The sequence below is a fragment of the Camelus bactrianus genome, chromosome 1, assembly GCF_048773025.1.
Source record: "Camelus bactrianus isolate YW-2024 breed Bactrian camel chromosome 1, ASM4877302v1, whole genome shotgun sequence".
NCBI lineage: Eukaryota > Metazoa > Chordata > Mammalia > Artiodactyla > Camelidae > Camelus > Camelus bactrianus.
Genome location: NC_133539.1, coordinates 69,015,805 through 69,159,983, shown reverse-complemented (window position 1 = coordinate 69,159,983; position 144,179 = coordinate 69,015,805). Strand labels below are relative to the sequence as shown.

Genomic DNA, 144,179 nt, shown 5'->3' with positions numbered 1-144,179 from the left:
GAAACTGGAACCATTACTTGCATCACCAAATGTAATTCTCATAACCTCTCTATGGTAGCACTACTATTATCACCCCCATTTAATAGAAGAGGAAACAAAGCCTGAAGGAAGTTCAGTGACTTGTTCAAAATCAGACAGCAAGGAAGTTGAAGTGCTTGAACATGAATGTAGGCCCGCTCAGCCGTCACAACGGTGACTGCAGGGACAGGTTGAGAAGGTCTCACTTGCTAAGGTGCTTGTTCACTCTCTATTCATCTTTCAAAGGTTATACTTTTGCTGAATCCTCTTCCTTCCACCTGTCTCGTGGTGTTCTCCAGCTTACAATTAACTGGGGACAAGTGGGTCTGCTGCTGAAGGCACCTTCTGGGTCTCGGTTCTAGTATTTGTCCTCCTTCTCATTCAGAGAATCAGTAGCCCAGAAATCTTCAAAGAAAACCTTTATTGTCCCACCAGATGTAACAAGGGAGAAGGAGTAGATACATCTCCTTTCTCAAAAGTTCCAAGCTCACTCAGTAGCCGAGGTGTGACCTGTGAATCCTTTAGTTCAGAGAACCCCTTTGGGGGCTGGAGAGGGACAGAGTCGTGTGGGCTGGAAGAGTCTAGGGCAGGTAGGCCTTGAGCTGTCTGTCCCTCAGAGGATGAGGAGAATCAGGAAGGTGGAAGGCATGGCATGTGGGTAATAGTATTTTGTCTCCCTCAGTGATAAATGGGATACCTTTAGCCTGTTCTCCCCATGTCCCAAGATAATTTCTGGGTTGGAGTTGGCTCTTGGGTTGAAGAGGCAGTAGGGGGATTCGTTCATTAATTCTTCAAAATAAAGTTGATTGAAAACTAATCAATTGAGAACTTAGGGACAAAATGATGAAACTACAGAAGGAAATGGAAAGGGCAATTAAAGAGCGAAGGAAAAAATTGAGGATACAAACAACATCATTCAAGACAAAGTTAATAAAAGGACAAAGTGGAATCCACTGAAAAGTAAATTACTAACAGAGAAGGAAGGCTTGAGGAAAATCACAGTAGATGCTGAGAAAAAAGATAAAGAAATGAATCCGAGAAAATCAGAGATCTGAAGGTTGTAATGAGATGATCCCTCAGAAGGGTAATTGGGGTTAGCGGTAGAGCTCAGTGGTAGAGTGCGGGCTTAGCATGCAGGAGGACCTGGGTTCAATCCCCAGTACCTCCAATAACAACAACAACTACAATTTCCAGAAGGATAATTGGGCTATCTGTGGAGGCACACATCACTTCGCATGCTCCATTGACCAAAACATAGTCACATGGACACGTCTGGCTGCAAAGGAAGCTGGGAAAACATCTCTGCCTGGGAAGCTGTGTGCCCTCTTAAAACTCAGTTTTCGGGAAGGTCTTCTGTTATCAAAAGGAAGATGAGGAAAATGGATTTTGGGAGCAGTTCATCTTTGCCCCTGGGGAAAAGCCATGTTGGTCTCAGACTTGATCTGTAGCAGAAGCAAAACTTGAGAACATGGAGAAGAAGTATTTACAGAGTTGCGAGGGAAAGGTAGTGTGATTGGAGATTTTTCCACTCAAATCCCTTTGCAAGGGTAATGCAGGTAGCCATCCTCACAAGTGCAAGGACTCAGGAAATACAACACAATGAGCCCTTCTTGGGAAAACCTACTTGATGATGAAAAAGATTGGTCCAAAGCATACTTTGGAAGGCGTGGTAAAAGGTCATTGGGTGAGCTCTCATCCACCAAATAGAGAAAAGCTCGGCGTGGGTGGGTTGTAAGACTAAGGAACAGAATGTGAGGAAGTAAAAAGGATATAATGGAAATGGAGAGCTGGGGGAGGGAGGGAGGGATGTTACGAGCTAACTTCCCCTCGTTCACACTGTCTAAATAGGGTGTTAGTGTCATGGCTCCAAACTTTCAACTGATTTTTCTTCTCTTAAACTTGGAGGGATCTTTAAGGAAATAACGTCTGTTCTGATGGGGAAATATTTATTAAAAGTTCAGCTTTTCCTTTATTTTACTTTTCTGTACTTTCCTTATTTTACTTATTTAAAAAAAAAAAAAACCTAGCTACTTTATTAAGTAACCTCACCCATCCTTTCCTGCATTCTTCCATCCTCCACGCTTCTGTTCATATGTGGATGGAGAGACAGCTGATGAACGATATGAATCTATTTTTATTTTCCTGGATAGAGGGATCTGGGGTGATTTGTAGCTCTGTATAATTTTGAGTATTGATTGATTTTAAAAAATAATGAGCTGGCCTTATATGAATCGAACCACTAAGGCTCGTTTAAAAGGCATCCTTAAATACTAATGTTCAGGGAATGGGGAGTGGGGTGGCAGATACAAACAGATGAACAAGACATTGACTTTTGAGGGAGAAGTTGGTGAGTCAGGTATGTGAACACTGAACTCTAGGCGGAATAGGCAGAACAAAACACTTTGTAAAGCAGGTGAACCGTTGAGTGTTGGGGCTCCGAGGACAATGGGGAAGGTTTCGGAAAGGAGATAGAGTTTGAACTGGATGTTGAAGGATGAGAGGTGGAGAATGGGAGGTGGGGCGTTCCTGGCCTGGGGGCAGCAGGGGGGAGCGGCGGGAGGAGGGAAAGTCTGTGGCGTGTCTGGGTAACCCTGAGTGATCTGTTGTGGTTGGAGAACAAAGGATGAATGAAAGAATAGCTACTGTTCATTAAGTGCCCACAGCAGTCCAAGTAGGACACACAGCTGTCTAGGCTGGCCAACAACACTGTAGAATGGCTGTCATTGTTCCTGTTGGGCAGATGAGGAAACTGAAGCGGAGATGTGTCTGCCCAAAGTCACACAGCAGTGAGACAGTGAGGGAACACCCAGCTGTCTGCGCTCCGGAGCCCGCGGTCTGTCTCCCATGCTGTGATTTGTAATGCACAGAAGATGGGAATCAGCCACCTTTGGGAAACATACAATATTGAAAATACAAATAAATATAAAAACATCTTAGCAGGTAAGCAAATATGTTTTGTGTATTTACATACACATAGACCCGTAACATAGCCATTGATTTTACATGTAAATTTTATAGGTGAATTCTTAGGTAAATATAAAAGCCTAAATTGTGGTTCAGGCTCTGCTGTCCGGCAGCTGTGTGGTCCCAAGTGACTCAATCCTGACTCCAATTTCCTCATCCAAATAAGGGGATAATTCTTGTGGTGCTGCCAACCGGCAGATTTGTTTTTATGTTCCAGTTAGATCATAGCTGTGAAAAGATGAGAAAATATAGAGGAGCCACCCAGAGGGTTTGTTATTGCTGACACACCCCTTGCTCATCTGAGAGCTTACAGACATCTGTTGGAGCATCCACAGGTGTCTGTAAAAACTCCCACCATCACGGACACGGTCTCAGGTTTGCAACAAACAACTTGGTCAGTGGGCCAGAAGCTGTGCTCTCCTGACTCAGATACCCAGCCGGGGCTGTGGGGGAGGCAGCGGGGAGGGGTGGGAAGGCAGGCTGTCTGCCTGGCTCCCCCACTGCCAGAGCCGGAATGCCCCTGCCTCCCTTCCTGGTTGCTGGGAAAGTCTGGGCCAGAGAGTGGATGGAGTCAGGCTGACTGTCAACAGCTTGGTGATTTATACGGGGCCAAGGAGGGTGTTTCAGACATGCCAGGCTGCAGGAAGGAATGTTGGGGCTGCCAGGCGAGAAAGCCCGTGCCACGTCTGTCTGGTAGGGGCTCGTGGACTGGAAAAGGGACGGGAGGGACTGAGCTGTCAGGGGAGTCTGGAGCAGCCTTTATTCTCCAGGAGTACTGATGAGGACATGGCATGGCCCTGGCCCCAGAGAAACTGGCCTGGGACATGACACAGCAGGATGGACAGGCAGCCAGTCCTCATCCCGAGGCTACAGTAGCCCAAGGTGACTTACATTTGCTCCAGGAAGGATCGGATTGCTCAAAGATCTGGGCTGGGGCCTGGCATGCTGCCGGGGTCCAAAAGCCCTTTTGTGTGTGTTGTGTGTGTTGTGTTTGTTGTGTGTGGGGCAGCGGCGGTGCCGGTTTTAGAGAACCAAGCTACTCCCTACTGACGAAGAGATCAGTTCCTTCCTGCTGGTCTCTGCTCTGCCCAGACAGGCCTTGGAGCTCAGCCTTCAGCTCAGGGTGAGTCCCTCACTACAGGGCACCCAAAGCAAAGAGAAGACCTTTCACGTCCTACACTGTACTTACTATGTAATGCGAAGTTAGCCATGTTAGACAGTGTCTTCCAGAAGGCAGGGACATGGACAGGGTTGTCTGCGCAGTGCCCAGCCCTTAGGAGGCCTGGTGAACCGAGCCCAGCCCTCCTGATGCTGCCCCCACTTGCGCAGCTGAGACCAGGATGCGTTTAGCCACCAGTGAGCGTGCACAGGTGCGCCCTAGGTAAGGCCAGGGTGGGGGAGCACCGGGGGTCAGCAGGAGCCCGGGGTCCGGGGGAAACACCCTGGGGCTCTGGTGGGCCCCTCCACCCCCCCGGACAGTCCTGTTTCTACCTGTCACCTCTGTCTTTGGAAGTGGGAGACAAGCGGCACGATGAAACAGGGAGTGCTCTCTGGGCTGATCTGTGGAGCCGAGCCCTGGTGGGGAGTCAGGTTTGGGACCCTGCTTTTCTTTTTCTTCTATTGGGAACCAGGGTCGTAGGGTGCGTCCCAGGTGAGAGAGGGAGGAAGGCAGTGAGGCAGCTCTCACAAAGGCAGTTGGGCTGAATCATCTTCTGTCTACACAGACTGCGGGGTTGCCTTTGTCAATTGTGTGATGTTGGAGGATGCTGGCCCAGGGCCGGAGCTGGGGGTGGTTAATGACAGTTTGGGGAATAAATCCCCAGAGGATTCTTCCTGCCAGAGGGCTTGTGGCGGTTCCTTTTTTGCTCTACACAATGAGCATCTTATTCTGGCCTGTAAATTTGGAGGAGATGAAATAACAGGTAGGGAGGAGATGGATGACAGCTGCCTTCCAGGGAAATGCCTCTGGGCTCGAGAGTCCCACCCTTGTCTCCCAGCCCGTCCAGTTGTGAGGCACCACCCTCACCATCTGTAGGGTCACCTTTCTCAGAAAGTCCTGGGGTTTGGAAAAAAATCACAGGCTTGGCAGCCAGACAGACTTGGGTTTAATTTCAGGTGTGCCACTTGTCAGCTGTGTGAACCTGGGGACTTCACTTCTCCGACCATCAGTTTCTCATCTGTGAACTATGTTAATATTCCTCCCGCGTAGCCTTGGTGTGAATACTATGTAGTGCTTAACCTAGCGCCAGCACGTGATTAGCGATGAGTACATGGTGTCTCTTTTCAACATCCCAGCACTTGTTAATGGTTACTCTCAGTGACTGGTCACCTGATGGGCCAGGCACGCTGTAGGCACTGTGGATATGAGGGCACATGAGACCCAGTTTCTCCTGAAGGAGCCTCCGTCTAGGGGGATAGACAGGCATGTGTGATCAGGACCAAATGGATGGGAGCTGCATATGGTGCTAGGGGAGCAGGAGGCAGGGGTGGGGGTCAGGGAAGAGGAGGTGAGACCCCAGCGGGAGGCAGTTAGAGTCGGGGGGGGGGGGACAGCAGCAGCAGATAGAGGGAGGTTTACAACTGGGATTTGGCAGTAGATTCACCCATAAGTGGGAAGCAGGAGCGGACAGTAGGGGCTCCCCCAGCAGGTGAGCCCACAAGGTTTCTGCCCTCTGCTGGTATTCAAGCCCATGCAGTCTGGTTCAGGATAGAGTCTGCAGGCTTTTTCCAGCAGCTGGGTGAACATGGACAGGGACCCAGCCAGGCTGGACTTGGGGAGAGGGTGTTGAGGTGGCACTTAACATCACAGAGATTTCTCCAGGCTCAGGCCTAGGACCGAGGGTGGATCTCCCTGGAGGGAGTAGAGCAGATTACCAGACAGGAATTGCAAACGTGGAACCTACTGAAATATGCGCTCCCGGTGGTGTGGACTGGAGGGCGCTTCATGAAACACAGGCATAGAACTGTTATTATCAAATTGGGACACTGGGAGTATGGGTAGGAGCGGTGACCTGTGATTTCTGCAGTTGTTGGGAAGCTCAGTGACCCCATGTGCAGTGCTCAATATCTCAAGAACCAGAATCTTGATACCCAAAGATATCCATTTGTGATTTTACTTATTTACAAATTACTTCAAAATCCTGTGATACACACTAACTGGGTAAATCATTTGGATGAGATAAAAACTAAATTGTATTTGCTCCAAGGATGGTTTATGTCACTTAGCTGGTGATACAATAAACAGAGCAGGTTTCATTCACTGAACTCATACCACCGCGCTGACTGGTCCCACTCTAATTCATGACCATGACCCTTAAGTGGACTTTGGTGGTGATGCCAGGTCATCTTGCTCTGTTCCCTTGGTCCAGTGGTTCTCAGCTCTGTCTGCCATTAGTAGTACCTGGGGGAGATTTTTATAAAAAGTACTGCTGCCTGGGTTCCACCCCAAACTAATGAAATAGAAATGTTTGTGCGGTGGATCTGGGTATTAGCATCCTTTTGTAAAAGCTCTCTCTATTCCAATGGGCAGCCTTGGTTGAGAACCACTGCCATCCTCTACAACCTAGATGACTGTTTCATAGCTTTTTCTCTCTTTAAATTTTAACGCCTCCTCTCCCATCCCTATTCTCAGCTGAGAAACTTATTTACTATGTACCTGAGAAAATAATGGCCAAGGAGAGCTTTTCACACCTTTCTACCCCAATCTATGCCCTTATATTCTGCTTTCTGCCTTCTTTGTAAGACTAAACCCTTCTACTTGTGTGTTGCATCCTGTTCCCTTCCTTAGTTAAAGACATGACTCCAGCAATTCTCCCTTCTCTTTCCAATGTTCCTTTTTCTGTGGACCATTCCTATCTGCCTCCTCCCCACCCCCTCTCCCCTCCACCCCCCATCTCTCTGTGGTGGTTGTTTCTTGAACTGAAACCTGCCCCCCTACGCACACACATATGCACACACACTTCTCCTGATGACCTCTACCCCTCCAGCTACTGTCTCATTTCACTGTTCCTTGAAAGAGTCATCTGCACTTGCTCCCTTCAGTTCCTCTTCTCTGATTTTCATCTAAACCCAGTCTAACCAGTATTTTGTTTCCATCACTCCACAGAAACTTCACCTGTCAGGTTCACCAGTGACCTCCTCATTGCCAAATCCAATAGTCAAATCTCAGTCCTTATCTTGATTGGCCAGTAGCATTTCATATAGTTGATCACCCTGTTCCTCCTTAAAAAAGTTTCTTCTCTTAGCTCTGGAACATCATTCTCTTGGGTTCTCCTCTTCTGTTACTGGCATCTCCTTCTGTTTCTTCTTTTGGCTCATCTTCACTCGTTCACTTTGGAGCGTCCTAGAGAGCAGTCCTTGGACTTGGCCTCTTCTCTGTTCCCTCATTCCCTGCGGATCTCCTACTGTCCAAATGCTGACCACTCTCAATTTATAGTTCCATCCCAGACTGCTCCCCGAGATGCCACACTCATATTCAACCATCTACTCAACAAGTGTCCTTAGGTGACTAACAGACATCTCAGTGATGCCAAGTCCATGGCCGAACTGCTGCTGTTCTCTCTCAAACAGCCTTCCCCATTTCAGTAAATGACAGCTCCATCTTTGCAGGTGCTAGGGCTTAAAACTGTACAGTCGCCCTTGAATTTGATCTCTGATGCCGCATCCCGTCTGTCAGCAAACCCCGTCAGCCATACTTGCAGAATCAATCAAGAAACTGACTGCATATTTGATCCACTAAACTCACACTGGTCCATAGATCACTCTTTACTTCTAATTTTTAGAACAGTTTCATAACTGGGCTGCCAGAGGTAGTGTGTCATTTTTGCACTTGAAACCAACAAAGGCTTCCCATTTCACTTTGCAAAGCCAAAGTTCCTCAAAGGGCCTCCAGGGCTCTGCATGGTCCAACCCGCAGGTCCTCCCACACTTCATTTCCTACTCTTCCCTACCTCTTAATTCTGCTTCACTCCACTGACCTTGTTCCTTAAACATCAAGCCCATTTTTGCCTCAGAGCCTGTGTCCTTGCTCTTCCCTCCAGCTGGAACACCCTTCCTTCACATATTCCCATTGTTTTCTCCATCTCTTCCTTTAGGTTCTGTTTAAATGTCATCTTCTTAGAAAGGCTGTTCTGGTCACCTTAAGTAAGATAGTAGTCTGGTGCCTGCCTCCTCCCCGTTACACCTGGCTCTGTCTTTCCCTTTTATCCTTCTTGGTGGTTCTTTCATGACATGTATGGTCATCTGACCCATTTATTCTGTGTCTCATCTCACTAGGAAGTTGTTTTGATGAGGGCAGGGACTTCATGTCTTTTGTTCATGATCATTTCCCTAGGACCTAGAGCAATGCCTTAGGAATAATAAGTACAATACCTAATTGTTGACTAAATTCAATTAAATCCACACAACGGCACTTCAAAATTAGTTGGAATAACCCACAATTTATAGATGAGGAACTTGAGGCTCAGAGAGGTTAAGTAACTTTTCCAGAGTAACACAGCTAGCTGGCAGAGAACTGGGACTCAAACCTTTCAAGTGACTATGTCATTAGATTCTCTCCCTGTTCAGACTGGCCTTCTCCCAGCATTCACATCTCAACTTGCCCCATTTTTTTCCACATCTCATAGCAAGCAGGCAGCCCCACAGAGTGACAGAAATCCCTGTGAAAATGCCCCAAATGTGTCTGGAGGTGAAGGAGATGCATAAGAATTGCATATACAGTCCTTTATTTCAATTCCCAAATCCCCAAATCTGTGAAAAATTTTATTCTTAACCCATCTGGTGGCAAAGCCTGATTTGGATTAAAGTGAGGTTACTAAATAAATCCTTATTTAACTGATTGAATTAAAATATTTATTTGTTTTGCTGTAGAAACATTAATCCATATAATTATGGAGAACTGCCCTGACCCTGCTGTGGGTGTTGTGTAATGTACGGTTTAGGCAAAATATTACTTTTCCAAAATATGAAGAATTCTGAACTCTGGCCCAGAGATTCCTGATATGTGGTTTATGACCCCGTGTTAATGCTTTCCTAAATGTCTGGCATTTGAAACTACGCCTAAAAAAAATTTTTTTTTCTCTTGTAACTAAAATTTCTTTTAAGGACATTTCTAGGAACAGCCTCAATTTTAAGAGCTGATTAAGATCAGGCACAGCAGGCCAAGCAGAGGAGGGCATGCGTGAGATTCCATTCTGAAACAGAGGGAATGAATAAAAGTCTACATACTGAACAGTGAGCCCACCCTTTCCCCAGCCTTCTTTTTCTGTTAGTTCCCACCATGTGTAAGCTTGGGTTATGCGATTTCCCTAGTCACGAGATTAGTGGAGTCTCTCTGATCAAATTTAACAGCCCAAGAGAAAAGGCCTCTTAGGATATTGGTATTTATGGTTCTTCAAATAAAATGGACAGATTATTCTCAGTCCCCCTCAGTAAGATCTACCTGCCCAGCAGCTCTGCCCCAACACATGGAGCTTTTGGTCAACTTTTTAGTGTCTTACTTTCAAATTTAAAAAGACAGCTAAGGATCACCCAATGTTTAAGAAAGTTTGAAACATAGAAACCAAAAGAAACAAACAACAGCAACAACAACAACATAAAAAGAAACTCACAAGAAATAGAAAAAGTATAGGGAACAGTAGAAAATGTCACAAAAACAATTACGAGTGTCATAGAGACAAGTGAAGCTATCCCATTAATAAAATACAGTGTGCAATAAAAGTATTCAAAGAATAAAAAAGAACTCTTGGAAATTAAAAGTAGGAAAGGAGAAAGAAATGAATTAGGAGAGGGTTTAGAACATAAAGTTGAAGAAATCTTTAAGGAAGTTAAAAAAGGTGAGGGGGCTATGGAATGAAAAATAAGGAAGGATCATCCTAAGAAGTTCAACATCTGAATGTAGGACTTAACAAGAAAGGAGAACAGAGACAAAGGGAGGGAAGAATGATCAAAGAAACAATCAAGAAAAATTGCAAGAGCTGAAGGACGGAGGTGTCTAGATTGAAAACCGCATTCGAGTGCCCATGGCTAAGAATAAAAAAGGACACACGCCAAAGCATATCATTGTGGGGAGGGGAGAAAGAAGAAGGAAAGCCCATAAGCACAGGAAAACAAAAACAAAAACAAAAACAAAAACCTACCCCAAACTGATGACATGCAAGAAGAGACATCTGATTCTTCAGCAACACAGGAAGCTGGAAAAAAAGGAAGCCATACTGTTAGAATTCTGAGACGAATTTCTTTTCAACAGAGAATTTACATTCAGACAAATCAGTAATCAAATGTAATGGCATTTTGCAGTATGAGAGGTATCAATTATTTTACCTCCCTTTCTGAGCATCCTTTCTGAAATGAGGGAGTAAATTAAGACAGAAGAAATGGATTCTTCCTTTAAGGCCGGAGAGCAACCAGCTCAGATTGGAGTATAAGGACAGAGATTTCCAGAGGGAAAAGCTCCAAAATTTTTAAAAAAAGAACTGTTGAAAGTTGAGGACTAAATTACTAATAGGTACATAGAAAATTAAGCAAATTAGCAAAAGAGGCAATAGTGGACTCTAGAAACAACAACTCAGGAGTGTACACAAAAGGAATTAATCACCACACACCACAAGACCCCATGGCTTAGCTGTGAACCATAACTTATCTGGCCATAATAATGTAACTTCTAGTGCTGACTTAATAAAAAATGGTATAAAGCTGTTAGGAGAATGTGGGAAGAAGAGGTATATCGGACGCAGTAAAAGAGAGCTCAGTCCTCATTTTCTGTCATAGGAAGGCAGTGGATAATACCTAACACTGAAAAAAGGAGCCATGTGGGCACTGTATCTAGACTCACTGATGTAACTCCAGAAGTAGACGAAAGAGTTGAAAGTCGTTGCATCTGAGCAGCAGAAGTTAGGGGCGTGGAGGGGTGGCGCAGGGCCTGAGTGTCTCCCCATGTATCCAGATTGGCACCTGAAATGAGCACAGTCTGAAAAGAGTGATTGTTTGCTGCAGAGACTATGTTCATAACACAGCTGGAGGAGTGAGCAGGAGCTCCATCCTTCGGCTAGTTTGCCTACGGCAGTGGCAGAAGAACTTCCTTTTTCTGGTCCTCTGAAAATAAGCTCTCACGCCACTTCTCTTTTTGTCAGAGCCTGTGTGTGCTCAGTGCTCAACTCACATTTTTTTTTTTCCGTGGAGGTACTGGGGATTGAACCTAGGCCCTCACACATGCTAAGCTGGAGCTCTACCACTGAGCTAGTCCCACTTTAATTTTAGTCCCTTTCTTTAAAGAGCTTGCCCCAGCTCTCTCCTAACGCTGGGGGGACGGCAGGCCAGCCGATGGGATTCTGGTTTAGTCGCTCACCCGCTCTGTGCCTGGGCTAGTTACTGAATCTCTGTTTCCTCCTTTGGACATGGAGACAGCATTCCTTGCCTCATAAAGGCCTGTGAAGAATAAATTAAGTAATTTAGTACATAAAGTGGTACATAGTAATTGCTAAAAAATTGTAAAGAAAAAGAAAAAAAAAGAAAGAAACACCGATGAACCCTTGGTCTAGGACAGGAATCCTGTAATGCTGGGGCCAGTTACCACAGATAAGCCACAAGGGGCAGGGCGGAGTGGCCGGGGAGGAAATAATCCAGGAAGTCTCCTCGTTTTAGCGGAAGTTCTTACTGTATTTTGGGTGCCTTGTCTTTTGATCAGACTGCAGGGCTCAGCAAACTTGTAGGGACCCAGATGCTAGAATGTTTTATGCACAAGGATCGATGAGAGCTCTTAGCTTGCTTAGGTCCCATATCCAAACGCAATCAGAAGAGTTGCTCATACCCCAGATAATGTGGAATAATGGATCCAGAGTTAACAGGATTATATTTTACCCCAAAGTTCCTGTGTGACTTGTGGTCATTGCTCATTTAAGCCAGGGACCTGGGGCCAGGGATAAGCTAACCCATTCTCTGACCTAAAACTGAGCCCTTTAGTGCTGGTGTTGCTAGGAGGATGTTTACATCTGGGGATGGTGGGGTATGGAGTTCTTAGGATACGTTCTTGGCTCATTTTATGAACTTATTTGGTTCTTGATGGAATCTCTAAATCCTGGCTCTGGTCTGAGGTCAGGGCCTTATACATTGTATCTGAAGTAAATGCTTGGTGGAAGCACAAGGGTGTTCATGAGGCCGAGGCAGCTTCTCATGTGTTTGTTCTCTTCCCTAGAGTCATATTCTGGTGCTTCTGGGGTTGGACTGAGCATGGAGGAGGGAGGGGATTAGCTGAGGAGCTGCCAGGGGCTCTATGGTGAGGGGACAGTGTGGGCAGGAGTGATGGCAGGGAGAGACCAAGCAGAGAATACGAGGAAGGAGCAGGGAGAAAGTAGTGAAACCACATCTTGATATCAAGCCAATGACCTTAGCTGGGTAGGCGGGAAGTCCGGGAGCAGAAGACACACAGATTACAGTGGAGTTCTGAATTAAATGGGTGCTGTATTAAAACTGCAAGGAACTGGGGGAGGGTATAGCTCAGTGGTAGAGCCCATGCTTAGCACACATGAGGTCCTGGGTTCAATCTCCAGTTCCTCCATTTTAAAAATAATAAATAAATAAATCTAATTACCCCCATAAAAAATAATTAAAAAAATAAAATGAATAAATTCAACTTAAAAAAAAAAACTGCAAAGAAGCACATTAGTATATGTGGCGCTCAGGGACACGGGGGCTGCAGGGAGTCCCTGTGATCAGCTGAATGTTTAAGACTCATAGAGTGAAAGGAAGAGTTAGTATAAGCCACTTTAAAATTTTATTTATTTTTTATTGAAGTATAATTGATTTACAATGTTGTATTAGTTTCCGGTGTACAGCATAGTGATTCAGTTATACATATATATATATATATATTCTTTTCATCATAGGTTATTACTAGCTTTGAATATAGTTCCCTGTGCTATATGGTAGGACCTTGTTGTTTATCTATTCTGTATATGGTAGTTTGTATCACTAATCCCAAACTCCTAATTTAGCCACTTAATGGAAAAGTCTTACAATAGGAAAATGTGTAGTCTCTACAGCGCTGTTGTTTATTTCTCATGTTTCTGCAAAGTACAAGTTACACTTGCAGTCTAGGACTGTCCTTTCCAGTTGCTTCATCTATCAAAAACTCAGCCACAAATTTTAGAAGGAAGTTAAAAAGAAAAGGCTTTGGAGCAGGCACCATGGGTGGCTAGAGCCTGATCACAAAGCCGTGGGCTGGATCCGGGGAGGGGCCCCTCTAGTCTCACCGTCAGCTCCCTTGGGCTCCTGCGGGTTGGAGGTGGGTGGGGCCCCTGTAAACGGGGCTCTACAGGGTTTTATGGAGGGAATTCAGGGGCTGTCACAGGAATGAAAGCAGGAAGTGCAGGTGAGCCTCACAGCCACTGGAAAGCCACCAAACATCTGTCTTTTCTGGGGCTGCGTGGTTTCCTGCCTGTCTCTCCCCAAGCCTCTGCCCTGTTCTCTGAGGAGACCAACTTCCTCCCCTTCTGCAGGGCCCAGAGCCCCATCACATGATCTTGTCTCCGGCATTGGTTTCTCACCTTGTGCCCATTACCTTTCCTTTTTGCTCTCGGATCTACCAGCAGCTGACTACAGTTTTTTTTCATAGTTGCAGTAGTGAAAGTGTCTGATTGGTCCCACTCTCTTATTTATTGGTGAGTTGCTTGTAAGTCAAAGTTCCACCCTTTGTCCATCAGGAGAGGCCCAAGTGTGTGAGTGCGTGGTAGGCAGGTAGAATGACTTGCTTATTCGAGTAATATGGGAGGTCTGCAAGCCATCTCCCAAAGGATTTAAAAAGGACTAATGGGATCCCGCATTTCCTCATTAGCCTGCAGATTGCTGTGGCTGGAGTGCAGGGTGCATGGGGTGGAGTAGCTAGGGGGCTGGTCAGCTAGGAAGGGTCCCCAGGGTCTTTCCCTCGGTCACAGGGCCACAGAAATCCATTCAGTCTATTTAGACAGATTACTTGCTGAATTATCCATTCCTCACTGAAGCTTTGGCCTGGAGCAAAAAGCAGGTTGTGAGAGGCTGGCTAGGGAGAGATTGAGAGTGGGGGCTTCCTTCCTGTTACAGAGCAGGTGGGTCAGCAGCCCTGCAGTCCTCCTACCCCAGGGGCACGTGGCTCCTGTTCCCCGGGGAATGCTCCTTACTGGCAGGTTCCTAGGTGGCAACCAGCTCAGCTGCCACTTGCAGGTAGAGAACTCTTCCTGGCCTGGCCCACTTTCCCCACAGTGGCTCTGGCTCCTGGTGGTTTGTTGGCATTAATTATAGACAGCAGCGAAGTGCCCAGATGCCACAAGCGACTTTTTATTTTTCCATCTCACCTGATGCCTTTGTTGTTTGCATTGTTCTGCCCTGACTCTTTGTGAGACCTTGACATTTCCACCCCTTCAAATGGCTCACTTCAGCTCCAGATTCATCTGATGTCATTTCCCATCAGCATCTGTGCTCTAACTGGACGGCTCTTGCTTCTCTTAGCATCTCAGGGCCTCTTTCTCCTGGACGCCGTCCTTGTGTATTACCACTGTCCTTGTGTATTACCGCTCTGTCTCTCTTCCTTAGTGGATGTCTTGCTTTTTCCCCCTTTACCTATTCTTCCTCAGGCACCACCCCTCCCCAAGCTTGATGAGCTCATTTTCTCACCATAGATCTTATCTTAGACTTGGGGCTGAGTGTGAGCATGAAACATGAAAACCCAGACTCCCAGAACTCTCTACCCTCATTTCCACTAGAAACGCATGGTGAGCAAGGGTGTGGGTGAAGGAGGGACTCGGGGAAGAGAGGAGCGTTAGAAGAATGGGCATAGTTCTCCGTTGCTGGGAGTTTACGTGGTACAGTAGTCCCAGAGAGCCCGCCAAGACTGTTCAAAAGTCTGAGAAATTTGGAAACTCTTTGACCCTGCTGTTTGACTTCTAAGGAAATAACCATGTATTTCCCCCACAGATTAATTTTAAGTACTATTTGTAATTTGCAAAAAAAGTTGAAGATGACTTAAGTGTCTAGGGCATATAATCTAGCCATGAAAATGATGCTGCAGAAGACCACGCTTAGCTGTATCGAATCTTCATAAAAAATCCGGATAACAAAATAAAACCAGGATGGGTGAGTTATCTGTAGTTATCTTGGTTAGTGAAGAGTGGGTAATTTTTCCCCCCTTTTTTTTGACAATTATGTTTTCTAAAATTTCCATATTAAACAGAAGTTTCTTTGGCACTAGGAAAAACAATAATTACTTTTAAAAACAAACACTATCCACCGAGGCAACTATAATATTATATAGGTTGAAAATTTAGGTTTAGTTAAAAGTGCTTCCCAAATAAAGTAGAAATTGTATTCACATTTGTAACATTATAAACAACATACAATAGGTGAAAGGGAGACTGTGAGCAAGCCTGATGTATTTGTTGATGGAAATCAGTTACCCACAAGCCTTAGCTAAACCCAAGACTTAGGGCTGGAACTGTTCCTTTCTTATTGCTTTTCTTAACCAATAATAGCAAGTGGCACAGGATTAAGTGATTGTAGTAGAGTTTGCTTTGCTTAATCTGCAGCTCACTCTGAAATTGCTCGGGCCCAGAAGGGGTAGGCCTGGGTGAACAGATGGCCAGGTTGAGCCCTGGGAAGGAGGCTGGGGTTCTGGAAGGGGCTCTGAAGTGGCAGGAGTGACCCAGGCCAGGAGCAGGAGGAGCAAGGGTGTTTACCCTCCTGCATGTATTAACATACGTGCCTCTGGTGCTCAGCTGCCAACCTGGCTTTGTCGTTTTTTTTTCTTTTTCCTGCAGGCAGAGTAGAGTGAATTGTGCTGAGATCTGCAGAGAGCAGCCCAGAGAGAGAAGTGAAGTCATGGAGCCCAGCTGAAATGAACTGGCCCACCTGAGCCTGCCCAAGCTTTGGTGCAAGGTCTCTGTCCCAGCGCTGAGGTAAGAGCCCTAGAATGCCAGCTTAAGGACAGAGAGGGCAGAGTGCCTCCTGTTGTAGGGGGGCAGGAACCTCCTCCTCTCAGGCTCAGGAGAGAAAAGGCAGTTGTTTCTGGTTTAAACCATCTGCCTCCATCTCCACCCAATCGGGGGCAAGGTCATTTAGTGGCCAAAGAGGCTTTGATTTTTCAGAGCGGGGCTTTTGGAATCTTAACAGGAAGTTGTATTTTCTCAATTGCTGATGAAATTTGAACTCCAAAGGGAATGTATTTATCCTCCAGGTAAGACTGCATCAGATTCAGGTGAATACTTAATGCTGGTGTACCTGCTCTGTTCTGCAAGGGAAGTCGAGCTTTTAGGAAACATACACACACACTCTCGCTTTAACTGCAACCCAAGGAAGACAGAGTGAAAGAAATTACTGTTGAGGGGAGGAGGTCATAGCTCAGTGGTAGAGGGTAGGTTTAACATGCACGCCAAGGTCCTGGGTTCAATTCCTAGTACCTCCATTAAAAAAAGAGAGAGAGAGAGAAAAAATTATGTGGGGAGGTTATTGCAAAACATTCCATTAAGTTCACTAAGAAATGACTTGTTGACTGAAATGCACAACCTAAAAGTTGAGAGTTATGTTTTATTCGGCAGATTTTATTAGGACTCGAGCCTGGGACACAGCATCTCAGATCACTCTAAGAGGCTGTTCCAAAGTGACAAGGTAGAAGCCAGGATATATGAGCTTTTGCAACAAAGCCTAGGTAGTTGGAATATCAAAAGATTACTGTTAACCAGATATCAAGTTAAGGAATTTAGTCCTTTTCTGTGTATGGGAAGGTGCAAAGGTCTGGGCTCATTGAAATCATTCCTTTGATATGCACCCAGCTGTCTAGGGCCAGTATCCTGTTCTTCCACATCCTGAGCTCCCTCAGCTCACTGTAGGGGGTTGGGAGGGCTGGGGCTGGGTGGCTGTACCACAGCATCCTTTGTTAACTGATGTGGCTGGCAATATTTTTCATTCACAGACTTTACCTAGATATGTTCTGATTATAAAAGTAAAATGTGCTCACAGGACATTCGGAAAAACACTGGTGTAGCAGAAAAGAAAACGTGCCTGAAATCCCACTCCTGTTACCAGCGCTTTAGGTAGTTTTCAGTAAGTTTACTCTTTAAGCTTCCGCAGCATGTAGGCTCTTCCTGCATGAAGGAAGAGAGGTGAGACAGAAAGAACACTCAAGTGGGAGCGGGGAGAACTCGCTTCTAGTCTGGAGGCTTTCCAGAGCTGATGTTTGAATATTCAGGAATTTTGCAAACTGGTTGTTAAAAGTTGTTGGCAGCTTGAGTTGGCCATGGTGGGAAAACTGACACCACAGAAATTAGCCGATGCCATATACTAGGGCTTTTTTGTTTTGGAGATTCAAATTACCAGCACACCAGTGGTTCCAGTGCTCACTCTGCCACCGACAGGCTGGGAGGCATGAGGCGTGGGACGAGTCACTCCACCTGTGCATCCCTCCGCTTCCTCTCCTATGAACAGGGGTCCCACAAGACAGTGAAAATGAAATGTTTTGCATGTTGCGAATCTCCCTGCCTGTGGAAGGAAGGGCTTTGACTGATTGCTAAGCCTTTGGTTTATTGATGGAGAAAAGCTGGCTGGCATTTCTCCCTCTGGCTCTCCCTTCTTGGAGAATCTGTGAATTACTGACACCCTTTCACAAGGGCAGATGAAAACTCTCCATTTACTGACCGACATCTGGGGCAAATTTCCTTCCTGGAAAAATCAAGAAGTCAGAAAAGTGTGAAAAGGAAGCCCCCCCGCTGCTGCATGTGAGAGCCAGGACTGAAATGGGAGCTTTTGACTCACAAGCACCAACTGGGGGAGGGGGGCACTGTCAGAGGGGTAGGGGCGCTTCCTGCCAAATGTGAACTTTAAACAAAAGCTTCTTTCTTCAAGGCTGGGCTGTCAGCAGATTAGAGCTAATTAAATTAGCATCACGGAGCCCCAGCCTCTGCCCTCTTCCTCTGCTTTCTGAACCTTCTGGCTCCTTCTCCCTGAAGGAGGGGATGGGGAGAAGGCCAGGCATCAGCTAAATACTGGTCGACTGTGCAGATCTGGAGTTCAGAAAATTATAAAATTGGAAGGGGCCATCCGGTCTCACACTTGCATTTTAAGAAGCCAGGTCACACCTTGGTGATTATCGGTCCCTGAGGTGAAGGTGTGTGTTTCAGGGGAGGGAGGGACACAGGATGGCAGGATGGGCCCCGCTCCAAGGCCACCTGATCACTGAACCTTTGCGTGTGACTGGCAAGGGGACCTGGGAGTGTCCTCCAGGTGCCAGCCCTGCCTCCCCCTCCCCAGCCCCTGCCCTGTATCTGCTGCCTCCGCCCCAGTGCACTTCATGACAGGCCCCTCTGGTGTGCTTGGAATTAAGTCCTCTTCCTCATCCAGGTCAGTGAAACCAGCAGAGAAGATCTTATCTGAGGACTTTCAGATATACTTCTGAGGAAGGGACGGGAAGGGCATTGATTGCATTCTGGGGCTGTGCTTGTGTTCCGCCTGCCTGAACTCATTTAATTCTGCAATGACCTAATAAGGTGGGTATTTCTATCTCCGTGTGGCTGATGTGGAAATTGAGTCTCAGAAGTAAAAGAGACTTACTTGCCCAAGATTTCACAGTTCATGAGCAACAGAGATGCAAACTAAGCCTGTCTGTGACCTCCACAGCTTCTCAATGTTACTGAATGCTCTCTACAGCAAATCCTTGCCCCCAGGGGCGAGAGTTCCCAAATCCAGTTCCCCCAGACAGGGTCCTTTCCCTCAGGGGAACATCCTTCCATCTCAGAAGCTGTGTGAACAGCTGCAGCTCAAAGTGCTTGGAGCTTTACAAAAGGCTGCACTGTTCCCTTCAAATCCCAAGGGCTGTTCCTCATTCAGTAAGACAACTTCAGAGCAGGGAGCATCCATGGCATCCTTTCGAATAGTCCCCTCATTCATGGGATGCCCCAGGCAGAGAGGCCGCTGCTCCTGGCCCCAGGTCTCTCAGACAGTGAGAAGCAGGGGTCTTCTCAGCCTCCGCGTGCAGCACTCTTTCCAGGGAAATGTGCTGAATTACATCTGTCTGGTTTTCCTTCATGTTTAAGTAAGAGATTTTTCCTTTGGTGAGAGGGATTTAATTCAGTTTTATAGATATTTCCTGAAAGCCTACTCTGTACCCAGCCAAATATCCTGACCTGTTTGGGCAAGAGATTCTGGCCCAGCCTTGGGCATATGGATGTGACAGGGGACAAGGAGAGGAGCTGCCTAATCAGGGCTGTACACGACATAGCTTATCCTGTAAGTGCTCAGCTCCAAGCTTTCCTGCAAGAATTCTAAAGGGAGAAATTATGTCTCAAATTGCTCTCTGTGTCCCAGAGTTCCCAGACCCCTGAAAACAGGGGAACAAAGCAGCCAGTGGTGGGTCAGGGTCTTTGGAAGACCCCCGCAGGGGGATAGGGCCAGGAGAGGAGGCAGAGTGGCTGAGGGAGTGATCTGGGCAGGCACTACCAAGCGGGGTGGGTGTGTTTGCCTGTGGAGCTGGGGCTAACAGGGAGCCGAGTGTACAGTTTTGGAGGTAATCTAAAATTGTTTACATCTGTGGCACCTGATCAACTTCAGATGGAGAAAAAGCTCACTTTGGCAGGGCACTCAGAATGTGAATCAGGGCTGAAAGCTCGCTGGTTGGCCTTCGAGTCTTACGTCTGAGGGAAGCGAAGCCCAGGAAGGTGATGGGCTCTGTCTCCACACAAGTGGAACTGGAGTCTGTTCTTCTGAATGTCTGGTCAGGGTCCTTCACACCAGCCACTCTGGCTGCGGAAGGAAGAATGTTCTGGGGAGAAGGTACAGTCCCCTGTCTGCCTTAGCCTGTCTGGCCCAGTACCCGTGATGGGCTGGGTTTGGCTGTTGGAGGAATTTGTGGAATGGCGACCTGGAAGGGAGAGAGTGTCATCACAGTCATGCTGGAGATGCCTTAACATCCCAGTGATGCCAGCCCTTTACCTCCTCCTTTCAGATCCTTCCTAGAGGTCTTGCCTGGGCCAGGGGCCATCACTTGTGGCTTTCATACTGGAAAGTCACTGTTGTGGGAAGGCATCATGACACAGAGGAAAGAAAAGTGTGTTAGCTTTGAAGACATTTGATCTGGGTTTGAGCCTGGCTTAACTGTAAATACATAGCCTTTCTGACTCAGTTTCCTTGTGTGTAAAATGGGTTGAATAATACCTCCCTTAAGTGAAGATTAATAATTATTTCTATAACATTCTCTCCACAGAGTTGATGCTTATTAAATGGTGCCCATTATTTTTTTTCCCATGCTGCTCTTGAGGTATAACTGACAGACAAAACCCTGCATATATTTAAATTGCACAACTTGATAGTTCTGTCGTATGTATACACTTATGGAATTCTCCCCACTAGTCAAGTTGATGAACATAACCAGTATCCCACAAAGCTTCTTCCTTCACCTTATCCCTCCCTTCTGCCGCTAGCTGTGCCCTGCCTCCCATCCCTAGGCAACCACTACTGTGCTTTATTGCTATAGATTGGTTTGCATTTTCTAGAACTTTACATACATAGCATAGCATAGCATATGCTCCTCTTATACTCAGCATAATCATTCTGATATTCACCCATGTTTGTGTATCAAAAGTTCATTCCTTTACCGCTGAATAATGTCCCACTGTATGGAAATACCGCTATTTGTTTACCCATTTATCTATTGACAGAGTTTTGTGGTTGTTCCCAATTTTGGCTGTTAAAAATAAAGTCACTATAAGCAGTTGTGAAAAAATTTTTGTGGGGGCATATACATTCTTTTCAGTGAATACCTGGGTGGAGAATGGCTGGGTCATCTGATAGGTGTATTTTTATTTTTAAGAAGCTGCCAAACTTTTTCCCAGAGTAGTTGCACCAGTGTATATTCTCACCAGGAGCATATGACAGTTGCAGGTGCTCCACTTTCTTGCCAACACTTGGTGTGGTCCATCTTTTAAATTTTAACTATTCTAATAGATGTGTGGTGATATCTCGTGGTTTTATTTGCATTTCCCTTAAGATTAGTAATGTTGACCATCTTTTCATTTGCTTATTTGACATGTGCAAATCTCCTTTGGTAAGTGTCTGTTCAGAACTTTTACACATTAAAGAAAAAATTTGGATTGTCTTCTTATGATTGGATTGTAAGAGTTCTTTATATATTCTACAGATAAATTTTTTGATTGGTGATTTTGCAAACATATTTTCCAATTCTGTGGCTTGCACATGGTGGGAGACAGTAACACATAAGCTAATCACTGCAGTTTAGTTGAACAAGTGCTGTGCACGGGAAGTACAAAGGAAGATCAGTAATCTTAGGATGGGAGTCAGGGAAGCTTCTTGGAGGTGATGGTATGTGAATTGGGTTTTAAAAAAAATTGTAAGTTAGCTAGGCAGGGGAAGGGCAGTCTAGGTAGAAATTTATTTGTGCAAAGGCACAGAGGTATAGAATGTCTTGGTGTATGCCAAATTGTAAGTCATTTGATTGGAGCCTGGGATTTTGGAGAAGGATGTGGGCTGGGATCCCAGATGGCCTACTTACTGGCTGTGCACCTCTTTTATTTATTTGTAACTTTTTATTTGAAACAATTATAGATTCTTGGGGAGTTGCAAAGATAGTAGAGAGGTCTGGAGTATCCTTCTTTTAGTTTCTTCTAGTGGTTACAGTACAGTATCAAAACCAGGACTCTGAGGTTGCTACGCTGTGTGTCAATTTCTATGTCATTTTCTCACATGTTTAGATTAGTGGAGCCACCATTGCAACCAAGATACGGAATATTCCCTCCCCATGAAGGTCTCCTTCGTGCCTCCCATTCATTGTCACACAGCCCAGCCCTTTCCCCTTTTCCTCATCCCTATAATTTTGTCATTTTGAGAATGTTCTGTAAATAGAGTCATACAACATGCAACCTTCTGAGGCAGGGTTGTTTTCACTCATAATGCAGTTGAGTTGTTTTCACTCATCATAATGCACTTCAGGTCCAGCCAAGTTGTTGAGAATATCGATATTTGCTCTTTTTTTTTTTTTTTTAATTGCTGAGGGATATTCCATGGTATGGCTGGACCACAGTTTCACTGTTGACCTATTGAAGGACATTTTGGTTGTTTCCAGTTTTTGACTGTTACAAATAAAGCTGCTATGAACAATCATGTACAGGTTTTTGTGGGAACATAAAATTTTGTTTTTCCGGGCTAAATGCTCAGGAGTGCAATTGCTGAGTTATATGGCAAGTGTATTTTTAACTTTTTCAGAAACCGCCAGACTACTTTTTAGAGTGGCTGTACTGTTTCATGTTCCCACCAGCAATGTAGGAGAGATCTCCTTTCTCCTCCTCGCCAGGTTCGGGGTGCCGTAGTTTAATTTTAGCTGTTCTAATAGGTGGTCTTAATTTGCATTTCCCTAGTGGCTATTTGTGTGACTCTTACCCTATCTGCTCTCAGGATGGCTGTATGAATCCAGACCCAGCTTGGACTTTTTAAGTGTGAGAAGCAGAAGGACCTAGTGCTGACAGCCCCCTCCCACTGTTTCTGGAGCTGCCTTGGAAGTCTGACTTCCCGTGTATTGGGGGATCTAGTTAGCCAGTTACATGATCTGTCTTCATTGTCCTGGGTGGCTCCAAAAAGTGATATGTTATAGAGCCAAGTATTTTTCCAGGGGAGGTTTTTTTTTTTGTTTGCTTGTTTCCCATAGATGAGCAAATAACCTTTAAGTGTTGATGTTTTATGGGGTTGTTGGGTAAGTTCTCCACCCTGTCCCTCCCCGGTCCCAGTGTGCCAGCCTCGGTACTTACTGGGAGCTGAGACAGAGACACCTCGGGAGCTGACCCAGGAGGCCTGTCCTCAGTGTCTGGCGGTCTGAGGTGCCGAGGGAAGCTGCCATGGCCTCAAGCCCTCCCTACACTCAGGATCCTCTCTTCTTTTCACGTATAGATGGAGAGGCAGCTTTGACATGCTGGGGAAAATAATAATGGTAGCTAAGAATTATATAGTACTTTTTTTGTACCAGGTACTAAATGCTTTCTGTCTATTTATTCATTGACTCCCCACAACAATCCTCAGAGTTAAGCATTATGAATCTCTCCATCTTATGAAAGAGGAAACTGAAACAGTGAGATCTCATAGCTAGCATGTGGCTGCGTAAGTTGGGATTTGAACCCAGATGATCTGACACCCAAGACCGTCCCCTTGGTCATTAACCTATACTGTTTCAGTGCTGGGTAGGCAGAACCTGGCGTGCTACTCACCTTGCTATGTGAACTTGAAGGGCCTCAAACTCTCCCCTGAGGAGCCTGAGGGAGGAGAGGGAGGCGGGCTTGCCACGGGCATTCTCTGGGGCATCAGCACTTTGTGATATTGAGATGGGAGACCGAGTAGGTGGGAAGAGATTTCTAGGGGAAACAGGGAGTTAGTTCCTTGGCGGCCGGCACTGGCATGGGCTGTCCAGGTGTAAGTGGGGCTCCGGCTCTGAAGGCGAAGTCCTATTTTCTGAGCCTGCTGTGTACTAGGGACTGGCTCACCCACAGAATGGGAAGAGGCTGGAGGAGGACGATATGGAGACTCTGAACTTGGGGGACAGCACGTGACTGCACTGGCTCCCAGACTCTCAACCTCCTGCCTGTGCAGTAGTAACCTTGACCTTGCTCTGTAGGGAGTCCCACCCTACCCCACCCATCAGGGATGACTGGGAAAGCTTGTGGGCTTCCTGGCCTGACAGGGCTGGGTTCCAGGTACAGAGCCTCAGTTTCCTCACCTGTAAATCAGGCAGTAACAATACCTAGTGTATAGCTGAGGGGTGGTGTAGTGAGGTCCTCATGTCTCCAGGGGCCCTCTACAATCACGAACACCAGCTACTGAAAGAAAACGAGGTGTGTGTATATTATGCCCCAATTCAATCAAAGGAGAGTGTCCATCCACTTATTCAATCAGCTTTTAAAATGAGCACCTACTGTGTGCTTGCTGCTGTGCTAGGCACTGTGAGCACCAGAGCCACAGTCCTTGACCTCTTGCAGCACATGGTCTACAGCGAGAGACAAATATGAATTAGATAGTAACATAACCCAGTGTAAAATCCTGAATTGTGGGATTGCTGTGAAGGAAGTGCTGTGCTGTTGTGTGAGTGAGCCACATTCAGCCTGAAAGATGCTTCCTCCGGGAAGTAATTCTGGCTTAGAGTCTTATTCGTTAGCCTTGATCTACTGAAGAGGACTACATGGAATGGTCTGTAGGATCTTTCTTCTAGGACACTTCCTGCTGTGTCCTTACTATAGACTGACCTGATGCCTGGCAACCCCAGTGCTCTTCCCCTACCTCAGCAACCCAGCCTGTTCTGTGGGGTTATGTGTACCCAACCACTCAGCTGCTGCTGATCCCATGGAGACTGAAACTAAGGTCAGAGCCGCACCTCACAGGGCCAGGTCATCTTTTTTTGTTGTTGTTTTGTTTCTGAATGTGTTCATGACTCAGTCAACTTATTACTCAGCCGAACACAGGGAACCACCATGGTGGTGGCATTCATCCCAAAGATTAAAAAAAGAAATCTTTATGGAGGTACAATTTATATTCCATGAAATTAACTTCTTTTAGGTATAAATTCAGTGATTTTTAGTACATTTACTGAGTTGTACAACCATCACCAAAATCCAGTTTTAGAACACTTACATCATGTGTTGGGTCATCTTCAAATGGAAAAGGCAAGAAATTATTTTTCCTGGAAATAGTTCCGTAATTATTTTTTGTGGGATTAGCTCTGTGCTCTCAGCAGAAGGATTTCATTAATTAATTCAATTAGTATTTACTGAGAGCCTGCTGGAGCCCACGGCTGGGCTAGGTGCAAAAGGGAATAAAGAGATGTAAACAAGTGGAGAAGGTAGCTTCGCTGTGGCTGACAAGCCTCTTCCTGAAGACGCACTGTTAATGTAACGCATCTGCGTGTGTGGGTCTCCTGGCCCCCGCAGGGCAGGTGATTGTTTTCCACCCTGTGGCTCCTAATTGACGAGGCAGGGGCCTTGCTTTTGCAATACCTGATGTTGCACTGAAATTATTGGCCAGGCAGAGGGAGGGACGCGTACTCCCCACCATCTGCAATCAGCTCTAGGCTTTGGCAAGCCTGGATGCAGGATCTGGGAAGAGAGGAGATTGGTGTGCTGTTTGCAGTGCGAAGATTCGACAGGCGGAATTGGGGTAAGGGGGCGCTGAAGGGGGCAGAGTTCGGGAGTAGAAGTTCATCAGGTAGCATACAGCTTCGGGGTGCATCTGTGAATGGCAGGGTGTTGCTCGGAGGCTTGGGGGTGAGGTGAGCATGTAGGCTTGGAGGCTAGACTGAGGCGCTTGGTGGGGCAAACGTGGGAGATGCTATTTTAATTCTCCGAGGAGGGGCGTGACTATGCAGAGTGGACTTGGGCGAGAAATCTCGCGTGAGCTGAGAGACGGGCCGTGGGCACAGGTTCGGAGGGCTTGATGCGGGCAGGGGCAGTGGGGCAAGGAAAGAAGCGGATGGGAGAGAAGATTCTGCCAGACAGGGGAGAAAATCTCTGTCCCAGAGTCTTCTCCCGGGGTCCGTACCCGCCTTGTCCGTCTACCTATTGCCCTTTAACCAAGCCCTCAAACTCTGCCTGTCTGCAAAGCCAGACTCCACAGCCCCCTGCACCACGACGTGCTTCCCCTTTGCCTGGCATGCGTTTCTCTCCCCGCCCCTCTCCTCTTGCCCAGGAGGGAGGAGAGACGCCAGAAAGAAGTGGAACACTGTCCCCGTGGAAGGCACTGCCAGAGAAGGCAGTGGTGAGAGATTTCCAGCGAGGGAGATGCCAAATGCAGAGGAGGTGAGTGAGTATGGGCACTGAAGAAGGGCTGGTACCTGCGTGAGGCAGGTGAGGTGCCTCGGGGGCAAAATTTAAGGAGGCACCAGGTGCCAACCCTGTGCTTGCAGAACCCTGAGAGCAAGGGTCCTAGACTAGGTTCCCGGGGAGAACTGGTAATTGGGAGGATGCTGGGGACTTTGGAGAAAGCATTAACTTTCAAAAGGTTAAGGACCGAGTGTGGAAGTGTTTTTTCAGAAGAAAGCCTTCTTTAGGAAGCTTCCTGAAGCTGCGTGGGGGCCCACCCGGCTGTTTCCTCCCCATCCCAAGATAGCCCCTCATGATCTCCACGGACTCTCAAGGGTTTCTGGAGCACAGTGTGGAGACCACTGATTAGATCTAAGCCCCCATTTTAGAGAATTCTGAGACCCAGGAAAGTACGTGACTTGTCCAAGGCCACGTGGGGCAGAGAGGGCGGCTCGTGACCTTAGCAGTCTTCCTTTCCTTTAATTTATCACCTTCAGTTGTTTTACATTCTCTTCTCATTGTTCCTCTCAATCTCTCCCTGCTTCTGCAACAATAATTGGCAACAGCTGGTACTCAAGTTCTCTTCTACATTAGACGACCGAGGTCTAATTCTGAGAAGTCCGTTTATTGATTGCCTGCTACCTACTGAGCGTTCTTTTTTAGGGGTTTTCCATGCATTATTTTATTCTTATAACAACCTGTCAAAGTACTGGTCATAATTCCATTCTCCTGACGAGAAGGCTGAGGCTCTGAGAGAACGGGTGGCTGGCTTCGATTTGCATAGTTACTAACAGGGTGAAGGCCGTGCTCTCCCTCCGCCACCTGTGTCTTCAGTCATTCATACACTGGGTGCCTTGATGCCGGGCACTGGTTTTGGTGCTGATACAGTACAAGCAAAGGAGACAAAGGTCCTGCTGAGACCTGCTTGTCCGCTTGTCATCCTCCTTGCGCAGGGGTGGGCTTGCTCTTCCTAAGGCGTCCCTCCTGTCGCAGGTGTGTCTGGGCTGCCTGTGGCAGCTGCCGTGTTTGGGGGCTGTTGCTGAGATGCAGTCCAGAACCGAGTTCACTCCTCAGCCAGCAAGTCTCATGGACTCCTTTCTCTGTGCATCTGCATCCCTGAAACATTCCACTGAAACCACTCATAGGCAGTTTATTCTGCAAGAAAGTTTCCCCTACATTTCTTAGCTTTTGTGTCTCAACTGTTTCCTTTGGCTACCACCCCTGAGCAGAACTCTGGCTCAGCCACATAATTTAGCCCTGATAAAGGCAAGTTATTTTGGCCTCCTCTGCCCTTAGTCCCAGGGAGAATTTGGACTCGGTGTTTTTACTTGTCACTTTAGAATGTTTGCCAGAGTTTGTGGAAAAAGGCGTGGTATTATTAATGCCCTTGCCGGGAATGGCTGTGCCCTGCCAGGTTGTCATGTGAGCCCTGGGCTGCAGGGCCCTGAGCTCTCCTGGGCCAAGGGGCTCCAGTGGGAAATGTAATCCTATCCTATGGAAACTGCAAACAGCCAACGACGGCAGAGAGAGACTTGGACAGGACGTATCAGAGTCTCACTCCGAAATTCACAACCTCCCAGTGAGTGTCTCATGGGGCTGATTCCAACCCGGTGCTTCAGTGGGACCTGATGTTTTTGAAAGTCTCTTAGCCTGATGGCCTCCTCCCCTGTAAGACAAAAATGAGCATATTAAAGTCAGTTTAGTAATATCTAGAGATCCATCTTGCAGTGAACCCTATGCTGGCCACTTGAAATAAGTGATGTAGTTTGATTCCTCGGGACAAGTCTTTGAGGCAGGGCTTGTAATCTCCTTGCTGTGGATGAGAAAACAGCCTCTGAGAGGTCAAATGAATGACACAAGGTCATGCAGGTAGTAAAGAGTAGAGGTGGGATTCGAAACCAGGTCTACGTGGCCAAAAGCGCATGTTCCTTTCAGGACACTGAGCTAGCAGATACAGAATATTTCCCCACTCTCCTCTGGTTTATCCCTGCAGTTGGTCCCAGCTCCTTTGTCTCTCATCTTTTTCTCTTCCCATCGCTCTGAAAACATCTTCTGGAACTTGGTATTCCAGTGGGGACTTGACTAGAGTTCAGTGTCAGTTGGGTCGAGGGTTTGTGGGGTAGATAGTGGGGCTGGAGGCCAGTGCAGGGCTGAGGAGAAATGGTCCCTGGTGCCTTCTTCTCTGTCAACTGAAGTGGCCTCTCTCCACCACTTCATGCCCCATCAAAGCTCCTTTTTAGTGTCTGGAGCTCAACTATGAGTTTAGAGAAAATAATCTAACAACATCACTTGCTTGCTTAGGAAACCTCCATCAATCCTAGTTTCTTTCAGGATAAACTGGGGCAAGATACACTTACGTCTGGAGCAGATAATTCTGTTGAATGTTATTTCCCATCACTGCAGCTCTCATGCCCTCACCCTTCACAGCCTCTCACCGTTCCTTGAGCACACAGTCCCGCTTTCATGACTGAGCCTTTGCATTGCTATTTTTTCTGTTGGGGATACTTTTCTCTGCCTCGTAAACTCCTATTCATCCTTCAAAACCCAGGATGAACATGATTGTTTCTGACTTCCCCTAGCAGAGTTAGCACCACCCCAGCCTTTGGTTCTTAATACCCTACATGACTTTTCCACCTATCAATTTATGTGTCTTCCCTTTTCACTAAAGCCTCAGTAATAGGGACTGAACCCTATTTATTTCTGTATCACCTGTACTTGGGGCATATTTGTGTGAACAAATGAATGGGGGCTCACTAATAAAAAACTATTACTTAAGTATGAGTCACAGGTGGCCCCACTTTAACTGAAATGCAAGTCACAGGATTCAGAGAAAGAGACCTGATAGGCTTAGGCCGTGGGGTTGTTGATTGTTGACAGGTGAGCCGGGCAGTGTCGCGAGAGCATTACTGCAAATGAGCCCCACTGCGGAGAGTGAGAGAAAGAGAGAGACCGACTGAGACTGAGACCCAGAGGAGTGAAGTGATAAGGCCTTGTGGCTGGGGAGTGAAGCACTGCTTGCCCGGCTCCCCAGGCCAGCTGCTCAGACTCTCTCAGCAGCCTGCTTCCCAGGGGAGGAGCTCCTTAGGGCGGGGCTGGGTGCAGACCTAGAGAAAGAGTGGCCGTTCTGAACGGTCCCAAAAGGAAGGGGAGGGGGTAGCATGCAGGGAAGGAGTAGAAGCAGAGGCAGGGGGAAGTCCAAGGCAACCTTTCTTTTCATAATGTGGTGCTGGGGGCGTCTTGCTGGCCGGGGCGCCTACGCAGTGGTGGCTCCTGAAGATGCAACGTGAGCTGCGTCCAGGCGTGAGTTTGGAGCCAGGACCTGGGTAGGTAGGTCATTCTGTGCCACTGGGCCTCCTGCCCATTTAATTCCTCCTTCTGTTGCTGCTGGATACAGGTGCTTAGACTTTAGAGATGGTCACGTCTGAGTTTAAATCCTCGTCTCAGGCACTTCAGTTGCGAACTGTGTGGCATTGAGCAAGAATGACAGGGTTGCTATTTTTATGGAGTCGTTAGGATCAGTGATGATGACACTGTTGATGGGCCTTGTGCCAAGTGGCTTATGGCATTTCATTTACTCCTCTGAATACCCTATAGGTGGATGCTCTTATCATTCTGAAGTCACAGATAATGTAACTGAGGTTCAGTTTTACAGGTAGTGGACCCAGCTTTGCCACACCTAATCCACTAGGCCACCAGCCTCCAGTTTGCCTGATCTTAATCACCTGGGGCTCTTGTTAAGCGTCTGATTCAGCCCAGTTGGTGTAGGGTCTGGGGAGCAGTGGCTAAAACAGGTACCCAGAATGTTATTAAGATCTGGCAAGTTCAGGAAACACTATATTGTGCTTTCCTGCCTGTAAGGTGTGACTCATGGCTGGCCCTCAGTAAACATTAGCTGTGAGTGTGATGACATGAATTGATTAAAAGGATACCTTATCATGCAAAATTTTCCATCTTTTAAGAATTCAGTAGTCTTGGGGTAGGGTATAGTTTTCAGTGTTCCCTGGGTTCAATTCCCAGCACCTCCATTAAAAAAAAATAAAGGATTCATTAATCCTAGAACTAGGTCTTAAAGGTAGAAGTCAAAGGAAGTAGACTCTGGATCAGTGAGTCTACGTTCTAAAACTGTAAACTCAGAACTCTCTGCAGATGGAGTGAACTGCCTTCAAAGATCCCTGTTTCTCGTGTTCAGAGCAGTCGGTGACATCACGTATCGGGTGTGCTTCAAGCCCGGTCTGGGTCTGCCCTCCTCACGCACACACCGAGGAGGACTTGGGCATGTGAAGGTTCCCGTGGAGGTGGCATTGGGCAGCTATGCAAAGTCAGAAAGGATCCCAACTCTGGGAGGGAAAGCAGGAGGGAGGGGTGGCAGAGGCTAAAGTGAATAGGTATTTTGGGGCCATCGCTCTCTGCGTCATGTCCTGGGCAACCTGGGCTGGTCTGCTTGGTCGCTTCCGAGCCTCTAGACTCCCAGTCCTGCGACCAGGACACTGAGCCCTTCGTGTTTCTCAGGGGCTGAAATGTGGGGAGGGCAGATGTCTTTCTGTCTCATACCAGTATCCCCAGGTCATCTTGTCCTTGTAAGTTCTCAAGGCCCATCCTGGGAGCACATATGTGACAAGAGGGGAGTCTTGTCCCATCAGAGCCCAGAGGAAAGGCCTGGCCCCTACCCTGGTCCATTGACCTTCTGTTTCCAATCTCAACCTTGATGATAAAACTCAGCATCAGCTTTCTTGGAGACTAAGAGCAGTCGATAAGACTCTGCTGAAAGCTGAAGGAATCCTACTGAGTGATTGCCTTGGATGCTTCTGTTTCTAAAAAAACACGATAATAGTTGTCATCTTGAATACTGATCGTGGGCTGGGTGCTTCCTTTCCCCATTTAATTCTCCCCAGGACCTGTTAATATAGGGAAGAACACTATCCCTGTTGTACAGATGAATAAACCGAGGCCACCAAAATTCAGCCAAGTTGCCCTAGGTGACAGAGCTAGCAAGCAGTGTAGTTGGACTTCAAACCTAGCTCTACGTGACTCACAAGTTAGAACTTCTTATGCCTGTATAATTTTGCCTTGTTGGAATAACAGAAAGTTTGGCTTCTCTTGATGAGGAAGAAACTTAGGGATTTGTTACCCGAGTGCTAGAGGGTAAAGCTGTGGACAGAGCAGCCCAGGGATGGCAGATCTCAACGTTCATGTTTGAAGTCTTCCCTAACCTTTATGAATGTGGACTACTGGGACCTTTCTTGAGTCATCTTCCGGTGACTGCAGCACAGATAGATTTCTGGCTACTAGTGACTCTCAGCGACACTCCATTAGTGCTAAGGATGGTGGCCAGCTACGTGGGGGAATGCGTGCCTGCGAGCGGCTGGGCTCTGTGGCATACATGTTGAGAGCCAGGAATTTGTTCGACAAGGAGTGAAAACAGGTGGGAAGATGCAGTGGGAGGAAGGGAGCAGGAGCTGCACATCATTAAATCAACCTCGCTCTTGAGAGCAGAGGCCACCTGTGTGTATTACCTTGGACAAGACATCTGAGCCCCCGTCTCTGTCTGCCAACACAAAGAGATTGCCCCTTCTGATGGACAGGTCTGTTGAGTTAGAAAAACAAAAATCGTCCAAGAGTGGTGAAGGCAGTTGAGGGCTTGCTTTATTTCCCATAACTGAACAGATCTTATTTTTTGATTTTACATCATTCAAGTAGTCCAGTTAAGATGGAGAGTCCTCCACCACACTCTCCTTTCTGATTGCTTATCTGCCATCCTTTCTTCCAGCACTCAAGCCTCCGGTTTGAGCTGGGCACTCTTACTGCCATTTCTCCTCTCTGCTATCCCTGACCACTGATGAAGCCCCCAGTGGCCTGCCTCACTTCTCCATCTTCTATTAAAGAATCCTTTTTTTCAATGGAGGTGCTAGGGATTGAACCCAGGACCTTGTGCATGCTAAGCACACACTCTACCACTGAGCTCCACCCTCCCCCCACATCTCTTCCTTCTTGAGCTTCGGGTTGTAGATAACCATTCCAATAACAGTACCTGTCTTATATTTCTAGCCAAGATGATAATCTTTTTCTTGGGGCTTCTTGTGTTAAACATGGTCAATAGCTTGTTCTTTCATTAGCCTGATCTCATTACATTTAATTAGCTGTTTTGTTTTCTGCCTCAGGTGCACTAAGTTGGTCTCAAAACTCTTTGAGGGCAGGAACTGTGGTTTATTAGAGGTAGTAATGGTTGTAGTTGAATTTCAGTATCTAGCAGGTAATAGGTAGCCAATAAAATTATTTCTTCCTTTGTTCACCTGATGTTTATTGGAGACTTAACCATGGTCTGGCCGCTGGATACAAAGACACTAGGGCTGTGGAGCTAATTATTACTTGGTGATTGAAATGCTTACAGTTTTAAGGGAATACAGACATGTAAGCAAATACAAATTATATTTTAATTTTATTTGAGCTATAATTGAGGTTTAAGTAAAATTTATTGGGTGCTCAGATGAGAAATAATGATACAAGAGAGGTGGAGACAAATTTAAGAAATGTTCTGAGAGTAGAAATGATAACTTTGTTTCATGTTGAGTTTGATTCAATATCTTTTAAGGGCTTGTTCTGGGGGGCAATGAGGTACCAGGATGAACATGTGATCCAGGAGCACCCTGGATGAAGGATGAGTTGAATATGAGGTAAGAAAGAAGGAAAAATTGAAGATACCACTTAGCAAGATAGTAAGTGATGGAGAGGGTGAGGGAGAGGATTGTAATTACTAACATATTGGGTGCTTATGTGCAAGGTAGTTGACATGAATTGCCTCTTTTCCCCTGATTATTACTCTGACAAGTAGGAGCTGTTATTCTCCGTTTTACCAGTGCGGAAACCTGATCAGAGCAGTTGAGTAGCCTGCTAAGGTAATACAGCTGAGAAGTGGTAGAGTCAGGCTTAAACCCAGGAACTCTTGCTCCAGAGTAAACACCCATGTGGTGGGGTAGAGAAAAACTCAACCAGCTGATCAAGGACCTGCAAAGGGCCCTCCGTGTTGATAACTCCCACAGTTACACCTCCAGCCTGGGCCTTCCTCCTGTGTTAAATGCTCTTCCTGGGAGATTGTAGGGCTTGCTCCTTTGCCACCTTTGATTCTTTGCTCAGATGTCCACTTCTCAATGACGCCTGTTGTGACTGCCCTTTTAAAAATGGAAACCTGCCTCAGCCCAGCACTTCTGGTCCTCCTCTTCCCATACTCTGCTCTGCTTTGTTTCCTCCAGCACTTAGTATCTTCTGCGATACTAAGTAATTTGCTTATGACGTTTATGGTTTTTCGTTTCTCTGCTAGAATGTAAAGCTCTAAGGGCAGCGATCTTCATCTGGTTAAGTGTCTTGAGCATTAAGAATTATGCTGAGCACATAGTGGTTAATGCATTTAAAAAAATGAGTAAATGTAGAGTGTCAAGTTTCTCTACAGGTGTCTGGTTTAAATTCTTTTAAAAGATGTGATCTGGGGGAGGTGCCAGAGGGCCCTGGCCACATGGCTGCAGGACCATCTGTGTGTGAGGGGGTACTGAGGGAGGGGAGGCCCTGAGGCTGAGGCTGGACCCCTGGAGGGGCGGGCATTTCAGGGCTGGCACCAGAGGAGCTGAGACAGGGAGGGAGGAGGGGGGACCTGGGAGGTGGCCTGTCAGGGAGTTTGAAGAAAAAGAACCAGAAAGGCCTCACTGAGGTAGGCACCACAGAGGAGTCTTTAGATTTTGCAATTAAAAACGCAATTTCAGTGGAATGATGTGGGCTGACTCCAAGTATTTGCGGAGCAAGTGGAAAGTGGGGAGGTGTAATCATCTCAAGAGGCCCTGCTGTGAGGAAGGAGAGATTAGGTTGTTGTTTGAGGAAGTGATTTGTTTGAGGGATTTTTTTTTCAGCTATAAAAAAAAAACCCGATCTTTTGGGTGTGGGTGGGTGAGGAGGGAGGGGGAAGTGACCGTAGGGGGTGGGGAAGTGACAAGTAAGCACATAACATGCAGACCCTGCAAATGGAACATAGAGCAAATTATATCTGGTCCTTGCCAAGAGCTGCTACTGAGTCCAAGCCCCTCACTCCGTGCCTGGCGCATAGTGGGCCCACCATGGGTATTCATTGATTGTAATATAAAATCCTGCAGAATTGAGTGACAGCTCACTGTATCAACAACAGCAACAAAGTAACAAGAGTGTCTGATGTAGGGAGGTTGCTTTTGGAGCCCCTGACTGTGGGCAAGTGGCACTTCTCTTAGTGACACACTCCTCAGTGTTTTGAGCAGCTATACATGGTTATATTTTGGTTTCCTCTGTACTGCACCATGGTGATGCTTTTAGGAGATAAATCTACAGCTGACTCACTTGGGTGACTAGAATGACATGTTACCCAAAAGGATGTGAGGGATAGGATGGTGACTTAGTCTATTTGGGCTGCTGTAACAGAAGGCCAGACGGGGTGGCTTTTAAACAACAGACATTTATTTCTCAGGCTGGGAAGCCTGAGATCAGAGTACCAACATGGTGGTGTTCTGATGAGGGCCCACTTCCTGGTTCACAGCTGGGGCCTTCTTGCTGTGTCTTCACTCCGTGGGAGAGGCAGTGGACCTCCCTGAGGCCCATTTTATAAGGGCACTAATTGCGTCCGCGAGGGCTCCACCCTCATGACCTGATCACCTCCCAGAGGCCCCCACCTCCTAGTAATTTCATCTCTGGGGATTAGGATTTCAGCATGTGAACTTGTGGGGCACACAAACATTCAGACTATAGCAAATGGCGAGTCCAGTCCAGGGAAATAAAACAAGTGAGCTGGCCAAGGGTGGCAGAAAGACCATTTGACTCTCGGTCAGAGGCTGGCGCTGTGCGAGCTGTATCTCATACCAAGATGCCTCTGGGAGTTGGATTTAAATAATCTGAGTTTGTTTCCTTTAAATTTTATAAATAGAATATGTTAGGAAAGGAAGAAATAAGAGGAACCATGACTTGCAAAATGCATCAAGAACCGAAGTCTTTTTTTTTTTCCCCCTTTAAAAAAATGATATGCAAAGAACACATGCTTAATTCCCCAAGGTGGCAAGTGATGTAAAGTTCACAGATGTCCAGGGCGAAGGCAGAACAATTAGACTCCTATTTCACGCCTGCCTTCTCTGAGAAGACATTGGCAGGCGCATAGGAAAGGATGAAAGGAAGGCCCTACTATTTATGAAGTATCCTGTGCGCCTAGAGTTATGCTGAGCACGCGCGCGCTCCACTCGTCCCCGTTAGGTATAAAGCTCATCGTATCAGTGCTCAGTGTAACCTGCCCAAGGCCACCCAGCCAGCAACCGGGGGAGGGGATGGAGACCCGTGGCTAAAGAGGGATGAATCTTAAGAGATGTTAGCTACTTGAAGTCAGCCAGAGTCCCCAGCGCCCAGCACAGCGTCCTGTTCTCAGGAAAATCTTGAGAAATATTTACTTACTAAAGGGATAGTTAGTTGGTTGAATGAATTACCAGGGCCTTGAGAAAACTTGCAGACGTTTTTGCTAAAGTGCTGTTGGAGCTCTTCAGCATCTTCCAGAGAGTGGAAGAAACCCAGGGAGAGGGAAACATTTGGGTTTTCAAAAGGGCTAATTACAGGCCATCAGCATCAGGCAATAACTAAGAAGACCTGCATAAAATGCGTGCACGTGGTAGGCTCAGTAAGTGATGACTAGGGCAGGGTGGAGCTCAGTGGTAGAGCATGTGCATAGCGCGCATGAGGTCCTGGGTTCAATTCCCAGGACGGTACTTCCATTAAAAATAAATAAATAAACTGAACTACGCCCCCCAAACAAACAAACAAACAAAAATTTAAAAAAACCCAAAAAACAAAAAAGTGATAACTGTGGTGCTTAAAATAATTATTAAATAAATCCCCACTGCTTCTCCTCACCCTGGGACACAAGACTTAGAGTTCCATGACCTGACACTTGCAATTTGAGGCTCATATTGGAACGTACTGTAGCTTTTCTCTATTTGTAATGTCTTACTACATAAGATAATGTCTTTCCCAGTAACTATATTTTAAAGGCCATTCCAAGTATCCCCTCAATGGCCAGGCATTCTTGTGTGATACTGAAGCATAGAGAATCTTTATGTCGATTATGATGAGAATTAACTTAGAACTCTTCTGTCAGGCAATGAACTTACTTGTATCCTCAATAGCTGAGGATTTATATTCTCATGAACAAGATGGAAAGTGTGGAACCACTAACGATGGTTCAGTTGGCTTAAATGTAGTGCCTCTATGACTGTCACTAAAGAATGCTAATTTGTGTCTGTTGTGACGGTCCTTATCTCACTTGTGATTTAGAGCAGTACCTAGACAAGGCGTGCTGGTCATATGTATGGATGATTTAAAGCCAGGAGGAGGAGCACATGTTGCATGTGCCAGGGTCAAGGTTCTCTGTAAGCTTCACAGGCTGGAGGAGAGGCTGAGTGTAGAAAGAGAGAATGCACCAGGATAAACGGAGGATAAAATGTGAGCGCCAGATAGCAACAGCAGCCCAGCCAGACGTAGCTAGAGAACAGGACGTGTAAGAAAGGCCGGGGAGCTGGAGTTCAGCTGATCTCAGCATGAGGCTGCTAAAAACTCACCAGAAACTCTTCACATTTGCATGGTAGGGGTGTAGTCGGTCTTCTGTTCCATACTAGTCCGGCCACACCTGGACACTGCGGAGTTTTTAAGAGTGATGTGGACAAGTGGGAACAGGCCCAGAGGCAAGGGAACAGAAAGTGTAGGGGGTTCAGAAACCATGCTATTTAAGAAATGGTTCAAAGATTGAGACTGTTTAGCTTAAAAAAGAGAGGGTCGAGGGGGGTTGGGGGGCCACAAGCATCTTTTGACTGAACATGTGGAAAGAACCAGTGGGTCTGACTGGTTCTTAAGAGCATGTTGACAATGAGGTAATTTAGTACAGGAGCCAACGTCTCCCTGACCGCCAGTCTGAGCTCCCACAGCACTCTGTGCAGACCCCATCCCAGCAGCCCTCTCCCAGTTTCTATGTCTGTCTTCTCTATGAGGGTATGACCTTCCAGAGTGCAGGAAGCATGCTAGTCCTCACTGCAGCTCAGGCACCTACCACGCTGCTAGGTCCAGACAGGGTCCTAAACAAGGACTCTGCACACCCTGAGTGAACAAATCATGAATGAGGCGCCGGCACTAGAAGCACACTCCACCCAGGAGATAATACATGCCTGGCCTGAATGAAAAGCCAGTTCACCGCCAGTCCAGGAGAAGGTAACTGGCTCGTCCTACCTGCCTCTCCCATGGTATCAACTAAAAGCTTCATAGAAAGGTCTTTCCCACAAAAGAAAAAGAGCCAGTCAGTTAGTTACCACGAGGCACACAGGGTAGGTGATTCTGTTACTGGTTCTTTCCACATGTTCAGTCAAAAGATGCCATCCCTCCCTGGATGGCCTGATGTAGGCCTTTCACAGCTGTGACACGTAAGGCTCATCTCCCCCAGCCTCCCCAGGTCTCACTGGTGACGTGTGTGCTCTTGAGACCCTGGCCCCTGGAAGCAGGGGCTAGTTGCCTGATGTTCTCGTCCCCTGCTGGGCAGCGGTGTGAGCTGCCATGGTGCCTTCTGTGATGATCCTTATTCATCTTGCTTCCTTCCCTCCCATAACTCCACTGCTCGGGGTGGGGAGGGGGCAGGATGAGCTCGTGGGCGGTAGTGACTTCCACTGGGCACAGAGCTTGGCCCCTGCTCACCTTCCCACACTAGAAGCCAGCATGGCTTCCGTTCCCCAGCCACCTCTCCTCCCTTCTGAGGACAGAGGGTGATCTGCCTAGAATCTTTGGGGACATCAGTGCATCCCGCCCTTTGAGAAGCCTTTTGGGTACCACTCTACCATCTGCCTCATCTCCACCTGAACTCCCAAATGGCCCAATCAATTCTGAGGACAGGAATCCAGGTTCCTCAAACTGCGCCCTTGAGATTCTGCTGTGGCATCTGAGAACAGTTTCAGTATTCAACCATAAATATCTGTTCAAATTGTAAGCACAGTATGTGACTATGATCTAAAACATCCACAACAAATATCTGAGGCCTACTTTTCTGGGAACACAGAAACAAATTAGACGTGGTCTCTGCCCTCAAAGCACTCAGTCTGCTATCAGTTGGGTCCCACTGCTTACGGGTCAGCACTTGTGAGGCGAACCCTTTACTAACTGCTCCAGCACCACCCATCTCCTCATCTTCTGGGGATGGTGGAGGATGGGCTCCTATGACGGGATGGCTCTTCCACCTGCCCCGTACCCACTCCCCATGATGCCTGGAGCTACCCGTGGGCTGGTACTCTGACCCCCACAGTACCGAGCCTGGGGTGGGGGCTTCCTTTTCAGGCACTTGATAAACACCTGCATGAGGAGTCAAAAGTATCAAGTTCATAAAGGAATTGATTCCAGGGTCAAACTTCCTGTCAGGTCCCTGTGGTCACGGTTTGGCTGGCTCTTGGGCCAGGTACATTCTCTATCAGTTTCACGAAGGGCCAGTCTGACTTAGTTATTAAATTGCCATAAATAACCCAAGGAACTTGAGATTTTAAGAAAAAAAAATTGTCTTACAAGGCCTGTTTTATTTTGGAGGCAGTTATGAGGTCACTGGGACTTCCGTCATTCCAAACAAAGAAGTCATTTACTGTTCTGTCCGATGGAGCCAAGAGATGCTGGAGTAGCAAAGGGAATGCCAGGGAAACTGGGCGTGAAGCTCAACAGGGCCACAGACTCGCAGGAGTCATCCCATGGGATCGTGGAGTGGGGTTTTTTGTCTGCTTTTCAGTTAGGTAACTCAAGAGTTGTTTTTTTTTAAAATAATTATTTTAAAATGTTTTAGAAAATAAAAAGGCTTTGTTAAATAACAAGGCCTCAGTTGCAGGTCGGAGGAGCAGCATGCTAGAAAGGGCGAGACTTGGGGAGTGAGATTTGGATCTTGGTTCTGTCCCTTTCTAGGTGTGTGGCCTTTGGAAAATCACTCGGTTGCTCTCAGCTTCAGCTTTCTCATGTGTAAAATAACCCACAGAGTTATTCAGAAGACTTAAAATAGGGAGAATCTAGTGCAGACTTGGCGCTCAGAAGTGATGCTTATAATCGTGGTGAGGCATGTAGACGTGGACATGCGTCCTTGTCAGCGGTGGGCGCTGTGACCTGAGCCGCTCTGCGTGCTCCTTGTCGTGCGCGTATTCTCACGGTGTTAGGCTGTGATTACCTTTTTCCCCTGAACGTCAACCCTAATGATAGAAGCTTAGTATGGCTTCATCTCAGGGAAACAGCATATAAGCTCACAGAGTGGCATGTCCAGTCTACCCAGCACATTAAAAAAAAAAAATTTTATTGAAGTGTGGTTGATTTACAATGTTAGTTTTGGGTGTACAGCAAAGTGATTCAGTTATATATATATATATATTTTTTTTTCATTCAGATTCTTTTCCTTTATATGTTATTACAAGAAATTGAATATAGTTTCCTATATTATACAGTACGTCCTTGTTGTTTATCTATTTTATATGTAGTAATGTGTTTCTGTTAGTCCCAAACTCCTAATTTACCTCTCCCCCGCACTTCCCCTTTGGTAACCATAGTTTGTTTGCTGTGTCCATACTCAGCACATTTTTGTAAAGGGAGAGATTGGGAAAGACAGAAAAAGTAATGGAAATAGTCCCCACGGTCCTGACAGCCACTCAGTCAGCTTACTTTGAGGCTTGCACAAGTGCAGACGGGGAGACAGGAGCCAGAGATTTCCTCAGTCCCTGTAGGGTGAAAGCATTTTGTGCTGGATGTGATCCCAGTGTTGAAATACTCTCTTTTTTGGGCTACATAGTACTAAACTCAAGATAATTATTTCTTCTGGTACCCAGAAGAAGTCGTAATCCCCTCCAGGGCTGGAGGATCACCCAGCACGTTGGATTCACTGAGCAGACTTTTATATGAATGTTTCAGGGTTGTATAAACACTCCCCATTCATTGACCACATAGAGTGCTTGGCATCGTCAGCACTGTCTAAAGTCTTTTATCACATCTGCAGTTCCAGGTGAGTCCCTTCTCCTTTCCAGGCCCCAAGTTACCAACCTGAGACAGGAAGAAAGGAAACCAGATTTAAAATCAGAAGACTTGGCCCCAGTCCTGGTCTACCAGTACTGATTAGATAGCCGTCAGCAGGTCATTTCACTTCTCTGGGCCACAGTTTTGTCTTTTACAAAACAGAGGGCAGTGATATCCTGTTCATGACATGAGAGAACACATGTGAATGTGCTTGATAATCTGTAAAGAACTGTATAGGCCAGGATCAAGTAGTATAATTTGCACAGGAAGGAGGTCGGCCAGTCCTGTCTGCCTCCTCTGATTTTGTCTGCCTTCCTGTTGTACTGTTTTTTTAACTCTTTTCCATGTCTCATGTCTCTGAAAACAGGTTTCCCCAAGAACACACCACCTCCTTCTTGCATGTCCCCCAACACAGCCCAGGCAGAGTGCTGCACACAGACCCCCCCCCACCCCAAACCGCCAAACCACCACGCAAGCTGGGTGTAACCTGTGTAGCGGGAAGTAAGCTTCAGGATATCAGAGTTCAGTGGTGCAGCGGGCCTTGCAAAAAAATATACTGACAGTGCAACATGGGACGTGCATGTAATGGGGGAACTGAGTAAGTCTAAGGGTACCCAGGGCCGGGGGAGGGTGCACCTTAGGAGAAGCAAAGAAGGGTAGCAGTGGGGAAGATGTATGAATGGCCAACAGGAAGAACTCTTGGAGGTATTTGCAAAACAGAAGGGCATAAAGATATAAACGAGCATGGAATGCTAGAGCATTTAATCCAAAGTAAACAGCAGCATAGGTTGTACAATGGCCCACCTAACAATATGAGTCTTATCGTGAGAGGTCCTTCCTGCAGATGGAACATCACTGCCTTCCTGACGTGGTCACTTCCGGTTCTCCCAGCTCACCCTAGGATGTGTGCAGTGAGCTCTTAGGAACAGAAGTTCCACCTGTGGCAACTTATAACCCTCAGCTGTTTGCACAGAGAGGCTTGTGAAAACAGGAGCCCCGTCTCATAACATCCTGCTCCTATTTTTACCCAGGAAATACCTCCTTACCATCGACACTCAACCTTCCTCCTCTGAAAACCAACAGGCATGAAAAGCACAAAGTTACACCATCGTGTGGGTGGCAGGGCGGGCTCCTCCACATCCTAACGTGCCTCCTCCCAATTCCAAAGTGAGATCCAGGTTATTTCTAGTTAAGCGAAGCTGCAAACTTTCACTTGATTGAAAAGCAGTGTTCTACCTTCATGGTCCAGGACAAGCAAATAGACAAAGCTTCTTGGGTTAAGATCTGAGGCAGAGATTTCGGCAGCTCAACTCATCCTTCAGATTGGTATTCAAATATTTAAAGAAGATTCTCAAAAGGTCATCTGTCATTTAAGAGTGAAAAGATAAAAGATCAGGAAGTGGGTGTTTCTGAGAGGGACGGTTGAGCAATGGGAGTGAATAGGCGGAGATGGCATCCGTGGGCCTGTGTTCACATCTGTGTATATAGATGGTGAAGCCACACCTCATCTGACAGTGCCAGGTGTCAGAATCAGTGCCAGGGCTCAAAAATCCCCCTCTTGGGAAACTATTGATTAAAAGCAGTTTAAGAATTTTAAAAGTCATATTAAACTATGCAATGTAGCAACTTCATTTTGATCCTGATTTGAATAAATACACTGTTTTTTAAAATTATGTATATGTGCATATACATATATGTGTGCATATACATACACACATACATATGATAATCGGGGAAATTTGAATACTGATTCCATATCTGATGATACAATGGAGTTGTTCATTACTTAAATGTGACAATAGTATATTATGGTTAAGTTGTTTGTATTTTTAGAGTCCCTATCTTTTAAAAATACATACTGAAAATTTACAGATAAAATTAAAAAATAAATTTGAACTAATAAATCTGAATTAGAAGTCAGTTAAAGTAAGTCTTATGTTGTAAGGACATTCACGTGCAGGCTGATGGTGAGGGTCAAGCCTGAATACCCACAACCTTCACGTCTGGACACGGCACTTCCCTGATGCTCAGCCTCCACCTCCCACAGCAGCACAAAAGTGCCGAGCTCCGTTCTGAACTGCACGGAACCTGTGGGCCAGGGCGGACCTTCCTGTTCCTTCCACACCCCCGACTGCACATGCGTCTGTCACGGCTTTGGACTCAGGAAGATGTGATGCTGGGCATAGTACTGAATCTCTCTTTGTCTAATTTCTTCACCTAAAATAGGGACGACAGTGGTAGATCCCTGTAAGTTTGCTGGGAGATTAAATGGGTCAGTACTTGAAAAGTACTCAGAACAGAGCCTGGCATGTAATTGATACTCAGTAAAATGTTGTAAAGGTAGGTTTGAATCTAACTTCCAACACGTCCTAGATGCCTTCTTCGGGCAAATTAACGTCTCTGGCCTCGAGCTTCCTCATGTGTGAAATGGGATTATAGCACCTGAAGAGCATTTAGCACAGAGTTCTGTGTATAAAAGACCCTCCACAAATGTAATGGAAAGAAAAACCTTGCTTTTTAGTTTCATTTTCTGCTCTACAAAAGGGAGAGCTTTGTCCCCTTACGTTGGTCACAGCAGCTCTGTTGTAATGAGCTCAGATTTTGACCAGATGTGTGGTTAAAGTGTATTTCTCTTGTCCACATTGTAGGCTTGGGTCCATCCTGAAACAAATAGCAGGCAAATCAGCATTTTCATGTCCCTGAAGCTTTCAACAGGTTTTAATGACATCTTGTTTTTGAGGTTAGCTAGAGCATAATTTCACAGAGAAGGGATGATGCATCATATACCTGTTGATTTTGTGGCTTTCTCGTACAATTGACATCCAAGGAAGCTGTCAGGTTTATGGAAGGTATCAAATGTGTCTTTACACTCAGAAATACAAATCAAGTTTGTCTAAATAATAAGGTAAAAAAGATATTCTTCAGGAAATGCAAAAAAAGGCCAGAGAGGTACTTGCGTGCAGCAACTCCCATCCCCCGTCCTCTTGTCTGTCCCGACGACTCCTCTTCATGATTTAGTTGAGAGGCCTCCCCAGGCAGGTTCCTCGAACCATCCAGACTGGGTGGCTGGCCTCTCTGCCCGGTGCACACTCTGCAGCTGTGTCTCCTTACCTGTCTCCCTCCCTCTGGAGGCAGACACCTCCACAGTCACCCTGTGCTCTTCTTGCCTAGCACGGGGCCCGACTGGCTCCATACGTGTATATTGGCTGAATGGATACACTTGCAAAAGTCTGCCTGTGATGTGAGACGGTATGTGTATCATAGTGACAGGTGCAGCTGCAGAGTGAGGCAGGTGGGCTGGGGGGAAACAAATGCAATGTTATTTACGTTTAGAAGATGCAAAGGACTTTCCTTTGCCTATGCTTCCTTGTACGCTGTGAGGCACCGGTGTTCCCTCATCCCGGCTGTTTCTCCCCGCTGAGTGGCTTCTGTCTCTCAACATCTCACTGACTCCCATCTGTTCCATCTACCCTCGCCAGGGAACTGGGGTGAGGATAATTCTGTGGTGTGTTCACATCAGATTTGTAGCCATCCAGTTTTCTGAGTAAAAACTGAACTCCAGGCATATCGGCAGAAAGGAGGAATGTTTCCACCTTTAATCCTCACGCCCTGTGGGTTCAGCTTTCCTTGGATGGTGGTAATTGGTGGCATGGGCTGCCAGGCAGGTGGCGGAGTAATCCTGGAATGAAAGGAACCTTAGTATTCAAACCTTAGCTTCGGGGCTTTGGCTTGGTCACTGCTCATTCGGGAAGTCCAAACTAACCTAGTAATAGTATTCTTTACTGAGCATCTGTTGTTATGTTGGACAATATACTGAGAGCGTCACAAATCCTGGCTCAAGTACTCACATTTTTAGGACCAGTGTGAGCCCCCTACATCTTCTGAGAAGCCTGGTCAGACCCAGAAGCCAGCAGCATAACAGACACGGTGAGAGAGGAGAACTGCACAGGGAGCCCCGAGATCTGAGCTCCACTTTAGCTGTGTCACAAACCAGTGATGTAACCTTCTCTGGGGCAGTGGGCCTCTGTTTGTTGATCTGTGAAAATGGGATGAGGAGCGTTTGATCAGATGCTTTTAAAATTTCCTTCTTTTTCATGCCAGCAGTGTGTCCAGCCCACCCTGATCTTTTCTTTGCATGAATGCCTTTGGGGTTGTGGGTCGGAATTAGATAATTAGGTAGTCTGTGGGAAACTTACCTCCTAGGGGTACACTGAAATCTTATCTTGTTCTCATAAATGCTTCCCAACCCTGGGTCTACCATGTTGCTGAGATACGAGGCTGTTCCCCCTGTGTGAGGTCCTAAAACATCTTGGGTGTGTGTGTGTATTCTGGGACAGTTGTTTCCAGGCCTGGATCTTAAGTCTCTTTCTCACATTAAAACCTGAAATTAGTTGTCAGGGCCGCTTTTAAATAACTTGGACTTTAAATGTGATGAAGTTCTCATTCATTATTTTCCCTTTTATTATTAGTACCTTTTGTGTCTTGTCTAAGAAACCTTTACCTACCCCAAGATCATAAAGATATTGTCCTATGTTTTCTTCTGGAAACTTTATAGTTCGAACTTTCACATATAGGCCTGGGATCCACTTTAAACTAACTATATGGATAGAGTGAAGCACAGTTCAAGGTTCATTTTTGTTTTCTTTGCCCCGTATGGAAGTCCAGACATTCCAGAACAATTTATTAAGAAGACTTTGCTTTCTTCACTGAATTTCTCTGGTACCACTGTAAAAAGTGAAGTTACTGTTATTTCTGGATTCTGTTCTTTTTCATTGCTCTATTTGTCTGTCTTTACACCGTTGCTGTGATTTTGAAATAAGTTTGGTAATGTAAGTCCTTTAACTTTGTTCTTGTCTTTTCAGATTGCTTTTGCTCTTCTAGGTCCTTTATATTTTCTTACAAATTTTGCAGTGAGCTTGTTAATTTCTACAAAATGCCTGTTGGGATTTTGATTGAGAGTGAACTAAAGCTATAGATCAATGTAATAGGTAGGTTACTCCAGAGAAACAGAACTAAGAGGGTGTGTGTGTTAATCTAATTCAGAACACCCTTACAGACATACCCAGAATCATGTTTGACCAAATACCTGGGCAACCTGTGGCCCAGTCAAGTTGATGGGTAAGATTTACCATCACAGTCAGTTCAGGGGAAAATTGACATTTTAATAAAACTGAACCTTCCAATTCATAAGCATGGTCTGTATTCCCATTTATTTGGGTCTTCCTTAATTACTTTCAGTAAGGTTTTGTAGTTTTCCATAAGAAGTCTTGCCTATCTTTAATTAAACTTGCTTCTTGGCATTTGATGTTATTATACATTGTATAAAAGATTTTCCAATCATTTGTGAACTTGTACTTTTAAAGTATACAGAGTTTTTTTGAGGAACATAATCCCTGGTCCTTCAGACAGCAGGGATGTTTAGGAACTACAGTTCTGGGCAGAACCATGAATCATGACTGAAACACCCTTTCATCTGTGTGCTACTTTACCATTGCCAAAGCCTTTTCCTTCCTCACAAAGGCTCTCAGAAGGAGACAGGGGAGCTATTATTTTTCCTATTTTCACATTAAGAGAATGTGGCCTCGAGAATATCATCTAAAAGTCCTGTGACGGACAGGAGGCAGTGCCAACCCCGGAACCCAGGACTTTTCCTAAGAGAGAGGTCCTGCTCCTGACGCTAAAGTCATTCTACATAAAGGTGGCTTTTTACGGCTCTTAACGGAGAACACACTGCAAAGGCATCTGGCTTTGTGGAGAATCTTCTGCCCGTGGCCTCCGTGGACGGCGCAGAAGGAAGAATTCAGCGGAGGGAGAATTGAGCAGTGGACAGAGGTAGCTGCACATAAGCCACGGGAGTGAGGGCGGGGGGAGGACAGGGCACCATCAGCCCATAGGGCGCTTTTTCTTGTATCAGGGAAGATGCCGTTCCACCAGGGCCAGGCGCCTGTGCCGTGAACAACTTGCACAATCGTGTGTGGCATCCCAGAGGGAAAACAGCCAACATGGAAGCCTTGATTATTCAGGAATTAATTAAGGATGAGGGACATAAATTAGTATTTTTGTCTCTTGAGAAATTTGCCAACTTTCAAGATGATTCAAAGCTAAAAGGGAAGGAACTGTCTCCCTTTTCTTTCCCTTTTAGCACCTCTCCAGTTTCTATCCTTCTCTTTCCTCCTCCTCTTCCTTTCACCACTGAGCACTAGCTGGGCACCAGGCATGGGAGTGCAGACATCCATGGGGTGGCATCTCTTCCTGGGAACTTGTCTTACAAACTTTTTTTGACTGTCACCAACAATTGGCAATGTATTTTAAGGTTATATAATGTATTTTAATGTTACTTTTTAAAAAGTTTTTTATTTTTTAAAAATACATACTGAAATGTTTATGAATGAATGCCATGATATTTGGGTTTTGTTTCAAAATAATCTCAGAGGTACAGGAGTGGGTAGAAATATAAACAAAATAAGATTGGCCAGAATTGATAATTATTGAATCTGGGTCATGGGTCCATGGGAGTTAATTATCTGTCATCCATCTGAATCCATCTAATTCTCTATTTCAGAGTAAAGTTTCATGAAACACTGTTATTTATGGTATTTTCAAATCTAATTTATTCTATTTTTAAAAAGCTGGTAGTGATGCTTTAAATTAATTTTGAGACCCACTAATGTAAAATAGTATATATTTTGAAAAACACTAATACAGTGAGGGAGAGAGGGACCTATCAAATAAGTGATTGCCACCCACCCAACTGTGCTCCCAGAGTGTACGCAGAGGGACACAGAGGAGGAGGAGGGAAGGGGGCTGGCCCAGCAGGGTCCCGGAGCATCTGGGAGAACCTCACGGAAGTCCCCAAGCAGTTTCCATGGAAGAGGAGGTATTTACACGTTTGACACGATGGTAAGGAGAAGTATTTGAGCTCAAGGGTGAGGGCAGTGGTGCAAGCGGGAAATGGTGAGGTGGGGTGGGTGAGCCTTCATTAGGTCAGTGCGTATGGAATGTGGGGGCTGTGGAGGAGTGGCCGGGGATGAGATGACAGATAGCAGCAAAATCCACAAAAGGTTTACAGGACAGTTTAAGGAATTTGGAATTTATTCTGTGTGTTTCGGGAAGGTGTTGGATGGTAAACTGAGCAATGACCCTAGTCCATTTGCCTTTTATGAAGGTCACTCTCAGCTGGGTGTAGGGAGACCAGCTTATCCTATGCAGTCATGATTTAGAACAGAAAACACAGGCCCAAAGGAGACCCGGTCCTGGAAGTCAGATCTCCCAACTCATCTTGTGCAATTATCCTCCTACTCTGCCACATGGCTTCTCAGAAGATCCTCACAGATACACAGATTGGGCTCTTTCACGTATTTACTGAAGCAAAAATTATAGTCACTTTCAGGCGTAGTAAGAGGTGGGAATAAAGCCAGCTCACTGTCTGTCCTGGCCATCAGTCTGGAATTGTTGGTGCTGGGCAGTGAGCGCATGATGGCTCATTATACTACCTTCTGGGTTTTCCATATGCACTTTCAATGGAAAAGCTTTAAGAAATCTTCATAAATAGTGATTTTTAATTGTTTAATCGTATCCTGTCCATAAAATTGGACTGTTCCGCATTGTCGTGAATTGAGGTTGTTTCAGGGTGGGTGTGGGCTGAGACTGAACCATAGTCTTTGACAGCTGCTCTGGTTATTTCCTTTTTGGAGATGTAACTACTGAGTTCAAAGAGAACAGACATTTTTAATGCTTTGATACATTTTGCCAAATTGCCCTTCAAAAAAGATGTTCTGTGTTATTTTTGCTAAAGAGGTGTATGAGAGGGCCCTTGTTGCTCTATGTTACCTATTTTTAGCTTCTATTAATTTGGTAGAGGGGAGCGCTGGCATCTTGTTATCTTAATGTGTATGTCTTTGATTTCCAGTGACAATGAATCCCCAGCCTGCCACTGAATTGGCCGCCACCCTTTTAGGGAGAAAGCAGGGGAGAAGAGTAGAAGAGATTTATTGCCCCCTCCCTGTTCCTTGCTTTGATGATGAGAAGCAAACGCACACTCAGAGAGCCCTGGGTTCAAATCCTGTCTCTGCAACTTACTAGCTACTGACTGTGCAGCCTTCACCTCTCTGAGCCTCAGACTTTTCTCACTGAAGAGGTAGAGTGGTCATACTGGCCTCGGTGAGGGTGAGGTGACAGAGATTTATAGGGAAAGAGCCTGCTGTGCCGTGGTCAATTGGAAGACGGGTGGCTCCTGTTTTCTTTGGGAAGCTGAGGCTCAGGCTGTAAAAGGACCTCGTGGTGCACAGAGGCAGCGGGAACTCGGAGCTGGTTCTCCTGTCCTGCAGGGACGGCCCCTCCAAGAACTGCTGCTCGTGTCTGGGTCACTGCCTCTGCACCTTTCGTTCTTCGCAGCCTCCCTGCTTGGCAGCCTTCATCACTGCTGGGCAGCGGAGGCAGCTATCTTAAGCCAGGAAACCTGTCCCGGGGCATTGGGTGATCTTGAGGGAAGGAATTCTGACTGCTTATGTATTTATCTGATTCCATGGGAATGCACCTTGCAGAGCCTGGCTCAGAATCAGGGTGAACTTCGGGCAGGTGTATTTGGCAGTGTCTCCCATTACTCTTGGAGCAGAATTCAGACTGGGAACGTGCTCTTTCCAGGGCAGCCCAGCCAAGCTGGGGTCTCTGCCTCAATTCATTGTCCCTCTCCTGACCTTCTTCCTGCCACCCTCACTCTATGCCCCGGCCCAGAGTCCCTAAATTGGACGTGTTCTTGCTACACACCTATAGCAGGTTAAGAGTGGCTGAGACAGAAAAGGGGGTTGTGGCTTTAAATGACCTGTCTGCTCACAGCCCAAGAGAGAACCCAAAGCATTTTTCTATTTACTGCTGTTGTTTGGGGGACTAGGGGGCTTCCCTTTAGATTGTTTGGACGCCAAATGAGTAGGCCATCTGGACCCAGGCTCACAGGTGGGGCCAGAAAACCTTTCAACACTCTCAGCTCAGAGCGTGGATGCAGCTGACTGGGCAGAGAAGTATTTCTCCTGAAATCAAGGTTGGATGCCCAGGCCCCAGTGCTACCAGCCCGCCCTGGTTTTGCTCTGGGACCACCTCATTTCCTGTTTTTTTCCCCAGAGCACATTCCAGTTGCAAGAGATCTAAGGGTGTGGCGGGGAGGTTGAGTGAGTTTATTTTCTAAACGGGAGGAAAACTGAGAAAAAAGTCAGCAGGCTTTATGGTGAGAATTTGGGTCTCCTGACTCCCTTCTCAGGCATTGGGCCAGCCCTCCGCTCTGTGGCAGTGACCGTGGGACTTCGGTCGTCTGCAGAAGGCTCGCAGGGGTGTACACGCTGAGTGCACTGAACGATTTTGTGTTGTCATTTTGATGATCGTAGAGAAATGATTCTTGTACCAGTTATAAAGTCACCTCAATTCATAACTGAATGACCCTTTAGTAGAAGAAATTATGAGTGTCCCAAGTAAAGGTTTGTCAGAAAACAAGTGTGTCTTTTCTGTCTTTCAAGTGAAGGGGCCCTTGACGAAGTGCAAGCTTTATTTCCCACGGCCGTGTAGAGGTGGCGGAGTCGCGCCCCTGCCCTGGAGCTTTAAGGCTCCTCTTCATCAGGTATTTCCCTTGTGCTTTCGTCACAACCCTGGGAAGGAGGGTGATTAAGCCCCCTTTATCCTGAGGAAACAGAAGCTCAGAGAGGATAAGTGGCTTCTAAGGCTGCATGGTGATTTGGCTGGATAGCTGGGGATCTCCCATCTATTTTATGGATTTAGGCTTTTCCATGAGTTCAGCCTTCCTGGTAATGCCCCCCAGTCTCTAACCCCTTTGAGAGCCCCCATTTCTGGTTCTCTTTGCTGTGGAGCAGTGTTTGAAATGGTGAACAATGAAAGCAGCAGGTTTCTTTTTTTCCTTTTTTTGTGATGGACATCAAGGTCCCATGTTTAACCAGAGAACTACTACTCATGCACTCCCCAAAAGTTCATTTCCCTTTCTCAGAAACAAAGACTTCCTCTGCCCACAGCAGCTAAGCCAGGACCCAACCTCCCGTCCCTCCTTCCCTGTTTCTGCTAGGTTCAGGTTTACAAGGCGCCATTTGTTAAGCACCTACCATGTTCCAGGTGTGGCAGGATCCTTCTAACCCTCACAGCAATCCTGTGAGGTAGGTGGTTTTGCACACATTTTACACATAAGGAAATTGGTGCCCAGAGCATTTGTGTCATTTGCCTAAGATCACACAGTGATGACTAATGAAACTGGGATCCAAATCTAGATTCATCTGACTCTGAACCTGCGTTCACGTGAAGTTTAACACCACTCTTCCAAACTAAACTGGGTCTTGTGTGGGGGTCTTCCTCATCTCAGGCCTGGTCCTTGTCTCAGTCAGTGCTGGGGTCGGGGGGGTGGGGGCGCTGCACCTAGGTTTTCTTGGCTTCTGGGCCTAATCTGAGTTGAGATCCTGGCTCTGCTTCTGAACAGTAGAGAGATTATGGGCAAACTCCGCAACCTCTCTGAGCCTAAGTTTCCTCCCTTGTAAAATAGGTTCGACAGTTACCTGCCTTATGGGGTTATTCTGAACGTTAAACAGGTGCTTGGCGCAATGCCTGGCCCGTAGTAGGTGCCTAAGAAGCAGTGGCTATTACTCGTTTGTTGGTGACTTGCTTTCAGGGAGTGGAGAAGGGCCCTGGGCTGCGGCATGCCTCCCCTCCTGCTGCTGACCGCGCGGCTCTGCCCCCCCCCCCCCCCCCCCCGGCTCAGCCATTCCCTTCCCTGCTCTGAAGCTTTTTATTTATTTATTTTTGCGGGGAGGCAAGTTAGGTGTTTATTTGTTTATTGTTAATGGAGGTCATGGGGATTGAACCCAGGGCCTTGTGCATGCTAGGCATTCACTCTACCATGGAGCTGTATCCTTCTCAAGGAGCTGTACCCTCACCCTTGAAGCTTTTTATCTGCTCTGCGCTACATGCCCAATGACTGCCCAGCTCACCCACCTGATGCTCACAGTCCTGGGAACACAGAGGTAATTAGGTGGTTCAGGTGCTCTCTGCCTAGCGGGGGAAACGGACAAGATAAGTTGTGTGTTAGGTTAGGTATTTGGGTCTTTGATTTCTCGTGGTATTTGACGGTTAGCATCTTGAGGGCAGGGGGAGTAACACTTACCTCTGGGCCTTCTGTTCTGAGCCCACAGTTATGGGCATCTTGGTTGAATTGATTGATCTGAACAGATGTGGTCAAAAGGTAAGCTCACCACTGTGGCACCCCCAGGCCAGCGCCACTGGGGAGTTAGAGGGAGGGTGGGGAGCCCAGGGGCAACCCTCTCCCTTGTGTGGTCCTCCTCCTTTTCCCTCCACCCTCCTGAGTCATTCTGTGATTAAGTCAGCTTTCAGGGTTTGGTACTTTTTTGATGACTTGCTGTTGACTTGTAGGGGAGGGAAGTGCACTGGCTTTAGAGCCAGACATTCTTGGGCAAGTCATATAAGGCTCCGCCAGCCTGTTTCTTTCCTCTTCTATAAAATGTTGACATGGTAGATTCAACATTGTTGAGAGGGTTCTCTGGAGATCTTTGAAAATTTTCAGTATCATCTTCATTGTTACCAAGTTCTCATTTACTGACCAGAGCCCTAGCTCACTTGACAGGTGAGGACCTCATGCACGTGCTGTCAGAGCACATAATCCCCCCACGGATGCAGCCATGCACAACTGAGGAGCTGAAGTGTGTTCTGTCCCTTACTAATCATGAATGTGGAGCCGTAGGCATTTATACATCTATTAAAAGAAATTCATATTGAGTGTAAACTTTCCTTAATGTGGACTAGCAGCTTGCCTTCTTTGGGAGCTGTAGTTCACAGGCAAACAGTTATTTCTTTCACATCCTGAGAGAGAAAGGGCTCAGAACTCCCTGCACCCTGGGTCTCAGGGTGAGCTCTCTCACAGACTACAGGACTGGCTCCTGTCACCTTTCTGTTGCACATACATCCCAGCTGAGAAAACTCAGACTGTTTTGTGTCCAGGACCTTTGGGGTTCTGAAATTGTCAAAATCCCAAATGTTGACTCTGTACATGCCAAAGGTCCACTGTAATGATGACAACCGTCCAGGGCTGCTAAAGGATTCAGTGAGATAACATGTCAAGTGTCTAGCATCCTTGGCATGCCTTGGGCTTGGAACTCCAGCACCGTTGGTTTCCCTTTTAACTGAAACTGCTTGCTTCTGTGATTAGGTGGGTATGGCTGTGGCTGAGAGAGTGTCACAGTCCAACAAGATCAATGTTGAGTACAGGCATGGTCCTTAGATTCAGACAGCTCTAGGGGGAGGGTGTACTGGTAGAGCATGCTTACCATGTACCAGGTCCTGGGTTCAATCCACAGTATCTCCTCTAAACAAATAAATAAACCTAATTACCCACCCCCAACCAAAAAAAAAAACAAAAAAAACTGGGCAGCTCTGGGTTCAAGTCTTGGCGCTGCCACTCACTAGCAAAAGCCCCTTCATCCCTTTGAGAGTCAGCTTCCTCGTCTGTGCAGAGGGAGTGATAACAGTGCCGGCCTCAGAGGACAGTGGAGAGAGGGGTCTTGGGGGTGGGATTAGGGAGAGCTGAGGTCTGGCCTCTGAAGACATATCCGAACCTGCCGACTGCCACCACAGGTGCAGATATAAAGTGGTCTTTGGGTATGTGAGGTGGGAGGGAGGGAGATGTAAGACACCCCAGAGAGCCGCCCTGCCTCCTAGGAGGGAATGACCAGGGGCCGAGAGCCCTGGCCTGGGGCCGCGCGAGTGCAGTGCGCTCTCCCCCAGGGGGTGGGTTCTCAGCCACGCAGGGTCATCTGGCGCCCAGTTCGGGTCATCGCTGGGAGGAAGGAACTGTGAAAGGCCCGCCTCCATGCAAGGGCTGTTAGTATTGACTCCCCCACTTCCCACCCCAGCCACACAACAGACGGGAATTATTCACGCCTCCCCTTTGGGTGGGGAGCCCAGAGTTGATGACATTTGGTATGAAATTCCTGGAGACTTGACTGAAGCTGAGGTCCCACCACCCCACGTCCCCAGCAGCTCTGGGCCGTCACGGGGCAGCGAGCTCCCTGGACTGTGGAAGAGCCCCTGCTAAGTAGGGACTGAGGATGCCTGAGCCCATGTGTTGACTCATTGGCCAGGTCCACCTGGGCTGAACTGGCATTGTCCCCTCTCCTCTCTTCCCCGGGAAGGCCTGATCCTTCTATTCTGCCTAAGACCACTCTCCTGTGAATGTCACATTCTTCAAGGCCTCTGTTCATGGTTACTGGTTCAGACCGATTAACTCACAATCTCCTGAGGAGAATATTAGGCATCTGTATTGTTTAAGTGCTCCCTAGGTGCAGTTAATGCTCAGGCAGGATGGAGAGACAGTGTTCTAAGTGGTTCCTTCGCCCACGCTGAACTTCAGGGCTGTGGGATGAGGGGTCGGGAGCTCCTCCAAGGACAGACTTGGTCAAACTCTTTCTCCTCTACATTGTCTTCCCTTTTCTCTTCACGTGGTAGCCCATTTGGCCTTGGGCTGGTCCTGGGAATGAGGTCAGTTTGCTAAGGTGAGAGGGATAGACAGCCATCACCCTGGGGACTTTAAGGAGAGGCCGATCACGGTGGTGATTCTGGTGTGAAGGAACTCTGGCCCCGACTTCCTCCTGCCCAACAGGTCAAGCCACGTGGAAGAAAAAAAGCCACAGTCCCTAGCCTGAGAGTTTCTGCAGGAAATTATATTTAAGACAACATTAGCAGACATCGTTGTTCTCACTAAGGACTCAGGTCAAACTGGGCCTTGGAGAGATGTAGGTCATCTGACCCTTGTTACCAAGGTTTAAGAGAAAGTTCTTCACCTTTGTTCTTTCAGGAGCTCTCTTCCCGTCCTCTGCTGTTGCCATTTGGTCCTCCTTTGCTCTTTAGCGCATGAGAGCTCTGGGCAGCTGAGCACCCTGCCTGGCTGTCACAGCCCCCCTGTTCTGTCCAGGGGGCACCTTTCTGATGTAACTGCTGCCCTGCTTTCAGCTGATGACGGGAGGGAGGCTTGTGTCTTTGATGTGGCAGGCAGTACAACTCTCGGTTTACGTTGCTGGTCTCCTAATTTTTAAGCACTGAGGAGCCAGATTATTCCAGATAAGCTTAGACTACAGCCTTAATTTTGTCTAGTTGGGTGCATTTGGGGGTAGTTTTTTAAAGCATCCTTCCATGTCTAGTCAACAAGTAGAACCTGTTTTTTAGGAGGCCAGCTGGAATCAGAAAGTTACGATTGAATTGGGGTAAGTTTCAGGCCATGGATGAACCAGAATTCCTTGTCCAGGGTTTCCAGAGACCCGCTAGACACTTTCAGTATTTCAAAAACTCAGATGCAAGAAACACATTTATCCCAACAAACCTGCACAGGTCAAGGGGATCATCGAGTTTCTTTGTATCAAGCTAAACTTGTATCACCTGATTGTAATAACAGCGACAATCTCAGCTGGTCAGCCTCTTATTGGTGGCAACATTTTTGTCTTTGATAACAAGAACTCCAATTCTTAGTTAAATTTGGCTGACAACATCTTTGAAACCTTGGATCATAGCAGGAGGAAACAAGTACGAGAGGTGCTTGATGTGGAGGAATTTAGGAATCGTTGGCTTTGACTAAATTAAGGGGGGCTTCTGCTTCACTGTGCTAACAAACGCTGGGAACAAAGAACTGTGTAGATGATGAGAAAGCTACAGCTGAGAATTCTGGTGAATTCTCAGAATTCTACTGAACACCAGTAGAAATAAATATAGAGAGTCTCTACGTAGTGGCTCTTTTAGTTACAGTAATGTTAGCTGTCACAACAGAGTCACTTCTTAAGCACTTTGCCCAGAAGTGACACATGTCATTTTTGCTCATATTTTATTGCTGATAACCAGTCAGATGGTCCTGGTCCCACCTAGTTGCAGGATGTGTGTGTGTATGTATGTATTCACATTTGTTGAAAAATGTAATTCCTGGCTGGGCCACCACTTTAAGCAACAACACTATATGGCAGAGAGAGCATGCTTTTGGTAGGGCGATCAGCCATCACCAATAGGAGGAAACAGGAAGAGGAGTCATTGCAGAGTTAAGTAGCAACTCAGGTGACACAAATTAAGTGTTTATGATCTTAGCGACATGGGAGTCCATTATGGGGAGGTTTCTGGAGGCCAGGACACACGGACGACTTCTTGGAGGCATTATGGTTGGCTGATGTACCTTCTGAGGGCAATGCAGTGTCAAGGTCTCTAGCAGGGACCAATGTTTTGGGCCCTAAAGTATGGATGAGGGTGAGGTTGGTGCACTGAGAGGTTAAGGAGGTGGCGATTGGGGCAGAGTAAAGAGGTGTCACTAGAAGGGCCGAGATAGTTCCTGGCAACAGTGGTTGACCTGGTAAAGCAGACAGACTCTTCGGGGCCATCTCAAGGGCCCAGAGAAGAGGAACATATGTTGGATAGGATGACCAAGCTCGTGGGTTAGAACAGGCTGGCTCACACCCCAGCCTGACTGTTTATAGCATCTTGAGCAAACGGCTTAAACTCTCTGGGCTTCAGTTTCTTCATTTATAAAAGAGGATAGTTAACACCCAACCCCACGGGGGTGGTGCTAAGAATTAAATTTAGTGACATAAAATGCTAGTGCCGAGGCAGAGTTCAGTAAATGGGATCCTGGGCCTTTCTCACTTGGATTGTTGCAATGGCCTCTTTTTAAAAAAAAAAAAAAATTTGATTTTTATTTTAAAAATTTAAAAAATTCTTATTTTTATTTAAGTGTAGTCGATTTACAATGTTAGTTTCACATGTACAGCAATATGTGTATAACTGAATCACTTTGCAATAGCCTCTTGAAAGGCTTTCCTTTTTTAATTTTTTTTTTAACCTTCCCCAACCTACCACCTACCACTGTTGATTCTCAGTGCAGCAGCCAGAATGACCCCTTTCAGGCATAAGTCAGCCGAGTCTCATTGAGAGTGAAAGCTAGAATCCTTACACATAAGACCCTGCGTGACCTGCCGCGTGTGTGAGCCGCATTGTGTGCTGCTCTCCTTGCCGTCTCTCCTCCAGGCCTCAGTGATGTTCCTGTTCTTGCAACAGGCAGGCTTGCCCCTGCCTAGGGATTTTCCTGTTCCCTCTGCCTGGAACCCTCTCCCCTCAAAAATTTGCACGAGCTCTCATTCACCTCCCTGCAGTCGTGGCTCAAATGCCTTCTCAGTGACGCTTTCTCTGCTGGTGCAATTTAAAATTGATCAGCCCTCCTCCGTCTTCCCTGCTTTAATTTTCTGCATAGCAGTTATCCCCTTACAGGGCACTGCAGATTTATTTATGTAGTTTTACCCTTTACTTACTCCTTACCGGAAGACATAGTCTTGGGGGTTAGGGATGTCTGTCTGCTTTCTGCACTGTCATATCTCCACTTTGACTCACAGTAGAAAAGAAGCATTTGCTCTCTGAATGAACCCATTGTGAGTGTCAGTGTGTGTTCTTACAGGCTTGGGGACCACAGCAGCTCGGAGGAGCTCGGGCCTTCCAGTTCGCTTCCCCACCCCAAACTCCCTCAGATGACCAGGACTTCACTTCTCTTAAATATAAAAACACTGGGAGAACCCTTGAGCTTGAAACCCCTGAATCTCAGCAAGGCCTGGAATCTAACACTAAGTTCACGAGAAATGGAGAGCAGAGAGGAGTGAGTTAATACCCTGAGGAGGTTGTCAGCCCAATTCAGTCCATGGCCTGTTCCACAGGACAAGTGACTTAGTTTTTTTCAACAAATATTTTGTTTCTTTTTCATGATATATAAGGGAGTAGGGGAGCTGTTACAGATAAAAGAGAGTTAAGAGGGGCATATCATCTAAACAAAATGTGCCTGCCTTGTTTGGATCTTTATTTAAGAAATTTAGTGTAAAAGACATTTTTGAGAGAATTGGTAAAAGTTTGAAAGTGGAATGGATATTGGGTGACAATGGCAGTGTGGTTGTGTGTGTGTATGTGTGTGTGTGTGTGTGTGTGTGTGTATTCCCACATATTTTCTGGAAGAACCCAGCATGTGCGGGTGGGGCAGTTAGTATTAGAGAGTTCAGCCCCACAGACACTGATCTGAGGGCCCATGGTCTCAGTTCTCCCAAGGATGGTACATGGCTAACACTATTCTAGATGCCAGGGGGAAGATTAATTCATTACATAAATGGATGTCTTAAGACAGTAAGGCTTAATTTTTTCATGAAACCCCAGTTGCGAAGAGCTGGTGCAGGGAACTGATAGGAAGTCTGGCATTTGCTTTAAATGACTCCAGGAAAGAAAGGGGGTGGAGGAGAGAGGAAACCAGATTGGCAAAACGTCGGTAATCCTTGGAGCTGAGTTTTGAACACTGGGAGGTTCGATATGCTATTCTCTGTCCCTTTTTTGTATGTGTAAAAACTTTCCATACTGCAGACTTTTTTTCAAGATTAGGAGGAGGTGAAATAGTTTTTTTTTTTTTTGCTGAGGCCTATTTTCTCTTCTCTCTACGTCTCTGTGGGGTGTGGGGTGTGGAGGAAAGAGGGGTGGGCCTGTTGCTTGGGAGGAGCGTAGTGTTGATTCAACCCTCCTTAATAGGCCTGTTTTGTTCCTTCCTCCTCGGCTTACCCCCACCTGCGGAGTGGAGCAGACTGGTCTTAGTTGGTAAGATTGGGGGAGATGCCGGCTGGGGCTTCTGCTGCTTGTCCTGGGGAGAGGGTGTCATACAGAGAGGGAGCTGATGGAGTGTGAAGTGCCTGCTTTCTGCCAGGCACCTGTCAAATTGGAAGGCAAATATTACTACCAATACATGTCTGCTAAAGGCACAAGGTTGAAGACAGTGGCAAATAGCCGGTGATTTTCCTCTGCCATGGCTCCGCTCGTCCTGAGTTCAGAGCTCTCCTTACTTGTTCTGAGTGGCCAGGACCACTGCCCTATCTGTGGTGGGCACTCAGGACCTTCCCCCACCCTCCCCGCCCCTGCCAGAAAAAGTTCTGTTCTCCACATTTTTTGATAACCTCAGGGTAATGTACTCCGCCGTTTCATAATCTTCTCCATCAGTGCCTGCCTCTTTGGGAAAAGATCTAATCTCTGTTAAGAGACCCTTTTTTTGCAGCCTGGGTCTGGAACAGTTGGGGCAGGCAGGAATGAAGGCCCCTTTATCTTCAGGACTTTGATCTGGGCAGGATTTCCCCCTCCCCACCGTTAGCCTGGCAGCCGGGCCGGTCCCCAGGTAAACACTTGTAAAGGCAGCTGCGAAGTCTCCTGGCTTCCTTTCACTCACTTCTTAGATTTGCCAAATACAGGTTGGTTTCCGTTGCTTATTGTGTTTCTGACTTTTTCCTGTCCTTTTGAGTAAAATTGTGATTTGTCAGAAATGTGTTGACACAACTCTTAGTGTTTTGACCTCTGCTGGCTCCCGCCCATAGAGCCCAGCGGCCAGGAGCTGGGGGGCCATGAGCGGCAGCAGCCTGCACTGCCTTTGCCTGCAACCGTGGGGCGTCAGCCAGCAGCACCCCCAAAGCACGACCGCTGTTGCAGGGGTGAAGTGAGCTTTGCCCGGTTACAGGAGATCTCCTGTGCATAAATCATTTAGCATGTGGTAAAAGGGCCATAATTCTTAGCCAAAACAGTGATGAAGTCTGTTGTTAAATTGTCAGCACACCCCTCAATTACTATACTTTTCCCATCCTGGATCTTGATAAGACTTTCTCATACTAGCACTGCAGATCTCACTTCGAGTAACATTGTCCTAAGCTCCGTGTTTCTCAGAGCATGGTGCATCGATGGGACCACTTGGGTCAGAATCACCTGGGGTGCTAAATGCAGGTTTCTGAGCCCCATCCCAGACTGCTTGGATCAGAATGACTGAGGTCGAATTCAGGAATCTGCACTTTAACAAGTAATTTTAATAATGTGCTCTGAATCTGATCATCATCCTTCTGTGCAATGCTGCCTCCCCTCTACAGATTGGAGATGATAGAGTAAATAGCAAAGTGAGTGCAGTGTTTTATTCTACTGTCTCCCAATCCCAGCCCTACTGTTTTGTCTTTGTTTCCAATTATTAGGGACTTCCTTTCTGTAGAAACTCACGGATGGAACCTGCTGCCCGAACTCATTTTAGTGCCCGTCAACAAACATGTTTTGAATGCAAACTACAGACTGGGTAGAGGGGAAACAGACCACAGGGTGCCCACATCCAGCAGAGAGCAAGTGTCGCTGGAGCAAAGTCCAGAGCCTGGGGGGCTCTGTAGTGTGTGGAGGTGGGAGAAATGAAGACGGACCAGTCACAGAGGCTACTGAGACGGAGTGACCAGTAAGGTAGACAAAACCCAGAAAAATATAGGTTTTGGAAGCCAGAAGGAGGAGACGACCAACTGTGCAAAATGCGGCTGGGGGGCTGAATGAGATAGACTGAACACTGACCGTCTGACTGGCAATATGGAGGCCACGGTGGTCTCTGGGGGCATGGCAAGAGCAGCTTCGTGGAGGTGGAGGCGGCCTGATGGAATGGGTTCAAGTGAGAGAGATCGGGAACAGTGACTCTAGACTGTTCTTTCAAGGAGTTTTACTTTAAAGGAAAGAAGAAGGGCAGGGGCTGGAAAGTGAAATGAGGTCAAGAGATTTTGTGGGAGGGACAGGAAAATGGAGCTTACTTAGAGCTCATGCAATGGCTTAATATTTGACTTCATAATGTCATTTATCTTTTTCAGTTAATCCCTTCAGTAGAAAAGAAACGTGGTCTACCATAACCGTTTTCTTCAGGCTCTTCAAGCTCCCCCAATTCCAAATGATACTGTCTAAGAAGAGTCTACAGATCACTCTTGTTCCTTACGTAGCTTAATTTGAACATATTTGGAAAAATTACATTGCATTTTTTCGTATTTGCTTTATTTTCTGGCTGAAGTATTTTAAAGTAGATTTCATCTCTACTTCACATGCATAGGACTTTTTTTTTTTTAACATAACCACATATATGATCATAATATAATAATAGGCCTAACAAAACTAACAATGATTTCTTAATATTGCATAATACCCAGTCTATATTCAAATATCCCCATTTGTCCCCAGTGCTGTTTTGTTCATACTAAAGGTCTGCAGACTGCATGTGATTGTTTTGTCTTTTAAGCCGTTTGTTTTTCATGCCCACTGACTTGTTGATGAAACGAGTTCAGTTGTTCCGTAGAATGTCCCACTTTCTGGATTTACCCGATAACTTACGGTGTCTTTTAACTTGTTCTTCTTTCTCCTTTATTTCCTAAAAACTGGAATTGCTTATAAAGACTTGATCAGATGCAGGTTAAACAGTTTGGGCAAGAAGTTTTCATAGGTGATGCTGTGTCCTTCACATTGTCTCCCATCAGAAGGCATAAACTGTCTAGGTGTCCCATTGTGAGTGATGCTAAGACTGATCACGGTCCGGTGGTGGCTGCCTCAATGAAGAGAGGTTTCCTTTTTTTAAGATAGGAGAAATAATAGCATGACTATATGCTGATGAGCATGATCTTTGAGAGACGAATACCTATTGAAGTAAAAAGGATTTTAAAAGAATGTCCTTAAGTAGATAAGAGTGTGCAGGATCTAGTGGATTAATGTTGGATATTGCAAGTGTTGGGTGCAGCCAATTTACTTGCAGTAACAAGATCATTTGGGCATAAATGTAGGTATGGTGGATAGCTGTGGCACAAAGGCATGCATGTGGAAATCCTATTCTGGTAGCTTCCTTTTTTCTCTGTGAATAAGTAGCAAGTTCATCAGGGGAGGGTAAGGATAAGAAGGAGTTTTCAAGGGGAGGAAGCCATATGGTCCTCTAGGAGAGTAATAGAGGAACTGTCTGGAAAAATAGCCTATGATTGCTTGAAGCATTAAGGAGCTACTTGCAGTTCGTGATCATGAACTTGAAGTGAAGTCAGTGAGCATCATTGTGTGATACTCTCTAGCCATGTTCAGCTGCATGCTGGCAGGTGTGGAGGAGGACAGAGTTGGATTTAACCAGAATGGGGGTTTCTCCAATCCTGTGTGATAAGAGAGGTCAATTGAGTGATTGACCACGGAATTTAAGCTGGACAGGAAGGGAAGGGGGTATGAAGGAAGCGAGAGACAGTGAGATGGTGGTAGAACGTTGTTGGACTAAGCTGCAGAGGTGGGAGTCATGGTGAGGAAATGACAAGATCAAAGACAGGACCTTGTTACCGAGGTCACAATCATCGGAGTAGAGGAAATCAAAGAACTGAGAGACCAGGGGACTAGAATAAGTCTGTAAGTGGATGGAAATATCACCAAGAGTTACGACAGCAATAGTGTTGGAGAGAATGATAGTGAGCCAGGAGCTCGAGCATTCAAGGAATGAAGAGCGTCCTGGGTGGAGGAGAAGATGCAACAAGGCAGGCAGGAGGTGGTATGGCCCGCACAGGGCTGCTGCCGGGATGAAGTGAGGGGGTGCACGTGAAGTTCCCACCAGCACTGAGCACAGGCTCAGCAAGCGTTCTTGGTTTTCATTCTGAGTCTGCGGCTCCAGAGAGCAGAGCTTAAATCACTGGGTTTATTTTCACAGGGATGTTGATTAATTTTCATTTTAAGACCTTTCTTCTTAAGAGGCATGCTGCTCACACAGCCACATGTGACCTGGGGAGGTGATGAATTTCTCGTTGCTCAGTGTATCCAACAGACAGAATGAACTTCTGGAGTGACAGTGCCGTCTGGCGGACTCCAGTAATGGAAGGTGATGGCTGGGTGGGTGGTGGGGGTGACTGTAACAAGTGAAGGATGTTGGGAGTGGGGAGGGGTGGTGTTGGAGCTAACTTCATTCATTCATTCAAATGTGATTGGGCACTTCCCGGTTATGGCACCAAGCCTGGCTAGATGCAAGGGACGAGAGATAAATCTTAAAGGCTGGGACAGACCTGCAAACAAGTAAACATCATGGAGTCTGAGGAGAGCACAGGCCTGGCAGAGTCATGATGATCTCTTCAGAGTCCGGGGCACTTGAGCTGGTATCAGAGGCTGAGTGGTCCTGGCCGTGTGTGAGCAGGGCGGGAGAGGACATTTCATACAGAAGGAACTTTATGTGCAGGCTGCAGATGTATGAGAGAGCATGGGGCATTTGGAATGCCACAGCTGAGTTACTCTGGGCAAATTACTCATCTTCCTTGTCTCGGTCTCCGCATTTGTAAAATGCAGATAGTAATGGTATCCATACAGAGGATGGTGAGAAGTAAATGAAGTGAAGTGGATGGTGTTTGTCACTGGCCATATTGCAGTCCCTTTGGATGTATTATCTAACTTGATTATTTAAATAATCCCATGAGATAGGCTCCATTACTATTATTCCCATTTTACAGATAAAGAAGCTGAGTCCCTGGGGTTTGAATAGCTTGCCCAAGGTCATGGAACTGGTGAGGGGCAGAGTTTGGACTCTTGCCCAGCTCAGTCTTATTTCAGAATTCTCAGTCTTAACCACTAAACTACCCTCAGTGCTCAGCACACTGCTAGTATTCAATACTTGGTAGCCATAATGGTCGTGAGTGCTAAAATTTCTCCCCCAGAGACTTGAGGGTTCTGTTACCGCTTGCGCACCTGGTCGAAGGTCCCCTGCTGTTACTGTCTCATGAGCATCATTGACTATTTTTGGAAGGCCCTCATCGCCTCCGGTAGATAGAGATCAACAGTTGCACTGCTTTTGTCTCAATCAGTTGATTTTGGGAAATCAAGAGTGGGGAGTGGTTTTTAAGCTTAGAGGACGAGATGTTCCGAGCTGATGCTGTTGATGTGAGGGAGGAAGATCTGGGTTCGCTGTACTCGTCTGATGTCTGTGCACTGAACCCAAACAAAAGTCTCATGTGCCAGCAGCTCACAGCACTGAGGGGACGGCAGCGAAGCAGCGTGTGCAGGCGGTGGGGGGTGGTCATCCACAGTGCAGTGGCTGCCCAGTGCTCTCTGTGAGGGTGCCAGGAAGAACGCTTTCCATCAGTGGTGCCTGAGGTAAGGCCTCTTAAGGGCTGGCAGTACTTCTCCCATTCATTCACTCATTCATGCATTCGTTCAACAAATAGTTACTGAGTAGCTACCATGTGCCAGGCATTCATTTAGGCACTGAAGGTAGGGGTGAAGAAAGGCAGCACTTACAGAGTTCACATTTTTAGTAGGAACACACAAATGGTAATCAGATAAGACTATGAATGTTTGCATAATTACAAACTCTCATGCCACAGAGGAAACTTACAAAACATGGAAAGAGGGCTAGCGATCAGAGACATTTTTTGACTCTACCAGGAGGCTGCTGGGAAGCCAGGGCTTCTCTAAATTGATAGGGAGAGCCCTGAATTTTCTGACAAAGAACAGAACAGCACCTCTCACTTTTGCCCTGTCCATCATGCCCAGGGCCTGCCCGCCTGTCATGAAAAGCTTAGATTCCCCCAGCCTGAACCTCACACTTTCAAGAGAAGATTTCCTCGTCGTGCATGGGACGGAGCCAATGTAAGACCACGGTGGCTTCCTCTTAGTTCTGTTAGTGCTGCATCTCCGAGGACAGGCTTCGAGACCAGCCCAATATTGAGTATCAAGCTGATATGCGAGGCTGAAATGTGTTTTCAACACAACAGTTTTGCCTTAATTACTCAATTAATATACCCAGAATGATAAAGGAAGTCAAACTGAAAGATGAGAATTTAACCTCCTCTCAGTTTGCTTACCAGCTGTTTTCAGGTCTCAACCATGTACATTTTTTTTTAGCTACTTGGACAGGCATAACTTTTAGTCATAATGATGTACGCCCAGGTGACATTTTGTGTTTCACTTTTTTGGTTCCAATATTTTAAGCATTTTCTTTCTTGTTGCTACTTAAATTCACACACAATCTATCTGGTGGACGTACTATAGTTTAACTATTTCCCTATTGCTGGAAGCTTAACTGTTAACCTTAGATTTTACACCATTATAAGTAATTTTTAAATTGAAAATGTTTTTTCTTTTTGCCCGTGTGTATTGCTTTATAAAACTCCTTCTTCATCCCATTAATTCTCTTTCAGTTCTCACCACAACTGTGTAAGGTATGGAGTTACTTTACACGTGAGGAAACTGAAATATGTGATCGTTTCTCCCTTTGAATTATTTACTCAGTTTTATTTCTTGAAAGTACAATAACGTGGTTAATAGTCATGAGCTCTTAATTCTGTGGCCTGATTATTTTCTTAAAAAGTTTAAGTAATTTCTACATCTCCCTTGAAATACACTTTTTTCATTACAATCTGGCAATGAGTATTACTATTTTGAAAACTGCTGGGTAATGTAAATTCGATAAACTAGTATCTTAATGTTCCAGTTGCCTCTTGGTTTGCTCTTAAGAGTAATCATGACTTCATACGCTCATTAATTGTGTTTTCTGTTTTGTAATGTATCTGTTGGTGTTGATTGCTTGTTTATTTTGGGCGGCTTGTACTGCATGAGGCGTTTCACACCTTGAGTCTTCTTTTCCTTTTTAGTACAGTATTTTTTATTGTATGGAAGTTGGACTTTTCTTGCCACTGACTCTATTAAACTTTTTCTTTGTTATTTTTCTGCATTCCATTAGAAAAAAGAAAGCTGATAAAAGCTAAAAATAGAACTATATTTAAAAGTTATATTTTTATAATTTTTTTCCAGCTCTAATAGTAATGCATGTACATTTTAGAAATTTTGGAATATACAAAAAAATTATAAGAAATGAGAACTCCCATTACTCATTATTCTACCATCCAGGGTATGTTATTTGGTTTTTTTAGTCTTTTCTTTCTCACATGTAAATTTTTTAAAATGTATTTTTGCCCTGAACTTCAGTTAACATTATACTGATAGAACTTTCACATATCATTAAATATTTTTTTATAATAAATATTTTTTTAAAAGTCTGTCTAGCGTTTCTTTAGGGATGAATCGAGTCCTCTCTCCCCCAATCTGCTACTTCTGTGTGCCCAAACCAGTGCCTGAACTATCCTTTCTTCCCAGATTTATCTGTGTCCTTATCTTGTATTGGACTGTTTCTGGGCTTGTGCTGTTCGTGGACCCAGAGCACTGCACCTGTAATAGGGTCTTGTCTCTCTTTTTCTGAACCCTTGGGGCTTCCTGGATTGAGCCATACCAGGGCCCCACTGGTATCCAGCAGAAGTGCCTATCTACCTTGTTAATCTTTAACCCTGCTGAGAAAAAGCTCTTTTTTTTTTTTTCCCCTTTGTCGATGCTTTTTGATGTCTGGAGGAAAATAATCCTTGGCCTCCAGGGCCAATAAAACAAACATCCCTCCCGCAGAGAACAGTGCTAGTTCCTGAGGACCTGGGGCCCCAGCAGCCCCGGGGGGCTAACCAGAAGCAGGTGAGGAACACCTGGCGCTGCGGGACACGGAGGCGGCACAGGGGCACTTTCCCGGGTACAAACGGTGTGGTGGGGTGGCCACAAGGAGCCACAGGGTGTCAGTGGCTGGCTGTAGATTTGCTGTTTTCTTCATGTATTTTATTTTATTTTTTGGTCCTGATTCAATGAGGGGTGGCAATAGGTGGTTTTCTTATTTCTAGAAACTATAAATATAAGATCTGAAGTTATTCTGTAATTCAGTCCACTGTTTGTAAATAAGCACCTACAATAAGCCAAGCCCTGCGTTTCATACTGGGCACGTCGTGATATGTAGCCCAGGGTGGGAGCCTGACTTTGGCTGGGAGTTGCTTTCTGTTGGTTCAGTGTTGGCTTGTTCTCTGTTGGTGATAATGTGAGTTGTTGTCATATTCTTCTGGAAGCCTGGTGGACGTTGTAAGGATTCGTCGAGTCCCACCAATGCAACAGTCCTTTATTGGATAGCCACTGTGTCCCAGGCACTGCACTGGGCACTGAAGTTTCAGAAATGGGCCAGGAGGGGTTTCCCTCTAGCAGGGGGTCTGCACGACAAGCAGGCATTACTCAAAAGTAGGTGGGAGCAGCTCGGGGCAAGGACAGTGCTTACGGGCAGGCTGGCTCTGCAGGAGGCCAGAAGCAGAAAGATAAGGCTACCTGGTTGCCAGGCAAGAGATCGCATCAAGGCAGAGTCCTAGAGATGTTAAGTCAGTCTGCGACTGGGAAATTCAAAGCTTGGTATGTTTTCCCAAAGAATGTAAAGAGAAAAATTGACCACTCCTTTCCTTCAGTTTGGGCTGCTTAGATGAACCATCTTCCATCCGTGTCTCTCTCGAGTGGCTTGACAAATGAGAAAGGACGTTGGAGCTCTAAGTGCCTGTGACGAGAAGCTCCAGCCAGCTGGTGGACTTGGAACAGTGGGTTCAAGAGAGTTGGGAGCCCAGATTACATGGGCTCTGAAGGCAGAGGCTGTCTTAAAGTTGTAGGACTCAATGTTTGGGGGAACTCTTCTTTCCTGGGAAACTCAACCTTGGAGAGTAGGTGCTGACAAGAAGCTGAACAGAAGCCCTTCTGAGCCTCTGCTGAATGAGACCATGAACTGGGTTCCACCTCCCTACCTCCTGTCTCATCTCACTCCTACACATAAAAGTTAAGTCCTACCTCTACCATTTCCAAATCACTTGTGCAACTTGGAAAATTATTTCCATTTACAAAACCTTAGTATCTTCAGCTGTAAATGGAACTGATAAAATTAGCTATGCTCATTTCACAGGGTTATACTGGGTCTCATAAACCTAGTGACTGTGAAAGGGTCACCTGAATGGTAAAATAGTATACATGAGTTAAGTCTGGTAAGCACTCATAGTGCGGGTGTTTTTTGTGTGATTGTCTGATTAAGTTTTCTCTCTAGGGACGCTGATTTCTTTACTTCTTTTTTTTTTTTTTTTAACATTTTTTATTGATTTATAATCATTTTCAATGTTGTGTCAAATTCCAGTGTAGAGCACAATTTTTCAGTTATACATGAACATACACATATTCATTGTCACATTTTTTTCTCTGTGAGCTACCATAAGCTCTTGTGTATATTTCCCTGTGCTGTACAGTATAATCTTGTTTATCGATTCTACAGTTTTGAAATCCCGTCTAGGGACCCTGATTTCTGAATCCTGGTTGGTCAACATGGGTTTTTCACTGTGCTTTATCACAGATTCCAGTCCTTTTAGTCAGAGAGATCTGGGTTGGAATCCTGGTTCTGGCACTGATGAGCTACTGGCTTGCTTGTCAATAGCCCTGTAACCTTGCTAAGCCTCTGTTTCTTCATTTTCTCAAGTGGGGTTGTTAATGTCTATTCCATAGTGGCATAGCAAAAATTAAATGAGATAAAGGAGGTAAAGTGCCTACTGTATAGTAGGTGCTTCTTAAATGCTACTTTCCCTTCTTTTCTAGTTTTTCTTCAGCTGTCATAGAGTCCTGTGATTCACTGTGTTGGGTGTCAGGGGAAATTGAATTGTTTAGTTTTCTGATGATGCAACAAGCCCCTCCCCCATTTCATAATCTCATGTTTGAATTCTCCCTCTGTGTACATTTCATCCCTTCCAAAACTTTAGCAGCCCAAGGCAGGAATCCGTCCTCCCCAGAGCCACTTGTTCCTGAGGTCTGGGTTAGTGGGAAGCACTGGTTGGCACTTCCAGTGGATTCCAAGAATGGTCTGGATGTCACTTAATTAAAGAGTCTCAGTGAGGCAGGATCAAGATGGTGGAGTAGGGAGACACTGAGCTTAACCTCCTCTCATGAGCACACCAAAACTGAAACTACATATAGAACAGCTTTCTCTGAGAATGACCTGAAGACTACAGAATAGCTCTCCTACAATTAAGGATATAAAGAAAAAACACAGCAAGGCGAATAGGAGGGGCCGAGACATGATCACTTCAGGACCCTCCACCCCCTGGCAGGTGCCCCACAACAAAAGGGGACATCACAAACTTGGAGATCCTCCGTAAGAGCAAAGGGTTCAAGCCCCACATTGGGGGCCCTAGCCCTACGGACCAGCATCAAGAAGATGATCCCCCTTAACTGGTTTTGAAAACCAGTAGCCTTACAGCTGGGAGAGCTGGAGGGCTATAGGAAACTGAGACTGTGCTCTTAAAGGGCTTGCACACAAAATTACTTGCTCCCAGGCCCAGTGCAGAGGTAGTGGATTGAAAAGCACCTGGCAATCTAGCCAGCCTGCCAAGACCACACCAGCACACCCCCTAGCCTCCACCTGGCTCCTCCAACTGTCCCCCATGCCAAGGCAGCAGCCCCTGGTGCACCCTGGAGAAGTCCTGGCACATGCCAGGCTGTGGCTCTAGTTTAGCTTCAGAACCCCCCACAAGGTGGCAATCACTGGTGCACCCTGGGGACAGAGTAATATGTTCCAAATGAAAGAATAAGATAAAACCTCAGGGAAAAAAAAAAACCCAATAAAACTTAGATAAGTAATTTATCTCATAGAGAGTTCAAAGCAAGGGTCATAAATATTCTCACTAAAGTCAGAAGAATAGAGGAACACAGTGAGAACTTCAACAAAGAATTAGAAAATATAAAAAAGAACCAATCAGAGATGATGAAAACACTAACTGAAATGAAAAAATACACTAGAGGGCATCAACAGCAGATTAGGTGATACAGAAGAATGCATCAGTGACCTAAAAGACAGAATAGTGGAAATCACCCAATCAGAACAGTGAAAAGAAAAAAGAATTTTAAAAAATGAAGATTGTTTATTGGAGCTTTTTAAATAAAGGCCATTTATGACAAACCCACACCTAACATCTTACTCAGTGGTGAAAAGCTGAAAGTATTTCCTCTAAGATAAGGAACACGACAAAGATGCTCATTTTATTCAGCATAGTATTGGACGTCCTAGCCACAGCAATCAGACAAGAAAAAGAAAAGGAATCCAAATTGTATGGGAAGAATTAAAACTACCACTATTTGCAGATGACATGATTTTGTATTAGAAAACCCTAAAGACTCCACCAAAAAACTATTAGAACTAATAAATAAATTCAGTAAAGTTGCAGGATACAAAATTAATATACAGAAATTGTACTTCCATACTAATAATGAACTATCAGAAAAAGAAATCAAGAAAAGAAAACCATTTATAAACCACATAAAAAAACCCCCAAAAACCTAGGAATAAATTTAACCAAGGAGGTGAAAGACCAGTACTCTGAAAACTATAAGACAACAGGCACATAAAAAGATGCTCAGCATCACTGATCATCAGGGAAACACAAATCCAAACCATACCTCATACCTGTCAGAATAGCTGCCCCCCAAAAAGACAAGAAACAACAAGTATTGCCAAGGATGTGGAGAAAAGGGAACTCTCGTGCACTGTTAGTGGGAATATAAATTGGTGCAGCCACTATGGAAGGCAGTATGGAGTTTCCTTAAAAAGTTAAAGATGAGCCACCATATGATTTAGTGCTTCAATTTCTGGATATTTATTCTAAGAAAACAAAAACAATTCAAAAGATTTATGCACACCAGTGTTCATTGTAGCATTATTTATAATTAACAGCAGCCAAGATATGAAAGCATCCTGAGTGCCCAACAGATGAATGGATAACCAATATGTATTTTACATATATACACACACATATACGTACATACACAAACACACACACCCAAACATGATGGAATATTACTGAGCCATAAAAAGAATGAAATCTTGCCATTTGTGATATGGATGGACCTAAAGGGTATTATGCTAAGTGAAATAAGGCAAAAACTGTTTTCAGGTATATGTGGAATCTAAAAAAGCAAAACAAACAAATATAATAAAACAGGAACAGTTTCACAGACATGGAGAACAAATTAGTGGTGTGAGAGGGGAGGGTGTTGGGGAGATGGGTAACATAGGTGAAGAGGATTTGAGGTACAAATTACCAGTTATATAAGTCACGGGGATGTAATGTACTACACAGGGATTATTATCAATAGCATTGTAATGACTCTATGATGCATAATCTATAAAAATATCAAATCACTATGTTTTATACCTGAAACTAATAAGTCAACCGTACTTCAATTAAAAAAAAAAGTCTCAGATGAAGGACCTGAAGTTCAGGTTGAGCCACGGCCCGTGTTCCACTCTGTCATTGTTCGCTGTCCCTTGTTGCCTCCTCGTGGCCCTCTGGCCTAAGGGGCTGCTCTCTAGCCTCTGATCAGAACATCTCCTGTGCCTTTACATTATCTAGTTCAAAGCCTGTTAACACCATTTACATTTGGTCCTCCCAACACTCGGTGAATGAGACAGGGCAAAGATGACTACTCTACAGAAACTGAGGTGCAGAGGGGCTAAGTGACTTGCCTAAGGTCACCAGGAATGGGGACAAGAACCCAGGTTGTGTGACCACCCAGCTTAGTACTCCTGCCACCTCACCCCGATACCCTTAGGAGCGGGCTTCATGGAAGTGGACTCTAGGTTCCTAATCAGTTAGCAAACCCCTGCGGGTGATTGCTTAGACTCATCACGATAAATAAACACAGTCACTCAGGGGAGAATTTAATGTTTTCAGAAGGTACAGACATTGTTTAAGTTCAAAGTGCTTCCATTTTCCACTCAGTTTCACAATAAATTCTGGGAAAACAGAGTAGGTCTTTACCCAGAAATAAAGGGGACTATTCAGGCTCTATTTGCTTAGTGAAATCCATTTTCCAGAACCTTTTCAGCAGTTCTGTAGATGAAGTAGTGAAAGGGACATGGATTATGGAATCAAGTGCACTTGGATTTGAGCCTCAAAGCTACTATTTACTCACCTGTGCGATTCTAGGCACTTCTTTTAACCTCCCAGAGCCTCAGGTGGCTGATCTATAAAGATGGAGATTATAACACCTTCATGGCGGGTGAATTTCAGGGCCCTTCTGCACAGCTCAGGGGATGCCCTTCTTATCAGATTATTATAAACTTGGTGCTCACTGAAGTTACGCATCACAGTGACCTGACTTATGGTGAAGTTAATGATTAAATGCCTAGTGTGCTTCATGCATTTTTGTTTTCATTTCCTTAATTGGTCCCAGGTCTGCTATCTTACCAAGATTCCCCACCTTTCTCAGTGAGGCGAGACAGTCTCCTGACACATGTTAGATTGTGAAGCTAACCCTTGGTTTTCTTCTCACGCCGGAGTCCAGCACTACCGCCCTTAGAGAGATGAGACACAGACCTATGACACTGTCTATGGCGAGAGGTCCCTTGCAATTTTAAAAAGGTACTGGGCCTTTTTCAGGGAGGTTGGGTACTTGTGATGTAGACAGGTCAGCCTGCCCTTCCTTTTCCTTTTGGCTTTTCAAGCATATATGCTTTCATGGAACAAATAGTGTGAGATGTGGTTCTTGACCTCAAGAAGTCCAGAGGGCAGTCAGGGAGCTGGACCAAGACAGCACGAAGCTAAGACTCAGGGTGTGAGGCGGACTGGTGGAAGGGCGTGTAAAGTGATCACTGCACAGAGAGGAAGATGGGAGTTTGTCTGAGGACTGCTTTCTACTGTTAAAGCCCAAACAGAGGGTGGATTTTTATCTTTTTTTTTTTGAGAGTTGATAAAGTTCGCAGACCTGGTGGGAGATATACCTTGGCTGGAATTCAATTCTTGTCATTCTAAATCCATTGCTCAGTCCACCGTTACATTTAGATTTTCTTTACATCTTTTTTTGCCTTGTCTCTCTTTTTTCAGGCTTGTTGTCCTGCTCAGAACAGAGTGGCTTCCTTGAACACGTCTTTAATTATGATTCACACCAACTTGAAGAAGAAATTCAGCTGCTGTGTGCTTGTCTTTCTCCTGTTTGCGATCATCTGTGTGTGGAAGGAAAAGAAGAAAGGGAGTTACTATGAGTCCCTTAAAATGCCCACCAAGGAATTCCAAGTGTTGAGGAGTCTGGAGAAACTGACCGTGGGGTCTGGTTCCCGGTCTGTATCTTCAGGAGGCACGCAGAATCCCCAGAGTCCCAGGGGCCCAGCCAAGGCCAAGCCAGAGGCCACCTTCCAGGTGTGGAACAAGGACAGCTCTTCCAAAAACCTTATCCCCAGGCTGCAAAAGATCTGGAAGAATTATCTGAGCATGAACAAGTACAAAGTGTCCTACAAGGGGCCTGGGCCTGGCGTTAAGCTCAGTGCAGAGGCCCTGCTTTGCCACCTCCGGGACCACGTGAACGTTTCCATGGTAGAGGCCACAGATTTTCCCTTCAACACCTCCGAATGGGAGGGTTACCTGCCCAGGGAGAACATTAGGACCAAGGCTGGGCCGTGGGGCAGGTGTGCAGTCGTCTCTTCAGCGGGATCTCTGAAGTCCTCCCAACTGGGTCGAGAAATAGGTGGGTTCTAGGGTGTTAAGACTGTTATCTGAACAGCCAGTGTTCATCTGGGCACATGGACAGGACTGGGGACCAGGGGTCCCAGTGTGGCTCTAGAGGCTAGCAGAGCAGCCCCAGAGCAGTGTTTTCCAACTGTCCTTCATGAGTCAGAGATGCCTTGAGAGGATGGGGACCCAGTCTTCTGGCACCTTTATCAATTAGAATGGCTTCATATTTTTTTAATCTGTCTTAAATATTGGTGTTCTACAGAAGAGTTTGTTTGAAAAGAGAGTTCCACTGTGACCACTAAACAAAATACCACTGACATTTAAAAATATTTAAAGCATAGATTTCTATCTTCAGGTTCTAGGTGAAATTCAGTAATTTTACTGATGAATTAGTGGCTGTCTCTTTTGGTCTCAACTACCTGGGCAATTTTCAGTTTTTCTCCTTAAAAAGAATTAATTGGGGGCTGTGAACCAACTCAAGAGGTTCATGAGTCCCTAAAATCACCTGCAAAAATATACTCTGATTAGGTGTCTATAGCATGGGTGTATATGTGTAAGTCAGTCTGCATTTTCCCAAAGAGAGAGTGCACGGCTTTTAGTTGATTTTCAAAGGTGTCTGTGACGCCCCCCCCAAAAGGTTAAAAAAAAAAAATCACTGCTCAGAATATATCAATTTGCTTGTCTTGAAATCTTTTGCAGTTAGTGAAGATAGAGAATTATCCAGATTTGTAAACATGTGTACAGCACAGAGCTATGGATTTGCTTAAGGCTCCTTAGTTCCCTTATTTTGGGAGAATGTGCTTTCCGTTATTGTGAAATGAATCAGGCTAAAGAAAGCAAAACACAGGAAGCCTTGCTCTTCTGTCAGGCTCTGGAAAGTAGTCGAGCAGGTGAGGGCATATGTCTCCTTGTTTATTTCCTTTATGTGACTGCCAGGAAAAATGGCTGGAAACCCAGCACAGGCTCTCACAAGAAAAGCAGACCCAAACTGGATTCTCTAGAGCAGAGAGCAGTGGTGAGATCACATTTAGTACCTCCCCAGATAGGCAGCACTTTGGAACAGAAGCTGCCGAGGTAACCAACCCCACCCCAGCTTTTGCTTTTGCGGTTTCTTTTTTTTCTTCTTTTTCTAGAAACTAAATGTAATTACTTTTTGTTCATCCATAAGAGGAACTAAATTTCTTTCTTTCTTGCCCATTTTTGCTCCTTAGTGGTAATGGTTAGAACATTCCAGGTCCTGAAATGTTAGCTGGTCCTCAACACATCATCGTTGTCTGCCAGACTGGAGTTGTGTTGAAGTTTCAGGCAGAGCCTAACACTTCCATGAATTGGGACTATAATCATTATTTTTATGCACTCCGTAAAACTTCGCAGCGATTTAACGAAACATTAATTAAAATAACCTTTTCCTGTAGACTGCAGTTATAGTTTCAAATATGTGTTTCCATGGAAGGACTTTGATCCTGAGATCTAACACAAATTGCATGGTAGACTTCAAATGTTCTGCATTTTATAGTGTTTCCTTTGGGCATTTAGTCCAACATGTATTTAAAGGAGTTCGTTCATGTCTTCTTTTATTCAATTCATGGATTCATCAACAGTAACAAACAGCAACTTAGACTACAAAGGGGAAGGGGAAAGGAAAGGCCCTCTGTTAATGGCCTCCGAGCTTGCCAGGCCCCCGGCATTCCCACTGCACCTGGAATCTGTCCAGCCTATTCCCAACTGTTGAACATACCAGATGGTTTCACATTGTTTGCTCTTACAAAGAGCTAATGAGGCTTTTGTGCAGATAATTTAAGTGACTACCACTGCCCTTCAAAGGGGAAAATATTCTCAGGAGTGGGACTAGGATACAAAAGTAAGATATGTTTCATGGCTTCTTGTTTCTTTTGGTCTATTACAAAATTGTTTACCAGAGGGATTGTAATAATGCACTGTTTCCAGCAGTCCCACAAACCAGCCAATGGCAGGCAACTGTTTTTGATATGTATGCATGTAAAGTATCTTAGATTTGTTTGAATTTTCATTTCAAACAATAGCACATTTGAAAAATATAATAACTAATAGGAGTAACACTTTCTGTGCACCTGCTACGGGCCTAAGAAGCCTTGTTCTTTTAATCCTCCCAGTAATCCTACGAGGTAGGTACGATTATTTTTCCCGTTTACTGATAAGCTGAGTGTTGACGTTCAAAGAGGTTACACAACTGATTCATAGCAGACTGGGGCTTGAAACCTTGGACTTGACTCCAAGGCCCCCACACTTAGCCTAACCTCTGCTTTTGTACCTCACAATGATTGTGTCTTTATAGTAATAAATGAATCCTTTGTTAGGCTAAAATAATCCCTTGATATTCTTGCTTACTTGCTCACCTAGAGGAAGGGAGGAGAATGTTCTGAGTTGAGGCAAAAGCAGGAAGTAAAGGCTGCATGGAAAAACGTGCAAAGTATGTTTGGGCATCATAAATAATCCTATTTTGAAATTGACACAACATTGTAAACTGACCATACTTCAGTTTAAAAAAAGGGGGGGGAAGAAAACCCCAAAAAGCAATTAATTTTGTTTGCCTTGGAGGTGGGGCCCTGCAGGGTGAAGAGGGTGGAGGAACAGGTCAGAAAGGCAGTCAGGGATCAGCTCGTAGATTGCTGATGGTCACAGTAAGGACTTTGGATTTCATTTTTTTTAGCCACAGATAGCCCTAGAAGGTTTTTGAGTGGACAAGTGATGGGATCATGTGTATTTTTGAGAGATTTCTCATTTCTCTGAGTCCCCTTCTCTCTGGGCACTGCTATATAGTCTCTGGTTATTAGGGACTATTGCCCAAGTGACAAGTGCCAGGCCTGCTGAGCAGGGGTGCTGGTGATGGAAAGACAGGGTCTGATTTGAGAGGCATCCTGAGGTAGAAGAGACAGAACGTTCTAACTAGAAATGACCTTGAGGGAGAGGCAGGAGCTGGAGTCTCTGGCCCGGGAGTGGCTCTGTTGTATCACAGGGGAGCTTGCTTCTGGAGAAGGATCAGTTCCATCCTGGATGTGCTGAGTCTGGCGTGTTTGTGGACTTCCCTGGGTAGATCCTGCTGCAGCTCCGTATTTGCTTCCAGGAAAGGGTCAGATTTAGGAGTCATTTGTATCAAGGTGATAGTTGTAGTCCAGGAAATAGGACTGATGAGAAAACCTAGAAAAAAGATTACATTTGAAGAACAGGGAAAGAACAGAGACAAGGAAATAAAAATCAGGAAGGCCAGTGATGGAGGAGGGTATAGCTCAGTGGTAGAGTGCATGCTTAGCATGCATGAGATCCTGGGTTCAATCCCCAGTACCTCCATTAAAAGAAAAATTAAGTAAATAAACCAAATTACCTCCTACCCCCAAAAAAAACCCTAAAAAGAAAGAAAATAATAATAATAAAATTGTAAAAAAAAAAAAAAAAAAAAAAAGGAAAGGCCAGTGAGAAAGGCTGAAAGAGAAGCAGCAGGAGTGTACAGTATGATGGAAGGCAAAGGGGGATGCAGTTTGGGCATATTTGGGGGCAGATGGAGTCCTGGGCAGAGCAAGGACTGGGAAGACACCCTTGGATTGAGTAGCTCAGAAATCATGATTGTTTATATCAGGGCTCAGCAAACTTTCCCTGTAAATGACCAGATAGTAAATATTTTTGGTTTTGAGGACATAGAGTGTCTCTTACGAGGACACAACTCTGCCATTCTAGTGCGAAACCAACCAGAGACAGTAGTAAATAAATGTACTTGGTTGTGTTCCAATAAACCTTTATTTACAAAAATGGGACAGGTCAAATTTGGTCTGTAGGCCATAGTTTGCCAGACCTGATCTGTGTCATACCGGGTTCTCCTAACCAGAATCAGAATATAGTCTTCCATAAATGGTTATATGATTCATTAAGCTAACTGGAAAATATGAAAAATGTTTAGTCCAAATAATGATAAAATTTCTTTCACCATAATTTTTAACTATTTAGAATTATTATACCTGTGGGCAGTAAGTTTTGATGTATTTATGAATTTACTAGCAAGCTGAATCTGTCAAATTTTCTAGGCATGCAGTTATATCCTGTGCATATCACAGTGCAATTATTTCTTCCTTTTCTCATTCGCATCTTTTTCTGCTAAGTTAAAGAGAAGTGGAGGCCCCTGTCTGCTACAGTCTTTGCCCTTTCAGGTTTGTTTGCTGGGATCTCAGTAGCTGTGGATTTTTCCTGGTGATTTCCTGGAAACCTATTTGAGTTTGAAAGTCTTTTAGTCTGCGATAGCAATAGCAAAGGACAGTTTGGCAAACAAAGATCTTTCCCCCCCTTTTTTATGAGCCCAAATTTAGTGGCCTGTTTTAAAATTTTCTCCTTTGATTGATTTTTTAAAAAATCTTAGAATAAAATCCAAACTTCATAGCTGGCTTCTGCAGCCTACATGATCTGGTTCCTGCCAGCCTCTTTCACTGCATCTTTATTTTTCCTTCCCTCAGTCACTTGTCTCCAGGCAAGTCCTTGCCCTCTTTGGGTCTTGACACTGCTGCATCCTCTGGCTGGAATGCACTTCCCTGGGCCCCTCCCGTGCCCTATGGGTCTCAGCTCAGAGGCAGTCCCTGAATTATCCCTCTGCCTAAAGGACATTCCCCCAGGGTCTCTGGTACACAAACTGCAATTATCTCGAATACAGGTGTTGTGCTTATTTATTAATGTCTCTCCTTGCAGTAGATTTCAAGGTCTCCAAGGGCAAGGACTTTGTCTTTCTTGCTCACAACCATTGTTTTCAGCACCTAGAACAGTGCCTGGCAATGCGTAGGTGCTTGATCAGTATTTACTGAAGGAACAAAAACATTCTCCTTTCTCATGGTCAACTCTTAGGATCTACCCTAAGCCTCCTGTGCTGGGTGTTCTCCATCTGCCCCTCCAAATCCACTCTCCACCCTTTCCTAGACCCTGTGCCCTGGGAAATTGATATGTGGACTGAGTCAATTGGGCTTCCTTGCCCTCTGGTGTTTATTTGGGCCTGGACAGTGTTAGTGCTGGTATAAAATGGAGAGGAAGGAGGGGAGTGAGGCAGTGTATCTGTCTCCTCCCTCCCCTGGCTCCCTCCCTCACCCCCACCCCTGCCCAGTCTCTCCTTGCAGAGTCACCACCGCTCCTCTCCCTTGACTGAAAGCTTCAGCCCCTTTCAGGCGGCTCTTTCTGGCTCTAGTCCTGCTCTCTCCTTTTCCCTCCGGGCGTGGAAGTCAGAAGGGAGGAGGAATGAGCCGCTGGGGCATTGAGTCCCTTCTAGAGCTGTGTTTTCCTAAAGGCCACGGTTCCTGCCAGGTGGCCGGCCTCAGCTCGGGTCTCCGCCCTCTTGCCCTGTTAGCCGTAGGGGTGGGATTGGTCCCCTGCTAGAGCCAACCCCGGTTATTGCCTCATTCTTTACTGACCTCTGCCTTGTTAGATTCTACCTACAGCTTGGCAAATAGTCCTTTATTTGCTTGTCAGTGACTCCATTCGGACTTGCCATTCTTTTCTCCTGGGACTCTCAGAGTAACAATTTATTCACCTGTGAAGCTGAATTAGCGACATGAACCAACATTTCCAGTGTGGTTATTGCTGGTCACTTTTGAAACCAGAGACCAGTTCTGACAAAACTTACTGCAGTCTGAGTTGTGTAAAGATAGACTTCCTGTTTTATTTGCAATCTGGTGTGCCCGTCCTGTAATCTGATAGTTTGCATATGCACATCTTAAGTAACCTTTAAATCATTTTGATAAAATTTTGTCCTAGGGTTAAAGATAGGGCTGTTTTTGTGAATGAGACGTCTAGATTCCTGAGGTTTCGTATATACGTTAGAATTGAAAGAAAGAGGGGGGCTTTTATCCCTTAATTCTGTGGGTATTCTCTTTCTAAATTATCTTGTATTGAGCCCAGAGCCACTCCTGCCCTTCTCCTGATGCCACCTTTGTGGATGAAGAACCATCCAAAATAAATCCACATGGAGGGAAACAGAACAACAGAGGATTGGGTTGACCTCCAAATCTTGTGCAGATTTCAGTGGTGAACTGAAGCTTGTTGGATCAGATAAGCTCGGGATGAGCGCTCCTGAGGTCACAGAGGCTCAGGGCTAGGATGAATCTTAAAAGCCATCAGTTCCCTCCCCCATCAGACTGGCCGGTGCCAGGAAGAGAAACGTCCCCAAGTCTTCCAGTCTCTGCTTGAATAGCTACAAGCGCAGGGAACCAGACCCGGGGAGTGAGTAGATTTTTAAAAAGATGGTCCGTTTGATTTTGACTGGATTTAAGACAAAGAGCTTTTTTTTTTTTTAAATAGAAAATATAGAGTTTAATTTAGCTCAATGACGTCTTGTCCCATCTCTGCCACCACCCAAGTTTCAGATCCTTCTTGAGCCTTGGGTCCCTACATGAAACACTTAGGGAGCTGTCTTGGATGCCATAGTGAATCCCTCCCATTTGCTGAATGCTGTGAGCTTTTCAGAGCGCTGTAGGTACTTTGCACATGTGGGTTAGCCCGAGCTTATGGCAGTATCTTCATTTTTGTGACAGGAATAGAAGTATGACCCACTTGCAATAGCAAGAGAATACCGGGTGGTAACTGGAATAGTGACTCCACCAGCATCGCCCTGTTCACGTGCCCCCTGTGCCGAGGCACGCTGGCCTCACTGAATGGATCTCAGGAATGCCACGATATGGACCTCTTTAGCCCTCGTAGTGGCTGCAGAGACAGGCGGTCATCCCTGCTCGTGAACTCGATCTTGCTGCCCCATACAGATAAGCTAAATTGCCCTTGGGTGCCATGATGAGAGACAGACTGGGAAGTGTTATTCTCTTGCCCCTCCCCTCCTCCTGCCCTCCCTCCCTGCAGACCTTATCTCTTTCTGCACACCACTGATGCACACCACCTATTTTCTGTTTCTGGTTTATAGACAATCACGATGCAATCCTGAGGTTTAATGGGGCGCCCACAGCCAACTTCCAACAAGACGTGGGGACGAAAACCACCATTCGCCTGATGAACTCTCAGGTAAAATTTCTTCTGTGCAGATACGTGGTCAGAGAAATTTCCTTCCACAAACGTGGACAGGGCTGACTGGAATGTAGTGAGCAGTGCAGGACTCCGCAGTCAGCCTGCCAGGGCTGCCTCTCATTCGCTATGTGATCACGCACGCGTTGCTTATGCTTCTGGTTGCTCATCTGTAAAGAGGGGAGGATAATAGTACCTCCCTCCCAGGGTTGCTGCGAGGACCACGTGAGAAAATCCACGGGCTCTGACGCAGAATGCGCTTACTAGGAGCACATAAACGCCACCAACTTAATTAAGTCCCTTGACCTTCCTGAGTCCGGGATTCCCCAGTGGAGGAGAAAACAGTGAATCCGTGATCCAGCCTGGCCCTGGGGTCATGAACAAGCCCCTGGGCATTAGTCTGCCTCAAGGGAGGTGCCCAGCGTGCAGAGAGAGTCGAGCTCTGCTGTCCCTGTGGCTGCCAGGTCACAGCCAGAGTGTGGCCTGAGGGACAGCAGAGCAGAGAGCCTCCAGGGAGAGAAGTAAATGCAGCGGTGAATGTGGGTGTGCTTTATATGCTGCCGAGTGTTAGACAAGTGTTAGAAGACAGTGTCACCGGTGATTCTGTGGAACACAGATTCACATTCAGGTATTACCTCATGAGTTCCCCTAGGCAGTTCGTTTCCTGCAGCATTTTTAGGCAGCCTATGCTGATTTCTCAATACTAGTGGGAACTCAAGAAATACTCTTGCCACAAATTTCAGTTAATAGATGAAATTAGTGGAACAATTGGATTACACAAATATCAAAAACAGCATGAATGGGCATGATTCCACTTACACGAAGTACCTGGAGTGGTCAAACCCACAGAGACAGGAAGTGGAATGGTGGTTGCCAGGGCCTGGGAGGAGAGAGGAATTATTGTTTAATGGATATAGAGTTTCAATTTGGGAAGATGAAAAACTTCTGGAGATGGATGGTGGTGATGGTTGTAAAGCATTGTGAGTGTACGTAATGCCACTGCACCATACACTGAAAAATGGGTAAAATGGTATATTTAATGTACATTTTATCACACATGCACATAAGTTTAAGTCAATGAGGAGAAAGCCAGTTGCTAGAAGGAGAAACTGAATATTCTAAAAAGGGGAGATAATTAAGAAAGTGGAGGGCAGTGGTTGGTCCAAAGCCTAGCGGAGGGTGAACCTCAGCAGGAGGGAGTCAGAAGGGAGCAAGGAGAGGAGGGGAGCAGCTGGAGGCAGTTTGTAGTGGAAGGATGGAGGAGTTTCTGTTTTCTGTGCAAAGTAGGATACAGAGAAAAGGAGGCTTTTTGAAGGGAGGCTGAGAGGAAGAGAGGCTTCAGCAGAGGAGGTTTGAGCAAAGAAAGTTTGAAATTGACATTGAGGAGACTGGAAGAGGGAGTAAGCCAGAAGAAAGGAGTAGGATTTCCAGGCCATGCTGGCCACGTGGAGGTTGGGAGCATGAATTCAGAGAGAAATCAAGCTCTGTTTGTTCAGGGGTGGGGTGACTGCAGATCAGTGGGCAGCCGCAGTCAAAAAGGAGCATGGAGGAGGCTTGAGAATTGTCTTGGATTCGGGATGCTACCCCCTTCTTGGGCATCTCTTCCTGGTGTTTAGTGAAGAAGTAAACCTCAGTCCTCAAAGATTCTGAAACTGTATTTTCCAGCAATTCCTCCTCTGGGTATATATATCCAAAGAAAACAAAAACACTTTGAAAAGATACATGCATCCCACCATTCATAGCAGCACTATTTACAATAGCCAAGATATGGGAACAACCTAAGTGTTGTTCATCAATCAACAGATGAATGGATAAAGAAGATGTGGTATGTATCCACAATGGAATACTACTCACCCATAAAAATGAAATCTTGCCATTTACAACAACATGGATGGAATTGGAGGGTATTGTGCTTAGTGAAGTAAATCAGAGAGAGAAAGACAAATACTGTATGATATCACTTATACGTGGAATCTGAAAAATAAAACAAACTAGTGAATATAGCAAAAAGAAGCAGACTCACAGATATAGAGAACAAATTAGTGGTTACCAGTGGGGAGAGGGATGAGGGGAGGTGCAAGACAAGGACAGGGGAGTAAGAGGTAGAAACTGCTATGTACAAAATTAAAAAGCTACAAAGATATATTATACAGCACAGGAAATATAGCCAATATTTTGTAACTTTAAATGGAGTATAACCTTAGAAAATTGTGAATCACTATGTTGTACACTGGAACTTATATAATACTGTAAATCAACTCTATGTCAATTTAAAAAGAAAAAGAAAAAAGCCAAGGTAAGATTGCCTGGGAATTAAGAGACAGACTTTGTTCAGATTTTTCCCTCAGCCCTTCCTATGTGAGTGACTTGCAAGTTGCTTTGTCTTTCTGAGTCTCAGCTCCTGTATTTGTAAAGGGAAATAAGAAAAGATACCACACAGGGTCTTTGTAGGATCCAGTGAGATTGCTGAGCATGGAGCAGGGCACTCAGAGGCCCATATGCTGCCGCAGGGGCTCTCTGAATGGTGGCCGTGGTCGCTACTGAAGCGTGAAGCCTGCCTCTGTGTGCTGGGCAACCACAGTCCTTCCCGGATCCCAGGTGCGAGTGTCTCCCAGCAGGGATGTCAGCCAGCTTGGGGCTGCTTTGGAGGTTGCTTTCTCCCAGCGAAGGGAGAAAAATAAAGGCTAATTTTCAGGAAAAATTAAGCTCATGACTGTCATACAGATAGTCTATTTTGTCCCTAGGAGGGAACCAGGAAAATGTTATAACTGGTTCAGGAGAATATTCAGAACAGTACAAAATTTGAATAAAGGAAAGAAACTGTTTTTTCCATGAGGTGGGCAGGAGGAGGGTGGCAAGGCTGAATAAGCATGTCTGTAGTTAGCTGCAACTTACAAAGAGCTGCAGAACAGCTCCCATAGGATCAGAATCTGATAAAGAGGAAGGGTGTCCTGTAGACAATGCATAGTTTTCCACTGAGGTCCGCACTTTCTCCTCCACTTCCAGATCGCAGTGCTCCCTCTGCCAGGGCTCAGGGGAGGGTGGCTGACTTCCCAGGGTACATTTTCCACTCTCAGTAAAGCCTTTCCCAGTTCTCCTCAGGCACACTCACCCCCTTTCCTCTCCTGTAAGTGGCACTAAGAACCTAGGCTGGTCCTCTGACACTGGTCACAGGCAGCCCCCTGGCTGGCTCCTTGTGATACTGACTTGTAACTGACACCCTTCTGTTACTGCCCTTTCTCACCTTGGTATCCTAGGAAGCTGGCAGTCTGTCTCCTCTTTTGTCCTGGTTGGTTATCCCAGCTGTTCTGTGTCTGTGTCTGAGCAAACCGAGTCACCACCATGGTGCACAGACAGCATCTGGCACCCCAAGGTCACGGGGGGAATAGCTGTGGGTTTAGTAAATTGTGCAGCTCACTGTCTTCCCTGATGGGAGCTCCTCTGGACAGCAGCTCTCTTCTGAGGGGAGCAGGGTCCGTGCTTGTTTGCTTAGCTCCCAGACTCCTCACATGCAGAGGACAGCCTTTTGGGCATCTGGCCAGTGATAGAGCTATAGAAAACGAACAGGCGGTTTCTTATTGAGAAGGTGGCTTTTTATAGAGAACAGTGTCATACCGTGAAGTTTCAGCAGATCTGCTCAGGCGTGTATGTGCCAGGTGTTGTTATGAGATTCAACAGGAAAACCGTTTAGAGCTAAATGTGCATCTTTAAATTCAATTCTGACTCTAAGTGTAAGAAGGTTTTCTGAGACTCTGCTGAGCCCCTGTTATGCTCAGTGGGCCTGCAGGAGGAGACAGTGGGACACCGGGGCCCAGGGGCTTCCTTAGAAGCTCTTGTACAGATTGAGGAGGGGAAACCTACATCCTGTGTGTCCTGAAAACATACCCAACATATGCTGACTGGATTTCAACCAGAGCGTTCCCAGATCATATGATGGGGCTTATCTTGAGATGATAAGATGATCTTATTACACACATCTATGCTCTAAGGGCCACGCCTGCCTTTCTTATTTGATCTTCATGACAACCCTGTGAGGTGTGATCACCAACCACCATTCTACCTGAGGACACTAAGGCTCAGAGGGTTGAAGTGAGCTGCTCAGGGTGCTGCAGAAACTAAGCAGTGGAGGTGGATTTGGACCTAGTTTGTTTGCCAGCGATGCTTTAAATCCCTAAGCTTTCTCTGAGCTTTTCTAGGTCGTTGATGTTTTTCAGGACCAGAGAAGGAGCTGCGACTTGATATTGGACGCAGCTTGCCTTCCTTTCCAAAGCCCTGCGTCCTAAGTGGTTTTCAACGTGTCAGAGCTGCTCCTGGTCTTCTTTTCCTTATGTAGCCCATCCATCTGGTGTGCAGTCAGCTACCTAGATTCCATTCAGTCGAGCAAATAAGCTCCCACAGGACCCCGCCTCGAATGAGGGGAGAGCAGGAAAATGCAACGTTCTCCTCCCTGCAAGGGGTTCGCCCCACCCGCCCTGGCCCACAACACACACAAAGCCAGTGAAAGATGCAGTACAGAGCTGGGTGCGTTACTCTTTTTCTATGAGTTGGGCTATTTTAGATGCCTCATATAAACTGGAATCATGCAGCATTTGTCCTTCTGTGACTGGCTTATTTCACTTAGCATAATGTCCTCCAGGTTTTCCCACGTTGTCAATATATGGCAGAACTTCCTTCTTTTTTGAGGCTGAGTAATGGTCTATAGAAACAGATTGTTGAATGGTGGTGGTCAGGGGCTGGGGTGAGGGGCAGAGGGGGAGTTGCTATTCAATGGGTATAACTTTCAGTTATGCAAGATGAATAAATTCTAGAGATCTGCTGTATAACATTGTGTCTGTAGTTAACCAGAATATATTTTGCACTTAAAAATTTGCTAAGAGGTTATATCTCATGTTAAGTGTTCTTACAATAATAATAATAATAATAATAATAATAATAATAATAATAATAATAATAATAATAATAAAAAGGCAGAGTGTACTCCCGCATGGGGCTGGTATCCTTTGACCACGCAAAAGCAGTCTTTGGCGTGGAGTTTTGCCTGTGAGGGCACTACTGAATCTAGAAGGGAGCATTCAAAAACCTATATTTAGTTTGTGGAAAACATCTGTCTTTGAAATAACTTCTTCTCTGACTCCCTCCCCCATTTCAGCTCAGTCACCACCCATAACCAGTGCTTACGTCAGAGTCTCACTCAACCTAAAAATGTCTACACTCTGAGGTGATTGCTAGGAATGTTTGCATCTATGTTCATGAGGGATACAGGTTGTAATGTCCCTCTCCTGTAACGCCGGTCTGCATTTCTGATATCAGAGTTATGCTGCCCTTGTCAAGTGACTACAACAATTGGGAATACTTCCTCTAACATTTTCTGGAGGAGTTTGTGTAGCATGGCTATTACTTTTTTTTTTTTTTAATGTTCGGTAGAGTTTACCAGTAAAGCCACCTGGGCCTAGAATTTACTCTGTAGGGAGGTTTTTAGCTACAGATTTAATTTCTTTAACAGATATAGGGCTATTCATGTTACCTGTCTCTTCTTGACTTTTGAGCTTTGGTAGTTTGTATCTTTCAAGGACTTTGTTCATTTCTTCTAAGTTATTGACTTTGTCATTCATTGTATTTTCTCACTATCCTTTTAATATCTGTAGAATCTGATGTGATGTCTGAGGTGACTGACATGCCATCCTTTGAGGTGGTCCAGATGGTACTGGAAATCACAGAGCTGAAAAGGACTTTGGAGATCAACCAGCCATTCACTCACTGCAGAAGTTCTTATTGATCAGCCTGATCCCCGGTGAGCGGAGCTAGAACTCAGCCACCAACAATGACAGCAGAGCAGTAACAGACATGCTCCCTGCCCTAGTGAAGACCAGGGTCTTGCCTGATTTTCTTATTTTACAAATGAGATCACTGAGGCCTGAGAGGAGCAGGTGACCCGCACAGTAACACAGAGGGCAACGGCAGGCCCACGTGGGCGGAAGCCCTCCCAGCAGCTGGTCTGGGGCTCGTGCCTGGCTCTCTGGTGACATCTACCATGTCCATGTTTTCTTACTCACTCGCATCACCTTGTTTATCCATCTCACTCGGTGCCTAGCTCTCCCATATGAGGGAAGGCAGTTTTGTCTGTTTTGTACCCTGATATGCCCAAGTACTCAGAATAGTGCCTGTTACATAGTAGATGTGCACTAAAAGTTTGATAAGTGAAGTATAGTCCAGGGACCCTTCTGCTCAGTCAGTGGATTGCCTCAAACTTCCTTCAATTTCTTTAACAAAGTTTTTTTTGAGCTTTTTATTTGCAGGTACTTTAAAACTTCCAGAAAAGTTGCAATAACATGACTAATACAGAGAATGCCTATATGCCATTTATCCAGATTCACTTACTATTTTTTCATCTCACCCCATTACTGTATCATCTGCTGTATTCATCTTTCATGATATTTTTTCATTTGAGAGTAAGTTGTATATATTATAGACATTAATCCCTAAATACTTGTTGCAGACTGAAAGTTTACAGCTGCTCTACCCCCACTCCAATTCATATATTGAAACCCTAACCTCTAATATGATAGCATTTGGAGATGAGGTCTTTGGGAGAGAAGTGTGTTTATATAAGGTCTTGAGGGTCGGGGCCCCCATGATGAAGGGATCAGGATCCTTATGGGAAGAGGAAGAGAGACCAGGGCTCGCTTTCTCTCCGCCCTGTAAAGACACAGTGAGAAGGTGGCCATCTGCAAGCCAGGATGAGGACCCTCGCCAGGGACCAAAACTGCTGGCACCTTGACCTTGGACTTCCCAGCCTCCAGAAATATGAAAAAGAGGTATCTGTTGTTTATGCTACCCAGTCTCTGGTTTGTTGTTACAGCAGCCTGAGCAGACTAAGAGATTTTTTTGGTACTGAGAAGTAGAGTGCTGTGGGGACAAATATCTACATATGTGGAAGTGGCTTTGGAATTGAGTAATTGGTAGAATCTGGAGGAGTTTGGAAGGGCCTGCTAGAAATATAGACATAGAGGGGGATGTTGGTGAAGACTGAAAGAAAAGAGGAGAGCTGGAGAGAAAGCTATCTTTTTAAAGAAGATAAAATAATCATGAACAGAACGTTGGCAGAAATATGGACAATAAAGGCCATTCTGGTGCAGTCTCAGATGAAACGAGGAACGTGGTACTGAACAACAGAGAAAAGGTGATCCTTGTTATGAAGTGACAAAGAACTTGGCTGAACTGTGTTCTAACGTTTTGTGGAAGGGGGAACTTGCGAGTGACGGAACTGGGTATTTAGCTGTGGCAATTTCAAAGGAAACTGTTGAAGGAGACGCTTGGTTCCTTATGACTGCTTTTTAGTAAAATGTGAGAGGAGAGAAATGAATCAAAGAAGGAATTGTTTAGCAAAAAGGAAACAGAACTTAAAGATTTGGAAATTCTCAGCTTATCTGTATTGCAACAAAATGAGAAAGCTTGTTCTGAGAAAAACACTAAGGGAGTGGTCCAACGAGCATTTGATAAAAGTATCAGTGTGGGAGTAAGTCATGGACCTCATCGGCTCCCCCAGCAGAAACACTGCTAGTGCTGAACTGAAGGAGATGGACACAGGATGAAACGAAGGCAGGCTGCCAGACTTTGATTCTACAGGACCAAGCTGTAGAGCTCTTTGGCTGCAAACATGTACTATGTACTATTCTTCAAGATAAGGAAGAACGATCCCAGAAATCATCAAGGCTGCCTCCTTGGTTTCAAGCGGGGCGGCGGCATTGCCTTGATTTCAGTAGAGCCACATGACAGCTGCCCAGGGCCCTGGGGGAGTGACTCCTGCCTGGCAGAGCCAGGATCAATGCCTCACCACGTCCATAAGACACAGCGTCAAACCAAAGAGGAATATTCTCAAGCCTTAAGATCTAATAGTACTTATTTTGCTAGATTTGGACTTTCTTGGAACCTGTCTCTTCTTTCTTCCTTTCAGTTTCTCCATTTTGGAATGAGAATCTCCATCCTATGCCTGTTTCTACCATTATATTTAGGAAGCACGTAATTTATCTAGTTTCACAAGTTTGCAGCAGAAGAGTTTTGCTTCAGGACGAATTGTTTCACTCTTGTCTGATTTAGATAATACTTAGATAAGACTTTGGATAAGTAAAACAAAATGGCAACCTATGGAATGGGAGAAAATTTTTGCAAACGATGAAACCGACAAAGACTTGATCTCCAGAATATATAAGCAGCTCATACGACTTAGTAAGAAAAAACCAAACAACCCAATCCAAAAATGGGCAGAAGACCTAAACAAGCAATTATCCAAAGAAGAAATACAAATGATCGATAGGCACATGAAAAAATGCTTTATATCACTAATTATCAGAGAAATGCAAATCAAAAACTACAATGAGGTATCACCTCACACCAGCCAGAATGGCCATCATTCAAAAGTCCACAAATGATAAATGCTAGAGAGGCTGTGGAGAAAGGGAACCCTCCTACACTGCTGGTGGGAATGCAGTTTGGTGCAGCCACTGTGGAAAACGGTATGGAGATTCCTCAAAAGACTAGGAATAGACTTACCATATGACCCAGGAATCCTGCTCCTGGGCATATATCCAGAAGGAACCCTACTTCAAAAAGACACCTGCACCCCAATGTTCATAGCAGCATTATTTACAATAGCCAAGACATGGAAACAGCCTAAATGTCCATCAACAGATGACTGGGTAAAGAAGTGGTATATTTATACAATGGAATACTAGTCAGCCATAAAAACCGACAACATAACGCCATTTGCTGCAACATGGATGTTCCTGGAGAATATCATTCTAAATGAAGTATGCCAGAAAGAGAAAGAAAATACCATATCAGATTGTTCATATGTGGAATCTTAAAAAAAAAAAAGAGAACATAAATACAAAACAGAAACAGACTCATAGACATAGAATACAAACTTGTGGTTGTCAAGGGGGCGGGGGGGTGGGAAGGGACAGACTGGGATTTCAAAAGTTGTAGATACTGACAGGCATGTGCAGAATAGATAAATAAGATTATACTGTATAGCACAGGGAAATATATACAAGATCTTGTAGCTCACAGTGAAAAAATGTGATAATGAATATATGTATGTTTGTGTGTAACTGAACAATTGTGCTCTACACTGGAATTTGACACAACATTGTAAAATGACTATAACTCAATAAAGTATGTTATTAAAAAGTAGACTTTGGACTTCAGATTTTAGAGTTGATGCTGGAATGAGTTAAAACTGGAGGATGCTGGGGTGGAATTAATGTATTTCACATGTGAGAATGACATGATTTGGGGGAAACAAGGGACAGAATGTTATGGACTGAAAGTTTCTCCCCCAAATTCATATGTTGACTGTGATGGTATTTGGAGATGGGGCATTTGGGAGATAATTAGGTATAGAAGAGGTCTCGAGGATGGAGTTTCCATGATGGGATTGGTGTTCTTGTAAAAAGAGAGAGGGACATGAGGGCTTGCTCACTCCCTACCACGTGAGGACACAGGGAGAAGGCAGCCATCTGCAAGCCAGGAAGTGCGCCCTCCCTGGGAACTGAGTCTGCTGGTGCCTTGAGCTTGGACCTCCCAGCCTCCAGAGCTGTGGAAATAAATGCCTGCTGCTTAAGCCACCCCAGTCTATGGTACTTTGTTATAGGAGCCTGAGCTAAGATAATACTTGAATGTGTACTTCCTAAGAATAAGAAAATAGTCTTATGTAACCAAAATATAGTTAACTTCATGCTTTTACATACGTTAATCTGGCTGCATTGCAGTTTTGTTCACTGACCCAAAACTGTCTTTTATGGCATACTTTTTTCTTCCAGTACAAGGTCCAGTTCAGGATCAGGTATTGCATCTAATTGCTATGCCTCTTTAGTTGCCTTTCACCTAGAATAGTTCCATAGCCTTTGTCTTTTAAGACATTGACATTTTTGAAGAATAAAGTCCTTTAAATTTCTTTTTTTAATTTAGGGTTTATCTGATGCTTTCTCCGTATTAAATTCAGTTTCTGCATTCCTGGCTGGAAAACGACACAAATGATGTTGAGCCCTGCTAAAAGCATCACATCTGGAGGCATCCAGTGTCCCTCTGCCCCTCAGCTGATTTTAATTTTGATCACCTGGATACGGTGCTGTCTGATTTGGCCACTGTGTAATTACGTTTTCCCTTGCAGTCTACGAGTGAATACTTTAGTACTGTGCTATTCTGCTCCTCTCATCAAAATTTCTTCCTTTGACATTCATTGATCACTCTTGCCTGAACCCATCTTTATTATGACAGTTGCAAAATGACAGTCTTTTAACTCTAGCTCCTTCTCGACGTCATCCAGTTGGCACTCAGAATTCTACTATAAGCAAGAAACCTCCCTTCTCTTCCTCCATTTATTTCCTCCCTCCCTTTCTTCCCCTCTTCCTTCCTTTCTGTATTTGTTTTTGGTAAGAACTTACAGATTTCTATTTTTTCAATGACTTACAGTTCATTACTGTTCTCCATTACTTTGGGTTCAGTTTGTCCCAGATTTGGCTAGTGGGAGTTTCTTCCAGCTGGCTTTTGTGTCCCCGTGACATGCATGCCCTCATCATTTAAAAAAAATACTTCTATACTTTCTGGCATAACAGATGTTCCAGTTCATTTTGTACCTATCCTGTTGGGTTTTTAATATTTCAGCCTTATTAATTTTATTCTGAACGTGCTTGCAAAGTGTTCTAGGTCAGAGATGATTTCTTATTTAAATACCTTACAGTAAATAATGAATGCATTAGTTTCTTTCTGCCCAGATTCTTAGTCCTCGGGCAGTGCAGTAAGAGCCAGGCCAGCTATCTTACATGAGGAGCCAGTTACCCCGTAAGCAAGGGACAAAAAAATGAGGGATTTTTTCCTCCGTGCTTATAAAAGGCAGGAGGTAGCTGTCCTCTTCCCCTCCTCAAAGAGTCCCTTTCTTACCTCAGGCCTTTGGAATATAAACAAACTTCCCTAGAGATGTTTCTAAGTTTCTGGGCCTCTTTGCTCCTGCTCCAATCTTCCTGGTCTCTTAGAATACCTCTACATTAACCTAGAGAGAGAATCTGAGCTATAACCATTTATCTTCTTGGGGAGATAAGTGTAGTTTTATTATGTTTTGAATTAGAACAGAGCAATTAACTAGACAAATAGCTACAGATTTTATTCTCATGGTTTATGAAGAGACTCGGGAGTCTAGGGCTTTTTGCAGGGGCACTGACAGGTGCAGGGGATTTTCATTTACTCATACTATCGTACGCTGGCTCTGGGATATGCTATTCTTCTCCAGGGAATCCCGGTTCCTTTAAGTAAAAGACGGTATTAGAAACCAAGATCTGGGCACTAAGTGTGTTCATGCCTACCAACGTGTCTTTGCTTCTTGGCCCTTTCAGCAGGCAGAGCTAGGAACTACATGCATGTACACACACAGTGCACATACACACGTATTCATTTACATATGCCCGCACCTGTGTGTGTATGTACACATCTACATGGCCATGTATGTACATGCGAACATGCCTGTTTTAGAAATGGTAGACTCAGTACCTCAGCCTATCCACAGAAAGGCATTCCTTGCCTGCCCTCTTCTGCATTTGTATCCCCCCTTCTTTCCCAGTGAGAATCCTGCTTCTAAAAACAGCAGCAATTGATTTATTTGCTCAGATCTATAATCTATCTGAAATAATTTGAAAATTGCTTTGCATATCTACATAAAACAAACCTGTTCAAAAGAGTCCAGGATTTGCTTTGCGGTTCTCCTCCACACCCTGCTCCAGACTGAGGTCGTGTGGCCAAATAGTGTGCGCTCAGGTTACCTCAGCAGAACTCAGAGAGACTCCTGTTTCTCTTCCTTGCGATTATGATGAACTCCTTTGAAATTCAGCTATATTTATTTTGTTTCTGTTTTAGGTTTTTCTTTTCCTTCCTTAAAAAACAATGCAGAATTTTAACATGCTTCCAAAATTCAAAACTTTCCAAAAAGCTATATTCAAAGAAATGCTACTCCCTCCTGAGTTCCTTCCACCCTGTTTCATCGCCACCCTTTGTAGGGAACCAATTGTACTGTTTTGTGATTTCTCCTCTGTTTCTGTGTGTAGATATGTTTTCTTAATTTCCCTTATTCCTTACAAAAAGGCAGTGACTATATGTGCACTTTTACACTCTTCTTTGTCCCAGTACCTTCTGGAAATCCCTCTGTATCAGTTCACAGAAATCTTCCTCATTCTTTCTTGCAGCTGCATAATATTCTTTTGTGGGTAAGTTTCATAGCTTCTTCTAGCAATCTCTTCTGATTGAACACTGAAGTACTTCCCAACGTTTACTTCCTCTAATACTTAACAGTTCTTCTGATGACTTTTCCTGTGATGACAGGTAGAATTGGATGCTCTGATTTGCGGTTTGTGGTGGGTTTCAATTTGTGGTGGGTTTCAATTTGTGGTGCCCTTCTCTCTGTTACAGCACCTCCCTGTCCAGGCCCTGTTTCCAAGCTCAGGCCTTCCCTTAAGGCCCAGGGCCTCCATATCATTTTTCGTCTCTACTCAAGACCCTGAACACCCCTTTGTCTTCCCATAGCACTAACTGGCTTTGCACCTGTGGCAAATCTGCAAATCTGGCAGCCAGAACACGCACTTTATTTTATCATCACTTAACATTTTTGAACGGAGATTGCTTAGTAAAGTGGGAGAAGGTCAGATAGACCTTGATTTGCATCTGAGCTCCATCCCTTCTCAGCCGTGTGATCTTGGGCCAGTTATACAACTTCTTAGAGCTTCCTTTTCAAGTCCTGTTTGGATCTTGGAAACATCGTGAGGAATAAATGGGAAGACGACATTGAACTGGATTGTTGTGTGAGTTTTACAAAACCACTAAAGCTAGTTAAGACATATCAATATCTACACACACACACACACACAGGGTATGTGAATTTACTGGGCTGCCATAACAAAACACCATACGTGGGGTGGCTGGAACAAGAGGCTAGAAGTACTAGATCAAGATGCCATCAGGGTGTTTCTGAAGGGCTTTCTTCCTGGCTTGCGAATGCCGCCTTCTGTGCCTTCACATGGTCTGCCTTTCCTCTGAGTCATGGGGTGGGGGGTAGAAAAAGAGAGATGTCTGCTGACTTATCGTTTTCTTTTAAAGGCTTAGATTAGGGACCCCATCCTCGTGATCTCATTTAACCTTAATTAGCTCCCCAAAGGCCGTATCTCCAATATAGTTACACCAGGGGTTAGGGCTTTAACATATGAATTTTGGGGAGGACATAATTCAGTCCATAACAGAGGGGAAGAAAGATTTGGGAAGAAAAAAGACCCAACATATTTACAGTGGGAATATCTGAAAAATGCAATTATCTTTGTTTTCTTATGTATGTAGATAGGTAGATGTGAGGGTGAGTGTGTGTGTGTGTGTGTGCGCACACACTTTTTTTTTTTTTTTTGAAGAATTGGACTCACTTTTATTTAATTTTTTTGGCGGGGGTTGGCAGGTAATTAGGTTTATTCATTTATTTGTTTTAGACGAGGTACTGGGGATTGAACCCAGGACCTCATGCATGCTGAGCATGCGCTCTACCACTTGAGCTACACCCTCCCCCCGCACATTCTTTTTATTTCTAACTTTATGTAGTGACTATTTCTTGCCTTATGACTGGAAAGGTTACTTTAAACCGGTTCTAAAACAGCAACAATCCATCTCCCCAGTGTAGTTTTTTTCCTGGCAAGTGCTCCTTGGGGCTCCATTGCTCTGGCAGTGACTTACTTTCCTCATCATGAGGCCCCCCGATCCCTGAACTCAGGTCAGACTCTGCATGTGTGTTAGTACAGGGGCATTTGAGAAGAGCTTTGTTCTCTCCTAAGTCCCTTTTGCTGCCATTAGAAAAGTGACAGACTGAGATGTTATCCAGAAATGGCCAGTCACCCGGGCAGGGCAGGGCCTTACAGGATGCTAATGCCCTGTAACTAAAGCACCTGGGGCCTGCAGAGGGCAAGTGATCCCCCCTGAGACCACGGAGTGAGTTAGACACAAAGCAGTCTCCTAATTCCCTGAGCAGTTTTGAGGCTTTATTTTATTTTATTTATTTTTTTTTTTTGAGGAAATCTGAATCTCACGTAAGGACCGCCAGAATTAGTGTGGTAAGTTCAGAGCCACGTCCATAGTAAGGCTGATGGGTTCTTGCTGGTCTCTCCCCTTTCCCTCCACCAGATCCCAGCCCTGGCCGCTCTTTTCCTTCTCCGTGGATGAAACTAGCACTTATCTTCACCTCGTCTCAATTTCATGGATTACTTTTTCATTTGCCTCAAGTAGCTCAAGGGGATGACCATTTCCCCGTTGTGTACGGTGAGAACTGAGGTCAGCCTCGCTCCTGAGAGTGTGCTGGCTTACTCAGATGTTGTGTGGTTTGTGAATGCAGCCTGGTGGGAACAGAAGGAACACTGGTCAGGGCCAGTCTCTGGCGTCTGGTCCTGGATCTGCCTCAAACTCACCCTGAAGCCTCAGACAAGTCTCTTCTGCTCTCTGGACTCCAGTTTACCCATCTGAAAATCATGGCTTTGGATCCAGTCCCTTGAGGATTTTCCAGTGCAAGATACTACAAACTTAGACAGGAAGCAAAATTCTCATGACACCTCCATACCCCTCATCAAATGCTTTCTTTGGCATCTTCTGCCCCGTGGCCTACCGACCCTCTTTGTGTGAGGCAGTGCAGTGCGTAGACTAGAAGTGTGGGCTCCAGACCCAGACAGAAGGGTTTCAATTCAGACTTCCCTACTTACTAGCTCTACGTTTTGGGCAAGCTACTTAGCATCTCTGAGTCTATCTCCTCATTTATAAAATGAGTATATTAATAATTACCACCTAAGGCTGTTGTGAAGATGAACTAAGATGATATATGAAAGTCCCTAGCTTGGAGTAGACATCATTAAAGGGCGTCTGTTGTTACCACTGTTGTCATCCTTTGTCGTAAAGGAGAAAACTTTGTGCATCTCTCTTGGGATTTCTGAGGACAGTAAAGCCATAGATCCTGGGAAAGTCTCAGGGTACCAGAAGTGCCGCCCCCAGTCTCCTGCTTTGTTTACTAAGAAAATTGCCTGAAAGGGGCAGTGGCAGGAGACATTTTAAAAATCCCAGTTATTTCTAATCCTCATGAGTACGGCTAAATCACTTGGCATCAGTACTCTGATTAGAAAGAGCATAGCTCAAGAAAAGACATGCTTTCAATATACCAGCAGTCTTTTGGGGGTGAAATGGGATGGGGACAGGGAGTGAGCTTGTAAAGATCAGTCTTGGAAGTCATGTACAGAGCAGTGGGAGGGTGGCCTGCTGCCCCCTCGGCCTCCCTGGCACCCGCACAACCATGTCTGTCTTGCGAAGCCCCCTCTGCCAGGATGCTTGCTTTGCCTTTGAGCTCCAGCACTGAATGCCTGTGCTGTGAGTTACAGTGTTCCCAATGGGAAGAGAATTGCACTTAACGTTGGCAAATGTGGGTTCCATTCCTAGTTCCTATGGCCTCTCCTCTGTGGGACTCGAGGCTGGTTGCCTCATCCTTGAACTTCAGATCCCCACTCCAGCCCCACAGGCACATGCCAGCTGCTTTCCTTTCAGTGCTCTCATTTTAGGAAATGGCCTGAAGCCCAGGAGTCACCTTGGCCCCTTTTCCCTTCACTTTCAGTGTCCAGTTAGTCTGCAAGCCTACAGCTGATAATCGCAACTTTTTCTTCATTCCATCATTTCTACTTAGGCTACAACGGCAGCTGCTGTCTGATCGCCTTTTCTCTAAAAACGCTAGCCCAGAACACTGGTCTGTTTAGATCCTTCTCCCAAGCATTCCCTGGCCCCGTGGCCTACTGAGAAAACCCTAAGCTCCTTGATTTGGCCCCTGCCTACACTTCTCTGACCCCTTCCGGCTCTTCCTTTGTATCTGAGCCACACTGGACAACCTGCAATTTCCCAAATAAGCCACTCACTGTAAAAATTAGAATTGGGCTTGGCTGCAAGTGACAGAAAGGCACTGCCCACCTCTCAACAGTAGCTTAACAAAATAAAAATGCATTTCTCACTTAAAGAATTCCAGAGCTGGGATGGTGTTCCAGAGAGTCAGGAACCCGGGCTTCTACCGCCTTGAGCACCTGCCATGAATACCATATGGCTTCCACTTCATGGTCCTAGACGGCTGCTCAAGCTTCAGCTGTCACATCCACTTTTTGCCAGGGGGACGAACACGGAAGGGCATGACCCCACCTCTGAGAACAGGTCCTAGAAGTCACACTTGCCAGCGTTTTGTCACATCACCATTCTTAGCTGTAAGAGAGGCTGGGAAAGTTTTATTTCAGGTAGTCTGTATTTTAGATAGCTGTGTGCTGAGGAAAACATCCAGTGTTTGTTACCAAGGGAAAAAGAAAGAAGGGCTATTGGGCGTCACCTAGCAGCCTCTGCCATCTGCTCTCACAGCTGGGGGTCTGGTGGTTTCTTCTGTCCAGGTCCTCTTCCCTCTCCCCCGCACTCCCCTGGCTTGGCCTGTTCTTGCCAGTTAACACTCACTCGCCTCATGGCCATCCTCACTCTGACACCCTGTGACTGCCTGTGGGCTCCACTGCACAAGCTCTGGCCACAGTGGGCCCACTACCAGTATTTCTTGTCTCCAAGATACACCGAGGAAATGAGATCATGGTCTTTAGGCTCCCAGGGCCTTCCTACATCTGAGGGGAGGGACGGGAATGGGGTACCTGAATGACCCTGGGGGATCGTGGCAAACTGCTGTTCTTGGTTGTAGCCAGACCACCCATCTTCCCACAGTCATTCTTCAGACACTGTGGGACACTGATTAGGTCTCAGGGGAAGGGTTCTTGCTTTCAATTTCAGTCAATTCTCAATTTGATTTCTGTCATTTTTTCTTCCCAGTTTCCACCTGGCCAATATCATCCCTACCTGCTTTTTTTTCCCTCCCCTCTTTACTCTTCTTGTTCTTTATTGTTTAAATAACAGCTTTGTAATTCACACATCATTGAATTCACTATTTTAAGGGATACAATTCAGTGTTCTTTATGTTCACAGAGCTGTGCAACTATCACTACTATTTAATTTTAGAACATTTTCATCACCCCCAAAATAAACTCTACCCGTTAGCAGTACCTCTTTGTATCCCCTCTTCCTAGACCCTGGCAATCACTAATCTATTTTCTGTCTCTAGGGACTTGACTGTTCTGGGTATTTCATATAAATGGAATCATACAATACACCACATGCTTTTGAAGGTGAGACAGCTGATCTCACGTGATCAGCTTTGTCCCTTAAGAGGGACGTGGCCCCTTTCTCTTTCTCACTCATTCCTGTGCCCCAGGACAGCTCCTGTTAGAGAGGGCAGGGCACTGTTCTCTGCACTCGCAATGAGAGCACGAAGGCCTGTGGACATAACCCGACTTGCTCGCAGTCACCAGATAGGCGTGTGGCAAAGCCAAGAACTGAACCAGGTCTTTCTTTCACCTTCTGCTACCACACTTTTCTTATTTTCATAAGTAATTTAATGTTTCTGTGCATAGTTTCCCCCCAGTTCAGATTCTTTTAGGATAAATGCCAAAAAGTGAAATTGCTGAGTCAAAGGTATAAATATATTTAGGGCTGTTAACACATGTTGTAAAATTGATCCTGTAGGGCTGTTCTATGTCCTGAGTTTGATCACAGTCACATTTAGCCCAGGCCAGCCTGGGAGTGTGGGGAGGAGGGGGGCTGTGGCTGGTTCCCCAGCAGGGCACACATGAGCATCGCTCCAGCCAGGTGAGGTTCTTGTGTTAAAGGATGCATGTTTTTGCATGTGCCATGGCCCCTACACACAAGCCGACCATTTCATCCGGTGCTCAACCACAGGCACTGCCGTCTGCTCCAGTGCTGCAGAAACCATTGCCTGTGCAGGACCCTGAGATGCCCTCTGTCCGTCTCCATTGTGCTGTGTAATACCTATGTGCTAGACTTTATAGGTGATGGAAGGGCTTTCCAGAGATCATTTTGGTTACATGAGATTCTGACTTTAAACTTCACCCTCCAACCCCCATATGAGGTGTGAATGCAGGGCACTATATGCCGAGCCATTTTCACTGTACCTTCACCCTAGTAATCTCAAAGTCTGAGTGGAACCCTTTCAGCTCTATGGCTGATGGTCTGTAACAAAATGTCCTATCAGGTCCATACAGTTCCGGCCTGCATCTTTGCCTTTTTCTCACTGAAGTTAAGTGTTGGCACCAAAACTGTGAAGCCTCATGAGGCTCTGGGACCTCAGGTGGTACTTGTGATGTGTCAGGTGTTACTACACGCCAGCGTTCACATGTAAATGTCCAGGTGACAGCTTGTCTGTTTCTCCCTGCAGCTGGTCACCACAGAGGGGCACTTCCTCAAGGACAGTTTGTACAATGAAGGAATCCTAATTGTGTGGGACCCATCTGTTTACCATTCAGATATCCCAAAGGTAAGTGGGTGTCCACAGGAGATTGGGATTGAGTCATGTTTGTCTATAGATTTTGCTGAGGTCCTGGGTTTTTAAAGTCATGGCTGACCTGGGCCATCCCTGCAGGCTGGCTGTTTCCATTTTAGGCTCCCTTCCTCTGGACTAGCTTTCAGGACTCCTGTCCTGTACCAGTGCTCTCCATGCCCCGCCCTCCACTGCCAAGTATTTGTCTCCTAGTTAATCATGGTCTGTTTCAGGAGTAACAGTGGCTGGGTTTCCCACCATCTGGGGTGGGCTGTGTTCATGTAACAGTCATTCCTGACGAGCGTCAGCAGGATAGACAGTGGTTACTATTACTCCTGTACGGCGTGTTACCACACTCGCCCCACACTGCCAATTTCCAGAATGCTTCTCATTTTATTCATAGCAACAAAACGAAGTAGAGGCCTGGTTGTTCCCATTTTACAGATGGGGAAACTGGAATGTGAAGGGGGGTCACCTGTCCTTGGACTTGATTCACTAAGCAGAGGGCCCAGATCCGCGTCAGCTCTTCCAGGGAAAGGGACAGAGTCTCAGGCCTGCTGGGTTCTAGCTTCTCTGAAACGGCCCTCTCCCTGTTATACATGTCAGTTGGCCTCTCCCTCGTCTGGGCTGCAGTGACCACAGGAGTCTGGCTTTAGGGATGAGGGACAGAGAGCACTGTTCTTGGGACACTTAAGCTGGACACATCAATAGCTGACAGGCCCCGGTGGTCCCTCCTCTTGTGGCCTCCGTTTCCAGTTTTGCAGTGATCTCACTTCAAACTGAAATGTGCTTGGGTTGGGATAAGGACTGTGAACCTGCAGATGTGGCAAACTGTGCCCAGTGATCACCTCTTTAAGAGAGGTGGGGACAGATGAGGCCCCAGGCCCCTCTCAGCTCTGACATCATTCCCAGATTCTATGATCCTGAAGTCTGAAGCTGTTCCAGGGTCACCATGCTCAAAATTCCCCTTGAGCACAGGCTCCATGCTGAGTCCCCTCTACTATCACGTGAGAGCTGAGATGTGGAGACGTCTGGAATCTGTTTTGATGAAGGGGCTGTGGCTCAGGATTCATCCTGGGTCCTTCCCCACCTCCCTCCAAGTCCTCAGACAGGGCTGACCACCCGGGGGCAGCAGTGGCACTGGGACATTGCTCTTCTTCAGAAGACTACTTCCTTCTTTTTCAGTGGTACAAGAATCCTGACTACAGTTTCTTTGATAACTTCAAGAGCTATCGTAAGCTGCACCCCGATCAGCCCTTTTATATCCTCAAGCCCCAGATGCCTTGGGAACTGTGGGACATCATTCAGGAGATCTCCCCGGAGGAGATTCAGCCAAATCCCCCATCCTCTGGGATGCTCGGTGAGTCCAGTCTGGGGAAAGACCTCTCATGCTTGTTTCTAGAAGAGATTAGCTTTCTTCTGGGGTCTCATTCATGTGTGTGTTTGTTCACCAGACAGTTGCTAGGTTTTTGCTGTGTTTGTACACTGAGGCAAGTTCCAGCTAAGACAGAGATCAGTATGACAGAATGTGTGTCCAGTGGGGGAGTGCAGTCAGGTGTCTGAGGCAACATTCAGTTTGTGCCAGGAGGGAGCGACCATCCCAGTGGACCAGGCCCAGGAGAGGGGCGGATCTGCCAGGTGGAGATGGAGTAAAGGGAAGCACAGACAAGAAGGGGTGGGAAAACAGGAGCAGGGCTGGGACTTGGCTGAGGCAGGTGAGGCGCTCGCCTCAGGTACAATTTAAGGGGGCACCCAAAAATTCAGTAACAAAGAATATCTTAAAAAAATATCAAAATTGTAGATCAGGATAGGATCAGGAATAATGTCAGGCTGAGCTGTATTAGAATCTGAGGGAAAAGGAAGAATCAATATTTTATTCAGAATTTCAAAAATTTGCTCACCCTAGTGACCACCCGAGTCATGGCCCTGAGTAGAGAATGAGAGTGGAGGCTTTACTGGGTTTGGGGTCACGAATGGGGCTGTGGGCACCAATGTGGGGTGGGCTGAGGGCAGAGTACAGAGGGCCCTGAGTGCTGGCCACGGGCTTTCTTCTGGGATTTTCTCCACACCTCCCAGCCCGTCTGCCCTTCCCTCCCTTGACTTGGAGTCTGGGTGGACCACAGACGCGTTCCATGAGGTTCTAGGCCCCGTAGGTGCTGGCCCACCGCAGTGGACCACTGTCCTGGCCAATGGCCCCGCCACTCACCTTCCCTCCCAGACTGCACACTCACTCCTGGCAGGCGCTGTGTTTGCCTCACCCCTGTGGGCCTGGCACGGGGCAGCCCTGAGGTAGGTGTTCCCTGAATAAATGAACAAATGAACGCATAATATCGGGCACTCCTGATAGGAAGAGGTGAGGGCTCTTAGTTTTCTTCAGCTTCTGGATGGGTGCGTTCGGGCTCTCCCTGGAGTCCTTTCAAACAGAAGTCAATCGGAGACACCTGGGAACAAGTTCCTGTTGCCCTCCTGCCCTGCCTTTGCCCAGCTGTGTTCTCCGTGGCCAGTCTGCCCCTCTTGCCCGCCCCTCACGGCCAGAGCCCCTACTGGGCCCCACACCAGTGCTCTGGGAGGCTTATCTGAGCCCCCAGAGGAAGGCTCCCTTCCCTCACTTCTAGAAGCACTTCTGTTGTGCCTTCATCAGTTAGGTGCAGAGATGTCTTTTCTCCCTCTTTGGACCAGGGGCCACCAGAGGTAGGGTTTTTCCCATCTGATCCTTCTGGAACAAAGTTGCTAGCAGTTTACAATTTTGCTGTCAGTGAGAACAGTTCCGGAGCCATGGTCTTACTGCACCCTAACACTGGCCTCTGTAGTAGGAAGAGTGGGTAGATCACCCGCTTGGGGCAGGTGTCTCTGCCTCTTATTTGGTTTGGATCTCAGTGTTCTGCATCACCTGAGTGCAGCCCCAGGGCCCCCGTCTCCTGGCTGACCAAGCAGAGCCCATCCACACAGACCATGGCATGCTCCTGTGCCAGCTGTCCCTCCCCACACTGCTTCTCCCAGTCCTAGTGTAAGAAACACCTTCTCCCAAAGAGCACCATCTAGGGGCTCGTCCAGGACGCACAAATGCTGGAGAGAAATACCTGCTTGGCGTGGCTCTCCTCTGCCGCCTCGTCCTCTCCCATGTGGCTCACCGACAGTGTTCAGGTCACTGGCTGACAGCGCAGCCCGTCAGTCCATGAGTGTTTAGGGAGGCCCCGCCATGCACTGGGCCCTGACCTGGGTGCTAAGTGTACGAGGGTGTGTGGGGCTCTGCACCTCAAGGAACAGCCTGCTGGACTGGTGACCAGAAGCACTCAGACTGGAATCACAGTCATAAATAGGAACTCCAGACAGACGTCTCCCCAGATTTGGGGTCATGAGCAGCTGAGCTCTCTGGGGTGGTCGTTGGGCGGGACTCACCTCTGCTCCCCTCCCTAGGCATCATCATCATGATGACGCTGTGTGACCAGGTGGATATTTATGAGTTCCTCCCCTCCAAGCGCAAGACCGACGTGTGCTACTACTACCAGAAGTTCTTCGACAGCGCCTGCACGATGGGCGCCTACCACCCGCTCCTCTTCGAGAAGAACATGGTGAAGCACCTCAACCGGGGCACAGACGAGGACATTTACCTGCTGGGGAAAGCCATACTGCCTGGCTTCCGGAGCATTCGCTGTGGAGCCTAAGCTCTCTGGCCAGGCTCCCTCATCCTTCTCCATCGGGCTTTTTACAGCTGGACTCTTGGCCACCGTGGCCCGGGGAAGACCATGTTCCCAGATAATCACAGCCTGCACTCTAGGCCTTCTGGCAGGAGCTCTGGGGCTTCCAGATCCTAAGGGCAGGGACCCAGGCCCAGCCTGAACTTTTGCCACAGGAGTGTGTGAGCCCAGAGCTTGTCACCCCTCACATGCACACACATACTTGCCACTTCCTTCCAGACACGGTCTGCCCCTCTTCCCGTACAGGTAAAGGGAGGGTCCGCCTTTCCCACCAGGGCTGCTTTTCCCACCAGTATAATGGCATTCTCACAAACCAGGGCTCTGCAATGCTTGAAATCTGTGCCTAGACACTTATTTCATGTTGTAAAGAAACTCTCCCAAATTATGATTGTACCCAGTACAGGGTGCCTCTGTGGGGCAAGGATGCTGTACAGGGTCTAGGAAACAGGCTCAGTTGCTCCAGAACAAAGCTGCTCCCGGGGCCCATGCCCTGGGAGAGGCAGTGTTCCATCGCTCTGGCAGGTGTGGTGGCCCGTGGCCTGGGTCCATACAAGAGGAGATGAGACTACAGGAAGAAAGATCCGGTCTCCAGCCTCAAGTTGCTCCCAGCTCAGGTAGGATTCAGTGCTCGGCGAGCTGAGGGCTTCTAGGGTGGTGGGCTTGCTGTGTGTCTGCACGCAGGAGGGACCGCCCACTTCCTGTGTGGTGGGTCACAGAGGGCTTCACGGAGGGAGGAGGCTATGGAGTGGATTTTAGAAGAGGAAAACATGTCAATTAGATTTTATCTGAGTCATTTGAGATGTGTTTTCCTTTATGACCCATATTTATTCTCTAAGATCTGCCTGAATTTACAGGCTCAAGTGATTTTTTGAGGAAGCCCCCTACTCACGTCTGAGGCAGCAAGTGCAGCTTCACAGCAGGTGCCAGGCCAGCCAGGTGCCAAAACCCTGACTTCCCCAGGCTCGCCTGGCCTGACCCTTGCCTGCAAGCTACGTGTGTGCACCGCATCCATCTCTTCCTTTTTGACACCCACCCCCAAACCTCCTCCTAACTGCCATCTCGTTTTTCCCTTTAAAGTAGCCTCCCCATTCCCAAATCACTTTCAAGCCTTTTCCACTTTAAAATATTCTGACCCAATCTCTTTGACCTTCATGAGCCTTCTGTGAAAGGTCTCTCAGGGAGTGGGGATGTGGTCCCCTAGGACTTAAAGTCACTCTCAGAGGTCAGAACCTTGGGAGATCATGACTGATTCTCACCAGGGTATCAGAGTGCCACACCCTCCACCCCTCCCGCGAGGGAGGGACTTCAGAGTCTCTGGGCAGGGGGCCTGCCAGCTGTAGTCTGTCCACACACTTCCTGGACCACTGTGCTAAGTCCCCTCCCCTGACGGGGACCCACACTGGACTGGAACAGGCTTCTGGACCCCTGAGGCTCGCCCCATGTGCTCAAGGGCCTTGAATGTTTGAGCTCCAAACCAGCCATTGTGGAGCTGGAGTCCTCTTTGGCTGCCAAACCACTGGCTTACACGGGCAGTAGAAAAAGCCGTGGAGTGAAGAGCCTTGGGTTTTCAAAGTGATGCTCCCCTATTACTAGCTCTGCTACCACATCTGTAAAATGGGTGGTGAGCCTGCCTCACAGGGCTGTCGTGAGGATTGCATGAAACACCCGGCACATTGCTGGTGCCCAGTACATGCTGGATCCTCCCTTCTTTTACTAGGGACCTGCTCTGTGCTCACATCTGGGCAGCACCCTGATTCAAAGGAGGCCAGAGATGAGGCCCTTTCCTCAGGGAATTAACTGACCTAGTGGGAGACAACAACTACCCTGCTTGGAACACCCAGGAAACCAAGGCAGTGGAGGGTGCACAACGTGCCCGTCCTGCTCCCTGCCTGCAGCCCAGGCCTGATCTGCTTGGGGATGGGCAGGGCATAGGGCTGCAGGTGGCCTCATCTCTGGGCCCACGGATTCCTGGCAGTCTGAGTCATGAGCACTGAGTGCAGAGGAAGGTGGCATTCCATCATCAGGAGAGAGATGTTGGTGTGCCCACTGAGACTACACTGGGTAGATGCTAGCTTTTAATTATTATTAAGATAAGGGATCAAATTAATTTAAGTGTGATTCTGAGGGCTATAGGACTTTTTAATTCTGTGCTTTATATAGAAGCTGGTAAAATACAAATAAGATGTGGACATTATTGTTAGACTGGTTAGATGCTAAATACTGTGATAGATAATTTTAAAATTGTGAGTGAGTTCTGCAGGAAAGCCCCTGTCTCTAAGGGGTTCTGTCTCCTTCAGTATCCATCTCTTCATCTTGTATCATGAGGCCCTCAAATCCTTCCACCAATTAAATAAGCTATTGATACTGGTTTGGGGTTGAGACGTCAATCTCAGAAACATGCCTAAGTGAATTCTGAATGACCCAAAGATTATGTAAAATTTTAAAATAAATGTTTTTTAAAAAGCTTGTCCCTCTTTCCTTACTTGCTAAGGGAACGACTTCTCATTGTTAATTCTTGTCTCCAAAGAGGGCACAGCTGGAATCCTGAATCCCCAAATCCTCCCCCACCAGCTCCTCTGGCCCTCGCCTCTTCTCAGTTCTGCAGGAGGAGGAATGCTTACTTACCATGGCAGGACAGCATCTTTGAGATAGCGACAGCTTACTGACTCTTCTTCCTTTTGCTCAGATTCAAGTAACTAACCTGTTGTTCATCCAACACCTCTGGGAAGGGCTGCAGTAGGGCAGAAAGCAGAATGAAAGGAAGGTCTTCACCTTGGTTTCCAAAAGCCTAAAACCCTTAAAGGAATGATGTCAAGTCAGTGATGTCCCCCTGGAATAGCCAAACTGTTTAGATACAAAACCTGAAGGGGAGCAGGAGTAAGGGGAGAAAAACTAATTCCTCTTTCCTATGAACTGCCCCTGCTATGGGTTGACTATGTCCCCCTAAAATTCAACGAAGGATGTGACCTTTGGACATAGGGTCACTGCAGAAGTAACTGGTTAATATGAGGTCCTGCTGGAGCAAGGTGGGCCCCTAATCCAACATGACTGGTGTGCTTATAAAAAGGGGGAAATTTGGAGGTAGGCATGCACACAGGAGAATGCCAAGTGAAGACAGAAGCAGAGATCGGGGGGATTCTTGTACAAACCAAAGATGGCCAGTGAACCCCCAGAAACTAAGGGAGAGACGTGGAAGATTTTCCTTCACAGCTCTCAGAAGGAACCAACCCTGCTGACACCTTGATCTTGGACTTCTAGCCTCCTGGACCGTGACAACAAATTTCTGCTGTTGAAACCACCCAGTTTGTGGTACTTTGTTATGGCAGCTCTAGTAAATAAAAGTACCACCCCACCCCTGCTTGTAACTCCCCAACTACAGCAGAGTCCCCTGGACGGGCTGGAAAGGACAGTGAGAGGAACATGGCTGTCTCAGGGCCTAGAGGGAGGGCTCTGGGCCCTGTCCCCAGCCACAGCTCTTGGAAGGACCAGCAAATCCTTGGAGAGTGAGGCTGAACAGGGCCCAGGCAGATGGGATGTTAGGCAGCCTTGAAGAGATCCCATGCCTGGAGAGGCAGAGAAGCAGCTGAGTGAATGCCCCTTCCTGATGAGATGGTGAATGTGGGACCCCTGAGCAGTGCTGAGAGGCCAGATAACACGGACGACTATACTCCCTGACCCCTACACCTAATGCCTTACGGTTGCAAGTTCCCTGGAACTCAGATGTACCAAGTTAGGTTTCTGCCTGAATCTTAAGAGAATGGGGGCTTAAAATAGGAATGACAGAAAAATAGATTTCAATTAGTTTGGAAACAGACTTGTGCTTGCCAAATTTCCAGTGGCCTTAAGTCTCTGTAGGCCCTGGTGAGCTGGGCCTTGGGGTGGCACTGGGCTTCTCTGGTCAGGCCTGGAGGGGAGCTTCTGCAACCTCCCCAGGCTGTCTTGCCCCAGGTTCCTAGCGTGCTACCAGGTATGACAGGGGTGAGGGAGGAAAAATGAGACCCTGGCTCCTCTTGACCACACCAGCCACTCAGAGAAGACATAAGCCACAAAGACGAAGGACAATAGAGAGAGATTCCCCTGCAACCTCCACACCCACCCCACCAAGAGCTCTCCGAACTGACACAAGCCCAGCTCCATGCTCTCTGTTCTTACAGAATGCGCCACAGCCTGGCCTCGTGCTTCAGCCACTCCACGAACGGCTCTGCAGCCACAAGCAGGAAGGGGAGAAGGTGCTCCAGGACTCTGCCACCCCCACCCTAGTCCCAGCCCCCTGCTCCCCTGTGGCTTTGGTTTCTACTTCCCCTGTGACCCTCGGGGCAGCCTTCCAGGATGTGCTGTGATGTGACGGGGAGTGCACTGTGGCCCTAGGAACACTTTCCACTTTATCTGGGGCTGGAATAGTCTAACCCAGAAAATTCACCCCTATGGGCTGGGATGATGGCATCAGTTTCAGGAGAGGAAAAGGTCTCACCTGCACCCATGAAACTCCATCATCCAGTGTTTTCAAGCTGCCATCCAGTCCGTCTCAGGACTGACTGGGAAACAAGTTTATAAAGGGAATAGGGATTCCCTTCAGTCCAGCAAGTGCACAGTGAGCACCACTGTGAATGGCACTGGGAGACAGTGATGAAGACTCACAGCACCCGCCCTCCAAGAGGTCAAGAGTCTGGGAGAGTGGGCCTGCCCTGTCTGGGTGTAGTATTATCAGGTTCAAGTGAGAGGACAGAGACAGACACCATTCTCTGGAAAGCTAAACCTGGAAAGTAGGGTTATTGCTATTAGGCATGCACTTATGACTACAGAGAAGAAAAATACTATGCAAATGCCAAGTACGAAGGCATGTATGATCATACACGGTAAAGCACGATAATGAACTCATAGAAGAAAGATTCATTCTGAAAGAGATATGGGGAGCCTTAATGGGTGACAGTCTTGAGGAATAGGCAGGAATATCTTTTTTTTTTTTTAAGGGAAATGCTTTTTCTGGTTATAAAAGTAATATATATTCATTATCAAAACACAAAATCATAAAGGGGAAAAGGTCCCATCTCCTCCATCCTATCATCCAAAGATAATCCTACTGACAATGCCCAATTCTATTTTAAAATAGATCTATTTTGTGCAATTAAGACCATGTCCTTTTTTTTTTTTTAATTTAAAAATATATCATAAAAATGCCTCCAGATCTTTAACGCAGCTGGCTGTGTCAGGAACCACCCACCCCAGAACCTGGCTCCACCCACTAGTGGGCCAATACCAGCCCTGGGGTCCCCTAGGGCCCCTGCAGCCAGACAGCTCCTGACCTGGTCCCACCCACCAGCCACAGCAACAGGCAGGGCCTGGCAACCAGCTGGATCTGGGACCAGCCGCACCTACCAAACTACCCACAGTAGTCAGGAGTTTTCTTTGTTTCTTCTGCTTGGAGTTATTTGAACTTCTTAGATATGTGTGTTTATACTTTCAATCAAATTTGGAAAAATTTTGGCCATGATTTCCTCAAACATTTTTTCTCTTCCTCTCTCATCTTTGGAAATTCTAATCACATGAATGGTAGGTTGCTTAATGCTGCCCCATAGCTCACTGATGCTCTTTTTATTTTCTAAAATTCTATTTTTCTCCTGTTTTATCTTGGATAGTTTCTGGTATTACATCTTCAGTTTGCCGGACTTTTCTGCAATGTCAAGTCTGCCGTTAATTCTACCCAAGTATTTTTCATCTGAGATATTGCAGTTTTCATCTTTCCTCTACCTTCTTGAAAATATAAAATACACTCTTAGCAACTTTTAATGATCTTATCTACTAATAATACCAACTGTTTTATTTCTGGGTCAGTTTCAGTAGATTTTCCTCCTTTCTATGGGTCGCTTTTTCCTGCTTTTTTTTTTTTTCAAGTCCCAGTAATTTTAGACTGGATGCCAGATATAAATATTTTCTTTTTGGGTGCTAGATATTTTTGTAGTCTGATCAATATTTTTGAGTTTTGCTTGGGATGCAAGTAAGTTTCCTGGCAAACCATCTGTTCTTTTCAGGTACTGCTCCTAAGCTCTTTTGTTTCTCATTTCTCAGGATCCCTGTTCTCTGTTGTCTGACATCCAATGTCTTCAAAACTGTTATTCTGCATTTTTTGTAGTTCTTTAGCTATTTCATTCAGGAGGGTAAATCAAGTCTCTTCTACTCTCTCTCGGCCAGAAATGGAAGTATCTCTTCATTAAAAGTTGAAGTGAATAAATATTATAGGAGTTTCCCTTACACCGAATCTGGATTCATTCAACCATTTGGCTCTGTCTCAGAGATGGGAGAAGGGATCCTATGGGTCTCTATTTGCCTCATTGGTAAAGAGGCTCCAGAAAGGGCCTCATCCAAAGGGGAGGGGACAGAGCTGGGGTGAACCCGCCTCGCTCAAGCTTAAGGGGCCCAGTGGGAGGGGATCAGATGCTGACTGTCCTACAGCCTGTCCTGTGGAACAGGAGAGGACTGTAGTGACAGTATGAGATGACCTTGTAAGTTCTTATTTCCTGAAACATCTATGGGGTACTGAAAACGCAGTGTGGCGTGCAGTCTGCAGCCTGACAACAATGAACTTGGTGTAAGGGCTGGCAGCAAGAATGGTTGGTGCCTGGCACTGGCGCTCACAGAAGAGGAAAAGAAGAAGAAAGTGATGGCCGTCTTGAAGACAGATCCACTTTAGACCAATTCCTCTCAGTCCTCCTTGGGTAGAGCTTTGAGGGGGCTGGAATTGACACACTGTAACTGACTACACTTCAATTAAAAAAGAAAAACAAGGTCAAAGCAACATGCGAAATTTGGGGAAGCAAAATGGGCTCTGACAGAAAAGTTCCATATGGTTGTGCATGTGTGTGAACAGGCATAGGTCAGCCAGGACGGGAATCAGGGGCAACATTATAGTGGAAGCCGCAAAGTAGTGTGGCTGCTTTGAGTAACTGACTTTTTAAAGACCTTAGCTACAAAAGGGACCCACTCTCTGCGACGTGAGATCTGGTCTATCTCACTGAGGTGATGAGGTGTGTGTTTGCGTCTAGTGACAACATCTCTGCCCCGGAGCAGCCTACAGTTGGGCCTGCCCAGAGAGTAAACAGGGTCAGGGCTGAAAGCTCAGGCCCTGGCATCGCCCAAAGCTCACACTGTGCTTCCTCAGATGTTTGTTTCTACCTCTTGCCAAAGAAAGATTGAAGGAGTCTTAAAATAGGTGGGGAAAAGTTACATAAAGCTTTTTATCGGGAAGCTCTGAGACCCGTTTGTCAAAGGTCTGTCCTGAGGCATGACTAGATAAATGGAAAAGGACCAGTCTCAGGCACAGACACGAAAGCAGCTGGAAGTCCGTTACACCCTGCAAGCTTAGGTTGAGACAAAGGCTGTGAACCTTCTTGAATCTCTGTGGAAGCAGATCAAAAGGGAAGTATCTGCTAGGTCTTTACATGAATACCTTTTTTTCCCAACAGGAAATATCCCATTCTTGGAACATACTGCACAGCGAAAGCGGGTGGCCTTGGCAGCACTGAGTAAGAAAGCCGTATTCAACCGAGAGTTCCGGGCGAAAGCACAAACACAGAGAAGCCCTTTTACAATAAAGCCATCCAACTGTAGTGGCTTATAGTGCTCCAGGCGGTGCTTACCAAGTGAAGGGAGTTGGCGGTCTGGCCTGTGGTGGCCATGCTGCTCTCACTGTCTGCTATACTGGGCTGGAAGTTAGTAATCTCAGCTTTTTTACCTTCAGTTTCAGACATGTGAGTTATTTCTCATCAGAGCATGGTGAATTCCATCAGAAGCCACAGAGCGGTATTTCATGTTTACCAGCTGGAAGAACACCAACACTGCCAGCTCACTACTCAGGAGTGGTAACACTTCCTAAATTTGTCCTTACGTTGAAGTTTCTGCTATTGCCAACTCAGCAACCTTCACAGGACAGACTCTAGTCTAGAGCTAACGTTCATTTAAAGCTCTTTGAATATAGTGCCCACCAGTCCTACTAGCTGTCTCTTTATACCCTCTTGTTTTAGAACTTAAAATATATTAAATTTGTTCCTTTATTCATCCACCCATCCATTCCACTGATGAATACTGGTGTGCATACACTGTGCCTCGTTCTGTGACGGACCTACAAAGATAATACTGACAATAGTGACAAGGAGAGTGATGGCACCAAAATGGTGGCACAGGAGACCCCAAACCCTATCCCCACACAAAGACTAATAATTAGAAAGCCGGCCATGAACAAAAATAGCTCTGGGAGAGTTCTGGATTCCACTTAAGAAATTTTAGCACATGGTGGAACAAAAGCCCTGAGAAAATTAGTTTCATTCTGCCTGCATCATCCTATCCCCTGAGCTGGCACTTCTCAGTGCCAAGAGGTAACGTCCTAGCTAGAAAGAGTTCCCCTTGCTAGGAAAGGAATAGTGGGGTGAGCAGTTTCTCCAACCTTTCGGGTACCACACAAACAACCTACTTAGGTTTCACCCTACAGACAGGCGAAGCTGAGATGTATACAGGTGGCTCCGAACAAAAGCAGCCATGTAGCAGGAGTGCTCACAGTTCAGTGACCTGCTCTGCAGACAAACACAGTGCCTTTGGCCACTGAATAAGAGCCAATGGCCAGCACAGGTGTCACAGACTCCCTGCAGATTTCACCAGCTTTTGTCCTACAGGTGTTTGTGTTCGCTGATGCCAGCTGCCTGGATCCCTCCCTGCTCCATCACCCCCTACTAACCCTTGTTCCCATCAGAGCCTGAGAACTGCACTGGCAGCCAGCTCTGGCATCTGAGGCTGTACTAGTGCGAAACATTGGCTTGGACCCCTGTAGCTGTCCCCTGCTGTGTGTGCACTGAGAGCGAGCCCCTCCGGTTCATTATTATGATGCTAGACTGACATCCATCGCTGGCCCTCACTGCAGTGTGCACTACTTGTGGGCCCAGATCAGGCCCTGTCTTATGTCACTGGCCTGAACCACAGAGCTTACCTGCACATGCTTTTCCTCCAGCACCTGTACACCCTCATCAGTCTTCGCTGCAGTTCACACACCCAGGGGAAGATTATGCAGCCATGAGAGAGCATGCTGATAGCCGGCGCCCAGGAGCTGCCAGTGAGCTTGTAGTTGTCTCTGGCCCTTGCTGCCCGTCCTGGCCCCCGTCATGTATGTATCTGCAACTGGCTCCTGCCATGACAGAAGCACCTGCCGCTGGTCCCCACAGCTGAGTGTGTGCACACCACCACAATGCCTGCCCTGGTCCCTAGCTGCTGAACCTGGAGGCACCGCTGAGGACCCCAAGAGCTCTTGTAACTGCTGCATACTCCCTACAGTCCTTTCTGAGGACATACAGTTGTTGATGCTGGGAAGCTCAGTGATGTGAACTGAAGAGACGGTATGCCCCTGCTGGACCTAGTGCTGCCACATACTTGGAACCCTGCACACTAGCCCTGGCATCACAGTATCCCTCGGTGTACCCTCACTCACAGGTGAAATTTTCCTTACCGAAGTCAGCCCATAAAGTTTGAAAGAGGCCACTGATTCTTCAAAAGCACAGATACCTAAACAAGGCTACCAGAATCATGAAGAATCAGGGAAACACGACTCTATCAAAGGAATACAGTAAACCTACAGTAACTGGCCCCAGAGAAATGAAGATCCAGGAACTGTCTGATGAAGAATTCAAGATAATTGTTCTCAAGATGCTCAGAGAGCTAAAAGAGAACACAGACAAAAAATTTAATGATATCAGGAAAACAATACAAGAACATATAAGTTCAACAAAAAGATACAAAACATAAAAAAGAACCAAACAAATTTTGGAGATGAAGAATACAATAACTGAACTGAAGAATTCAACAGAGAGCTTCAATAGAAGACTTGACCAAGCAGAAGACAGAATAGTGAGTAAGAGACAGACTAACTGAAATTATCCAATCACAGGAGCAAAAAGAGAAGAGAATGAAAGGAGCCTGAGGGACTTACTGGACACCATGAAAAGACATAATGTACAAGACTGGAGTCCTGAAGGAAAAGAGGGGGTAAAAGCTTATTGAAAGAAGTAAGATCTGTGAACTTCTCAAACCTGGGGAAATATCTGGACATCCAAGTCCATGAAGCTAATAGGTCACCCCAAAATTTCAACCCAAGAGGTCTTATCCAGGACCCATTAAAACAAAACTGTCTAAAATAAAAGGCAAAGAGAGAATTTTAAAAGAAGCAAGAGAAAAAAAATCATACAAGAGAAACTCCACAAGGCTATCAGTGGATTTCTCAATAGGGACCTTGTAGGCCAGGAAGGAATGGGATGATATATTCAAATGTATCTGCTGAGAGAAAGAAATTGCCAACCAATAAAACTCTACCCAGCAAAACTGCTTCGGAAATAAAGGTGAGATAATGACTTTCCCTAATAAACAAAAGCTGAAGGAATTCATCACCACTAAACCTACTTTATAAGATAAGCTGAAAGAAGTCCTTGACGCTGAAATGAAAGGATGCTAATTAGTGACATGAAAACATGACAGCATCCAACACACTGGGGTAAAGTTAAACTTATAATCAGACTCAAAATACTCTAATACTGTAATGTGGTGGTGTGCTAACTACTTAAGTCTACTTAACTACTTAAGTATAAAGGTTAAAGGACAGAAGTATTAAAAATAGCTATAGCAACAATTTGTTAATAAATACACAATATAAAAAGATGTAAATTGTAACATCAGAAACATAAAAGCAGAGAGTAAAAGGGTAGAATTTTGCACGCTGTTGAAGTTAAAATGCTTATCAGCATAAAACAGACTGTTACTTACATACATAAAATGTTTTTTATAAGCCTCACAGAAACCACAAGGCAAAAACCTACAGTAGAATCACAAAGCTAAAGAGAAGCGAATCAAAGCTTACCACTAAGGAGAATCGTCAATTCACAAAGGAAGACAGCAAGAGAGGAAGAAAGGAATGAGGGAACTACAAAACTGTCAGAAAACAGTCAGATGGCATTAATAAGTCGGTACCTATCAATGATTACTCTAAATGTAAACGGTGACTTCTTCAGTCAAGACATCAAGTGGCTGGATGGCTTAAAACCACACACACACACACACACAAACTATACACTGGCTGTAAGATACTCAATGGGGAAAGGACAGTCTCTTCAAAAACTGATGTTGGAAAAACCATTCTGTTCACATGCAGAAGAGTGAAACTGGACCCCCATCTTAGACTACTCAAAAAAAATTAACTCGGAATGGATTACAGATTTAAACATAAGAACTGAAGCCATAAGACTCCTGGAAGAAAACGTGGAAAAAGCTCCTTGACATTGGTCTTGGCAATAAATTTTTGGATATGACACCAAAAGCACAAACAACAAAGCAAAAATAAGTGGGACTACATAAAACTAAAAGGCTTCTGCATATTAAAAGAAACAATAAACAAAATGAAAAGGCAATCCATGGAATGGGGGAAAATATTTGCAAATTATCTATCTGGTAAGGGGTTAATATTCTAAAATATATTAAGAACTCATACAACTCAGTAGCAAAAAACAAGCAATCCAATTTAAAAATTGGCAGAGGAAAGAAAAACTGAATACGTATTTTCCCAAAGAAAATGTACAAATGGCCAACAGGTACATGAAAAGGTGCTCAGCATCAGTAATCATCAGGGAAATGCAAATCAAAGCCACAATGAGACATCACCTCACACCTGTTAGAACGGCTCTCATCAAAAAGAGGTAACAAGTGTTGGCAAGGGTGCAGAGAAGGGGAACTTTTGTGCACTATTTGTTGGTGGGAATGTAAACTGGTGATGCTATTATGGAAAACAATATGGAGGTTCTCAAAAAAATTAAAAATTGAACTACCATGGATCCAACAATCCCACTTCTGGGAATAAAAAAGAAAATGAAAACAAGACTTTGAAAAGATATCTACACCCCATGTTCATTGCAACATTATTTCTAATAGCCAAGACATGGAAACAACCTAAGTGTCCAACAGATGAATGGTTAAAGATGTGACATATAGATCTTTATATTTTGTGTGTGTATGTGTATATAATGTGATATTATTCAGCCATGAGAAAGAAAAAAATCTTGCCATTTGTGACAACATCAATGAAACCTGAGGGCATTCTAAGTGAAATAAATCAGATAGAGAAAGGTAGATACTGTATGATATCACTTACATGTGGACTCTAAAAAAGCAGAATTCATAGAAACAGAGAAGAGAGTGGTGGTTACCAGGGCCTGGGGGGTGGGAGAAATGGGGAGGTGTTAATCAAAGGGTAAAAATTTCCAGTTATAAGAATAAGTTCTGGGGATCTAATGCACACCATGGTGATTATAGTTAATAATATTGTATTGTATACTTGAAAGCTGTAAGAGAGTAGATCGTAAGTATTCTCACCATAAAAGAAGAAATGATAATTATGTGATGTATTGGAGGTTTCAGCTAAGGCTATAGTGGTAATCACTTTGCAACATATAAAAGTGCATCAAAGAAATTCATTGTACACCTTAAATTTACACAATATTATATGTCAATTATATCTCAATAAGGCTGAGGGAAAAAAAACACTAATGAGAAACTCATACAACCTTTGCCACAAGCCAGGAACACTTTTATGCACTTAATATTTTTAGTGTTAATCCTTCTAACAACTTTATGAGAAGGTACTGGTATTATTCCCATTGTACAGATAAGGATACAAGATTAATAAGACAAAGTCCCTGCTTTCAAAGGCATTTACAGAGTAGTTAAGGAGTAAAATTATACACTCACAAAAGAGTGAAGTTAACATTGTTAGGCCTAAATCTCAACACAAGTTTGCAAAAGTAGTGACACAGATGGTTTCCTATGGCTCAAGGAAGTGTGTCTTAGGTCACTTAGGGTCTCCTAAAAGCAGTCACTGAATTAAGGTGGGTGGTAGTGATTAAGGAATTACTCTCAGAGGAATAGATGCAAGACAGGAAAGGGGGGGGGGCCAGCAAAGGGGCACTTCCAGGTGAAGTTCTAGCTTCAGCCTTTATCCCACAGAGATTTCTGGGGTGTAAATTGCACCTTAGTAACTGTCCTATCTAGAAGCAAGGGAATTGAGGTTTTGAAGTCCCCACTGGTGGTCAGGCCTTGGCTAATGAGGTTCCTTGCAGTTGCAGGAATGTGAAACTCCAGACACTTCGTGTCTGACAATCACATGGTGGAAGTGGTGGAACAGGTGAGGCAGCTGCACTGCCCAAGATCAATCCTTTCCAGGTCTCAGGTTCAAGCCACTTGTTGCAAAGCACGCAGAAGCTGGGGGATGAGTGCACAGAACATCAAAGAGGTCTGAGAGGATGTGGAGGGTGGGTCCTCACACTGCTAGAGTTCCCCCTCTTGTACCTCTTGTTAAATTCACTCCATCCCATCACAGCTTCTTCAAAATTTTGTTGGTCAGTTTCTGGAGGAAAATTTGTAAGAGGTATGTTAATGAGGTAAGCCACAGCCCTCACTATGGCAGTTGGACCTGAGATTGTACCTAAGATTTGTTGTTTTCCTCCTCCACCACCCTTACTAGAGACCACCCCATTTGCCCTTGGCTACCACTTCTGCTAGTTGAGGTGACTAGCCTGGTGAGATGACCTTCAACCCCGGGGGTCTGAGCCCCTGGTCACCATGCCTTTATCAGGCTGTGGCTCCGTAACTACTCACTGACACTTAATACTGGCCGTGGGAGTACCAAGGGGTGTCCCTGTGACCCAAACACATTCCTTCCCACCTTCGTTATAGCACAAGTCTACCTCCTCATGATGACCAGAACCAGTTTCCCCAACTGTATGCTAACTCATTTCTGTGTCTCTTGCTTTACTGACACTAAGCAGGTAGCAGCCATAGCTTTAAGTTGAAAGGGATTCTTAGGTATGCTCTGAGGAGGCATATCTGCCCTGCAAACCAGACCTTTAGACCCACAGAACCTAAGTTTGCAGGGACAAGAAGTACAAATTCTTCAAGTGGGAGTGATGGTAAGTGGGGCCACTTCCCACTTCTACCAGGTGACTGCCAGACTCACATCTCCTACCTATTGATTATGTAGGACTCCACCCTAGCAGGGTATCACCTTCAAGCTGGCATCTCAACTGTGCCTCTAAGAGGCTGATTCAACACACTGTTAGGCCAGCAGCCTCTGGATGATGTAGTATGTGGTAGGACCAGTGGCTCCCACTGTCTTGTGCCTGTGGCCACGTGTCCAAGGCACTGTTACGCAGTATTTCACACTGCTAAATCGAATGCTCTGTGAGCCCTTGGATAGTGACCTGAGGCCTGTGGGAAGGAAAGGCAAACCCATTCCTGGAATACTCTTCAATCCCAGTCAGAAGGAAATGCTTCCCTTTTCCGGGTGGACATGTTCAGCAACCCATGAGTCAGGTCTGGTTATCTTCCTCCTCTGTCAGCTGGTCAGAGGAAAATTCCCAGTTGTTAGCAGAGAAGTATTGGTGCCCTGGTGATGAGTGATGAGAGAGAACTGGGCCATTTGTCCATGCAGATTACTTGTGCCCTCTGGACCAGCTCCAGCTGCATCCAGAATATACTACTACTATCACATGACGGCTTGCTGCTGGGCCAGACACTGTGATTTGATAGTTCAAACAGCTCTCAGCTTAAGGTGAGCAGCTGTGGTACCAGAGTTACTTGATTTCCTAAGATCAGATGCCCATTTCTATCAGGGCTCAGTGTCACAGTATCACGCTAGGAGCTGTTCTTTGTTTTGAATGGTATATAGTTCTACACTGCTGATGGCACGGCCTTCTCTCTTCAATATATCAAGGACACTCAATGATGGTGACCAAATACTACCACAGTTACAATTATGATCTCCTTTGTCGCTCTCAAATGCTGAAGATACTGACAAGTTCATGCATTCCCCCTACCTGTGTCCTGTCTCAGTTAACCATGAGTGAAGGATCTGGTAATTGCGAAGCTACAGCATGCCAGGGCCTATCAGCACTAGATACAGAGACATTTCTGTCTGGCCAATGTAGGATCCAACTTCAGGATCTCATCTTTGAATGTGCTTCCTGGGACCACTTCTGCTACCAACTGTCTTAAATTAGGTTCTCCCAGAACCGGATCCTAAGTCAAGGATTCAGGGGCTTGTGATTTTTTAAGGAAGATACTAGTAAGGACTTGGGAGGTGCAGGAGAGAGAAACACAAGAGGCCAAGCATGGCTGCATGAAGTGTCAGCTTCATCCTGAATCTGCAGAGACTTTGAGAGTAACTGACTCTCCATGGTTTGTTTCACAGCAAAGATGCTATGTGAGAGTAGATGGTATATCTAAAACCCCCAGGCACCTCCTGCTCTCAGCAAGGGTGGGCAGCCCCAATGCCTAGGAGAAAAAGTGTCTTCAGGCCTTCAGGTCACAGTGTTGGCTGTTAGCTGCAAAGCACGTAGAGTGGGAGATGGAGGCACACACTGGTAAGGGTGCCCCAAAGTCAAAGTCATACAGAAAGAAATGCTCTGAGTTCAGAGAATCAAGAGATCATGAGGGAGACAGAGTAGTCAGAGAAGGCTCCTTGGATGAAATCAGACTTCAGCTGGACTTACTGAGAGGCTGTGGATATGTGAAATTGTATTAACAAGGGCATCACAGATAAGTTCAGTGGGGCTGTCAGTAGTGAGTGGACACAAGATCTGAAGGAAGCAATTAGATTATCATGGTAGTTGCTGCTGAGATTCTTTAACACTTTCTCTAGATTCTTTGTTAGGCTGGAGAAAAATACAAAGCAAAACCACAAACATTTCAAAGATCTCCCTTTGCCCACTAATCCCTCCTTCCTATCTGTTTCAAGGCCCCTTCTAGGAAATATCTTTTGGGGAGTAAGCACTGAGCACCTTGCTCTAAATCCCCTGCTCCCCACCCCACTCCCAGCCCCTTTTCTTTCCCATCCCTCCCTCTCCTCTAAGTATTGGATGCCGATCATCAGGCTTAGGGTTTTGAAGTAAGACACTGCATCCTCTCTTGGGACATGTCTGAATCTACTGAACATTTACTATTCCCCTGCTTCCTGAGGGCTCAGCATGTGCTGCAAGTTCCAAATCACTGCTATCTAACAATATAAAACAAAACATGATGAGATGCCAAACAAGTGTACAGGATAATGAATATGAGAACTCAGAAGCCAATTTTGTCCAAGCAAACAGGGAAGACTTTCAGAAGAACACGAGGCTTAATTTGAGTTTTAGAATATGACATGATGTCGAGAAGGTGGAGGAGGATTGCCTTCAAGGTAGCTGAAGTGTGAGTGTGTTGAGTGTGTGTGTGTGAAGGTATCTGATATGGAGGAAAGGGACAGAGAAGGCTACATCAGTGCTTCCTAAGCATGACCCTCAGATCACATCAGTGTCCTAACAAAAGCACACATTCTCCGTTTCTTCTCTCCCATCCCACCTCTCCATTCCTGTTCCCCAGAGGCAACAGCTTTCAAATTTTTCAGGTACTTATTATGGTATTTTTTTCCATCTTTCTAAAAATATAATTATATTGCTATTTTAATTCATCAGTTTCAGAAATTATTTACTACACTGGAAGATGATAATTCAGCTATCTGAATTATTATCTGATAATTCAGCTATTCACCCCTTACCCATACACACCAACCCTATACCCTACTCCTAATATAGTCTTAACAGTATCATATTTGGCTAAATCAATATTCAGTGACTACATTTTGGCCGTATAAATGTTATTTGTAGCTGACTCAGAGTGCATGGTTACATTTCCTTTCTTCCTCCCCTCGACCCCTCACCCTAGGGTTAATGATTACATTTGTGCTTACTTAGGGTTTTTTTGTAATATAATCAGTTTATCCCCAAATTCTGACAGAGCTATGAACTCTTCTCAGTATATTTATTTATAAATATTAGATATTCTATTCCCTTCCTTTTTTGAGGAGGGATGTGAGGGAGGCATCCCCCTGAGCTGGGGATCTCCAACCCCACACTAAACAAGTATTGTCATACAGCTCCATCTCATCACCGTCATCTTAGAATTCCCCTTTCCCCTCGATCCCTGTTATTTCTGTTCCTTTTTTTCCCCCTACAACTGCATTATTGTTGGCTTAAGCCTCCTTGTTTTGGTTAGATATGCCAAAACAGTGGTTTCCAGAGAGAGAGGGAAGTAGGGAGTAAGTCTGGGGAAAGCCCAGAGAAAGCACTTCTTAAGGAAATGTGAAGATACCACTCTGGGGTCATGCAGGAAAACTGAGTGCTTTTGGAAACTCTTCCTGAGACAGCAATAAGTTTCAATCACACTGAACTGGAAAGGTGAGGGCCTTAAGATAAATCTTTATTTTCCTCCGTGCATGTAACAGGCTTAGATCTCAAATACAGAACATATTAAAAACAAGCATTAAAAAAGCTGTACTTTGCCACATTGACAGAAGAGGGCACCATTAAGCTAAGAATCTTGTAAACCATCTCAAAGCCACAAACAAAACTGAAGAAAAAGGAATACATCTATGCAAAGCTACTTACAGAAAAAAAAAAAAAAAAAAAAAGAGAGAGAGAGAGAAAGAAGAGAATCAAATATCTCAAGTGATGAAAATCTTCCTTCATTTCAAGGGAAATAAAAAGCAAAACACAAAACCCAAACAACCATGAAGTGAAAGAAAACCACAACACATTTCAGGTTGAACTAAATAACCTCAAATAAGCATTTGGAAATATGGAAAACTATGTTCAATCAGAAATTAAAAACATAAATGGATTTGGAAAAAAAATAGGAAGATACTTTAAAAAAGAATTGTTTGAACTCAAGAAATAAACAGAACAAAAAGAAAAATCATCTCAGAATTGACAAGTAAATTTTAAGAAAGTAACTGTATTTGTTTCCTGGGGCTGCCTTAACAAATTACCACTAACTGGGTGACTGAAAACCATAGAAACTGGTTCTCTCATGTTCAGCAGGCCTGAAGTCTGAAATCAAGAAGTGGGCAGGGCTGGTCCCTCCTGTAGGTGCTCCCAGTTTTCATCCCGCTCTCCCAGCTTCCAGTGGCCGCCAGCAATCCTTGATGTTCCCTGGCTGATAGATGATACATCATTCTAATCTCCACCTCCACCTTCACATTGCCTTCTATTTTAAATGCCTTCTCTCCTTTTCTTCTAAGGACACTTGCCATTGGATTCGGGTCTCATCTCAAGATCCTTAACTTAATCACATCTACAAGCCCCTTTTACCAGATAAAGTCACATTCACAGGTTTGAAGTGGGCACATCGTGTGGGAGGCCAACATTTAACTCACTACAACACCCAAGGGAGAACGGACTCAAATGGAAATTTAATGAGCAGTACTGAAGACAGCCAGCCAAAGTGAAATGAGATAAAGAGTCAGGAAGGACATAAATGAAACAGAAGACAGGCAATGCAACTTAGATATAATTGGAATCCTTGAAGAAATAAAAAGCAATGGAACTATTATTTAAAATTATAGTTGAAGGAAACGTCCTAGAAATAAAACATTAATATACAGATGAAAGGCTTTGCCAGGTAGCTGATGAAATTCATCTGAAATGGTCAACGCCAAGCTAACTTAATAAAATGATTTCATTCCTCCATTGTACATATCTATTCTTGCACCAAGCCCATGCCAGCTCAATTACTGTAGCTTTATAGTAAGTATCAAAATCAGGTAGTACTGAGGCCTTCAACACTGGTGTTCTTTTTCATTCTTTTGGGTATTCTAGGTCCTTTGTATTTCCATATATTTTAGAAGCAACTTGTCTGTTTCTGAAAGCCCTCTGTGTTTCTGACTGGAATTGTGTTGAAGCTATAGATCAATTTGAAAGTGACAATTTAACAATAGTGAATTCTCTAACCTATGAATACAGTATCTCTATTTAGGGCTTTACTTTCTTTCACTGGTGTTTGTAACTTTCAGCATACAATCCAGCACATATCTTGTTAGATTTACACTTGTTTTTCATGTTTTGGTATACTGTCATCGGTACTATTTAAAATTTTTTTAAGTTTCTAATTATTCATTTCTATTATATATGTAATTCAATTGATTTTTGTATACTGTTCAGCTCCTTTAGGGGAGGTTTCTTTTGATATATACGCAAGTTCAGAGGTTCTTTCCTTAGCTGACAATTTACTAATAAGCCCACCAAAAGCATTCTTCCTTTCTGTTACAGTGTTTGGATTGCTAGCATTGATTTCTTAGGGTTCCCATCACTCTGCGGCATTGCTCCTGTCTTCTTGCCAGCTGTCTACTTTAATCATCAGAGCCCTTAGCATGTTACTCATAGTTGTTTTAAATTCCCTGGGCTGATAATTCCAACATTCCTGCCATGACTGGCTCTGAAGCTTCCTCCATCTTTTCAAACTGTGTTTTTTGTTTTTTAGTACACTTTGTAATTTTTCATGATAGCTGGATGTGATATACTGGTTAAAAGGAACTGCTGTAAACAGGCTTTTAGAAATGTAGTGATAAGGTGTAGGGGATGGCGTTCTACAGTCCTATGATTAGGTCTCAGTTGTTTAGTGGGCTGCTACCCCTGGACTGAACTTCAAAGGGTTTCTCAGTTTCTCTCTTCCCCCACTTAGGTGGAACAAGAAGGCTGGAATGTGCTGGAATAGTGTACTTGCCCTGCCCCTGCAACAGCCAGGCTCTGGTTGAATAGTTTCTCCTGAGGGCAAGCCTTGTTAAGAAGAACAGAGTTCTCTGGCATATTCTGAGATGGTTTCTTTCTCCTTCCCCTGAGGGAGTGTAAGGAGATTTTTCTCCAACATTTATTGTGAAAATATGGTCAAGTCCCTGGAGGTAAACTCACAAAACTCTGCCCACCCATAACTATTCCCTCCTCCCCTATAACTAGGAATCTCTGGAGTTTTTAATTCTCAGAGTTGTCTACACTGAACTTCTAGTAACTTGTCAAATTACAGTTCATGTTTTCCTTCCCTGGCACCAGCTTCCGTGGTTTTTTCCACTGGTGAGTCTCTGTTTAGGTAAGCCATGACTCCTGGTATTCACCCGTGTGTCCAATCCTGGGAGCAACTGTTTGCCCAATGTCTGACTTTCTCTTACAGATCTAAGAGGAACTGTTGACCTTTCAGTATGTTAAGCTTTTTACTTATTGTTGGGACAACATGGTGACTTCCAAGCTCCTTACTGCACAACTAGAACCAGAAGTCTGTAAAATTTTAATATATTTAATTGTAGATCTAAGACCTAAAGTTTGAGTTGAGAATAATAATTTATGTTTTGACAAATAAGAAATAATGCAATTAAAAATGGAAGGTTCAGGAAGAAGTAAAGATGAAAGTAGAGCCTACCTGTTGTATAGGCAATGAATAGAAGTTCAGGGGGTACCATTAAAAAGGAAAACTGAATGGTAAAAAGTTAAATAAACCCACAGCTAACATCATACTCAATAGTAAAAAGCAGAAAGCATTTCCTCTGGGATTGGGAAAAGGACAGGGATGGCCATTCCTGCCACTTTTATTCAACATCATATTGGAGGTCCTGGTCACAAGAGTCGGACAAGGAAAAGAAATGAAAGGAATTCAAATTGGAAGGGAGGAGGTAAGACTGTCATTGTTTGCAGATGACATGATACTATACACAGAAAATCCTAAAGATGCCACCAGAAAACTAATTTTGGTAAAAATGTAGGATACAAAATTAATATACAGAAATCTGTTGCATTTCTGTGTACTAACAACGAATTATCAGAAAGAGAAATTAAGGAAACAGTCTCATTCACCTTTGCATCACCTTTGAATAAACCTATCTTAGGAGGCAAAAGACCTGTACTCAGAAAACTGTAAGACACTGATGGAAGAAATTGAGGATGACAGATCAGATGGAAAAATACACCATGTTCTTTGATTGGAAAAATTAATATTGTTAAAATGTCCATACTACCAAAGGCAATCTACAGATTCAATGCAATCCCTATCAAAATACCAATGGCATTTTTCACAGAACTAGAACAAATGATTTTAAAATGTATATGAAAACACAAAAGACCTTGAATAGCTAAAACAATCCTGAGAAAGAAAAACAGAGCTGAAGGACTCATGCTCCCTGATTTCAGACTATACTATAGAGCTACAGTAATCAAAACAGTATGGTATTGGCACAAAAACAGACACATAGATCAATGGAACAGAACACAGAGCCCAGAAATAAACCCACACACTTATGGTCAATTAATCTATTAAAAAGGAGGCAGGAATATACAATGGAGAAAGGATAATCTCTTCAACAAGCTGTGCTGGCAAAACTGGACAACTATACGTAAAAGAATGAAATTAGAACATTCTATAACACCATATACAAAAATTAACTCAAAATGGATTAAAAACCTAAATGTAATACTGGAAACCATAAAAATCCGAGAGAAAAACAGGAAGAACACTCTTTTGACATAAATTGCAGCAATATTTTTTGGATCTGTCTCCTAAAGCAAAGTAAATAAAAGCAAAAATGAATAAATGGGATCTAATTAAATTTAAAAGCTTTTGCACAGCAAAGGAAACCAAAGTGAAAACCTACTGAATGTGAGAAAATATCTGCAAATGATATGACTATTAAAGGGTTAGTATCCAAAAAATATAAACAGCTCACACAACTCAATATGAAACAAAACAGAACAAAACAAATGAAAAAACCAACCCAATTAAAAACTGGGTAGAAGAAATGAATAGACATTTTTCAAAGAGGAAATGCAGATGTCCAACAGACACATAAAAAGATGTTCAACATCACTAATCACCAAGGAAATGCAAATCAAAACTACAATGAGATCTCACCTCACACTGTCAGAATGGCTATCATCAGAAAGAACAGTAATAACAAATGTTGGCGAGGGTGTGGAGAAAAGGGAACCTTCCTACACTGTTGGTGTGAATGGAAGTTGGTGCAGCCACTGTAGAAAATAGTACCGAGGTTCTCAAAAAGCTAAAAACAGAACTATCATATGACCCAGGAATTCCACTCCTGGATATATATCCCCCCCACCAAAAAAAAAAAAAAAAAAGAAATAAAAGAAAAACCACCAAAAACCCAAAGGAACCAAAACCAAAACCAGAAAAACCAAGAACACCAATTTGAAAAGATGCATGCACTCCAGTGTTCACACAGCATTATATACAATTGTTGATCCCTTCTAGTGTATTTTTTATTTCAGTTATTGTATTCTTCGGCTCTGTTTGGTTTTTATATTTTCTAACTCTTAAGATTTTCACTGTGTCCATCCATTCTTCTCCTGAGTTTGGTGATGATCTTTATGATCATTACCTTAAACTCTTATTGGGTAGATTACTTATCTTTACTTCACTTAGTTATTCTTCTGGGGTTTTATCTTGCCTGGAACATATTCCTTTATCTCCTCATTTTGCCTAATTCTGTTTATTTCTATGCATTAGGGTAGGTCAGTTATGTTTCCTGATCTTGGGGACGTGATCTTATATAGGAGACAGACATCCTATGGAGCTCAGCAGCACACTCTCCTCTGGTCACCAAAGCTAAGTGCTCTAGGGGTGTCATATTATCCAACTTTCCCTAATCTGATAGGTGAGAAATGGTATTTCACTGTAATTTAATTTGCATTCCTCTAAGTAAGGCTAGATATCCATTTTTTTTAATGTGTAAGAGACATTTTTATATCTTTCTTATGTGTATATATAGGTCATCTGTTAAAATCTTTTGCCTGTTTTTCTGTCTTATGTGTGTTCTGGGCATAAGAACAATGCATGAAAATGAGGAACTTGATCTATTATAAGGTCAGGGTCTCCAAAAAAAATAGAGAAATCTGCCATTCATGAGACTCAAAATTAATTTTTAATCTGGAGACAAGGAAATCTCCCCATAGGTCTTCATAAAGACATTAGATATGTGTATGAATATGTATCTTTATCAATATACAAACATGAATATATATCCATTTATATTTATACATTTATTTAAATGAATTATATTGAATTAATCTATTGATAGATATACAGACACATACACATATTCATTTTAGCATTTTTTAATGGAAGTTGTAGATAAGATTATTTTATTCCTGTATCACTTTAATTATTTCTTCCTTATAGTTGCCCTTTTACTCCCTTACTGGGTGACATTTGGCTTTATGTTCAAGGCTCTTTTGCAATTTTGGTCTAGTTTTGTCCTAGAGATAACCACTTTGCTGGGGTGAATAACCACAGGGACAGAGGTGTCATAGGCCTTCTCCTGCTGCACTTGTTCAATGTAGATGGCACATCTTCCTATCCCCTGGACCACCTTGCCAATTTGCTGTCCTTTGTAGTATGCCCACACAAATTGAACTTCAACTCTCAAGTGCATCTGTTAACACTGCTGCTGGTGCTTGAGAGTTACCTCAATTTTATGGGCCTCATCAAAAAGAGAGAAGATCCTAATTGACCACAGATTCCATGAGAAGACATACATGGCCTGTGCTCAAAACATAAACTGACCGAGTCAGGAAACTTACTGTGTTAAGTCTGTATGACTAAAAGTTTTTCAATTGCCTATGCTAGAGCGTAGTCAAAGCCCTTGTTGCAGTCAGAAGACAGAGGAGCTCAGATCTCCACCCAGAAAGACCATTTCAAGGTAGAGATTCTGCCAACCCAGCCAACTAAACCCAGCCCAAAGGCCACTGAAACTCAGCATTTCATGAAAAACATATCCTCTTTATTGCCTCATGGTTTACAGAGTTTTTGCTCAATACCTTTCAAGAGTCATAACCCACCAAGGAAAGCAGCCTCTAATTTTCAGATGAAATACTTAGACTCGGAGAGGTCTGCTCCAGCTGTCCAATAGGATACAACTGCTGGGAAGAGCCGTAACTTCAAGACACCAGGCCCCTCGTTCTTTGCTTTTTGTTTCTGGACTTATTCTGGCAAGATTCTTCCCAGAAGCAGGATCACTCCCATAAACTAAGTCCATGATTTTAAAATGGAGTTGAAATTTTAAGATATGGGAATAAACACTTGTTCAACTAGCCAGGCTCAGGATACAGAAATACATCATATTATACATGGATCCCTTTTTCCCTCCACCACAGCTTTTCCCAATGTGATGCCCACAAGTTCATTCAACACAATATAACCATCCTCATGATGCACACAGTCCAGTTCCTTCCTCCACAATCCCACCACTGTGTTGTCCTTTATCTACTCTCTCTTACATCTATAATATTGCTCTAACCCCTGTAGATGTAGGATCCATTTTTTTTTAAAGTTATGTCCTAAAAATACCAACGTCCTAGGCCTTTTCATTTTCTATTTTTTCTAAGCCTACAATTATACCCACTTATGACTTTGACATCCACCTCAGATACATCTCTGTGTTCAAGGCAACTACACATTTACAAGATAGAGCTTCCCACTCAATTTTGAGAATAGGGAATTCCTTTCTAATATCAGAGGAAGACATGCTACTGATACCTTGGTACAAAGAAAAACATACCCTTCCTTTAGGAAGATGTAGCCTTGCACAAGGGCATGGCTTGGTAAGGGAAATTCTGATGAGTGTTTTAGTCCCCATTAACGTCCCTGGCCAGGCATCTTTGTGTAACACTCCAAGTATACACTCATATCAGGTAGCCCTCAGTCTGGGATCCCTGAAGAATATTACCTTATGATTTTGTTTACTGGCTGACAAGGTAAGTAGACATGGTCATCTCACAGTTTGTAATTATATCTGCAAATTTATTATTTGCCCCAGTCTATTTAATTAGTTCCACAAGGGTAGGAACTCTGTTTTTACTCACTCCATATGCCAGTGCCTACTATAGTGCCTGGTACATAATGAACACTCATTATGTTTTTTATCCTTTTCATAACAGTGGCTTCAATTCTTTGGGCAAAGCAAAAAGGTTACTTTATAACTCAGACATGACCACTGTCCCAAAGTTTATCTCTGGCAAACACAGGGAACCTTATCAAGAAGAGTGAAGATTAAGAGCCAATTCAATTCACTTCCTCAGGTCTACAAGGCTCACTGCCGCTCAGAGCTTTCACACGTGCGGTTTCTTATGACTAAAATACTTCCCCCCACAAACAATAGCCACTTACCTGACTCTTGCCCCTCCTACAGTTCCAGCTTAAAATGAGTTCTGATTGGCATACGGAGTGCATAATATAATGTGGGTCTCCCCTCTTGCCCCATAACTCTACCTCCTAGCAGCCTATTCTTTTCTTTCAAAGTCTTTATCCCACTGTGTCCCATTTTATACATCGTATGATCTGATTAGCATCTCTCTCCCACACCATGTATGGAATTCCATGAAGGTCTGTTTGGCTCACTGGCATATCCTCAGCATTACCTAGGGGTTTGGCATATAAACCAGATCCTAGTTTACTGAACAAATGAAAGTAGTTTTTAAGGATCAGAGAGATATTTTCACATGGGATGGGGGAAGGTAACATGAGGAAGTTAAGAAGTAAAAGCAGACTAGAAAGAGCATCCCCAGCAACGACAGTCAGGGCTCACCGCCTTTCAGATCCCACAGCAGCTCAGGAGCATTTCTGGAGTCCACCGTAACCTGAGCCATCCGGCAGCTATGATGGTGCCCCAGCAACAAAAGTAAGTGCCCCTTGGTTCCTGAGGTTCCTGCTATTTGTTTCTCAGCAATGCTCTTCTCCTTCTCTTGTTAACTACCCATTAAGAGGAATTCTTTATCTTTAAAAAATTGTTCTTACAAAAAAAGTTAATTCGCTATAGAAAAAAATTTTTTAAAAAGAACACTAAAAACTATAATTCCACTTATCTAGAAATAAAATAGCTTGTTCTAGATAATATATATGTACACACAGATATTAACCTTCTATAAACTGAGACATTTGTAGATACAATTTTATAATCACAATTTTTAATACATGAATTTTTTTTGAACTTTGTAAGTTGTCACAATAACCCTTCATATTTGGAGATCTTAAATCTGTTCCAGTATTCTACTACAAGTAATACAAAATAGAAATAGCTGGTTGAAAATAAACAAGAATCTAAAAAGAAAATAATTCAGCTCCACAAAACTTAAAACACAAACATATATATTTAAAACTGGTAATATATTGTAAAACCATTTTATGGTATATTCATACTACTATTTTAAAAGCCAGTAGCTATGGATATTAATCTTTTTTAATCTAATTGTCAACAAACTTGCTGTCTACTGAACTGACTTCAAATTGTGTTCCCCCACTCCTCTGGAGGGTTTTAGATAGTCTGTTAGTAAGAAATGTCAACTTCTGAACTGAGGATAAAGAGACCACAGAATTATTTTTACTGGATTTAGATGCAAAAAAAAGTCTAGGTCTCAGATGGTAAGAGTAAATTATGGCAGCACAGTCCTACTGCAAAAGATGTTACAGATACGTGAGCAGTATGGACCTGTAGTGACAAAGGGACTCTTCCCCCTCCAACCCCAAGGTGGCAGGGGTGGTGGTAGTGTGCAAAAATCATGGAGTCTGAGTTCATACTTAGGGCCCATCTGCCTGTTAGCCCAGCCTTTTCAGACGTGACCCAAGCTATTTTCTTGGCTTTCCTCACATGGTCACCTTGTTGCTAGATGTCTATTCTGTCCAGCATCTCCTCTAAGATGCACACAGAAAAAAGGGGTAGAAACTAGGGCCACGGGGCACATGCCCTGAAGCTATCCCCTTTTAAGGAGCTTTACTAGGAACCCCTCTTAACACCATTAGTTAGACAATGACAAGGACTGTGTCACACTGTCATCCTTATCAGTAGTGGAGGATGGACAATGTAGTTTTTTGGCTGAGCACATTGCCATCTCATGCAAATCAGGATTCTGTTAATAAAAAGAAAAAAAGAGTAAAGAGGGGTAGTTAACTAGAAGTCCCTGCTATACACAGTTTTGGGAAATATAGCTTAGGAAGACTTCTGGAAATTTCAGTTCCCAAAATAACCAAAGGAAAATGAGGGGAAATATAAAAAAGAGAAAGAAGATGTTCTCAGTAGAAAGACCTATTGGTCTGGCCATTAAAAGATATGGTGCAAAAAGCCCAAATTAATGGGCAATCCATAAATATTATGGTAAGGAAATACCAAGAAAACTGATAGAGATTTCCAACCTTACTGTCTGCTTTTGAACCCTAATCTCCAAACTTCAGACAGTTCTGAGACAAATGCCCTAGTAGGGAGGCCAGTGTCCTCAGATTAGGACACTTTCCCCACTGGGAACACAGGGGAGCAGGAGGCTTCATATGCAAGTAACAGACTAGTGGGTATGTAGGGTGGGGTACAGAGTGGGGTGTGGTTGAGACACAAATGTTTCATGGAAACCAAGCCACAAGTACCCCTGCAGGAGTTTATGGGCTCACAGAGATAAAAGACAGGCCTGGAAACACCAAATAGGTAATAAAGACAGGGAAGACACACTACTGTCTCCGCCCCATCCTCTCCTCTTTTCCCCACAGAAAAAAGAACCTTTAGCTGACTTTGATCTACTCTTTGGATATGATTTCACCATTCCTTCTGTAACAAATTCTACTGTTGGCTAATTGGCTCCAACCACTCAGAAAAAGCTTGGAAGGATATAGGGGAAGAAATCAACTGGGCTGCTTCCAAACCCAATGAGAGTACCAGTTGTACTAGCTAGGGTTCTTGAAATCATTCTCATTTAAAAGTCTTCTCAATGAAAACCTTTTGGAGTAAGACAGAGATGTGCAGTAGGACAAAGATATTTTTGAACCAGTCCAGGTATTAGCTCCCAGTAAAGTGGGCTAGTAGACTGCTATCCCCTGGAGACTCCTGGACTAGGAGCGCTTACCCAGCATTGCCCAGAAGTTCAATGCCAATGACATACAGCTGTTAGCCGACACTAACTTGCATGGAAACTTAGAAAGAAATTCAAACAGGTATTTATTACCCTCATTAAAGAGAGTGAAGATAAATTCTAGAAAGTCTGGCTATAATACCAGTTTAAATAAGGTTATAGCCAATAAGCCGGAGGTCCTCATTCCAGTACAACAGCACTGGTTATGACAGCAGCTCCACCCTGAAGAAATGATCGCACGAGATAGCTCAGGTGATTCAGAACACCTGTAATAACTGACTTTTCTCAAGAAAAGACTAAATTGCACAAATTTGGTTATATGCCAAGTTATCTAATTGGTCTAGAGGCTGTATATATAGAATAATACAGATTCCAATTGTGAAGATACATACTTTATTCCAGAAAAATTGAAGGATGGGAAATCATATTACTAAGTAAAAAATCAGGCAAATTTCAGAAACTGGACAGCCTATGCAAAGGCTAAATTTAAAAGTAATATCCTAAAAAAAAAAGTAGTAATACATGGAGGCTCTACTGCAGTTATAAGAGAAAATACAGAGGTGCCAAGATGGCGGAGTAGAGAGACTCACAGCTCACCCTCTCCCACAAATCCACCAAGAATTACATCTACAAACCCACTGAATCACACAGAACACCTACTGAACTCTGGTAGAGTCTCTCACTTCGAAATACAGGAAGATTTTCACAAAATCCGGTAAGAGGGAAAAAGAGAAGGAAAACTCGGTGCAGGACTGGTCCTGTGGGGAGGGAGTGGCTGCCTCAGAAATACAGTGGGAGCTGCTATTGGAGACTAACTAGACCAGCACTGGGAGCCACTAAATGGCTCCCTAAAATCCTTATTAGGCTCAGGAAGAGAATTTACTATATAATTTCCAAAGTTCAGGTTGACAAGGCAACCTCAGAGATCTGTGATACAGCTACTGTATATGCAACGGTAGTTCTGAAGAAATGGTAGTTATAAGATACACGGCGGTCCAAAACCACATGTCCTTAATACTATATTCTAGTGGGGAAGGAAGGATGGACCATGTGCTATTGAACAGGGAAAATACCTACATCCCAGACAATTCCCAAAACACATGGGATTCAATAAGATATATCAATAAGGAAGTGGCTAAACTGAGTGAATTTCATGTGGTCCTGGTTCTCCATACCTCATAGTAAAGTAGGCATTTATATTAAGGAAGTTTATTTATTAAATCAATATTTCTAAGTGATGAGTTATACGAAAATGACAGCATCACGTTGCTTTAGAGTCAACATGTTGGTCTAGACAAAAAGTTATCAACTAAGGGGTGGATTGTGGTGGCTCCTAACTTGTCATTTAAAAGGTCTTGTGGCTGAAAAGCCCCTATGGAGAGGCCCCCTGTTATTTGTAACTGAACTGGAGAGTTCCTCCATTCTGTGGTTCAATTTGAAAGTCTGTATTCAAAACATGAACTTTAGGTCTAGTAACAAGTTGGCTAGAGTATAGGTTTACTGGTTTACCTATCAATGACATCACCCTCTAAACTGATAAAGAAAAAACAGACTGAGGAGACTTGTGCCCCTCTAAGCTGGTGGGACTCCCAACCTGCACCAGCCCCATACTCCCACAGATTCAAGGCTCATCTTGGGGAGAGAAAAGAAAGGCACTGGGGGAACAGCACCCGCTCTACTATCTCAAGACATTTTCTGCTCTAACTAGTTGAGTTACAGCCTTCATCTGAGATAAGCTAATTCTTGCTGCCATCAGGGTTAAATTCTGACTTTTATCCTGACCTACAAGCTTACAGGGGTTGTGGGCTCCACCACAACCAACCCTTACCACTTTCAAGGAATCCTGGCATCCATCAAGTGACTGTCAAGCATCCTTAAAGACTCTAGGAATAGCTATGAGAGTTTGTTTATTCCTACTCCAAGCCTAGCCTACAGGGATTGTTATAAATCCTAATTGTTAAGCACTAATTAGAGTACTCACGATGAAGTATCTCACCAAATCCTAACCACCTCTGATCTCTGAAAAGTCTGCCAGTTTACCTTCTAAATGAACAAGTGTGTGATTCACGTATTTCCATGTCCAATCCCCTTCAAAAGATTTCTAAATATAAATACAACAGCTTTATTCTGGCCCACAAAGAATGTGTTCTGACTCATCAGGAACAGGCTGGGAAGGGGTATTTTCTCCTTGAGAATCTTGCCTACCTCAAGGGATCAACCTATCAGGAAAAAGAGATGATGTGATACACTTTTGGGGGGAGATGGAGGTGGTTAAAATATCATCCACCAAATGTTTAGAACCTGACACTAAGTAAAGTTCGGGGCATTCCATGTGCTATCCCAGACAGAAAGCTTCCTAGGGGTAAGAGTGTAAACCATTGATGCTTCCTAAATTTCATGTCTCCAGACTGGTCAAAGCTATGGAAAAGTTAAACCTCACAAAAAGTACCACAAACTGTGAAATGGATCCTGTACTAGGCACATCTCTGCATTTTGTGAGGCTTCCTGAAATTGTGGAGCATTCCTTGGAGCCTACTAGGAAGTACCGGAGCATTTTGGAGTGGTGAAAGGTCATAAATACACAATCCTGGCAATCTTTTCACAAGGAGAGTTTGTTGTGCCAAAACCGCCTTGTGTGGCCCATGTCTGGGGAAAGTTGTAAGCTAAAAACAGAAGTTTTTTTTTTTTTAAAGGATATAAAAATCCATATAGTTTAATGTTTTGAAAAACCACAGTATTTTGAAAAACTGCTGTGCCTTAATAATGCATATTTTTCAGATTTCCTGTTTCTGCTAATGGTCGTTCACGTTGTTTGCATCAGTCCTACAGCAGAAAACAACTAAAACACTGGATAAAATATATTTAGAATAATCTTTTTAAAAACGTCAAAGAGATTAAAAAATAGTAAGGAATTATCAGCCAAAAGTAAAGAGAAGTCAAGAATCCAGAGAAGTAAACACGCCTGGAGGGAATCTCAGAAAATTAGAACCTCCATTCTGATGGCCTTTCAGGATGCAGAAGGGAACAGAAAACAAAACTCTGGGTCCACACAAGTTGGGGAGTCCGATGGGAGACCTTCCCCCACACCAGCCAGGGTTCCAGGATCTCAGAGTGAAGGTGAACAAGAATTGGAATAATCTGAAGAGAATTAAAACATAATTAACAATCCCTTGAGTTGTCCAGGAAACAGCAAACTTTGAACAGGTGGTCCCAGACTGGTAGTGCCCCCAGGTGCCTGGCAGAAGTAAATGCAAATACTCTTCGGGGCGAAGTATTTTCATTATAGGCCTGATTACTCCTACAAAAATAACCTTTCATGTGTAATGACTAGCACAGAGTCAAATAATACCCAGTATATAGGAAAATTAGAATTAGTGAACGAAACAGACAACAGAGATTATCAGAAACCTAGATGTAGGGTTTAGGATCTATAGCTTAATAGGCCACCCAGGTGATTCTGATATATGCTAACGTTGGAGAATCACTGTTTTACACTTTAATCACATAACTATGCATCCAACAAAAATGTTTAAGTGTATTAGGCCTGAAGGCAGCCCAAGAATTTGCATTTCTAACAAATTCCCAGATGATGCTGATGTTAGACAATCCTTTGAGAACCACTGGTATAAAAAAGGAATTATTACACGGGTCAGGATAGTAGTCACCTGTGGCGAGGAGAAGGGCTGTAATTTGGAAGCAACATGCAGTAATTTCCTGGAATGCTGGCAATTTTCTATTTCTCATCTCAGTGGTGATGACACAGGCATAATCATTAAATTATATGTTTATATTTGATTGCACAGTGAGGTCACTGGCTCTCCTTTTTTCCATTCAGTCGTATGTCACGTGTCACTGCACTAATCCTACCCACCATCACCCTGCTGCCCTCATTTAAAGTCAATTCCCAAAGTAGAAAGCGTAAAAAGTCATAAAGTTCTAAGACGTAACTTCCTAAACTTTAGTTGCTAATGTAATTAGCTCACAAAATTAAATAGCTTTCAAAATTAAGAAAAATTGTCTAAGTTTCTGAAAACCTTACTTAAAAAGTTGTTTAAAACTCAGAGATCGATGCTATCTACAGCCTTAGTTCTTCACTCCCAATGTAAAAATACATGCAAAACTAAAAAACTATCTGAAACTTTAAACAAGAAAAAAGCACACAATGTAAAAAGTTCCTTTTTTTCCCCTTAAGAGAAACAGGGAACTTCCTACCCCAAAGAGGCCAAGATGCAAATACAATCACTTTTCGCTTTTGTGAGAATATCAGGTTCTTATACAAATGAGTACCACTTAACAGCTCTACAAAGTCATCTCGGTCACCCAATAGGTCTATAAGGAGGATATCGGTGATTACTCTCAGGCTAGGTTAAAAGACTTCACCCCACTCACAGCTACAAGCTATATTTGTTATAATAATCACTTGGCTTGAAAACCAATCACAAGTCCGCAAAGCATCCCACTCTTGAGAAAGTCAAGAGTCCCTGCTACAGACTCGTCGAAAGCTGCGGGCATACCTCCTGACTGCCCTAAGCGGCCTCTGGGTTATAAGAACTAGTTTGTAAAGTTGTGAGATTTTCTAGTCATTTGTGAATCTTGCTGTGCTTCACGTGCGTTGGTAATGTCCTTGTCACCTTTAAACCAAAGTTCTTTATACATACCATTCATCGGTTTTATTCTTACTTATCATAAATGGAATTGATAAAATTTTTCCACTTTTTTTTTCTGTATGGCAAATGGCTTCAGTTTTGAAACTGAAAATACTTTATACAGAAAATACTTGACACAGAAATAGCAATCTTCCTGCAAGCTGTTTTTTTCCACATTTCCACCATTACCAAGTTATCTGCATCACATGAAGTTTCCATCAAATATGTGATCATGCTTGTCTGTGTAATTCATACTCCACTGACTTGTAGTGAATTCAAGGCATCACTGTACAACTTTCTGAATCCTTTTCCTTAGCATGTCCTCTTTTAGTTTTCTGCACTTCTTTGTTCGGTACACAACCTAAAATCAAAATGTTATTTAAAAGCCTTTTATCGCATATATAAAACTCCTATGCCTATACACCCTCCTGCAGGTTGAAACATTTCCCTCTTCTGCGTCTTTTTTTAATAGATTTCTTTTGTTGAGGGGAGGTAATTAGGTTTATTTATTTTTTAGAGGAGGTGCTGGGGATTGAACCTCATGCATGTGCTCTACCACCTGAGCTATACCCTCCCCAACTCTTCTGTGTCTTTTTAAAAAATTTAAAAAATTATGGAGGTAATGTTACTTTATAATATAATGTAGGTTTCATGTGTACACAATTATATTTCAACTTCTGTGTACACTACAGCTTGGTCACCATCAAAAGTTTAGTTTCCTTTTGTCACGATTGAGTTGACCCCTTTTACCCATTTCACCCTTCTCCCACCTTCCCCTTCGTCTCTTGTAACCATTACCTTGATCTCTCTATCTAGTGTTTGTTTTTCTTCAATTTGGTTTGTTTATTTTATGCCTTTTTGTTTGTTTTCTTGTTTGTTTTTATGTGTCTTTGGCCACTGTCATAGTGACTAACTCTGGAAACAGACTGCATGGGCTCAAGTCCCAGTGCCGCCACTTGCTATCAGTGTGGCCTTGAACATACCAGTAAACCCCCTTGTTCCTCATTTTACTAATCTGTAATATGTGGATAGTAACAGCTAGCATCATAATTATGAAGTCATCATTATGAAGTTTATCTATGTAAGTTTATCAATGAGTTAATGAATATAAAACTCTTAGAATAATGCCTGACACACAATAAACATTATACAAGTCTTAGTTATTATCATAACTATATCTACAACCATATATACCTCATAGCTATTTAGATTATACATCCTTCTGGTCTTATGGTTCTGTGCTGTTTTTACTGCAGTAATCAAACTATCTTGACCATTTAATAGGAAGAGATCACATACACAGCTTACAAGCTCATCAGAGGCCATAAGTATTTCTCCTGGATACTCAAGGATACTCAAAACAGTAACCAAGAAAATGATAGAGCCTTCCTTATCACACAAAATACGGAGCATTGCCTGGAGGCTGTGTACCTCATAACCATTAATGCTGGCTACAGGGGTCATAAACACTCCTGGCTCCCACAATATCTGAAACGAAAAACACAAGAGCAGATATACTAGCCATAGCAATGTAAGTAAATACGTCCCCAGACATTTAATAGCAAAGTCACACGTGCATGTGCACACACACACATCTACCCAGAGGTGGTCAGTATTCTTGCTGTAGAAAGCTTATTGCTGCACTCGGCCTTCTTTCTTATCCACAAAAGACCTTAAGTTTTTAAGTTTTTAAATTTCACTCAAAAATCTATAGGAGAGACTTGCCTGCAGGGGAGTAAAGCCCAAATCGGGTGCTAGCTGAATGGCGGATAGAGCTGTGGAAAAAGCAGGTGTGAATCCACCTCTTCAACTAGAGTTCATTTAAGTAATCAGATAAATCTGCTCCTGACAAACAAAGGAATGGCAGAAACTAAACTTATTTTTCCTCCTCTCTATTCTAGGAAAGACTTCCCGAGAACCCCTCTGCCTTAGTAAGAACAGATGCTTCCCCATATGGCTTCCTACTGTCTCAAGAACCGCTTTTGTTCAGATTCAATATACATAAATACTTCAGTAATTTGGCTTCTGCCAAAGACGTAAACACCTAGAAAAAGCATCCCTCTTACCTTAACAACCAGAAAAACTACAAAATACCTTTTCTTGAACCTACCAGAGGGCAGACATTAGGGTGGCCAAGTGGACATTCCTGTGTTTAGCACTGAATGTGTCATGTCCTGGGAAACTCCTCAGTCCCAGGCAAGCTGGGATGGTGGGTCACCGCAGCTAGGGTTGCAGACTAATCAAGCAGCCTGAAATTCGAGGAGAGACTGGCCCCACGAAGGAGAGATAAGATGCGAGCACAGAAGAGGAGACATCAAGTACAACACAAGGTGAGTTCAGCTAAAATCATTAAGTTGTTAAAGGCCAAGTGTGGACTAGCATGAGAGTGCAGAAGCCCTGGGCGCCTCAGACAACGAGTTTGCTCTCATTTTCAGTCTCTTCTCCATGTTCTCCACTGGATCCCAATGAGAAAGATCTCGGACAAAGCAAGAGACCAGAGAGTGTTGGTGGTGAAAGCCTGTTGGAGGGGAGTAAGCTCCCATCGTGGGGAAGGCAAAAGTCCTGTGCAGACCCTTCCTTACCTATAAATAATAGCTTCAAGCCACCAGGGAAGGGACAGCAAATTCTGTTGCCTCCAGCATACATGCAAAGGTCCGGTGATACTGAGTAAGGGTAGGTAGGAGTAGGGGAGGACAAACAACCCCTACCTCTTGGTAAGGAGGGGCAGGTTCCCTTGCCAATACACTCAGCGTGCTCCTGCACCGGAAGAGGGTTAGGAGACTCTCATCTCCTCAAGACCCATCAAAGATTCAAGGCAGAAATCCTGTCTGCCACAGGGAGACTGAAGGTCTGAGAAGGCCCCCTCTCAAGGCTTAAGAATACAAGGCTTTCCCTAAAAGAGGCTGGACCAGAATGACTAAGAGTTCCCTGGCCCCCGCTCCCAAGCTAGCAAGCACCAGGTAACAAGCAGGGGGGAAGGCAAAAGCACGGAGAGAGATCCCCCTGTGACGCAGGTTTGCAGGGAAGGCTAGAAGCTGAGTGAAAAAGGAACATTGAGGAAATCCCTCTAACTCTCCAGCCCACATCCTAAGCATACATTAATACTAGAGGAATCAAAACTTGTTGTGTTCTGAGGGTGAGACAATAAAGCCCAAACCCACCTTACCTACTGGTTAGACTGATTCGGCACACCGCATTACTGACTTAGCAGAAGAAACGTGCCTATTTTGAGCCCTACATTTTCTTTCCTGTAATCTCTACTCTCTTACACAAGATGCCAGGCATATGAGACATACAAAAAGGAAGAAAAAAAAAAAACCCAACCCAGTGTCAACAGAGAAAGCTTTCAGCAGAATCAAGACTCAGAGAACTGAAGTACTGAAACCATGAGAGGGGAAATTTAAAATAACTTTGATTAATAATTATCATTAATCATATATGTTAAAGGTTCTAGTGGAAAACATGACTGGACAGATAGGAAATTCCAGCAGGGATTTAGAATCCCAGAAGGAGAACAGCAGAAGAAATATTTGAAGAAAGAATTGCTGAATCTTCCTCCCAAATAATGAAATATACCAAACTATAGATTGAAGGAAAAGATTTTCAAGCAGGATAAACCAAAAAATACACACCCTGACACATCATATCCAAATTGCTGAAAAAAATCAAAGTTAAAAAGAAAATATTGCCAATGGCCACAAGAAAAAAATACATTACAGAGGAGCAAATTATTGGACAAATTTATATCTAGTAAAGATACTGACTTTGTAGTTGAAAATTTCTAACAAAGAAAACTATAGGCCAAGATACTGTCACTGGCAAAAGTCAAAGATCAGGACAAGACCAAGCCAGCTCTTCTTAGGACACATCTATTTGATAGATATCTTACTTGGTGCTGGGGGCAATGCCTGAGCTTCAGCCTCCTGGAAATTGCAAAAAGTCCAGAATTCCAAGTTATTCTCCCCAAAGCATCACTTCCGTGGATTCCCAAATAGTTCACATTCTTTGCTGGGGACACCTGAATCCTATCTTGGAGTGCTGACTTGATCGTGGTTGAGAGATAAACAGAAGCCTGGCCTTTGCAAGCTGGGTGAAATCACGGAAGTTCAGACAGCATTTTGAGCTGAGATTCTCTCCAACTCAACTTGCCAAGGCTTTTCTGCTTAAAACTTTCTTTATCTCTTGTCTAGACATGTCCACGTGATGGTAGGTCCTCCCACACTGATGGGACAGAGTCTCATCTTGGTCATCCGCAAGTTTCTGAGGGGCTGGAGATCCAGGTTCTGGGCTTTGGTCAATCAGTGTAGCTCATGAGGCAATGCGGTTCAAGGGCACAGCTGAGAGTGAGCCTCACGGGTGAAGGGGTAAGCAGCAGGGAGCAAACTTGGGTGAAATAGCTCACAAAGCCAAATCTTTCCAGGGGAAGACACAAACCTAAAACTGAATCACTTCAGAAAATGTAGGCAATATGAAAACAAACAGAACCATGCCGGTGACGGCACCTCCCCAAAGGATGGGAGAACGGCAGCCAATGCTCTGGCTGCAACCCCAGCGGCTGGGCAGATCCCTTTCAAGACAGCTCTTTGAGGCAATCCACTGATACTGAGACTCGCACACCAGAACAGGCCTGGGCCTCAGGGCCTTACATACACATTTAGAGCTACTTTCCAGGGAACGAGAGGCTCTAGGAGGTTTGGGTTAAGATGAGCATCTAATTCACATTGGTTTAGAGCTCACATCTTCACTCACCACACTGCTTTTAAGGGCCATTTGAAACTTAAGATGAAGATACTGGAGTCCACAGGTGTGCATTTCACAACTAAGGGAAGCTGCTTAAGTAAGAGCTTTAATTCTGTTCTTGGCTCTCCTTCAGACTGGAGGACCAGGCAGTTTCTTCACTAAAGCTAGTTACTTTTCAAGGTGATGGGATTGACAAAAAGCAGCCAGGCCAAGGCTGCTGTAATCCCATCGTTTGGAACAATGTAACGATTTGGAGTGAAGGCTGGTGAGGTGACCACCCACCCTCACTTACTTCTTCCTTCCTTTTCCTATAGTTTCTCAATAGTTCGCTTCTGCTAATCTGACCAAATAAAGAGCCAAAGTAGCAGAAATACCTCTACCAGCAACTGAACTGATTCTAGTGGCAACAGCTGACAGAAGTTTGAGCATTCCTTTCCTGTAAAAGTGATTGTAAGTCTATCCTAGACTACTTCCGGTTAGGTGGCACTTCTTTAAATGCTAAGGCCTTTAGCTGGGGGTTAGCTGGGTTATGTGGGTGATATTTTAACAGCAGGTAGGGGTGCTTTCTGGGAGATGAAAGGCAGTGTGAGTTTTTTGAGGGAGATGAAACATTTTCTGAACTTTTAAAGCAAGTAGCTTCCAATATTCCAAAAACTTTAGAACAGAGCTCTCCAAAAGAAACGTAATGTGAGCACAAGTATAATTCAAATTTTCTAGTAGTCATGTCAAAAAGTAGAAATGAACAAGTGAAATTTTAATATGTTCAATATATCCAAAATACCATTTCAACATGCAATTAACTTATAAAAATAGACTTACTCTAAAAAGAAAGAATTTGGAATCTGGTTGCTTTGTACATTTAGAGCACATCATATTTCAGACAGCCACATTTCGAGTGCTCAATAGCCACCTGTAGTTTGTGGCAAGGAACTAGACAACACAGATTTAGAACCTCCTTCTCTAAGTCTCCTACTCTTGTCAAATTAACACAGCCTCTGTTCTCTGCATCCCCACATCCACCTGCTCCAGCCCTTCCAGGGCACCTGTAAAAGCAGTCCCAGAGCACCCATTAATATATAATTAGCTGATTCCTCACCTGCTTCTCTCCTTAGGCAAGGAGCCAAGCATTGCTGTGCTCAGAGGTGTGGTATTTCCACATTCTGCATATTCTTCAAAGGTCCTAAAATACAATGAGGAGATGTGGAGGGTGAGCCATTGGATCACAAAGATCTCATGATTCCAGGAACTCTCAGTTTAGTCAACAGAATCATCTCTCCTCTGTCTCTTGATGTCTTAATAGCTACTGAGAGGTCTATCTAGGGAAACTTGTAAATATATTTTTTATATATAATTGAATGTCATCAAAGAAAACCTTTGGGAAAACATGAGAGTTGGTGCATAATCTGCTGGGCCCAGTGAAAAGTGCAAATTGGGGCCCTTTATTCAAAAATTAAGAACTTTTAAGATTTCCACCACAGAGCGTTAAAACAAGCACAGGGCCCTCTGAGGACAGCGTCCTTCTGAGCAGGGAGCCTTGTGACTGCACAGGCTGTACCTCTATGAAGCCGGTCCTAGTTGGGGCTTATGTCTCTGGAGGAAGAAAGGAAGTGGGGAGATTCCCTGGACTATCCTTGAGGACCTGAACCTTAAAGGAGACTCCAAAATCTTAATCTACTGGAATTCACTGAGGAAGAAACTTTTTTGAGCCAGTGAGAACCCTTAGGAAAGAGGTAGCGAGGGGATGAAGTAGGTAGGTGAGACACATTCTTTGTTGATTCAACCACTAATTAGTATCTCTCACATCCTGGGTGTTCATAAGGTCAGCTTCTGTGGACCCTAATTGGGCAACAACAGACTGACCACTAAAAAAGGCCTGAGCAAGAATCCCTTCAAAGCTACTTCAAAGTCAGATTTCCGCCTCTCCAAGCCAGGAACAGGTGGCGACGATGAGTGACCTCCAGAAGCTACTGCTGTGGCATGGTTTGCTGCCTTCAACCCTGCTGGGTGGACCAGGCTGAGGGTGAGGTTGAGGAGGGAACTTTCTTACCCATGCCCAGCAGCGGTTCTTTCAGGCGTCCGCACTTCAGCTTTTCCCAGGGGAGGGGCACGCGGACCTCGACGCATAGATTAGTGGGGGGCCAGTCGGCTAAGAGGAGCTGGGGTCTCGGTGGCTCTGAGCCTCAAAGACCCTTCTTCCTTCGCTGGCGTCTGCGGGCAGCAACGGTCCACGCCGACTACCTGCCGCCGTTCAACGGAAACTGAGGCCGGAAGTGCACGGCTGCACAGCACGTGGTTTCCCAGGCGACAGGCCCCGCCCCCGCCTCCGGCCACGCCCCTCTGAGGAGCGGCCGGGGGCGGGGTGATTGCTGAGTATGATGCGCTCTGAGCCGCTGTGGAGTTCCAGTTACTCAGCTGTCCTTGGTCTGGCCTCAGTGCCTCATCTGCCGCCCCGCAAAGGGCTTAGCGCACAGCGCAGACTAGTGTTAGGTAAACTAGTAAAAGATTCTCATACCTTGGGAGGTGAGAGCCAGAGACAAACAGCCTGGCCTCGAGTGGGTCAACAAGCGAGGAACCGCCAAGGCCTCGAGGAGGCGCCCTCTTGTCCGTGAGCAACCTCAGGCTTTCAGAGACCAGGACCACCATTCTGAGCTGTTTCTTCCTCGATCACAAATGCCTTATCTCCCTGCCACGAGTCAAGATGATATGTCCATATCACAGATTTCTTAGGCAACTAAATTTTAAATGGTACTTTTATTTTAAAATAATATTCACAAAAGTTAGTAAGATTGCTGCTAATACAGTATCTATGCTAATTTAGTTCTAACTTTAAAGGAATATCAAAGCTGTTAAATGTTAACAGTTTACCTCGTTCATCTTTGCAGTAACTGCAGTGGTACGCTGAAATCTTTTTCAGATTTGTAGTTGGAGATGCTATATTATAAGACCCTTCTTTGCAAACAAGTGGATATGAAAGTTCGAATTGTATACACAAAACCCTTCCTCCTTACACCGATTAAATCATCCAAGGGTAGACCAGGTATCTTATCTACCTATGTTATCCTGCAAATATTGACTAGCATTTTTTCATAATCACAAAAGGATTAATCACACAGATCTTTAAATCTAATCATCATACTCAAAGTCGGTATATTTGCAAATCTGTCTTTAAGCCTATCCTTATTTAACCCATACAAAGATGGAAATTTTGAAAGGTATTGGTAAGTGAGTTTAACATGACATACATTTGTTGATTAAATCTCACCATAATTTCCTTCATTTAATGAGATTGATCTTATTTTCTTGCAGTGGAAGGACTTTAACTTTCAAATGCCTTTGAAAGATATGTTAGTCTTCTACTTTTTACTTTTTTGATTGAAGCAAAGCATTCCAGTCATCTCAAATAGTGAACAAAATATTTTAAAAGTGTTTTTCTTCTTAGACCTGGTTTTCTTATGCAGGCTAAGACATTCAAACTTTTACTGGTTGTTAATGGGAGACTTACATCATTCAAGGTAGTTCTCCTAGTTTTAGTAATGAATTCTATAATGCTGGGGTTATGATGGGGTTTTTCTTTTTTAAGTCTTGGAGACAGTGTTGTTTATGAAATGACATGACCCATGATGTTACTTCTTATCACTCAACTGCAGCTAGTACTCAGAAAATGATATCCAAATATGATTCTTTAAATTGTTTTCTTGAAATAACTTGTGTATCAATGTTAAAAACTTCATTGTATCTATGGTTAGTAACTTTGAAGGCAAAAAATAAACCTATCAGCATTTAAAAATTAAATTTTACAATTTGAGATAATTGTCCTTTCATGAGCAGTTGTCAGAAGTAATACAAGGAGATCCTCTGTGCCCTTTAGCCAGTTCTCCCCAAAGGTAACATCCTATAAACATATCCTAAAATATTCAACCAGGATATTGAGATTGATATAGTCAAGATACAGAACATTTCCATCACCAGAAGAATTCTTCATGTTGCTCTTTAATGGCCACACCCACTTACCACCTATCCCCACTCCGTCTTTAATCCATGGTAACTACTAGTCTGTTTTCCATCTCTATAATTATGTCATTGAAGGATTGAAATATAAACAGAAACACTCAGTATGTAACCTTTTGGGATTGGCATTTTTTACTTGGCATAATTCTCTGGAGATTCATCTCAGCTGTTTTCTCTGAGTCATTTGTGCCTTTTTTGGTGCTGAGTAGTACTCTATGAGGAATATGCCACAATTTGTTTAACTCTTCACCAGCTGGAGGACATCTGGGCTGATTTCAGTTTTGGGCCTTTACAAATGAAGTTGCTGTGAACATTTATGTACAGGTTTCTGTGTAAGAAATGCCCAGAAATGCAATTGCTGAGTTGCATGGTAAATGCATGTTCAGTTTTTCAGAAACTGCCAAATTGCTTTCTGGAGTGGCTGTATCATTTTATATTCCCACCAGCAAGTTAGAGGTCATCTAATTTCTCTGCATTCTCACCAGCAGTTGGTGTTGTCACTATTTTTTATTTTAGTTATTCTGCTAGGTATGTAGTGATATCTCACTGTGGTTTTAATTTGCACTTCTCAGTTGGCTAATAATGTTGAATGTCTTTTTAAATGCTGGTTTGCAATCTATGTATCCTCTTCGGTGAACTGTTTGGGGTTTTTTTTTTATTTTTATTGTGGTTTCCCCCACAGCTTTATTGAGGCATAATTGATAAGCGAAATTGTAAGGTATTTAAAGTGTACAACATGATTTAATATACATATACATCATGAAAGCTTTCCTCTCTTTGAATTAATTAAGGCAACCATCATATATTTACCTTTTTTTGGGGGGGGTGAGAACATTTAAGTTCTACTCTCAGCCAATTTCAATGATACAGCACAGTGTTATCAACTATAGATACCATGTTTTACATCAGAGCCTTAGACCTAATTCATCTTATAACTGAAAATTTGTTCCCTTTTACCAACTTGTCTCTATTTTACTGTTGAGTTTTGAGAGTTTTTTTAAATACATAGTCTAAATACTAGCTCTTTGTCAGGCACGTGTTTTGCAGATATCTTCACTCATTCTGTAGCTTGTCTTATCTTCTTAACAGAGTCTTTCACAGAGCAAATATTTTTAGCTTAGTTCTGTCATATTATTTAGTTTTATGTTTTTGTATCTTCATATCTACCACGCAGTGTGTTTTGTAATTGTTTAGAATGTGTGTGTTTATTTGAATACTTGAAAAATATTTATTTTTGACCTAAAATAATTCTGACTGTAACTTAAAATGTTTAATACTATGTCTGTTTAGACAGAATCTAACTCCACATGGGGGGCAGCCACAAATTAGTGTATTTCCTTTGGCTTCCTCTTCCCCCCTCCATTCAATTTTAGTTGCCATTTTTCTTAGCACTTACCTTTGTATTGCTGAATAAACTTCCATTACTTTTACTTGATTTATCAGCTTCCAATGATATCTTTTGACCTCTTGCTATAAAGCACGAGTGATTTCAGCAAATACTAGTACCTACTAATTCTCCCAATTATTTTCTCAAATCTGTTATATATATGTTGTTTCCATTCAGTCAGGATTATTACTTTTACATTCTGCATTGTTACCGTAACCCCTGCATTTGCTTTAATCTTTGTCCTACAGTAAAGTAGATCCATCTCAATGCCAGTCCTATTGTTTTTCTCATTTATCTCTTGGCTGACTGAAGTTCATCTTTCTAGCATTTTCTACTAGAAGGGCTCATCAAATATTCAAAATGTTTATTTCTCACCTTTGCACTTGAGTGACATTTTGAATGTGTAAAATAGTCTTCGGTTATGATTT

The 144,179-nt window shown here is 44.6% G+C and overlaps 1 protein-coding gene and 2 long non-coding RNA genes across 3 annotated transcripts; 1 reads left to right on the top strand and 2 right to left on the bottom strand.

Annotated features, from left to right (window-relative positions):
* The first annotated feature begins 71,404 nt into the window (after nucleotides 1-71,404).
* ST6GAL1 (ST6 beta-galactoside alpha-2,6-sialyltransferase 1) lies at nucleotides 71,405-103,665 on the top strand. Its single transcript, XM_010959221.3, has 5 exons — nucleotides 71,405-72,041; nucleotides 78,945-79,042; nucleotides 97,398-97,496; nucleotides 98,685-98,859; nucleotides 100,917-103,665. Exons 1-5 carry the CDS (start codon nucleotides 71,456-71,458, stop codon nucleotides 101,162-101,164), a joined length of 1,206 nt encoding a protein of 401 aa, XP_010957523.1. The 5' UTR covers nucleotides 71,405-71,455; the 3' UTR covers nucleotides 101,165-103,665.
* Nucleotides 80,587-82,586, bottom strand: LOC141577989 (uncharacterized). The gene is made up of 3 exons (XR_012507743.1): nucleotides 82,287-82,586; nucleotides 80,897-81,016; nucleotides 80,587-80,718 (listed from the first exon to the last, which is right to left on the bottom strand). It is a non-coding gene; the product is annotated as an uncharacterized LOC141577989 (long non-coding RNA).
* A 128-nt stretch (nucleotides 103,666-103,793) lies between the features above and the next one.
* Nucleotides 103,794-141,029, bottom strand: LOC105072339 (uncharacterized). The gene is made up of 3 exons (XR_835619.3): nucleotides 140,404-141,029; nucleotides 139,453-139,536; nucleotides 103,794-103,928 (listed from the first exon to the last, which is right to left on the bottom strand). It is a non-coding gene; the product is annotated as an uncharacterized LOC105072339 (long non-coding RNA).
* Between the last annotated feature and the right edge of the window lie 3,150 nt (nucleotides 141,030-144,179).

Excerpts from the sequence above, each read along its gene's own strand:
- ST6GAL1 (XM_010959221.3), top strand. The coding sequence starts at position 71,456 with ATGATTCACACCAACTTGAAGAAGAAATTCAGCTGCTGTGTGCTTGTC. Across the intron at positions 79,043-97,397 it reads TTCGCCTGATGAACTCTCAG|CTGGTCACCACAGAGGGGCA; the intron begins GTAAAATTTCTT and ends TTCTCCCTGCAG. Across the intron at positions 97,497-98,684 it reads ACCATTCAGATATCCCAAAG|TGGTACAAGAATCCTGACTA; the intron begins GTAAGTGGGTGT and ends CTTCTTTTTCAG.